At 38.6% G+C, this 125038-nt stretch overlaps 11 protein-coding genes across 24 annotated transcripts in view; 7 read left to right on the top strand and 4 right to left on the bottom strand.

Moving 5' to 3' along the window:
* Window positions 1–24875: 24875 nt before the first annotated feature.
* Window positions 24876–33782, bottom strand: slc16a7 (solute carrier family 16 member 7). 3 transcript variants are annotated; one of them, XM_079676927.1, is made up of 5 exons: window positions 32946–33782; window positions 29365–29595; window positions 29078–29221; window positions 27097–27960; window positions 24876–26988 (listed from the first exon to the last, which is right to left on the bottom strand). In XM_079676927.1, exons 2-5 carry the CDS (start codon window positions 29579–29581, stop codon window positions 26765–26767), a joined length of 1449 nt encoding a protein of 482 aa, XP_079533053.1. In that variant the 5' UTR covers window positions 29582–29595; window positions 32946–33782; the 3' UTR covers window positions 24876–26764. The 3 variants fall into 3 exon arrangements, with proteins under 3 accessions (XP_079533053.1, XP_079533054.1, XP_079533052.1); XM_079676928.1 differs by having other exon boundaries at window positions 29365–29592; XM_079676926.1 differs by lacking the exon at window positions 32946–33782 and adding an exon at window positions 29718–29855.
* On the top strand, window positions 30258–45824 carry LOC307036529 (calcium-independent phospholipase A2-gamma-like). Of its 2 annotated transcripts, none has more exons than XM_079676925.1 (9): window positions 30258–30455; window positions 36983–38494; window positions 38714–38866; window positions 38958–39115; window positions 39512–39606; window positions 39705–39876; window positions 39991–40048; window positions 40459–40653; window positions 40982–45824. In XM_079676925.1, the coding sequence occupies exons 2-9, from the start codon at window positions 37067–37069 to the stop codon at window positions 41438–41440; spliced, it is 2718 nt and encodes a 905-aa protein (XP_079533051.1). In that variant the 5' UTR covers window positions 30258–30455; window positions 36983–37066; the 3' UTR covers window positions 41441–45824. The 2 variants fall into 2 exon arrangements, with proteins under 2 accessions (XP_079533051.1, XP_079533050.1); XM_079676924.1 differs by lacking the exon at window positions 30258–30455 and adding an exon at window positions 34624–36040.
* Window positions 30379–34478, top strand: LOC307036531 (uncharacterized protein). Its single transcript, XM_079676929.1, has 3 exons — window positions 30379–30808; window positions 33789–33977; window positions 34069–34478. The coding sequence occupies exons 1-3, from the start codon at window positions 30650–30652 to the stop codon at window positions 34258–34260; spliced, it is 540 nt and encodes a 179-aa protein (XP_079533055.1). The 5' UTR covers window positions 30379–30649; the 3' UTR covers window positions 34261–34478.
* A 382-nt stretch (window positions 45825–46206) lies between the features above and the next one.
* Window positions 46207–61583, top strand: nfascb (neurofascin homolog (chicken) b). Of its 3 annotated transcripts, XM_079676923.1 has the most exons (28): window positions 46207–46433; window positions 46548–46634; window positions 50352–50427; window positions 50528–50633; window positions 50725–50915; window positions 51566–51688; window positions 52486–52704; window positions 53212–53323; window positions 53497–53684; window positions 53758–53889; window positions 53969–54112; window positions 54375–54486; window positions 54591–54754; window positions 54840–54987; window positions 55089–55213; window positions 55298–55399; window positions 55491–55688; window positions 55904–55974; window positions 56060–56282; window positions 56744–56859; window positions 58108–58318; window positions 58438–58560; window positions 58878–59051; window positions 59140–59271; window positions 59356–59425; window positions 59928–59939; window positions 60146–60181; window positions 60626–61583. In XM_079676923.1, exons 3-28 carry the CDS (start codon window positions 50352–50354, stop codon window positions 60855–60857), a joined length of 3540 nt encoding a protein of 1179 aa, XP_079533049.1. In that variant the 5' UTR covers window positions 46207–46433; window positions 46548–46634; the 3' UTR covers window positions 60858–61583. The 3 variants fall into 3 exon arrangements, with proteins under 3 accessions (XP_079533049.1, XP_079533048.1, XP_079533047.1); XM_079676922.1 differs by having other exon boundaries at window positions 46207–46634; XM_079676921.1 differs by lacking the exons at window positions 46207–46433; window positions 46548–46634 and adding an exon at window positions 48881–49407.
* Window positions 61584–64142: 2559 nt separating this feature from the next.
* On the top strand, window positions 64143–76240 carry LOC307034703 (putative chitinase 10; the record flags this gene model as incomplete). Its single annotated transcript, XM_079673574.1, has 24 exons — window positions 64143–64282; window positions 64572–64625; window positions 64720–64749; window positions 65369–65573; window positions 66663–66719; window positions 67176–67341; window positions 68008–68132; window positions 68228–68351; window positions 68456–68638; window positions 68787–68903; window positions 69687–69819; window positions 69913–70207; window positions 70320–70326; window positions 71734–71764; window positions 73553–73579; window positions 73690–73894; window positions 73972–74028; window positions 74116–74281; window positions 74366–74490; window positions 74576–74699; window positions 75255–75437; window positions 75529–75645; window positions 75758–75890; window positions 75969–76240. Exons 2-24 carry the CDS (start codon window positions 64601–64603, stop codon window positions 76238–76240), a joined length of 2907 nt encoding a protein of 968 aa, XP_079529700.1. The 5' UTR covers window positions 64143–64282; window positions 64572–64600.
* An 8030-nt stretch (window positions 76241–84270) lies between these two features.
* Window positions 84271–88809, bottom strand: pm20d1.2 (peptidase M20 domain containing 1, tandem duplicate 2). The gene is made up of 13 exons (XM_079673976.1): window positions 88514–88809; window positions 88296–88382; window positions 87243–87478; window positions 87047–87133; window positions 86818–86951; window positions 86498–86617; window positions 86260–86335; window positions 85986–86047; window positions 85822–85900; window positions 85655–85726; window positions 85401–85566; window positions 85214–85313; window positions 84271–84854 (listed from the first exon to the last, which is right to left on the bottom strand). Exons 1-13 carry the CDS (start codon window positions 88731–88733, stop codon window positions 84725–84727), a joined length of 1569 nt encoding a protein of 522 aa, XP_079530102.1. The 5' UTR covers window positions 88734–88809; the 3' UTR covers window positions 84271–84724.
* A 160-nt stretch (window positions 88810–88969) lies between these two features.
* Window positions 88970–94963, bottom strand: lemd1 (LEM domain containing 1). 3 transcript variants are annotated; one of them, XM_079673977.1, is made up of 11 exons: window positions 94493–94963; window positions 92497–92611; window positions 92250–92396; window positions 92091–92155; window positions 91845–91892; window positions 91596–91751; window positions 91314–91401; window positions 91124–91218; window positions 90903–90986; window positions 90498–90571; window positions 88970–89694 (listed from the first exon to the last, which is right to left on the bottom strand). In XM_079673977.1, exons 1-11 carry the CDS (start codon window positions 94685–94687, stop codon window positions 89382–89384), a joined length of 1380 nt encoding a protein of 459 aa, XP_079530103.1. In that variant the 5' UTR covers window positions 94688–94963; the 3' UTR covers window positions 88970–89381. The 3 variants fall into 3 exon arrangements, with proteins under 3 accessions (XP_079530103.1, XP_079530104.1, XP_079530105.1); XM_079673978.1 differs by lacking the exon at window positions 90903–90986 and having other exon boundaries at window positions 94493–94952; XM_079673979.1 differs by lacking the exons at window positions 91596–91751; window positions 91845–91892 and having other exon boundaries at window positions 94493–94925.
* A 15057-nt stretch (window positions 94964–110020) lies between these two features.
* On the top strand, window positions 110021–113458 carry mfsd4ab (major facilitator superfamily domain containing 4Ab). Its single transcript, XM_079678010.1, has 10 exons — window positions 110021–110607; window positions 110711–110909; window positions 111173–111409; window positions 111515–111677; window positions 111832–111947; window positions 112090–112263; window positions 112358–112505; window positions 112605–112675; window positions 112811–112928; window positions 113017–113458. The coding sequence occupies exons 1-10, from the start codon at window positions 110378–110380 to the stop codon at window positions 113109–113111; spliced, it is 1551 nt and encodes a 516-aa protein (XP_079534136.1). The 5' UTR covers window positions 110021–110377; the 3' UTR covers window positions 113112–113458.
* Window positions 113459–113565: 107 nt separating this feature from the next.
* Window positions 113566–117166, bottom strand: LOC307037703 (acidic mammalian chitinase-like). The gene is made up of 11 exons (XM_079678760.1): window positions 117081–117166; window positions 116922–116951; window positions 116602–116803; window positions 116432–116488; window positions 116181–116346; window positions 115771–115895; window positions 115501–115624; window positions 115150–115335; window positions 114846–114965; window positions 114153–114294; window positions 113566–114061 (listed from the first exon to the last, which is right to left on the bottom strand). The coding sequence occupies exons 1-11, from the start codon at window positions 117127–117129 to the stop codon at window positions 113763–113765; spliced, it is 1500 nt and encodes a 499-aa protein (XP_079534886.1). The 5' UTR covers window positions 117130–117166; the 3' UTR covers window positions 113566–113762.
* A 2118-nt stretch (window positions 117167–119284) lies between these two features.
* LOC307038044 (CMRF35-like molecule 1) lies at window positions 119285–120839 on the top strand. The gene is made up of 4 exons (XM_079679346.1): window positions 119285–119464; window positions 119549–119926; window positions 120371–120419; window positions 120575–120839. Exons 1-4 carry the CDS (start codon window positions 119353–119355, stop codon window positions 120729–120731), a joined length of 696 nt encoding a protein of 231 aa, XP_079535472.1. The 5' UTR covers window positions 119285–119352; the 3' UTR covers window positions 120732–120839.
* A 2592-nt stretch (window positions 120840–123431) lies between these two features.
* The window catches only part of LOC307035486 (cell division control protein 42 homolog), a 5272-nt gene continuing 3665 nt past the window's right edge, over window positions 123432–125038 (top strand). For 2 of the 7 annotated variants that reach the window (XM_079674851.1, XM_079674850.1), the window contains exons 1-4: window positions 123432–123589; window positions 124126–124260; window positions 124360–124432; window positions 124509–124618. In XM_079674851.1, the coding sequence (XP_079530977.1) occupies window positions 124156–124260; window positions 124360–124432; window positions 124509–124618 (288 nt within the window). In that variant the 5' untranslated portion in view covers window positions 123432–123589; window positions 124126–124155. Of the gene's footprint in view, window positions 123594–124125; window positions 124261–124359; window positions 124433–124508; window positions 124619–125038 lie in introns of all 7 variants that reach the window. The other 5 variants (XM_079674852.1, XM_079674853.1, XM_079674854.1 and 2 more) reach the window with 5 other exon arrangements.

The following is a 125038-nucleotide window of genomic DNA, read 5'->3' as shown; positions in this document are numbered from 1 at the left end:
TCAGAGTGAGATTTTGGCAGCGGTGTTTGGTACTCCAACTTCTGGCTCCCCTCAAAGTTCCCATGAAGCCCTCTGTACCGCGAATGTCAACGGGGGGGGGGGGGGGGGGGATGGGGGGGGGACGGGGGGGGACAAGCCTAGTTTGTTTACAAAATTGCGGCGCAACTTGGTGGGCGGTACCCTGGAAAGAAATCTCTGCGTGAGAAATACAAGGTGTGGCGTGTGAGCGTGTGAATGGAGTGAAATGCGTGTGTCTAACTTGAGAGCTCTGTATTTTGTAGTTCTTAAGCCTCTTTTGTAGTCGCTTTGTGACCCTTGTACACATCACTGTTGTGTGTGTTTCTTATCAGTCTTTTCATTTCTATTTGTTGTCATTTCGCTTCTCTTAGCAGTTGGTTTGCTCCGTTTCATAAAGGTTTTGAGCATCTTTGGGTCTCTTTGCGGCTGTTTTGCCCCTTTTCATCAAAGTTAAAGCATCGTTGGGTCTCTTTGTCTTTATTTTATGTTTCTCTATGGTCAGTTTTAGCCTCTTCCTGGTTGTTACGTGTCTCTTTGAGTGACATTTTGTAGTTGAAGGCCAGGAGGAGCCCTGGGCCTGTGTATGGTAGGCCAGTTCAGTAATCCATCCATGTTTAAATCTCTTGTTTCGTCAGTCCAAGCCCTAAAGATATTCAGTTTTATATAATGCATAACAGGGAATGCAGGAATTTAGCATTCATTATTACTTTTAATATTTTTTAAATAATGGATTATCTTAATAGTTGCAGTTTTTTTTCCGATTATGTCTGTATTTTGCAGCTCTATTTGCTTATAAACACAAACTTAATTTTGTAATGATTCCAATTCTGAAAAAAATGTAAACACAATCGGCACTGAATCTACATCTATCATTCTCGCAGTGCAACAAACCAATCAAACAGACGTTTTTTCTGACCTGCAGACCACCAGTTTCTGTCGAAAGGAGGTTCATGCACTGCTGATTCAATGGACTTCTTCCTGAGAGGTTCTGACGGCTGCTCTCTGGAAGGTAACCCTGAAAAAAGGAGGATGTTTCTTTTTTTAAAGAATGTTCACAAGAGTTGTCTCCTGAATCTAAAATGGTCAGTACAGATATGGCCAGGAAACAGACAGCCCATAAGCTCCCAAAGGCTTCTGGCCTGAATGTTACATACATACAGTGATGAGATTCTCAGGGACACGTCCAAAGCATCGTGCTTCTTTCTAACATCTGCAGGAAAACAACAGAATGTCATGTATTTTACAAATAATGGCAACAATATGGGTCTGCTCTTAACGCCTGTCTGATTCCATGTCAAATTTCCTTTCCAAATAGCATACCCGCAAGATAAGGTGTTGGTTGCTACTTTAAGCCGAGGGTGGCTAAGCAGAGTAAAAATGTCAATATATCGTTGTGTTTTGCTCAGGGTGGGAGAGCAGGAGATGTCTCAAGAAAAACTATGAGGCAGTTTTCTATTTCGCTCGCCCCTCAGCTCTGCCTTCCCTCGAAATAAGAGGAATTATAAAGGTTTAGCTGCCCCTAAAAAAACATCTGACATTTTACGATGATATTAATGTTGATTACAATAACAAGATTCCCAGGAGGCCGGTTTTTATTAGACATGGAGAATAGAGAACATGCCATACTGTGTAGATCATGTCATGCATCATCACACAATGCCTTTTGAACAAGAAAAGAGGGGGGGGGGGGGGTTCTTGTAGCTAAAAGTCATATATTTCTTCAGGCACTCTTGCTACAATTTTAGACATCCTCACATGCACCTTCCGTTAATACAGGCTGTTTGGTGGCACAGCTGTGACAAGTGGTGTGAAAACAGTTTCAAAGATTCAACAAAAGGAGAAGATAATATCTTTCTGTTGGTTTAACAACTCGAATATCACTTCTCTGAGATCAATAAATCACTGCCAGGAAATTACTAACAGTGGAACAGTGAGGGATCCCTTTCAAGTGATTCATTTGCATTTTCATTGAGTGTTTCTGTTTTTCTGAAGCATTCTCTGCTCCTTTCTGGAAAGGTCAATGGGAAATGGTTGGTGTCTACTTTATCAGCAAGAGCCAACTCTCAAGTTCAGCCAAGTAAGAAATAAGATTATCTTTATAGAAGGCGGTGTGAGAATCTGGCCTTTGAATCTAATTCAGTAGAGTATTAATGTCTTAGTGGGTAGAATCAGCCCAAACTGCTATTAAAATAGCCGAAGTCTTGAGCGGGATGATTTTCAATTCGCTGAGCCCCTCATGTTTAATGCAAATTGAGTGTCTCACCTTTTACATCAGTTGATCTTAACATTTAATAGATTCTTTAAGGATATTAATCTTTTCCATTATATCTTTGTCGTGGATAAGAGTGAGGCACATTTCTCTCAGGCCAAACAACTCATTAATTTTACAGACATAAACCTTAAGGTGTGATATGAGAAAACTCAGGTGAAGAAAGCACAATAAAACAGTTTGCCAATGTAACACTTGCCTATCTGTTTTTTTAAAGCATATAATTGAAAACTGGAAATGTATTCTCTCATACATTATTTCCTGCTTCAGATTGACATTTACTGAAAGCTACGCTATTTGATCCGTCCGTTAAGCCAAATGTCATTGCATGCGCATTATGGCGAATTTCAAATTTAACAAAAAGGAATACAGTAATGCAGTGTCAGGCAGAAAAATATGGCGTTAGCATTTCAACACAAGTAGCCATTCTTCTAGCCCAAACTGCTGATGACAGTCTCCAGAGAGAGCAGATGCTGTTGCCTTCTGGCTCTGGGCTTCACCGTTCCAGTAACTGCCTCCGTGCCCCCTGAGGTTTGTGACTGTAAAACCAGCTCTCTCACGGCATCCAGGTGATGAAAAAACACTGATACAATAGGTGGCTTTTCCCACCTTTTTGAAAATGTCATCAGCCATCAGCGGTTATCTAGGTTAAGTGCTCGGAACTATGTGAATAATCAAAAATGCATGTAAGCCAAGTGAAATGTGCATTTGTATGTCTTCAAGTCGGCTATGAGAACAATAAATGGGGGAGATTACAGCTTTTTTGAAGGATTTCGAAAAGACTGGGAAAATCTTTTTCTCCTTAAAGTCAGACAATCAATCATTTTCATTGCCTTTTAGTCTGTCCTCATCTCATACGGTTGACATGGCGCATTGAAGTCATGTCGGCTCCATCACATCACATGACAACACTGAAATTGTGGTTGTTCATGTAATTGAACTTGCCAGTCAGTCTCCCTCTGATGCCGGTATTCATCTCCTGAGATGAGAGCACAAATGCCCTCCAGATGTTTACATTAGCACCTGAATGGCATGAACATACTCATTTGGTCATGTTCCTGTAACGGCCGTATGTTATACGTCAGGGATGCACATACCAGATGACACTGGTGTAAATATACCTATATTCTGTTTTCTGATGCTGCCAAATACCAAGCTTTAGTTGAAAGACTGGACACAGAATTGCAAACCCTTATTAATACAAGGAAAGACGATTGTTGTTTTTGTAGTATCAGGTGCCTGTTACAGTTAAAGATCCAGACTTCAGGATGAAATCAGTAAGAGAAAGGCCGTACGTGTATCTCTGCAGTCTTAAAGGGATTCAGCAGAAATCTCAGTCTAACCCTCCTGACAAGGTGAGAGTGTCTCATGCAACCTTTTGTGGAAAGCACTCTGCACCACAAATGGACCCCGAATGGATTGATACCTGTGGTTTTCACTCTAAAGACGGCTCATTTGGGTTGACTATGGCCCCCCCGGCACACTCCATCCCAGTAGAGTATTTGTTCTTGGCTGAATGGGACTTGAATAGCTAGATAAACCTCACCAGCTTTACTATAAGTGAAAATGTTTCTGTTATCTGATTGATGTGTTGTCAAAAACTGATGGATGGTAATGTGAACGCTCCTACAGATGACTGTGGAGACAATATGATGATTTCTTCAAAGATAAGCATGTATTAGAGGATGACCTTATAGGTGTAGCTGTAATGTTGGCAAGCTCAAGAAAGCCTCTCCATTAATAATTGTACGCTTATTCCACACAGTGAATAGCTTTTTTAAAAGCCTGGTCATAATGTCAGGTGAAAGTAATCCTCTCTAGGCACACATTTGAGTGTATCGAAATAGTCTAAAATTAAATGTTCAAAAATCATATTCAATACATTAGTGGTGAGTTTAATAGCCTATTCAAAAAAGAAAAGATGATTAAACGCAGATGATATTTGACCGTGTCTTTTTCTTTTTTTCTGGGACATTCCAATTTCGAGGAGACGTGAACTGGCACTTATTTTTACAGCTTGGCTTTTTAAAAACGTTTCTATAAAGACTTCTTCAATGCTTTCTTGCACTGGAAGAACAAAGAAGTTATCTACTTTTGAAAAAACATTATAAAAAAACATGGGTAAATAGAAAGGTTCCCTACAAAGCCGTCTGCACAAGGGGGATTAGAAGATGGTTGAAGTAAGAGAATTACTGGAAGTCTTTTTTTATTTTTGTATATATTTTCCTCAGCTGCTCAAGTGAACTTAATTTCACCATTACTATGCTCACTGTTTAAACCCAGAAATAATGGGAAAAGAGCTAATATAAAAACTGAAATTGTATTCTTTCCTCTGTAAAGAGAGCTGATCGCATATCAAGTTGGCTGCTAGAAGTACCTCCTGTGTATGACTCCTGTGTGGTGGGAGAGGAAGCATTTTTCTTCCAACCAATGGAAGAGTGAGTCAGGTTTATGACTATGGGGAGCAGAGGGTGGCCTTTATTTCCCTGAGAAGAGTCATTATTATTGCCCTGCAAATTTATGGCTTGCTTCTGGAGAGAACCTACCAGCAGAGTGCCTGTCATTTCTCTTACTATCTTATGCATTATTGATAAGTCTACTATGGTCCTATCATCCATTGTGTGCTATTGCCATAACTCAACAGCAGAAAACAACCTATACAGTATATGTGTAGAGTGGGTCTCTGTTTTGTTCTTCCTACTGTATTTTACATCACTTTTTACGAGGCCTTTCACCTGTTGGAGGTTTTATGACGATGGCAGGCATTGTATCAACGACTTTGACCACCCTTAAAGAAAATACATCCATCATAACAGAAACATATTCTTTGCATTTGTAACGGCAAACATCAGAGGAACTATTTAACACACACAGACACACACAAAATCACCTTAAGGAATTCCCTGATGAAGCAGAATTGTCACTTCAAGAAAGATAAATAGTTGGTTAATCAAATTAACGTCAGTGTCACGAACCAGTTTACATGACCCTTGGGTTCACATGAAATTTGATGAGACACAGACGATGACTTGAAACAGACGTGGGATACAATGAGCATAATAATCCACTGCAAGCAGCTCAGGATTCAACACAAGGAACAAGAGTAGTTTCTTCTTCAATAATTCAGGTAACCCGGGCTAGGAAAACGTATTTCTTCTGTAGTCATTAAAGGTGTATTATGTAAGATATGCCCACATGCTCCAAAGAAATAGGCAGAGTCTCACCTCTACTGCTGAGTCCATGAAATCAAAATATACAGTCATCAGTTGTAAAAGAAAAACAGCAGGGCAGGTATAAAAAAATTGACGAAACTGCTGAAAATCTAAGAGGCTGTTAAAGTAACACACATAATCTTTATGTGTAATGCAAGCTTTTAGTTTATGTTGGCCATCTGTGTTAGCCATCTTAATGTGCCACTAACAGGGAGCTGAACAGATCTGTGTACGTTTTGTTTATTGGCTTGGTTCCAAGGCGCCGGAGATGAGAGAACGAGTGTTTCCATCACTATCTACTAGCTGTGAAGTGGTCGGCGTTAATGCCAGATGTTTTCTCGTTTCTGCCTCTTTGGATCTAATGCAAGAAAGCAATTATCATAATGCAACATGGAGGTATTATTTGCTGTATAGTGTCCTTACTTTAAGGTAATTATTATATGGACAGCACTTTGGCTCGACCAAAAATCGTTTTAAAAATGTGCTATATAAATAAAACTTGATTTGATTATATGGCCATCTCTTTTTCTGAGTCTTCTGGTCTCAGGGCAGACTTACGCAACACTGACTCACTACTGCTTCTTGGGAACAAAAGGTATTACAAGACAGCTAGCTAGTTGGTTCTAATATCAGATATCTTTGCAAAACCTTAGATCAGCGGTTCTCAAACTGTGGTCCACTGCAGGTGGTCCGTGGAAAAAAAGCTAAATAAAATCCACTTTTTATTATCAAGGATTTTCGGGGTCCACCTGATATGTGACTTGCTATATCGTGACGTCACGGGAATAAGAATGGGATGGGAACGGGATGGGAAGAAGCGTTGAAGCTTCAACGCTTCTTCCCATTCACTTTAAATGGGGTGACGTCACACTTTGCTGAACTGCATTGTGGTTCCGTCGCTTCGCTTTGCTCGCTTCAAAAGTTGAGAAAACCTTTGAAGCTTCGACGGAAGCGTCAGCCAATCAAATCATATGCCAGTACAAGCTCTAGCTAATCAAACCGCGTGCTTGTGTGTCCGGGGCGGGAGATTCATCTGATTGGTTGTTGTTCGAGTTTCAGACACGCCCGCCGGCAAGCTTCGCTGCGTGAGAGCATGTGAGGAGGGATAGTACTTACGTTTGAACCATGTCTCAACGACTAACAAAGTCAGGCTTTCAAAAAACAAAAGGAAGGAGAGAGGTGTCATCTTCCCTTTACATTACAAGCTTCAAAAATGTATTTATCCTGTGATTTTGGAAATAAAATAATCATATTCTGCAAGCCAAGACTTGTTTATTTAAAACTAAAGACCCGAACCCTGAAAAAATTGTTTTTTACGCAAATCCACGTTTATTTTGAAATGAGACCTTATTGTACACGTTTATATTAATTTATTTCATATTCAGTGTTCTCTGATTGTATGCTACAGGTAGGCTGTCATTTTTTTACGTTCCTTTGATATTGTAAACGTTGTGTTATGCGTCTCTTTCCTGCAATATCGGATGTTGAAAGAGCTGATGCAGCTGTTGTGTTCTATGATTGTATGCTACAGATTTGAATATATGGTCAAGGACCAAAAGAAAGACAGAAGTTGTCCGCCGCCCTCTTTGAGAAACATACACAACGCAGACAGACACCGGTCACACGTGCGACAAAAGTATCAGATAGGCTTCAATTTACTTTTGATTGTCTATAATCAACTATAAAAAAATATCTGAGTTTTAACACTACGTTTATATATGTACTTATTTTTACGGTTTGCATATGAGGTGGTCCTTGATAATAAATAGTGGTCCGCATAAACTAAACGTTTGAGAACCCCTGCCTAAGATAGACATCTTTGACACAACGTCATAACTGCTGCATCTTCAGATTCTGATGACAATATTGTTGTTGTTTGAATGTTTTAATTTAATATTCTGTTCGTATCTGTTAAAATGTGTTCTTTATTCTCGCGTCCAGGAGAGAAGCTTTAAAATGAGACTAAATGGAGTCTCTGAAAAGATTCAAATGGGATACTTTAATTAAAAAAGGCGCGGTAGTGTTACAGACAGAATATTGTTCCGTCAGACAAACAGCTGTGGTCCGGTTCTCCTGAGCAAGAAAGACAGCGGATCTCTCCCCCGGCGCTGCTATATATATCCTCTGCTGGCTCCTCCCCGCCAGCCGGCTCACCTCGTCTCCAATGTCCGTTATTGCATTTAAACAGAGGATAGGTTCTTTTCACATTCAATATATGCTTAACACGCCGTTTCTCCTCATATTCTCTTTCATCACTTTTCATTTAACACATTCTAAACGCTGTAATCAATACTCTAAACAATACTTCTCGGCTCGTTTGGTTGCCGGTCATTCCGGATGTTGTCACATGCTACTCGTCTGTAAACAATAATGTATTCAAATAAACTGTACCTTCATTTAATATTCAGCATGGTAATATCTCGACATCTATCGTTGTAGTGTTAAATCAGTAGGTTTCGGTTTTCACCACACCAAGTCATTTCGCTCCTCAATTCACCTCTTTAGGAAATCGTATATTAGCCACATGCTACATGCTAACCGTAGATGAAGGATTTTCAGAATAAAAGCTTAACTGCTTGTGCACAAGAATTTCTGGTTTTTCACTATAAAAGAGCGTTTGAACTGACGGTATGTTTAAGCTACATTATACCATCAAAACATTGATTTTAATTTCTAACAGTCCCTCCTTACACACCTAAAAGGTGTGTATAATACTGAAATCAATGAGTTCTTCATCTGAACTTTGCATATTACATATCTCATATTAACAAACATACAATCAAATGGAATGGTTTCACAGCCGGCTTTACAAAAATACAAAATAAATTCTTGTCTGTGTTCAAACATAAAAGTTGTCCCTTGTGCATAACTTCTAGTGTTTACATTCAATATCATTCTTCAAAATAGCAGCAATGGCTTGGTATCAGAACATTTCTTCCTCCCTCCTTTCACAGAAACCGTTCTCATACCACGCTCAGTGTTAAGGCACTTGTTTTTACAAAGTGAAAAGAAACAAACCATTTTAGAATAGCAATGATTTATACAACATGAAATCTACCATATTAGAATAGTATAAAGTAATAAAGTCAAATAAAATGGACTATCTTAGAATAGTGTAAAATTAATTGGAATAATAAAAATATTAAAAATATGCTATCTTGGAATAGTATGAAGTAAATTGAAATGGATTCACTCCATTTTAATTTTGCTCACTTCTTCACATGATTTCATCATTTAAAGAATCACATCGGCTGGACATTCATTGATCAATCTCATCTCCGAACATCCATATCATTTAAACTAACTCATCATTGTCATCCACATCTGTATACGGGGTGGGTCGTCTTGTTCTGCTAGCATTTGTAACCGTCTCCTCCTGAGAAATTTACCCTCCCTCCTTTCATACCATTTAAGGTATGAAAGTAATATGTTCTCTAGAGGGGGCCGTTGTGCGTTCTACTCTGGGGTACGGCATTCTAGACAGTCATTTCTGGGAGAAGATTTTGGTCAGTTACAACAGTTGTAGAGTTTCATCACTTAAAGGTTCCTACTCATTACCTTTGGGTGGTCTGTTCTAATGCAGTGATAAAGTCCCTGAAATGGTGTGAAAACCGGTGGAATATCAATAACTCATTATACTAATTTATTTTCAATTATGGTCTACTTAAATAGCTATGCTAACCCCTTTTACAGTGTGTGGAACCTTGGGTGCCCGAGCATGTGATAATTACTCCCTCCTTTAACAAGGATTTTAAAAACAGAAGTTATTTCATTAATAGTTTGTAGTTTAATTCAGGAATTTACACCTATGGCAGATATGTTTCTCCTTTAAATAACATCTCTAAATGTCAGGTCATCTGGTGAATGGATGACCTTTAGGAGCTGGTGGCGCTTGTCTTTTAAAACTCATACTCTGGTGCCGTGCGCTCCCTCTGAAGCTGCAAGTAAGATTTAAAACATCTGCAGGGTGGGTTGAGCGACCCCTTCTCCCTAAACGATGTTTGTTGTAACAAATATGTACCATCACAATGAGTGATCCAAGGCCCCGCATGTATTACTCCCAACTACATTAGTTTTTTTTTTTTTTTAAATTAAACTTTGCTTTCGCTCTTTGCCCAGTGTCATTTTAAAACTCTACATCTTGGACGAAAAACAAATGTTATTTCCACCTTAATCTTCCCTCCTGAGGTAATAACCATGCTACAATGGAGAAATCAATACTCTAGATTGGAATACTATCTTTGGCTTGGTACTAGCTCTACCTTTAACATTTTCCATACAAATAAAGATTTGTCTGCTTTTATAGAGTGGTTACTAAAACCATCCCTTTAAACTGTAGGTCTATACTGTAACAAATTAAATCTTCCCCAAATTCACACATGAATAAAAAACTCTTAAAGAATAATTTGTTGATATGATGAAAAGATTGAATAATATGTTCTACCCTCAGTGTGTTTTTAGGGTTATTTAATAGTTTCCTCTTTTTTCTTTATAAATTCACCAATTGATTAATTCATGGCTGATAAATCTTTTTCTTTCCGTATTTCTCGTTGGTGAATAAGTGTGTTTATGTGTAAACTCACTCACTCCCGTTTTCCTCCTCTCCCCCTCTGGTTGTCGCCACGACCCCCTCACATTCTGCCGGACCATGCCAACTCCTCCGTTCTTTCCTCTCCTCCGTCCACCTTCTCCTCAGTCCATCCGCTCTTGGATCCTTCCGCTGTAACTCTTCTCAGTGTCCCATCTGCTTTGCTTTTCATCTCCTCCTTTACAGTCTCTACTTTGTTGCATGGAGGGCGTATTCCGCTCTCATGTCCCACACTCTGCTCTTGTGCCCAAATCTTGTGGCTCAGCTTGGAACTTCATGTCCTGTGGGGGACCAATGAGAGTGTGCCTTTTTATGTCACCTGGTTTTGGTTCTTGGTGCCTCAGGTGGAGATGGTTCTGGATGCAGCGTTGGAGTTGTTGGTTCAGCTCTGGTTCTCTGTCTGTTCTATGGAGGAGGAGGAGTCTTCCGTGGTGAGGTCTTTTGTCTGCTTGGACGATGGGGTCGTAGCGTTCTGACAGGTGGAGAGAGAGAGATCTCGGGAGGCATTACGTATAGTTAAATTCTAACACACTGAGGTAAAATAAATCCAACCTTTTCCACTCTATTTTCCTAACCATACTATCCATCTTAGTTGTTAAATGCCATCTAAACACAATTCATGTCTACTAATAATTTTACCATATCCCTAAACATTGCCTTCACCCACTGTAACATGTTTATTCCAATTAACTCTTTCAGGAAACCATTTTCTTCTATACATTTAAATACCTAGATGTTTCAAGCACCACATATTTCACACACTATAAAAGAACGTCTCCATATTTTCTCCATCACTTTAAATCTCACTGTTATTTAGAACCGTAGTAACTTTTGTGACTGGACATATCTGCAATGTCGCCACTATCTGCTGGGGAATCTTGTTCATAGAGTTTGTACGTACAAAGCTGTACTTGTGGGTTAGTAGCCTGTGTCTAACAATCATTTTCAATAATTGTGCTCAGGTCACCGATCGGTTGTTCATAGCTTAACAGGGGGTGTTTCTGGTACAGACTAAAACATGGATCCAGTGTATTTAGAGATTCCCCTAATCTGTAAATCCCCATCACTTACATATCCCAATCACTTAAACCCATCTCATCATTTGATACAAGAACTGCATATAAGGGGGTGAATCATCTTGATTATAACCGCCTCTTGTTTGGGACCGAGTATTTCTAACTCCTCCTCTTATTGCTCAGCTGATCTTTTGGCTCTGGGGATAAGTGAAAGTCTCTGAAACCCAGCTGGAGTCTTGTTAGTGATGTGGGCATTCTATGAGTGAACTAATGGATCCATGCCTTACATAATATTGTACTCCCCTTCCAACCAGAAAGGTGCCAAGTGTAATGAGCACAATCAACAATGCTATTCTGACTCTTATCCCTAGGGGACCCCACAATTGGTTTGGCTTTGTTCTCATCATCTCTATTTTAAACCTGGTTGTGTCCGTTACAGAATTTAAATAATGAGTACAAAAACAACATAACAAATTGGACTCTTTTTACAGATGTAAAACAAAAAATAGGTATTCACATTAATGTACAATCTATAAAAATCTATAGACAATTTGTCTTTTGAGCTGTTTCTATCTTTATCTTATTTCTATTTATTGTTTTGTTCCAGCTCTGCCAAATCAGTCCTAACTCCCAATAATGTTCTGGAAGTTGCCAGTGAAGGGTGACAATGTGTGAGGTGGTGTCAATTTGCTCCTTTTTCTTTACCTTTAAACCGGAGCGCGTGTGAAGTTTGTTACAACCTTTCACGCTTCCGTCCACCGGGGATGAGCCCACTGTCTTTTGTGAACTTTCACCCTCACCCAATCACCTGGCCGAACAGGAGTCTCTTCTGGTGTCTCGTCTGGTATCTCTGTAGTTTTCCTAGCCTGTGTAGACAAAACTTGCATAATATTACTCAGAGTTCTGACATATTCATCCACTTCTATTTGTCTAATATCTAAAACTGGACCACTCCCTCCTTGGAGAAGGCCCGAGCTTCGGCATACCTCTTGTTGACTACATGTTATTATTTATTAACTACAACGTCACTGAAATCAACATCTCTGTATAATCATGACACTCCCTCCTTTGAGCATAAAATGCTCAATTAATATTGCAATGATTACCCTATTCTGTACAGGACATGTAAAACTCATAACGTTGCATTAAATAAATATAACTTCTCCGTGTACCCACAAGGGGTACAAAAATATCGTATGATTTATGGTTTTCTGATGGTATAAATGCATATTCACTATAAAAAAAAATCAGCAATTAGCACTTCTAATAGTTTACTTGTTTCAATAATGGCTTTTGTAATGGTATTATGCGTCATCGTTGCTGCGAAAAACAATACCCCTGGTGTCGCTAATGCGTCTCAATAACTCTAGGATTAGAGGATTGGTTGACACTGCTGAACTAACATATGATAAAATAATATTTCTCCAAACTGGAGGGAAAATATGAACTATTCTCTCAGAGAGTGACCTGCATGAAGGGCTGGTGCCCCTCACTCAAATGAGATATTGCCTTACGCACAACACCACAAATCAGTAAAATTACTCAAGAATAAATAAATAAAGACTGATTCTTGAAACTGTTAAAGCATCTGATCTGATTTTTACCCTTTCCTTGATATCTGCAGTTGAGCCTGGCCCTGCGTCTAGTCTGAACTTAGTTTGTTTTGGTGACATGTTCTCTAATTATTTATTAACCTATCAAAGATGAAGCACTAATCTTCTGACTAGCACCGTCGTTGCTGTTCGTCCGAACTTTAATTTTTTTTTTTTTTTTTTTTTGCTCAAAGTTTTATTATTTTTATAGATGTCTTTTTTTTTTTTTTTAAGTTTAAGGTAAAATATTAATAAAGTTAATTAATATATAAAAAATATGCAAAATTAAAATATGAAATGTTAAAATAAAGTTGTACCGTGTATGGTTTTGACTTTGAAATATGAATTTGGTTCAAAATCACAATGTTATGGTGTTTCCGCTATTTGGGTAATAATTCTGTACTACCACCAGAGTGCGCTATTTTAAATTCCAGCTTAATCCACTAGGGAATAGCTGTTTCAAAACTGACTCGTTTTTGACAAAGGAGAACGGTTGTTTCCTCAAAAATATCTTTAAAATAGGAATTTACACTATGGTTAAACAACACAACACATAACCGCCAAAACACATTTGCAAAGAAGAATATTCACAATGTTATGGTGTTTCCGCTATTTGGGTAATAATTCTGTACTACCACCAGAGTGCGCTATTTTAAATTCCAGCTTAATCCACTAGGGAATAGCTGTTTCAAAACTGACTCGTTTTTGACAAAGGAGAACGGTTGTTTCCTCAAAAATATCTTTAAAATAGGAATTTACACTATGGTTAAACAACACAACACATAACCGCCAAAACACATTTGCAAAGAAGAATATTCACAATGTTATGGTGTTTCCGCTATTTGGGTAATAATTCTGTACTACCACCAGAGTGCGCTATTTTAAATTCCAGCTTAATCCACTAGGGAATAGCTGTTTCAAAACTGACTCGTTTTTGACAAAGGAGAACGGTTGTTTCCTCAAAAATATCTTTAAAATAGGAATTTACACTATGGTTAAACAACACAACACATAACCGCCAATACACATTTGCCAGCAGAAGTACTTCCAATAGTTCTAACTCTAACAAGAAGTATGATGTTCTTTAGAAGATGGAATGCCCAGCCTCAGTGTGTTAAAGCAAACAGAGTACTTCAATTAGCATTTCATGAAATGGTGACTGCCGTGGCTCACCGTGAACATGAGGTCAAGACAAAATGGCAACTGGTTTTCCAACCTTTGACCTGAAGAACAAAGGGATTTGAGAAAACACCTGGAGTTGAAATTGGTGAGGTGATATTTTGTCTAGTAAATTCAACACACAACACTGTAGTTTAAAATAACATTTCCATTTAGTTTACAATGATAAATGGGCCTCATACCCTTACGTCATAGCCCTCTACCCATGTACGTAAATTTTTTTGACTTTAAGAGCCAGTATGGTCATTTCTTCTGTTTAAACACGCTATTTATGGGACAAATAGGACGCTAAGCAAACACAATTAGAAGAATATCGTCTATCTAACGCACGAATGTCGCACTTCCTGCCGTAATCCACAACGCAATGTCTTGAAAAACAGAATGGTGTAACCACTGAGAGCTTCAAACTGCTCAGGCCTTTTCCTTGAAATAGGACTTTTTTAAAACAGCCTCACGCTGTTGTTACACAAAACACTCACTCCAATAACCTTAGCTTCAAACTTTGGCTGTGTCTCTCCCTCAAGCAGTCCCGACTGCTTAATGGCCTAAAACCATTCACGTAAAACGTAAAACGCCAAAAAAGACACATATAGTGATTGGCCTCTAGCCGACATGTACTAACAGACAAACGAATAGCATGCAGGGTTAAATAGAAAAAAAGAAATTGAACTCACCCTGCCTGTAACAAAGCAACGCCACGTGGTAGACTACCAATATTTATCAATTTAGGCTTGTTTTAACTTAAATTGCACAGCTATTTTCAGGATCCGCTGGCCGCCGTCAAACACACAGAACTAACATTGTCCTACATTAACTATTGAAGAATTCGATATAACAGGTTTCTCCATACCTAGTTGATTTGAGCTCTCTGTGTGCTGAACGGATGCCAGCGGGTCCAGCAAGCAGCCTGCTGTAGTCTCTCCCGGTTTTGCGAGATCCTGGGCTAGCTCGCCAATTGTTAAAATGTGTTCTTTATTCTCGCGTCCAGGAGAGAAGCTTTAAAATGAGACTAAATGGAGTCTCTGAAAAGATTCAAATGGGATACTTTAATTAAAAAAGGCGCGGTAGTGTTACAGACAGAATATTGTTCCGTCAGACAAACAGCTGTGGTCCGGTTCTCCTGAGCAAGAAAGACAGCGGATCTCTCCCCCGGCGCTGCTATATATATCCTCTGCTGGCTCCTCCCCGCCAGCCGGCTCACCTCGTCTCCAATGTCCGTTATTGCATTTAAACAGAGGATAGGTTCTTTTCACATTCAATATATGCTTAACACGCCGTTTCTCCTCATATTCTCTTTCATCACTTTTCATTTAACACATTCTAAACGCTGTAATCAATACTCTAAACAATACTTCTCGGCTCGTTTGGTTGCCGGTCATTCCGGATGTTGTCACATGCTACTCGTCTGTAAACAATAATGTATTCAAATAAACTGTACCTTCATTTAATATTCAGCATGGTAATATCTCGACATCTATCGTTGTAGTGTTAAATCAGTAGGTTTCGGTTTTCACCACACCAAGTCATTTCGCTCCTCAATTCACCTCTTTAGGAAATCGTATATTAGCCACATGCTACATGCTAACCGTAGATGAAGGATTTTCAGAATAAAAGCTTAACTGCTTGTGCACAAGAATTTCTGGTTTTTCACTATAAAAGAGCGTTTGAACTGACGGTATGTTTAAGCTACATTATACCATCAAAACATTGATTTTAATTTCTAACATATCACTATTACCTCTTGAGAAAACAGCTGGTAATACAATACAAGATCAGCCAGAGCTAGTCAGTTAGCATGCTCATTTCAATAGATATTTTGGTACACCATAAAGATATCTTTGACATAACATCAACACTATAACAACTTCACATTCTGTTGATACTGTTGTTTTTTAAAAATATTTAAATGTAACATTCTGTCGATATCAATATTGCTTCTTGAGAAAAAGATGGTATTTCAACACAAGACTGTCCGGGGATAGTCATGCTAATTTCAGTATATCTCTCAAACACATTACATAAACGTCTTTGACAAAACGTCATCATTGTCACAAATGTCCATTCTGTTGATTTGTATGTTTCAAATGTATATTCTGTCTATATCACTATTGCCTGTTGAGAAACAGGTATAAGGTATAACAATGCAAGAGTCAGCTAGCATGCTAATTGCTGTAGCTATCTCTGCAACACAATATATAAATGCAGGGCCGGCCCTAGACTTTTGGGGGCCCTAAGCGAGCTTTGGCTTGGGGGCCCCCCTCACTCTAGCGTGTTCTCACTACTCACAACAGGGAACCAACTTTTGTCTTATGATGTTAGCATAAGCACACATATTGTATAAATAAAAAAATAAAAAAAATTAATTAAAACAATTTTTGCTAGGGGGCCCCTTAGTGGCTGTGGGGCCCTAAGCGGCCGCTTATGTCGCTTAATGGGTCGGGCCGGCTCTTTATAAACGTCTTCAACATGATTACATTATTGTCAAATCTTCACACTCTGTCAATGTTTGTTATTTCTTTGAATGGTTTAATTTGTAATACTATACTAATCTTACACATTGCAGATAAGCAATTAGCAAAAAGTAGCTTTTTGAATTATACAACATAACATAAATGAGATATTTGTATTTGATTACCACTGATTATCATGTGCTAATGGGCTGTGAGAATAGCCCGCTGCATGACAATAGCCAGAAGAACTGATTAATTGTGTAAGTATGCTTTCATTAATATGTCCTGAAAAATGGTTGCTATTAGCTATATACTCAGCAGGAACATGGGAAGAAAATAAGATAATCATGCTGTTAAAGTAACAGCCTCTCGCTACCAAGGATGCCTTCCTTTGACTCTGTCCTTCACCTGGCCATGAACGCTGTTCAAAGAGAAAAGCCAGAAAAAAGAACGTCCAGGCTCAGACATCTTTAATTTTCCTCCATCAAAAGTGCCAGTAAATCTGCCATCTTCGCACATGTGGAAGCGCATGAATTGTTGCTGCATGTATTGGCTGTGTGCACGCACTTATACATCATAGTCACTGCATAGTACTAGACAAGTTAATCAGCGATGCTTTATTTGGCACCTCCCACATGTGCTACCTCTTTCTCTGGGTCTCTTTCTCTAAAGCTCCCCTCAGTGAAGGACCCTTCAGACCAGCAGCAATCATCCTATTTAGACAGCTGAGAGGGCTGCTTTTTGAAACATGGTATTGTATAATGCAGCCTGCGCTTGCAATCATCATGCTCTTCACTTTTCTATGATGAGGTTAATTTCAGCCTTTTATGTATATTTTGCTTATTTCCTTGTTTTTATATAAGCAATTTATATCAACTGCATAACAGGTTAATTTGATAGTATCTGCTTCCAACATGTTTTCCCATAAGTCAAATGATGACTTAATCACATTGGCCTTGTTTTTTGTTTTACTGCCAAAGCATGCTGTAAGATTTTAAATCATTTGCACATAAACTGTACATATTGAATATTTGATTTCCCTTATTTGATAGTAAAATGTTAAGCTGTTCGGTGCATCCTGAGCAACAGTAACAGAAGACTTTACAAATGTGTTTATTAGCTTCCCACTTTCTGAAGCTTGGCCAATCCATCACCACTGAACGACCTTATGAATACATTTCAATACATTAAAGCTGATTGGCTGCACAGGAGTCAGTTTGTGAGTTATGTGGTTTGTCATTCTGTTGCATTAGCTCTTAACTCTTCTCCATTAAAAAGATAGATAATGCAACTGCTTGCTGAGGAAAATCTGTGTCGAATAATTCATTGAGGTGTAATTTTCCACTTGAGAGAAATAAAGGAAATCATTTCGGATTCTTACTTTAGGCTTCAGTAGAGCTTACAGGCTCATTGCAGAACCAACAAATTATAAGAGGTTGATCATTGAGTTGTGTTGCCTGGCAGGAACAGGAATGATGGAAACAAAACAAAGAAATCAGGAGTGTTGAAATGATGTGGAATAAATCATACACAAACACAGAGATGTCCTTAATAATTACATTACATGGACTAATCACTAATGCATCTAAAGCGGCAACCAATGCAACAATATATATATCTAATCAATACTTTAAATAACTTCTTACCCAACCTGCTGCAGTGGGGTTGCCTCTGAAAGCAGTTGTTACAGATTTCTGTATGCTTTGCTTTTAAAGTAGATCCAGTGGCAAGGAAATACTCCGTGTCATTTAACACTTTAGTGGACACCCGAACAGAATTGTGAAATTGGACATCAGTTACAGAGTCCAACAACAAATAAAACAACTGAACTCCGATGATAAACTGGATTCAAACTGATTTTAAATGGGTATTAATTTTTAAAAAATCCGTGAAAGTTTGCAAAACGTACATCAATGTATATGAGTTTGAATATTAAGGTAGCAATTTGTTACTGTTTTTTCATAACTCATCACACTGAAGGGCACGTTTTCTAACCATTTAATTGATGCATTACTGGAACTTTGGCTCTATTAAAAATGTGTTGCTTTAAAAAGATCCTGTTGCTTCTTGTGTGAAATATGAAGTCAACATTGTAATTATTTTCATGAGGCAACAAAAGGTGTAAAAACTGACTTGATGAACGCTTCCTTAATACCCAACACGCATTTGGCTGTTCATTTAAGTGATGACAGTGTTTTTTCAAAGCAGAGTTTTAAAAACAAAGTGTCTTATAATGATTATGATGTTTTATGCCATTCTGCACGTTCTGGAACTCAAGGTTTAACGCATAATGTAATTTCAACCCCTCAGGGGTTTCTCAATCAAACAAATAAAAGATGGAGTTTGGTAATTTAATTGCATTGCTTCATCGTTCAAAAAGTTTTTATTAGGAGCTGTCATCATTTCTAAAACAGAGATTGAAACAGTTTAACACTGAATACATTAGGTTCACTTTAGAAGTCAGTGTTTCTTTGAGGCTGTTTTTGCTGCTTGTTCTTCTAATAGCTTAAGATTCAGAACACCTGTTAAAATGTTTAGTTTAGTTTATCGAAAAGAATGTGGCTTGGAAACATTTGTTGAACAACTTATATAACACAGGTCTAGTTGTAGGTGCGTTGGCATGTTTTACATATAATATGTTGTAACCATATTTCTACAAAAACCTTTGTCTTAGAACAGCTTCATTGGATTTCATGATCTTGCTTTGTCAATTAGTTATTTAGAAAAATCCTCATTGCTGTGCTGCTTTGATTAAACGTATTCCTGTTGTCTCAATTAGGCTTATGTTTCGTTTTTTAAGCAGAAGTGACTGGATTAATACAGCTTAGAGGTGACACTGAAATAACTAAACAACTCACTGTCTCTGTAAATTAGTGATGTGACGTTCGTGAACGATCCGATTCTTTTGAACGGCTCTTTGGTACGAACGAAGGGAATCGAGTCCTACTTGGTGAGAGCCGTTCTTTTTATCGTTGGTTCACTGCCTGCCATAAATCCACTCGCCTTTTAAAGGAACTTGCTTTCCTGAATGCAAATTTGCATAACGCGTGCTGCTTGAGTAGTAGTTTGGCTGACTGAGAGATGCAAGTTATACATTTTTCTGTGAGTAAAAATAGATTTCTGGCAATACAGTCAATCATTATCCCTGTGATTATTTCGCAGATAAACCTATTAACCCCGCCCCTTAAATAAAAAAACGGCTCTTTTGAACGGCTCTCAGAAAGGAACGGAGCCATAAGATCAGGCTCCCTTCAAAGAGCCGTAATTCCCATCACTACTGTAAATCTGCTCTTATTAATCATTATTCATCATGCTATCATAAGGTTGGTATTGGTCTTTATTTTTCAAATATACTGTCCCCAAATCCCTGTTTTTAAAAAAAAATGGATTTTATGCGTGGACAGCGTTATGGTAAAGATCTGGTTAGGTGTAGTCAAAGACAACACTTGGTTATGGTTTCAGGAAAAGCGTGTTTGGCTCAAATAATGCTTTATTTAAAGGTTAAGTGGAGCTTTGTTGTCATGGTGGTGTAATACACTTGAATGAGTTATGGAATAATCCTGGTCATGCATTTAAAGCAATTTCAAGTTGGTATTTTGTTGAGCTCAAATTCCTCCATATGCTGACTTTGTCACGCTATAATCTCCCTATCTACCCCTACTTTAACTACAGTAGCTGCTATATGTTTCCTTTTTTTTTTTTACCAGCTCTTGTAGATTTCACAGTAAGTTTGTTAGTAGTTTATTTCTTTAATTTAGCTCTTTACTATAAATGTCTTCTTTCAGGACTGGGCAGTAGAGGTGAAATGTTGCCACACGTTTCTTTGAAGGATGTGGCCAGGCATTACGCATCGGCATTGCCCCTTTCAAACTGTTATTGATTTTGTAAGTGGACCTTGTTTTGATGTGGCTAAAGTACATTTTGCTGCTGCCCCCATCCACAGCAGTAGCGGCTCTCCTGCTGGCACTCCTGTCTGATTCTCCAGATGAAGGCTTGTCGCCTGCCATCCACTGTAATACACTGACAGAAGTACCTCATACAACCTCAATCCAATCTGAACTTTCCCTTAAGTCTGTCAATTGGGCCTGTTGACAATAACACAAATATGAAATATCAGCAAATTTATCCTGGGTTCAATATTTGTAGTTTATTTTTAGTCCTTTCTATTTTTGAAACCCACAAACAAGAACACAAGATTCTGAATGATTTTCTTTCCAGCTGCTATTGTCAGCTTCTTTTGCAACAAAACTGTTACCACACACACTACATGAAACCCGAAAATAAAACCATATCGTGTGCTGCACACAAATGTATCCCTTTTCTATTGTCATTTCCTTCTGAGAGAACCCATCGGCTCCACTTAAAGTACATTTTATTGAGTTGTCCATATGGTTTATAGGTTTCTAAATGGCTCCACTTCTCTTTCGGAAAAAGAATGGGAATTTAATCACACACCTTTGGCGGGCTTAGCGAGGCAGCTGCGACAGTCAACAACCTCGTCATGGCAGACTCAGGAGAGACTGCCCTTGAAACACAAAGAACTCCTGATGACATTGATTCCCTTCAGCTACTGTAGTGCTTGTTCTTAGTTACAAATGACACTGTGCACAAAACCTTTTTAGCTCAGACAAGCGACAACATAGTTCTCTCTGGGCATCAAAATAAGTAATTAATGCAAACCACATACCAAGAAACGGCCGTCATCACTGCTCCCTGCTCATCAGCAATTTCGGTTCAGTGTAATGATACATTTAATTATTCTGGGTCCCTGCCAGAAAATCGGCAGATGACACAATTTGGTAACAGAATCCCAGTATTACAAGGTTCCCAATGTGTAATTACACAGCTGTTATGGGTGAATCAGGTACTGTATAAAGGCTTGCAGTTGATTTGTGCCATCATGTTTCATCCTGCTTTTCATTTTGAGGCAAGGACAAGCCGATCCGCCTCAGTAGCTCTTATAATTATTTCTGCTCCTCTCCCTTTTCCATGCCCAGTCTCTCTGTCATGCTCTCAGTCTCTGCACAGGCCTGGGTGTCAATCCCCGGGGACATGACGCTGGGATGGGATCTCAGGCGTCTGCAGATGGAGATTCGAAACGATCTTACTTTCAATACTATTTTCCAAATCAAGACTGAGGAATTAAATGAAATCGTACAATGTTATCTCTCCAGTTGAATTTGGTCACTCAAGTGTGCTGCCCTGATATACTGATAACACAAGCCACTTACTTTTTATCATCCACATGCCACAGATTACATGAGAGACTGTGTGTGTGCACAATGTGTAAATGCTACAGAGCCTGCGGATAGTTTGTGTCATCGAGTCCTTTCAGCTCTTCAATCAAAGTGTTTATGTAGCAGTGTAATTCAGTGTGGTATTCAAATGATAGATTATAATCCACAGGACAATCCCTTGTATTCTTCCTGTAATATGCACACAACAGCTCCACCGTCCCCAGACATGCAAGCTTTCGTGGTTGTCTGTGTTCACCAGATAAAGAGGAACAATGGTTCTAATTGGCAGCTGAGAGTCTCCACAACCAGTGTTTCAGCGGCGCACATTTGTTCTCACAAAGGCTAAATGTATTTTGAGTGGCAGATTAAGGATATTGGTCAAGGGCTGTACATTGTCAACTCTGAAAAGTGGGGTAAATGTGTGTTTGGATGATAATTCACACATTCTTATGCTCGACGGCGGACTGAAAAGCCGTAATGTTCTCGGTTTTGGGAAATGTGTTCCACAGATTCTTAATTATAGGCAACATAATCTCATTAAGTCCCTTTTGCTTTGCGACTCAATTTCCTTTACAAGAATTAGTCATGATTGAGTACTTTAGGGTTTTAACTTCCCCTTTTGTTCTAGTTAAAAAAAAAATGACCGTCTTCATAAGAGCCTGTTATGTCAAATTTGTATTCCAAAGGGATGCTTGATGTCCAGCAGCAGCAGCAGCAGCGCTGAGCGGGGTCGAGTGTCTGTAATACCAAGCGGTCATGGCGCGGTAAAGAAATAAACATTCAGAAATGGTTTTCATTCAAAGATTGTTGAGATTCACTTTTCTAGTATGGGTTCAGCTAGAATATTTTCCCTCTAAAACATCCTATACCTTTTCAGTTCAGTACAATAGTGGTAGAAGAAGTATTCATATCCTTTACGTATAGCTATGCAATTATTAATAGAAAAGTATCAAATGAAAGGAGTCGCTCATAGAGATAAACCTAGACCTTGCAGCTGTCCCTGGCTCTTTGAAATGTAGCTCATATTTGATTAATTTTATTTTTTTTAGCTGCTTGGCTTAGAACTTTATTGTTCTGGTTCACTCCCACTGCTTTCATAGGCTTGTTTTCAGTCAAAAAAGCTCTTAAAAACCCAATGAACACTACCAGCTCATCACCAAAGAGCAAAAGTACTCCTTATGCAGATTGGCTACTTTAAGATTAGTTTGAATCATATGTGTATATTAGATTATACTTATTGTTATTATAGATACATTAACTTGTGAACAGTGGGTTCAGGCGGAACTATATAACATGTTATAATGAAATACACTGCGAGGCAGTTTGGGCATTAAACAATTAGTTGAAGAAACAATAACAAAAAGAATGACTGTTTCCAAAATATGGTTAATTATTTTACTGTATATGTTTTATCATCTTTTTAAACTATGTATATTAGGCTTTTTGGACATATTTAATTTCAATAATGGATTGTGTTCCATGAGGAAGTCATATGTTGTATACATTTTTGCAAACGTTTCTTCTCGATGAATGCACAGACACAATAAGCACATTGCCTTAGTGTTTAGTTACCTGTAGGGAAATCATGATATTTCAGCAAATTAGATTCTGAAATAACGTACGAGTACTTTTTTACAAAATTGTAATTGAGTGACTTTATATATTTAGTTTCCACCTCTAATGTTCTTACAAGACTAAACACAATGAGCACAATCATCTACAGTATCTGAGCGTACAACATGTATCCCTCTTCTGACTCAGGCTTCCCTCCAGGGATTGGAGACGCTGAAACATAATCAACATTTCCTTTGTATTTCCCTCTACACATTCAGATGTTGACTGCTTTGCGCTACAGAGAATCTATTTTTCTAAAACATCTAGAAAATACGGATTATTTTACACCACATAAATATCAAGGTGACCATGATCGATGTTATAGTTGCTGTTTGCAAAGATTATTGATTTTGAGAGTGGGGTACTCTGTGCCTTGTATTCTCCAAATGATCTCAGTAAATCTTGTGTTTCATCAGGGGCGACAGTCAGTTAAGGCACACTGCAGGACACAGTGTCTGTCTCTGGACGCTGTGATTGAGTCCTTGAGAATCTCCTCGGATAGAAGGACATGGCAATTGCTCCTTTGTCAACGTGCCCCGTGTATCCATGTTAGCCGCCCTGGCTATTGATGTTTATTTTAGACTAGCGATGTCTCATTAATAGCTCGGTCCACAGGGCCGATGAATAAACTGTTAAGTCTCTGGTATTCACATGACGTTGACTTCCCTCCGAGTGCAAACATTGTGAAGACAGATTAGTTCTGCTGCTGTGGCTAAAGAAGATTAGCAGAGATTATTAACAAACATGTGGGATTAAGTGGACGGTATCACTGTTTTATTCACACAGACTGCACCAAGCATGTGGTTAAGGAGGGGGTTAAACTTGGGGTTCAGCTGCAGCGTGGATAAAAACATCAGGTCTCTAATGTCATCGGTAGTCATCGGTAGTCATCGGTAGTCATCGGTAGTCATCAGGGGGATTGCACGCAGAGCTGCCTGGATTTAATCTTCCTGGTCCCAATTAAAGTCAGATTTACTCACATCAGTCACAGTTCATCTCAGTGATTATGCTCAAGCTGTGCAGTGAGGATGATACAGACTTTAAGGAAAGTGCGACTAATTGGAGGTCTTCACTATCTCACTTTGAGTTCACTGATTGATATTTTCTATAGGATGACAAAGATTACATTTTGTCACTTATCTGAATAATCACGTTGATGGGCATTTCCTTACACTAAATTATGGTTTAGTCGCAAAATGCATATACTCTCTTTTTAAACTTACATGTAACTACATTTGTATTTGTTGTTAATATTATATATACTTTGCAGTTTTTAGTATTGTATGCACAAAGTTACTAATTTACTGTGTACATCTTCTTAATTTCTGTTATTGAGTACACATTTGAAGTGTCTGTAAGTTTATACCTATTTTATAATTATTTATACCTTTTTAAACGACCAGATTTTATAGGGTATTATTGTACTTTTTACTGCACTTAATTTATCTGACAGCTGTACTTTCTTCATAGGACAGAAACATGTCATATCCTGAAGTTTACAAATAGTTTTTATTGTAAAAAGTTCACCCAAAACATTACTTGTCACTTTGAACTCTGGGTAATTGTGATGGCCATTTTCCACTATTGTCCCACATCTCACAAAACCACACAAGCCAGACTGATGAAAAGAAAAGAAAAACACAATATAAATCCATAACGAAAATAATCAGGATTTGCTGCCATATATAAAATAGTCAACCGTCAGTAAAATGAAACTTTAATACAGCAATATACTTAATAATGGCATATACAGTATATAGTATCTCATTAGATAAGGGCTATTTCTCAGCAATAAGTGCTTTGGATACGTTAGGTACATTTGCTGATATTAAGTATATACTTTTACACAAGTTACATTTTGAATGTGTCGTGTGTCGTGGTACTTTAATTGAAGATGTGCACACTTCCTTCATTATGGCACTTGATGTATTTACAACTAAACATAAGATGCATTTGTGGCGGTTTTAAGGTCAAACTTGGCCTTGTTGTGTCTAAAACTGAATCAAAATAACCACTTTGGGTGAATTACCCAACAGTAATATATTTTAGTTGATTGAAATGAAGCCAATATCCAAAGAACAGACCACCCAAGCATAAGCCATGTACTTGCACAGTGTATCTGATTTTCAGATAATGTTATCTAAGGTTATAAACAAACGTATTGATTACCTCACTTAAGCAATTTTCGTCCATTTGAAAAGGAAGTCAATATGCACCTTGCAGGGACATGATAAGAATGGATCATTTAAGCATACATCTCTAATAATGGCATTGTTCTTACCCTGAATAGCTCCACTTTGTATCTTTTATTGCAGGTGCTCAAGGCCTGGCTCTAAGGAGCTGAAATCATGCAGTGTGTTAGAATATAAAGTCTGACCTGTGGTGGGATGATGCGACCTGATGTAGGATCGCACATTGGATGTTTCTCAGCCGTCAGATATTTTCTCAACGGCTTCATGGATGAGGCAGAATATTTGGTTTTGTTTTAATAAGTCCTTCACAACACACATAAGCTAAATATGTATCTGCACAGAAACAACTAAAAGCATCACTTTAAAAATACTGAAATATTTGTAAACTCGGCCTTTGGCTATAGTATGATGAATGTGCCTGTGTTGCACTTGTCTTTCTCTGCTCTCCATCAGTAAGGGTAGATAATAACATTCAGTTCTTCACCGGCATGTGCAAATGTTTTGTTTTAAAAAAAAAAAAAAACGATTTCAATAAATGCGCACACTGTTCCTAAGACTTGTTGGAAAGTTAGATGCTTAAACATTTTCATAACCTCACACTGAATGTGTATGTCTGTACTAAAGTGATGCAGAAGTAAAACAACTTTCCAGATCCCCAGGGTACTGAAAACATATTTTACTGTCCATTAAAACTTGAAGAATTATCAAAAGTGGGAGTTAAACATAAGGACAGCAAAAGGGTATTATAGGGAAGGTTTTGTAAGAGAGATAGTGTGTAGACTTAACCACATAAATTGAATTTTCTTATACTTTAATTGCTCTGCCCTTGGCGACCAATTCATAACAGCAGCCAGCCCATGGGAGTGTTGCAACCCAGACTTGGAAAGCAAAGCTGTAAAGATCTAACCGCTAAATGATCATCCCTGATGTTTAATGGCAATTTAATGCAGTTTAATAGCAAAGAGGTGCTGCACCTTGAGTTCTCATATGGTAGTGTCCAGTGCCATCTAGTGGTAGTAAGATGACGATAGACAGTGCTGACTCCTTTTATTTTATCTGTCCCTTTGGAAAAGTACTTTATATTCGGCCACTAAAGAAGCAAAAAAATAAAAAACTATATTTGTTTATAGAGCCATTATTATAATTGCATTGGAAGGGACTGCAGCATTTCTGTGATTTATGAACAAAAGCCATTACATGTACATTTGGCACTTAATATAACCACTAAAATGCTATATGCTGAGCTGTGTGGAAAAGGTCCAAAGACTCCAACAACCTCGTCAAGATAGAGAAAAATAATTGTTATCAATAATACCCCATATACTGCATTTCCTGCTGTAAAGCCTGCAAAGTGTTATCTTTCTACATCCACTAAAATAAAATCATACTCAGCATTTTCATCCATCTGTTTCATGCTTTGTTTTCCCATCCCGAATCATTTTGAGTTGTACTGCCTCTTCACAAGTCCTCAGCTCCGCAGCCACATCCCTCCTGAGCTCCTCGTCCAGTTTCTTGTAGTTGTAGTAATGCATGATGAAGAAATATATGCCAGGCACCAGCATAAACACTCCACACGCGTAGTACATGTATTTGTAATCCCCATAAATATCAACCAGAGCCCCTGAAAGAGAAGATGCACACTTTGAAGAAATATTTTTTTTGTTATCCCTATTTTTTTATTGATTTATAATCTGAATTTTAAACGTATTTGTCTCCATAGTTTACAAACCTGATAATGGTGGTCCAAGAAGCACCGGTCCACACTCAATAATAGTGACAAGTCCAACTGCACTGGAGAAGCGATGAGCTCCTACCAGGTCCATCAGAACTTCAAAAAGCAGAGCAGAAAGCATCCCAAACGCCAAGCCAAAGAAGACCGCATAAACAACCTTACCTGAATATCCAGGTAACAGTGGGCAGACAACGTGGCACACACCGTTGTAAAAAACGGCAAAACTGAAAAAGTATTGAATCCGTGGCCGAACCCACTTGGTGTTGCCAAGGATGCCTGTAATCGGTCTGATGAACATGTCCGTTAGAGCAAAAATAGAGAGTAAGAAAGCTGCTGAATATTCATCGATCCCTTGATGTTTGGCATATGGAGCCAGAAAGACCACAGGCGCGAAAAACCCAAAAAACAAGACAACATTACCAACGAGATAAATGAGGAAGCCCCGGTGTTTGAAAAGCGAGAGATCTATGAACGTTTCCAGACAGCCCTGACTCTGGCTATCATCTTCGTTTTCTTTACTCAGAAGTTTGTCTGACTGTGCAGTTGCTTCTGAAGAAGCAACTTTCTCAGCGGCTTCCCCATTGCACCCCGCTGGTTCAGCCTTGGGTTTGGGTTGGGCATGTTTATTGACTGGTCTCATCAAAGCCCCAGCTATACAACAGTGCAAAACAATGCCTCCTAGGATGAGAAAGCTTCCTCTCCACCCAAAGGTATCAAACAGCCACTGATTTAGAGGCGCCAGAGTGAACAGAACAACTGGACTTCCTGTCATGGCGAGCCCGTTGGCCAGAGGTCTTTTGATCTGGAAGTATGTTCCTATGATTGTCAACGATGGCTGTAGGTTGAAGGCGAGGCCAAAACCTATTGAAATAACACAATAGGATCAAATGTAAAGACAAACATTCAACACCTACATAAATAAATTACGTTTTTTGTATCAGCAGCAACTCTATCAAAGCTATTTGTTAATGTGCCACTTCTTTTCTAGAGAGGAATTCAGATATTCAAAGTATAAACAACATCTTAAAAACTGCACCACAAAACCATCATGTCTACCTTGAGGGGTTCACATTTAGCTTATCTAAATAAATTGTAGTTATTGAATATAATTTGGAATAATGTGACGTTTAAAAACCATAAAGAATTTCCAATCAAGATAAATCATAGAGCGTTAATATAAATCAATTATATTATTAAATAGTTAAAGGCTTTTCTTAGACAGAATTACACAATTACTTTGGTAAATGCAAACAAAATTGTTTAGAGCTGACCTGATAAATTGATTAATTGAATTGTCAAATGATGTATTGGTATAGGTTTTGATAATCTATTAGAAGTTTAAGTAACTATTAAAGAAAAGTAAAATGCCAAATATTTTCTGAAACAACTATTTGAAGATTTAACGTTGGATTAAGGGACTTTTTCAATATATTTTTTACATAATTAATTATTTAATAGAAATGTATTTGCAGATTAATCAGTTATACAACAATCATTATTTGCCTGTATGTCTGTATGTATACCTTTTTATGCATGCAATCCACCCAAGATCTGCGTCACAGTTGGAGGATCATCTCAATGAGATTAGGGTTTTAAGTCTGCAAAGTTTGTTTACTTGCTAGTATTAGCAGGATCATGTGTTAAGGTGTACATGCAGGCACGTGATGATTTTCTACAGGATTTCAACTTTTTTTTTTAAAGACAAGGTCCTGCGGCACCGTTTCAACAGAACATGGATATTTCATTGTGACCTAAGTAAACATTTACGCAGTGCACAGAATAGCCCAAGTTAACCCCCAAACTGGACTGATCCTGATACTCATAAAACTCCTGCATCCTCCTGTGTCAGCCGGTGATAACAGGCCAAGACAAAGCAAACATCAGAGGAGAGCAGAAACCTCTAGTAAAATTCCTAAAAATCTAAATCAACTAAAGCTTATTTAACATCATGAATTTGTGAAACGAAAACAACACTTACCTCCAATTAATCCAACGCAAAGGTACAGATGCATGATGGTTCTGCCAAAAGACGCAAGGATCATGCCAGTGCTGACCAGGAGCCCACCGACCATAACCACAGGTCTGCTGCCATAGCGGTTCACAAGTACACTGCTCACAGGTCCTGTAGTGGGGAGACATTTGTTATTCCTTGGAAACTTATTTACTTAAGTTGTACAGCACTAACGTATTAATTTATGGTTTAATAAATTACCAGCAATGTCAATTTACATTTTTAAAGAGGTATACTGTATGATTGCAACTGACCTCCTGCATACATAGAAGCGAGCATGACTGAGGACAGCCAGGCAATCTCACTGTAGGAAACTGAGAAATATTCCTGGATCCCCTTAAAGTAGATGGTGAGGGACTTTGGAAAGGCATAGGAGAATCCAATGGAGATGAAAGCACCAAAGACAACGACCCATCCCCAGCCTCCATCTGGTGGTGTGTAGCCCAGTTTGCTTTTTGCTGCAGGAGGCATGTTCGGTCCGACTGCTGAATAGTGGAAATGGGTAAAAGAAGTGAACACAGAAAAAAGTAAAAAGAAATGCACATTTGAAAAGCTGTTGCTCACATGATGCAGTTTCTAAAATGTTCTACGTTTCACAAGAGCTCACCTCTGCTTGATCCTTAACACTGTTGGCCAGCCTATGAACCTTGTTGTTGTACAAGGCTGTGGCTGCCTCTGAAAGACCCTGCTTTAAGGCCTCTGATCTTATCACGTGCACATGCATGACAAATAAGGCTGACCATACATGGAAAAAGCAATAACCCTCCTGGAGTAAAAAAATATTTTTTTAGCATTCAAGAACAACATAACTCCCTTGAGCCTCAGCAACAGATGTGCCGTCAGAGCCTTGTGGGACTTGTGGTCGTTGAATACTTACAAAATAAGCTGTCTTGTGTCTTCATTAAAATGATAATGTGCTCATATTGAATTAGATGTTACATTAGATACCCATTTAGCCAATTATATATAAAGAAAGCCCCACTTTCCTGTGTCAGTTTATTCAGAAGAAGGATGATGAAAATAAGTGTATATTTGGCAAATAAGGACATTCTCATGCATCACAAGCTAATAAACAGATGCTCCTTTGTTATATATCTTCAATTAGACAATAAACAATATCTCCTGTGAGTAATTGTTTTTGGGTAGGAGTTCACCTTTGTTCCACTGACATGGCTTAGGAAAAAGCAGCAGAGTGGGACCTCTCGCAGCAGATTAATACCCAGAAGTGACGTAGAGCTGACCACGCCTCTTCGGACACAAGCCCCCTGGTCTGCTGCATGGTCTGTTGCTGCTCCCAACATTGATTAACATTTTGGATTACATTTAACTTTCTCTCACCAAATAGGTAAATGTGAGGAAGTGAAATATACTTATGAGCGTTTGTTCTGAACAACATCAGCGTTTGACCTCTGTTGCACAATTGCTTGTTGTGTAACACATGCATAGTTGGCTACATTAGCTATTGTTAGCTAACCTGGTGTCTGGTACAGTTAGATAAAGCAGCTTAATTTGTAGCGAGTAGTTGTCAAAGCAAGTTCGATGATGTGGTTTGGTAGGTTCCGTGTGTTTGCACATGGTTCCCCGATGAGAGCATGTTTAACCAGATTACCAAGTTATTTAAACTCAACAGTAAGAGTGGCTCCTGCACTCTGCAGAATTCAGCATCGCACCTTCAGCTCTAAGCCCGCAGGTGTCAAGGTAAGCTTCTCTCTTTGTTATTATATTACTGTACAGAAAAAACACAAGCATTAATGAATGAAGGGTCTCCTTTTATAAGAGCTTAAGCCATCAGTGCTCATAGCCGTGGCAACATGTTTCAAATGGGGGGTGCTGTGGGGATGACACCAGGGCTGGTTCTGACCAATTTGCTGCCCTAGGCAAGATTTTAGCTGGCAATGAAAAACCTCTACAAAAGACCAATACACTACAAAAAGAGAAACGTATTGACATGGTGGACAGCTTATATAAAAAGGCTTCAAATGTATTTAGTATTGCACGGACATGTTTTAATTGGTGGGTGGACTTCACCTCCTCTAGGGTGGTCCTGGGGAAGATTTATTTTAACATTTTAAAGTAAAATGCTTCAATCTGGTGCACTTTGAGCCCCCCAATTACTAGAGACAATAAGGGGTACAACTCTAAACACCCATGGGTCATTCCAGAATTGGAGGACAATTTAGACACCTTTTTTTTCAAAAAATGAACCTTTTATTTTATAATGTTTTTTTATGTATTTAGGAAAAACAGATAATAAACCATCAAAAAAAGTGATTTGCCCAGCTTGGCATCAAATGTATATTTTCCAATGAAGAATTACCCCTGTTACTCTAATTATAGTAACAGGGTTGAAAGTAACAGGGTTGAAAATCAATGCTAATTTGAGCCTTTAACCTCAGGAATTATTGCTAGATGTAGCATGTAATGCTACTTTCCAAGGCAATGACAAACTTGGATATCTAATGCAAGAAAGAGAACTTTGAAATTAATATGTTTTATTCTGGTAATATCAGTAACAGGGTTGAGTGGGTCAGAGTGCCACACTCTTTTACGACTGAAAAGATTGTAAAAATATGAAAAATAAAAGAGAGGACTTAGTTTTGGTCTACCCATGGCACTAGCACATGGCTTGCTGATGTCACTTCCACTGTCTCATCTGATTTACAGTTTTTTCACTTCCTGTGCCAATCTAAAAAGGTTTGGGTAACAGGGTTGAACGCATGTTGAGGGACACACCTTCTGTGCAAAATTACTGTTATTTAAAATATGTTTATGATTTAACAAATAGATTTTACCATTACAAGAGACATATATCAATAGAATAATACCAAAAAAAGTAAATAAAATCCCTATTTTAAATGTTATATTTGACATGCAAGTTGGTCACCAAGAAGCGGGGACAAGAGAAAAATGCCATTTTAGGGGATGTTCGAGAGCTATTTGATTATTTAAATATTTTGAAACCACTTTTTCTACAATTTTATACACATTTTGTCTCAAGACAAGTATGTTTAACACAAGTGCATGTTTTAGCATTTTGGGCATGGATTATTAGATTTTTTATATGGGGGACATGAAATATCCTCCAATTCTGGAATGACCCCCATATGAAAAAGATTGGTTTGCATTTTATTAATCAAATAAGTATGTGAACATTTCCAATAACCTACCATAGCCAATAAAAAATAAATGTAGGCTAACTTATTTTATTTTTGTGGTTAATTTATATCTTATTTTACCAGTTAACATTTATTTATTTATGCATATTTTAAAATCTCTCCAGTTTTAAACAATATGTGTGGTTTACTATCCTATAGTATACATTGGAATGATTTAAAACCTGTTTTTATTTATCCTAATAATTATAAAGGTCAGTACAGAACTCTCCCTCCACATTATTGTAGAAACAGCTTCTCTCTCTATCTCTTTCTCTCCCTTTGGCTGTGAGCTGAGGGCGGAGCAGAGATTTGAGATCTACGAGCAGAAATGTGAGCTCCACAAGCGCATTTTTGGTCGACAAATACAAAATAGATTCACAAATTCCTGATTGAAAGTTGTAAATGTTAAGGAAACATTCAAAGATCTTTTTTTTTTATTTGTAAAAATATTTGGCGTATTTGCAGATCCGTTTTACATTTGCAAATGTATTTGTGAGTTTGCAAATCTTTTAAATGCATTTATGGATGGTGTTTTACATTTACAAATCACATATTTACACACAAATTATTTTTATGTTCACACAAATAATTATGAGACATATCTAAGCCCATACATATAGCTTTAACATAAGCAGAGAAACGACATGTTCAAAATAAATTGAGCAAAAGCCAAACGTCACCTCAGTATCTGAAGCTTGTCACCTTTATAAAAGTTTTGAATCTGGGGCACCGGCGCGTGCAGAGCCCAGCAGCAGCGCGTCCTGTCCCGTGAAACCGTATTAACAGTGATATGTCATGTTCCTTAGGGGTCATCAGAAATACAAGACCCAGCTGCGCACGTCAGAAGTGACAGCCGTGACTCGTTAATACAAGTGGAAATATAAAGTTTCAGCGTTACATAATGCTAAATATAGCGCAGCTTTCTAATAACTCACTCCAACAATCACCAATCTGAATGATGACCTACTGAGTCATACTCTGCTTTCATCATTTTGGCTAGACCCCTGTTATGTCATGTGTCATAATGTGTTACTGATGGAAAGCTATCAGGGTTTAAATGTTCCTTTATTTACACATGTCCTACCTTTAGTGTTCTTGATTATGTCCTTAGTCAAAGTTATCATCTGATTTAGCGAAATATAACTATTTTATATTTGTGATATATCTATTTTCATCTCTTATTGTGTTTAAATGTTCCGTTGGGTTCAGGGAGTGTACAGTTTTCCAAGTAGGATTCATTGTTCCCCTTATAGCATTGGTTGTCAAGCAGTAATAGGATCCCTTCTAAAACAAAGATGGCTAAAATGCTTTGTAGTACATACTATGAACCTGGACTGGGTAACATAGTGATATCGTTTTTCAAAAGTATTGTTTTCCCTGAAAGCAGTAAGTTACAAAAGAGGGAATTCAACCTCTACCAGCTGGAAATCTATTTCTCCATTATTAGCCAATGTACACTTGAATGAAAGAATGAAACTAAAAACAATAAATGCTGTTGTCATATATTGCCTACTCTGTTTCAGGTGCTGTATGATGGGCAATGTCCCTTATGCGTCAAAGAGATCTGGTTCCTTAAGTTTATGCAGACAAACAGGCCTGAGAAAGTAGATTTCATCGATATCTCCCTGCCAGACTATGATGGAGGGAAATACAAAGGTGTCAGCTACGAGATGGCCATGGAGGAAATGCATGTGATTGATGAGAACGACAAGGTAAGCTTATGTTCAAATGGCTTTCTTTGTTGTTGTAGATTAGTATAAATCTAGTGTTATGCCGTCTGGCTAACCTTTTTTGTTTTGGCAGGTTCACCGTGGAGTCCCAGCGTTTTCAGTCATGTACAGTGCATCGGGCTTAGGCTGGGTGGGTCGCTTCTTGATGTGGTCACCTGTGAGGCCCTTAGCGGAAATCTGCTATGAAGCCTTTGCCAGAAATCGCTTAAAGTGGACTGGACGTGGGGAGGAGTGCCAAACAGGACGCTGTGAGAAGAAAAAGTAATGGCTCCAGAGCACAGAAAAAATAAAGTGTATTTATATATTTAATTGATCCTAAAGAAAAACTGGATAAATACATTATGGTTCGTCCTCTTCAACCATCATTGTATCACAAACCTAACTGTAAATGTTTAAGACTGTTCTTTGATGAAGGGAAATATTTGGTGCCTTTTTATTAAAAGTGTTTGTTGTGAAGCCAATACAACATCAAATGACTTGTAACACTGTTTGTTTAATTAAACATACTTTCATCCATGATGAAAACATTTACGAATTTACAACCGTAATAGATGTTTATATTTGAAAACAACAAAGAAAAACATAGTTCTAAAGGCTATTATGTTAAGCATTGCATCTTTATCCAGAGAAATATGACAATAAAGAATACAGCTAATTAAAGAAAGGTTGACACAATCTAACTATCAGTTATTCAAACTTGTGTTCTCATCCTCCAAAACTCTGCGCTTTGTAACTCAATCTTATCAAATGAACATTGGTATATTGACAGCATAGAAAACATGACGGTGGAGAGAATTGTTCTACAGAACAGAGAAAAATCGCTGAAGCAAATTGAGATACATTTTCTTTTTCACTCAGCCTCTTAGGTCAGTCGGTTTCAAGCAGATAGAGAACCGAAATGTCAGGAAGCTGCCACTAGATGTCATTGTCAGTCTGAAATAATATATACAAGCCATAAGAGTGAAATTGTTTCTCAGGAATTGTGGTGAGCAGCAGGCATGCTTATTGTCCAGATAACATTTGACCAGTTCAAAAGGTGTTCAGATCAGAAATCCTCTATTAGTCCCACAGCAGGGACTTTTACATCCTTACAGCAAGATTGGCATAGCAGGTACAAATTGTTTTTGGTTTATCACCGTGAGTTTGCAATGCATAACACCATATGCAATCAAAGGTTAAATTAGTTGTAATGTTGACGAACAATCTCTATGCTATAAGGCAGACACGTTTGATTTAAATACTTTTTCCATTGTGTTATCTTTTCCACAACAGCATTCTAAACGATTCAAATTTGTTTTGCAGGCTGCAAATCACTGGATAATTATGTGTATACTGTGCACAGGATATTGAAACATACATAATAATAAAATACATATATTAGTCCAACAATAACTGCAGGGTGCAGTTATGTTCTTATTACAGTTGGGGAAACAGAATAACAATGGGCTAACAGTGTTGTTATGGAAATTTAGTTTTGTTGTAATTCTTCATTTACAAATGAATGGCTATAACTTCTGATTTAATAATCGGCTTTGGGAAAGCACAGTAAGCTAAATGTAAGTACCCATAGTTTCAACTCTACTTTTTAGGTTGTAGGCTAATCTAAAACATTATGCATTTTATTAAAAACAACTACAGACTTGTTATTCTTTTGTATCACATGTTGTGGCCTGTACCCAGCTCTAAGGGGTGTGTGTTCTGACGTACAGTAAGACGCCAATAACATCATCAGACTGACTGAGACCCTTGAACTGTCAGCCCTCCCTAATCTTAGGCCTGTGCTTCCACGCTTGCAGTCAACAGTGACAGCACGTGACATAAAGCCTGTGCGGACTAACAGCTCATTGGTCATGCTAGTCCGCCCCCCAGCCCAGTTCAACCAATAGGATTAAAGTATTGCAAGGCAGAACGTTTCAATGAGAATCAAAACAAAGAAGACATCGTGGTTCTCACTGTTTGTCAAAAGTGGTGTGCTGGATTTAGAAAAAACATAGATTTGCTTGAAGAGGAATGTGAATACAGAAGAACTTGGTGTTGCATTTCAGGTAAATCTTCAGTGTGAGCCTTTATCTTTCATTTCTTGTCAAGGTTAGAGTCGCTAAGCTACTTTGGTTCATGACCTTAACCTACTTAAGTGGAAACACCACCAAACTTGTATTTAATGCACTTTATTTTATAGTCATGCTGTTCACTCATATACTGATCGTTTATCTGTGTTCTTACAGTACATTTCCATATCACATTGCAGACATAGTAGATAAATGGGCAGAAGGGAAAGAGTTGTTTACATGTCATGTTCACTGATTTATTTGCTCTTAGGTTTCATGTTACATTTATAATGGGACACAGTTCTAAGAAAAAGCTGCAAGTGCAAGGTTATAGTGTAACATAATGTTTGTAGACAATCAGCTCACCCTGAAAACACATGATAAAAGATATAAAACAATTACCAATGTTATTATCTGAAGTGTGTGCTTTTACAAGCTCATTCATTTGTTGAAATATCATGTTCTTTATACATTATTGGATTTAAGTTATTGTACATGTAGTTTTACATGGAGAATGCATAAAGTGATCCCCAAACTTTAATTTAGCGCCACCAGCAAGAAGAAATTTTTTGTTGTTATTGAACTGTCTCTGCAATGTTTGGATCATGACATATTCAGGAATGTATGTTCCCCTAAGCATCAATGGTATTAACTGTTATTAGATTTTTTTATTAAGGACCAACACATTCAATTTCAATTATCAGCGTCAGCAGTAATTTGTTTAATGCTAATTAGCAAATGTCAGCATGCTTACAGGCTAAACTGAGATCGTGAACATGGAAAACATTAAACCTTCTGAAAATCAACATGCTAGATTGTCGTTGTTATTGTAATGGATCTTGTTAGAATACTGACATTAGCAGATGCAATATAGTGTCATAGAGCTGCTATTATGGCTGTAGACTTTTTCTAATGCTTCTGTTATGTGTTTTTCCCTAGATTCCTGTAAAAAACAATGCTACAATATAAATCAATGCAAGCTCAAGAGTGACATTTGATTGATTGCTGGGCACCAGGTCAAACATGGGTCGCTACCTCGGCACCAACTTTTGTTCGAGTTCTGTGAACAAGACTTTGAGATCATACTGCAAAAGTAGGTACCTAATGAGCCTTCTTAGAAAGTACCATTGTCTGGCTAGAACACCGCCCGGCCTTGACCTACACAGATATTCACTGCTGACACATCTGCATCCATCAAGATTCACAAAAATAACTACTTTAAAAAATGTAATCCACAGTGATACAAGCTCTGCCTCTAACAACTTCCTCAGAGATTTTACCAAAGAACTTAATCATCTCCAGGTTGTGCGTTTTTACGCATCTTCCAATAGGAATACATTTAAACCTGAAGCTCCAATTGGGATCCTGGAAGAAACTCAGAAGAGTTTTCTTTTGAGTTCACTGGGAGGACGTTTTGGTCAATCATTTAAAAGATTGTCCAGACACATTAACATTTATTTCAAGCGAAAGGATGTTGAACCTTTGGCTGAAAATGACAGCCTTGTTGCCATTACTCCAGAACATCTTGGCGGATCACAGAGGCGTGGTATAAGTCAACGGGCGGCCAGAGAGCAAAATATATCGGATGGCAAAGACACAAAGCAGCTCATAAAAAGCACAGACACACAAGAAAGCTCAGGAACAAGTCCTTCCACACAGGACTACTCTGGACTGCAACTATTTCATATCAGTTCTTTGGCAACCACATTTGGTGAGAGCTACAGTTACGTTGCTAGTCACATTAACTCAGTATTTCCTGCAAAAGCTCAAATGCAGGACAATTTGGAAACCATGTCTTCCACTAGGGCAAACAAGAGGCTGAACAAGAGACAAATGCAAAACCCTTCCATCAAAGAGTCTAAGGAAGCTGAAATTCCTCAAGTCCAATCAGGTACTAATCAGGCAACAGTGGAACCAACCAGTGTCTCCAGCAGCTGGGAGGAGAGCTACCAACACTATGCAAGACACATCAATACTTATTTTGGTGCCAAGGTTACCAGAAAAGAAGACCATGATCTGTATAGGAGAGAACACATTTCTGTGCAGCAGAAAAGCACTTATAAAGAACCCTTTTCAACACGGTCTACCTCACAAGCTCAAAGTGCTTTGTCACAACTGGTGCCAGACGAGCCTGCCATCGATGAAACTGGAGGCCTTTTCCACAGCAGCACTAATACCACCAACTTTGGGGAGAACTACTCCCAAACAGGCGGTTATATCAATCAGTTTTTCTTTGGTCGAAGTAGAATGGGTGAGGATGAGGACATTGAAAGTAATCTCATAACGCCATTGGATCCTGGCTCTGCTACGTCTGAAAGACCAAAGACTGCTTCCTTTTTAAACTACCTTCGACATCCCACAAGTGCCATCCCTGACTTTCTGGGTTCTTTGACTCAGACTCGTAAACCCAGACCTGCTATGACTTCACCGCAGCCAATGATGAATCAAAAGGTAAGTTGAGGTGACATGTTTAGTTAGGTTTCAGTTAGAAACTGAACATATACAAAAAAGGAATTGTTATCTAAAAAGCTGCACACTGTGTTTCAAATATCATGCTCTGACATGCCCTTCTTTAAGTTATATCGCATTGCTGGTGCTGTTACAGAAGCTACAAATAAACCAAACATGTTTGCATGTACATGAGTTTAATCTCTGGTCGCGGGTTCTCAGTTTGTCCTGAGTCGGAAGCAGGCAGAGGAAATGGCACAAAGGTTTATTGGCACTCTGACCCAGACTTCATCTCCAGAAGATCTTACTTCCTGCTTGGCCGCACTCAATGAACACCTCATCTGTTACCCATCATGCAAAGCTGTAATGTGGAAGGTGTGTTGGAAGTAAAGCAATCACATTTACAAATGTTTAACAATCATAGTTTGACCTCAGTAAATTAATAAGGTTTGTGTCCGTTTTCCAGGAGAAAATTGCAGTCACATTGTTGAGGAAAAGACGGACCTTCAGAGATAATGAACAGCTTCAGAGCGCCTTGAGAGAAAGCATGGCGCTAATCGGCTACATGGATCCAGTCAAAGGTCGTGGCATCAGAGTGCTCTCAATTGATGGTGGTGGCACAAGGTAAACAAATGAAAGATTTCTAATGAATGAGGGCCCTGTCACATTACAGAGTGATCAGTACCAGAACAGCAATGTATGATTATTATAAGTATCTAGAAATCCCTTAGTGTACTTCTCAATAATAGGTTGGAGTAATTCTTTTTTTATGTCCAAAAAACACCATAAAATAATAACAACATTTCCATCAAGTCTTCAAATTGTGTGTTTCATCTAACAAACAGTGATATACAGTATGTATAAAATATGTTTTTGTCTAGTATCGATTAATCAATTAATTGTTTTATTATAACCCAGAGCACTCTTTAAGATGGTCTCGATCTTGTACTTGTATACATACTCTACCTTTTCAACTCATTAATCTTTATATAATACATGTAATATGTTGTCTTTTTCCAGAGGTGTGGTGCCTTTGCAGGTATTAAAGATACTGGAGGCTGAGACAGGCAGGAAGATCCACGAACTGTTTGACTACATCTGTGGAGTGAGCACAGGTAACAAACATCAGAAATACCAACATTATGCTGTTCTTAGAGCATCTCAGTTCTTCAGCGCGTATCTCACTGGTGTTCTCTGCATGTCTTTACCTAAGGTGCTGTTCTGGCCTTCATGCTGGGTCTGGCTCATTTCTCTCTGGAGGAGTGTTCTGAAATGTACCAACGTTTTGGCTCTGAAGTGTTTCGGCAGAACCGGCTTGTTGGCACCGTGAAGATGGGATGGAGTCACTCTTATTACAACACTGAGACCTGGGAGAAAATACTACGGTATTCAATGAATATATGTTAATAACATAAACACTGCAGTGAGTTAAGTAAATGATCAACATATTAAAAAAAGAACACAACCATGTCTGAATGCTCTGTTTTGATCCTGATTAGAGAAAAGATGGGAACTAGAATACTTATCGAAACGGCCAGAGATGAGTTGAGTCCCAAGGTAAGACAATGCAATCACCATGGTGGTGGATTTGATTCATTTGACAAATTTACCATGAAAGCACGGATGATTTAATGTTGGATTAATTTTGCCTAAAATGCTAAAGCAAAGCCCACTACTGTGAGTTAAGGAAAAAATGTAACATTACATTACATGTCACTTTTATCCAAAGAGACTTACATACATTCAGTATTGTGGACAATCCCCACAGGAGCAATTTGGGGTGAAGTGTCTTGCCCAGGGACACAACGACATGCTGACTGCAGTGGGACTCGAACTTGCTTTCCATCACACTATCCACTGAGCCACAGCCTCTGTACTTTTTTTTAACAGGATTTGTTTTCCTTAAAGTTGCAGTTCGCACAAGTTTAGATTTTATTTTTACAGATTATATTATTGACATCCTTCAGGTTTCAGCAGTCAGTGCAGTGGTAAACTGGGGTACAAGTCCGAAGGCCTTCATCTTCCGCAACTACAATCACAAACCAGGCTCTCTCAGCCGCTATGCAGGAGGCTCAGCCTGCCAGATGTGGGAGGCAGTGAGAGCTTCATCAGCTGCCCCAGGATACTTCCAGGAGTTTCCTTTACAAAGTGACATTCACCAGGTAGGAAACTGTTGTAGTTCTGCATTATTTTGTTCAGGATTTCCGTGAAAGTCTCAAAATGATACAACTAACGATAGAGAATATTTGTGGGAAATGTGTGATAAGGGAAAAAAATACTTTAGGTAGGGTGGGGGGCAGAATCTTCTTTCACTTTTAAACAACAATACTTTTCCTAGCATTATTACATTGTTCTTTGGTATCTGTTTCAATGCAAGCTTTAAGTACATGCATCATTTAAGATCCTTAACCTCATTTGATGTTAAGTGGGAGTTATGCCCATTTTAGAAAACTTGTCCTGTACACTTTTTGATTCTGTATGTATTCATAGGATGGAGGAATAATCCTGAACAACCCCTGTGCATTGGCTATTCACGAGAGCCGTCTATTGTGGCCCAACCAGCCCTTCCAGTGTGTGCTGTCCCTTGGCACCGGCCGCTTTGATAATGTCAAGAGGGGACCGGCCACCTCCACCAGCCTGAGGGCCAAAATCAGCAACCTGATCAGCAGTGCTACTGACACCGAGGGGGTCCACACCCTTTTGGACGATCTGCTAGCTCCAGACGTGTACTTCCGCTTCAACCCCATGTTGAGTGCTATGGTGTCCCTGGATGAGAGCCGGCCTCAAGCCTTGGACCAGCTGCGGAGAGACACCCACAACTACCTGGAGAGAAACCGGCCCAAACTGGCGCGGCTCTGTTTGGTGCTCGGGGCAGAGCGTTCAGCTGCTAGCAAAACTAAGGACTGGATGAATGAGAGGGCCTGGGAGATGAAGCAGAGATGGGTGTGAGTAGGTACAGTATAGGGTATGTCTACAAAGATGTGTAACCTATGCACAGATGGACATACAAACAAACAACCACCCTGATGCACTGATTCAATCTGTTCAAGACCTCAAATGTGTTGCTTCAACACAAAGGTCGTTTTAGCCACGTTAGCACCAGGGAAATGTCAGTCTGCAACTTTGTTCACCACTTTTGGCCAGACTGATATTTCAACTACTTTTAGTTAAATGGCTGCTCAATATTGTGCAAATATTCATGGTTTGTAGAAAATGGAGCCTATTGAATTTAGTTTTTTCTCCTTTTAACACAAGCATTAGGTGATTTTGAGTGAAATGCACAGAAAATGTGTGCAGACTTAGTGGCAACGTCCGGGTCCGGAAGGGGAAGATATTGCAGTGCCTTACACCTGCATTCTTTATAATGACCAGCAGGGGGCGACTAGTTAAAAAAAGTAGTCTGGTTATATAGAAGTCTATGATAAATGACTTCACACTTGATTTATTACCTCAGTAATGAGTTTCCAAATCTATACATTTCATAAGTGTACATGAAACTCTTGTCATATCTTTATGTCTCAACTCTATTTTCTATCTATCAGCAGTGCAAAAAGGGTTTTCCTACACAAACCTTTTTGTCTTAGGCATTTTTCTGTAAATCAATCAATGTCAATCAATCAATGTTTATTTATATAGCCCAATATCACAAATGTTACATTTGTCTCAGTGGACTTCACAGTTTGTACAGAATATCAGTATGACAATACGACACCCTCTGTCCTTAGACTCTCACATCGTACAAGGAAAAACTTCCGGAGAAAACCCCACAGTTTAAAGGGAACATGGGAGAAACCTCAGGGAGAGCAACAGAGGAGGGATCCCTCTCCCAGGACGGACAGACGTGCAATAGATGCCGTGTGTAAATTGAAAAGATAATACATTTGCAAAATAGGTAGTCCAAATGTTTGGAAATGCATGCGTGTATAATAGGAAGATGAATCCACGAGGATATCCATCCAGGACTTATGATCCAGGACCACAGCCACGACTCAAGATCCAGGACTCGCGATCCATGACACAGGACCGTAGGATCAACCATGACTCCGGATCCCGGCGTATATAGACACCAAAAAGAAAGAATTTTGGGGAAGCTGGGTTAATCGGAACATGAGAGTACACAGGTATCGACAGAGAGAAGGAAGAAGTAAGATGTCCCCCGACAAACTAAGCCTATATCAGCAAAACTAGGGGCTGAATCTAATCAGCCCTAACTATAAGCTTTATCAAAAAGGAAGGTCTTAAGCACACTCTTAAAAACGGATAGGGTGTCTGCCGCCCGAACACAAACTGGAAGCTGATTCCACAAAAGTGGAGCTTGATAAGAAAAGGCTCTGGCTCCCATTGTACTTTTAGAGACTCTAGGAACAACCAACAACCCTGCATTCTTGGAACGCAATGCCCTAGTAGGACAGTAGGGTATAATGAGTTCTTTAAGGTAAGATGGTGCCTGCCCATTAAGGGCTTTGTAGGCGAGAAGAAGAAATTTTAATTCTATCCTGTGTTCTATAGGGAGCCAGTGTAAGGCAGCCAGAACAGGAGTAATGTGGTCCCTTTTCCTAACTCTGGTTAGTACACGAGCTGCAGCATTTTGAATCAGCTGAAGCGACTTGACTGACTTCTTGGTACACCCTGATAATAAGGAGTTACAATAATCCAGCCTTGAAGTAACAAATGCATGGACTAGTTTCTCTGTATCGTTTTGAGGCAAGATATGCCTGATTTTTGCAATGCTACGTAGATGGAAGTAGGCGGTCCTTGAAATTGATTTTATGCGGGCGTTAAAGGATAAATCCTGATCAAATATAACACCAAGACTCCTTATAGTCTCACTGGAGGCCAAATTAATGCCATCCATAGTTAGTATATCTTTAGATAGTTTGTTTCGTAGATTCTTTGGGCCAAGTACAATAACTTCAGTTTTGGTCGTGTATAACATAAAAAAATGTAAGGTCATCCACGTTTTTAAGTCCTTGAGGCAGTCTTGAATTTTATTTAGATGATTAATTTCATCAGGCTTGATTGATAAATATAGTTGAGTATCATCCGCATAACAATGAAAGTTTACAGAATGATTCCTTATAATATTGCCTAAAGGAAGCATATATAATGTGAACAAAATAGGTCCGAGCACTGAGCCCTGTGGCATTCCATGGCTAACTTTGGTTTGCGTGGAAGATTCATCGTTGACACGTACAAACTGAGAGCGTTCAGATAGATAGGACCTAAACCAGCCTAAAGCAGTTCCCTGTATGCCAACTAAGTGCTCTAGTCTTTGCAATAGGATATCATGGTCGATAGTATCAAATGCAGCACTGAGATCGAGCAAAACAAGAATAGAGACAAGCCCCTTGTCTGAGGCTATTAGAATGTCATTTGTGACTTTAACCAGAGCTGTCTCTGTGCTATGATGTGTTCTAAAGCCAGACTGAAAATCTTCAAATAAATCATAGTTTTTTAAGTAATCACACAGCTGTTTTGCGAATGCTTTCTCAAGAATCTTTGAGAGGAACGGAAGATTAGAAATAGGTCTATAGTTGGCTAAAACCTCTGGATCGAGGTTGTGCTTTTTAAGAAGCGGTTTTATCACTGCCACTTTGAATGATTGTGGAACATAGCCGGATAATAAAGACATATTCATAATATTTAATAAAGAAGTGCTAATTAATGGAAAAACTTATTTTAACAGCTTAGTTGGAATCGGGTCTAAGATACACGTTGATGGTTTAGAAGAGAGAATCATTGAATTTAATTGTTCAAGGTTTATGGCTGAAAAGCATTCTAGTTTACTATCTAGTGTAATATTAGAACTTACGTTTCCGGGAGCTGTTGATAACACTCATTAATTTTGTTTCTAAGAGTAACAATTTTATCGTTAAAAAAGCACATCAAATCATTACTACTGAGTGCTATGGGAATAGAAGGCTCAATCGAGCTGTGGCTCTCTGTCAGCCTGGCTACAGTGCTGAAAAGAAATCTTGCATTATTCTTATTCTCATCTATTAATGAAGAGTAGTAGGCTGCTCTCGCTTTACGCAGTGTTTTCTTATATTCATTGAGAGTAATATGCCAAATTAAACAAGATTCTTCAAGTTTAGTGGAACGCCATATCCTTTCAAGTTGTCTCGACTTTTGCTTTATTTTGCGGGTTTCGGCATTATGCCATGGAGCTAATCTATGTTGTTTTATTTTCTTCTTTTTCAAAGGAGCAACAGAGTCTAATTTTATTCGCAGCGCATCTGTAGCACTATCAACAACATGATCAATTTGGGGTGGTGTACATTTTGTATAAGTTTCCTCCCTTACATGCAGACATGCTATCGAGTTAAGTATTGGTGGAATCGCTTCCTTAAATTTGGCTATGGCACTAACAGATAGGTTTCTGCTGCAGGAGCTTTTGACTAATGCTTTGTAGTCTAGTAACAGTACTTCAAAAGTTACTAAGAAATGGTCGGATAAAGCAGGATTATGCGGTTCGACTAATAGTTGCTCAATTTCAATACCATAAGTCAGAACAAGGTCGAGAGTGTGATTATAGCAGTGGGTTGGTTTATTTACACTCTGACAGAAACCAACAGAATCTAATATAGAGTTAAATGCAACAGTCAGGCTATTTTTATCATCGTCAACATGAATATTAAAGTCACCTACGATAATTACTTTATCTGTTTTAAGTACCAAAGCTGATAAAAACTCAGAGAATTCTGATAAGAATTCTGAATAAGGACCTGGTACACTGTAACAAATAAGATTCTGTAAAACGTATAACATGTGCTGAACTCACTGTTACAAAGCCAGCTATTTAGACAAATTGTATTAAGTTAATATCTACTGATCAGTAGTACAACTTAGCTTTGATGTTGACTTAACAAACATATTTTGTATAAGGAATGTTTCAAGTGTATAGGACAAGCTCCAAAGGAACAGGGAAGCCTCGTCACATTTGCCAACATTTTTGTATCACAATATGTCTTCACTGTCTTGTCTATTTCCTAATATTAATTTACTGAAGACAAATCAAAGTGAACAATTGAGAACAAATCTCACTTAAATATGTATAATGTTTTTGACGACTTGTTGAGATAGACACACAGAACAAATATGCACAATTAAAAAAAATACATATATCTGTATGCACTTTTTGACAAATGTCTGTTTAACATGCAAATGTGAAATAATTCAATATTCCATGATTAATGGTGCACTTATTAGTGTTGTGGAATGTAATATTAGCTATAAACTATAGATTTTCATGTAACATTACAGCTTATGTTTGATGTGATTGTGCGTTTGGCATATGAGTATTTATTTAAAAATAAATTGATATTTATGAAGACCCTTTTCATTGTTATTGAAAATGTTTTCCTTTACTAAATGCTTGAAACCATCACCACATTTTGAATACTCAACCCTTCGTCACCGTGGTTTTGGCTAATAATGTACGATTTTATCAATGAGGGAGAAGCCATCCAATCATTTGAATGTGACGGGTTAAATATACTCCATGTGTGTGGAAGCTGTGCCCTCCCTGTCAACAATGGACGGACTTTGTTCCAGACAGAAACGCTTTGTGTGAGAGCGTGTGCGTTCGTGCCAGCCAGAGTGGAGATACAAGGTCAGTAACCCACCCACTAACACACTCTGCAAATCAACAGCACAAATGCAAAAAAGCACAACAAAAAAAAGAGAGAAGAAATTCTCTCTTAGCAAGCTGCAGTCGATCTAAACCTGATCCACCAACTAGTGCATGACATTTCACCAGTTTCATTTTTTTCCCCCATCATTGTGGAGATGACGTTATATTTCTGTGCGGATTTCACAATGGTTTTATTATTATAGGCTCAGGCCCTGTGACCCAAGCTTGGGCCACGTGAGTCTCTGTTGTCCCGCGTGTCACCTGCTTTAAACTGATGGTGGGACACAAACAACAGAGCGGCTGGAACAGGTGATGATGATGATGATGATGATGATGATGATGATGATGATGATGATGATGATGATGATGATGATGATGATGATGATGATGATGATGATGATGATGTGAATCTACTGTGACAAGATGAGAAGAGAGTAGGACTCTGCTTTCACTGCAACAAGTGGAAAAAGGGATCAAGGAGCAGAGAAAACACTTAAACTTCACTCAAAGGTAGGACACCAAACAATTACTACATTCTGCATGTTAATTATAATTGTTTTAGGATATAAAGCAATAAGTATTGAAGTGGATCAAGGCATTTTAGAGTAGCATTGAATGTGACGCCATGCAAAGGAGTGAGTTATTTCTTGCAGCTGTTGCTCAAGACGGCTATCAGTGGAAGTCCAGGTTTTAATGATGTCATAGTCTGGGTTGAGAAGTGGGATGTGTCCACAACTCCATCAGCAGATTTGTATGAGAGTGAGCACACGATTGTTAAGCTCTAACACCTGACATTGAGACGACTGGCATACATTTGCATCACTTTAGCACTGTTTCTAGAAAAAAAAAAAATGCATTCCTCCTGTAGGCTTTTCTCAGCTGAATGGCTATGACTGTTTCCTCCTCTGAGGATATGGAAGTGAAAGTTCAAATTAAATGTCCTACTAAATTAAAAGTAGGATAGGTTGTTATTGAACATTAACAATTCAGGGGGTGTGAGTGCATTTGACTTTGTGAACTACGTATCTTGCTTAATAATGTTAAGAAACAAAATCAGTCTTATGATAATCTGGGCTGACGATTTATTTCATTGATTAGTTCACCACTTTTGTCCAGACTGAAATATCTACATGAATGTAATGGATTGTGATCAAAATTATTATATCATAATCCTCAAATGATGAATTGGACTGATTTTCCTGTCGCGTCACCACAAGTTGGATGTTTGTGGTTGTGACTGAAAAGATTAAACCTTTTTTAGACATTAATTTCCTCATGGGAATCAGAAAACCTTATTTGTCTCAAGATGAATGGGAATAGCTTTCAAAAACCCTTTACATTTCCTTATTAGTTCCACCATCATATCAACATTTGAATGTGTCCAATACTTTGATTTATTGACCAGATAGCTTCAAAACCACTAAAGTTACCCTCACTCTCAGATTATTTTAGTTTTTATTGGCAATGTGGATATGCTAACACATTCAATAAAAATGGTAAACATAATAAAAATGATACTGTACCTGCTAGACATTAGCATGTTAGCATGTTGAAATGAGCATTTAGCTTCACGCGTTGTGACTAAGCACAGTCTCCACTAGCACAACTTCTTCTATTTACAGGATGCTTTTTGAGATAAAGGTTGGGTTTACTCCTACCTAACCATAAAGTCTGAATCACAAGTTTGATAAAGAATAATGTTTTGACTGTGTCAGTGGTGATGACTCAATATAGCACAGTGTCCTGGAGTGTCTCTCCAGCCTCTTCTTGTTCTCTTCCTGATGCAGTGACGTCAAAGTGCAAATGATAGGTGCTCCGAGTCTGAACAGGCAGCTTGTGCGGACGAGTTCTCCCTCCCACATGCCATCTGCTTTTAGCCGAACCCTGGGCACACGTGCCAAAGGAGACCCGCGAGCATAGAGACCTTCTTGTCACCACTGAGCTGGCTCTGTCCGCCTCTCGGCCTCTTCACTGTGCAATCTGGTGCATGGCACTGATCACTGCTCACTGCCAGGCCAATGTATGGGGGAAAAAGCCCATTCTGAGAGCCAAGAAGCTAAACATGCCACTTCTGCTTTTGTTTTCCCTGTGAGTCAAGTCAGCTTGTGGAGGAGGGGATCAGGGCCAGAGGATGAAGAGCTATGAGAGTCTTAATGATTCACGTCTCAAGTGGTCAGACACTCTTTCCAATGAGCATCATATTTTTCCTGAGAATAAAAATCTTGTTGATAAGCTTAATTTAATCTGTAGGCAGAGCTATCTCATTTTATACCCCCTCCTTCCCCAGCACCGAGCTATTGTTTAGCACATCAGCTGGTTTGTATAAGCAGCCCCGTGTGGATGCCTGAGAGCCCACACAGGTTGGGACTCTGTCGAAAGCAGGCTTTTGTTTAACTATAAAAGCTTCTCCTGTGACTTTGGCACTGTTTCTAGAAAAGAAAACAGCTTTCCTTCTGTAGGACTTTCTCAGCCGAATAGCTATGACCTTTACCTCCTCTGAGGCATGTGTATGTGTGTGAAGATGTAACATGTCTTACAAAACATAGATTAGGTCCTAATTGGTATTGAAAATTCAAAATACAGGAGGTATGATAAGGGAGTTTAAGATGTGTAATTTCCCATCAGAGAATGTCAAACACTTGTTTAGAAAGATGTCCTTCCATTTTTCAGGGCTATTGCGCTGGAGTCATGTGACTGTCACCAGATATCTCATATGTAAGTTAATATGAGAGAAACAAACATTGCTTTCATACTCTGTTCCCCGGTTCTCTCCAGTCAACAATGAAGCCCACATTTTGATGTCATCAAAACAAACAAGAATGCTCTTGTTGCTTCGATAGATATGCATCAGGCTGAAATGAAAAGCCATGCTCTTTTCAGTACAAATCATATAAAAGTCCCTAACTGTGGAATTAATACATCCTAACTTTTACAGCTTGAGGACTTCAGTTTGTTAACTGTGTGAACAAACTTTGTGACTGTGTTTGATTGAGAGGGATTGTTCAGACATGGGAGCAGGGTCAGAACAGTGAAGGGATGTGGGTGAGGAGTAGGTGGTGTATGGCGCTCATTCATTATTCATAAGCTGGGTAGGCATGAGTGTAAGTGGCAGTGACAGAAACTCTATTACTGAAGTGTATCAACTCCTCTAGGGTTCTTGACCTGATTTTTGAGGCTTTAATTGGTATACTGCACAAACAAGAATAATTTGGATTTATCGCTGCATTGGGGAAGCCACAGAGATGGGGAGGAGAGAGCCCTGATTTGACTTTGAATGAGAGAGGTAGGTACTGACAACATTTTGTTCTAACACGACTTGTGGTTCATTGCATACTACCACCAGCATTAATATGGTGAAAGGAATGATAAGACACTTTTTACTCCTGTTGATGACAAGCTGTGTTTAGATAATATGATCCAGCAGTGTGATTTAAGTTGTTGAGATGTCAGTGGTGGAAATAATTAAGTACATTAACTTAATCATTCTACATTTTTAAGGTACTTGTACTGTGGTGTTTCAATTTGATGGGACTTTATTTTTCTTTTCCACTACATTTAAAAAATGTAGTTTGGTCAAAAACAGTGAAAATGCTTATAAAATATAATACATTATTAAATATTGAACAACTGATTTCCAACTGTTTTGTTGTATGGCCTCATACTCTGGGTCAAATGTTTCACAAAGTGTTGGAAGGTTCACCTAATAGTGATGTCCCCTCTATCTGTTTGTCTCTCAATGTTTATTCAATTATCCAATATGTAACAAAAAGAGAAAGCTTAGAAATAAATTACAAAAAGTATACATATTTATGTAGCAGAACCTTTTTACTCTTCTTTTTCTCCAATGAATCATCTCAAGACTCGTCAGATCGATCTTGGGCCTCGACTAACAAACTGCATTAATTAGTTAAAATATTCACACCACAACAAAAAACAGTAAACATCACACTTTTGTGCATGTTTTATAATAATTTAATTTGAATTCATATATAATGGAACAACCATCAGAGGATCAATTCTTCTTCAGAATGAGTGATTTTACTTTTGATAACTTTATTTACATGCTGATAGTATTAAGAGCTTATATTTGTTGTAAGAAATTGTGTATTTTCGCAGTATTGACATTCGTTTGAAAGTATTGTACAGTAGATATCTTCTTTTTTCATTCATGTGGTGAACAGCAGAGTTGGTGAAGTAAATGTTCCTGTGTTTCCATGCTCTGTAAAGATGGGGAGACTGGTCGAACCAGCGCTGCTGCTGCTTCTATGGCACAGTGTTTGGGCTTTTGACGTCCCTCTGGAAGGTGAGTGTGTAACTAAAATTGCATTTTGTGATTTGTGATTTATCTTGTATTACCATTGACATTTCTAATACCCTGAGCTGATTTATTTCTCTGTCTGCAGTGAGGCAGCCCCCAACCATCATAAGGCAGTCAGTGAAGGATCATATTGTAGACCCTAAGGACACCATGGTCATAGAATGTGAAGCCAAAGGAAACCCTCACCCTATGTAAGAGCTTATATAGCCCAGTGAACTGTGGTATTTATATCTGCAACACACCTCATTGTTTTTTCCTGTCTTTCTTTACACTTTCCTGAAGTTTCTCATGGAGGCGTAATGGGAAATACTTGAACGTGGCACGTGACTCTCAAACATCGATGCGCAGGCGCTCAGGGACGCTGGACATCTATGCCTGGAACAATCCAGAACAGTACGAGGCCGAGTATCAGTGCATCGCCTCCAATGAGTATGGATCTGCATACTCCAGCAAAATCAGACTACGACTATACAGTAAGATCAGTATTGGGGCTGTAAGGGAATATTTGTTTGTTGCTATTTCTTTATATGCTGTACTGCACAGTGACCTACTGTTATTAAATGACACTACATAGGTACAATAAGGTCTTTATTTTTCTCTTACTGCCTGTGCTGCAGCACCTCTTTGCAACCTCTGTCTAAAACACAGCTCAGTCTGCTCTGATTGGTAGCTTGCCGGCTCTGTTGTGATTGGTCAACTGCTTAGAGATGACCCGCTCCTTAGCCTATCACGCGCAATGTGGTGGAGCGCTAGCCAATAGAAGCACAAGTGTAACATAGTGATGTCACTGTGTTACGAAAAGTCAACAAAGGAGTCCAATGGAGACGTTTCAGGCAGGGGGGCAGTGTGGGGAAGGTAAAGTCCCAGTCAAGGGAACTTTGGGATTCAAGCCTTTGCAGACTATTTACATGCACTAAAAATCTTTGTAACATACTACAGGAAAGGGAAACCCCCTAAAACGCATAATAGGGCCTCTTTAATCGTCTTTGGACAACAATGGAGTCTATGGTCCATAACCCAAGTCAGGTTCCAGCTCCAGAGGCAATACATGTCAGTAGGTTCAACTCATAAACGCATTCTTATACGGTAGTTTATTAACTGCCCACACATCTACCTTTTGTAGGAGCTCCTGTGTGGCCGAGGGACATTCTGGAGCCATTGACGGTCAGCGCTGGCTTGCCTCTGGTCCTGTCCTGTGACCCGCCACCAGGCCCGCCCAAACCTGTAACCTACTGGATGTCCAGCTGTAAGTGTTCCACCATAGCAAAAAATCATTCAATGAAGCCTTATTATTCCTAAACAGGGGGACATTTTAATGAAATTAAATCTAAATCACAACTCCAGAGCTTGATAAAAAGGGCTGGAAAAATAATTGGCATGCTTCTACCATCCTCTCTTCTGGAGATATTTGAGGAGATGGTGAGAAAGCACGGCCGTAAAGTCACATGCGACCCCAAACACATCCTGTATAGAGAGTTTGAACTTTTTGAACTGTTTGAACTGTTCAATTTACAGTTTGGTAATCTATAGCTTCTGCCCTCCGAGGTAAGGTATAAGTTTTCCTTTATTCCACTGTCAATGAATCTGCTGAACAGTCAGAAACAATTGTGATTATGCTGTGTTAGGAGTTGTTGGGAGGTGAAATGTTTACAGTGTAGTGCAATCGAGAAGGTTAAATAGGGAAAGTGCAATATGTGTAAATAGGTATGGATACAATAGGGATATGTGCAATTTGACGGACACTATGCATAGGTGCAATAGGGAAGGTGCAATATTTGATTTATGTATGTGCAATAGGGAAAGTGCTATACCTGTATGTTTCTTGTTGGTTTCTTTGCCATGTGATATGTGATCTCTGTTCTGCATCTATGACTGATTGTCCTAAATGTTTTATGTTTATTATCTCGATGCCCAAGACAAATTGCTCCTAAGGGAGACAATAAAGCTCTATCTAATCTAAAAATGCTCAACACACCCAAGCTATTTAAAAGCTGTTGAAATGCTTCTCCAGTACTTGTTTTTTTACACCTTGTTTTATTTCAGGCTCGTATGCGAGACCATTCAACTGGCCCATCCAGACGGCTACCCCCACCATGCAGCCCGTGCGGCCGGACCGCAGGATATCCATGGGAGTTAACGGAGATCTGTACTTCTCTAACATCCTGTTCAACGACTCTGCTGTCGATTACTGCTGTAATGCACGCTTCCCATACAAAAATGTCATCCAGCAGAAGATGCCCGTTGTTGTTAAAGTTATTACCAGTGAGTATGACTGTCTGTCCACTAGGACTTGGCATTAATTCAATATGAGAAGTCTTTAAATGGATTGTGATGAAAAACACATGACAATATATTGTGATAAATGATTTTGTTGTCTAAATTGGTAATCAAACGCTATTAAATCCATATAGAAACACACCAGGTCCAGGCTTGAGTTGAGTTGTAACGGTTTACACTCACATCTGCTCTGTTCATCTACTGTATACTACCTTGACTACTAAACAAACCAACACTAATAACATTCATTTTTAATGCCTTTTTACTATTCAATCCCTGTGGAGTTGTGGTTAGTTTACCTATAAACGGGACCTTTTGTTTTATTCCAGACTATATCCTATAAAAGACTACTCGTTGGCTCCAACTAAACATACTAACTGTGGTGAGTGTGGGCTCTGCTTTAGCTGTCATCTCTTTTTTTCTGAGTTAACTTGGTTCACAGTCACACAGGGTCGCTTGTGTTACTAGTAGTTCTGGTTTGTTCCTCTGCAGTTCGTACAGTGGCCGAGGCTGCCCCCACCTGGCTGTCTCCCACCGGCTCTTCCAGCTCCATACTGGTCCTACAAGGGGAAGAACTGCTCTTGGAGTGTATCGCTGCAGGAGTGTAAGTGTCAAGCAAAGATCACAGGACATACTGTCGCTGCAGGCCCTTTATTAAAATATAATATTCAATGCAGCTGTTTAAAGAGCCTGAGTGTTTGTTCAGTTTCTCTTTCGTATGTCTTGACTTTGATTTCTGAAGTCCTCCTGTGTAAAGCCTTGTTTATCTTCATCAAGGCCAACTCCTCATATTACGTGGACCAAGAATGGTGACGACCTGGCAGTGACACCACGAACGAGAGTAAAAAACTTCAACAAGATGATTCAAATCCCAAAGGCCTCTTTTGATGATGTGGGTGAATATGGCTGCACTGCCACCAATAAGCTTGGATACATAGAGCACACAATAACCGTCAGGGTCAAAGGTAAGAGATACTTTCAGATATGTTACTGACTGCACAATAATGTGGAGAAAACTAAAATGATTGCGTCTGACAGCCGCTCCTTTCTGGCTGGAAAAGCCCACTGATTTGGTCTTGGCTCCGGAGGAAAATGGACGCCTGGTATGTCGTACTGATGGCGCTCCTCGTCCCACTGTTAGCTGGTTCATCAACGGGGAACCCATTGAAAGTATGTGTTTGGAGATCGTCTATCACTATCTTTTTTTATGTATACATGATTAACCGTTAGTGTTTTTTTTCTTCTTTAGCTGCTACACCGCTGGCTAACAGACAGGTCTCAGGAGACACACTGAATTTACGCAGTGTGACCGCTGAAAACACTGCGGTCTACCAGTGCAACGCTTCCAATCAGTTTGGCTACTTAATGGCCAACGCTTTTGTTAACGTGTTACGTAAGTGACCACTCTTTGAATAACATTTATAGTGTCAAACATTGTTTTCAGTCAGCCATGAGTTGTGGAAGATGTTGAAATGTATACCAGGAGTTCATCATTTTCAGTGTCATGTCACCTTGAAAATGTGCTCATAAATTAGGACACTAAGAATTTATTTTTATTTTAGCCGTGCAATGTTTATACATTTGATGACAAAACGTTTATGTTAATAAAAAAAACATACAGGTTTGAATTTTGTTGAACTATTGTTGAATTTTAGATGCAACGCCACGTATTCTCGGGGCCAAGAGTGACCTCATCAAGGTGATAGAGGGAAGACGTACCCTCTTAGACTGCCGCTACTTTGGCTCTCCAGTGCCTGAATTGCGATGGTGAGAACACACACTATAGGACATTTAAATGCAAATAGTGGGTTTACACAACTGCTCACAGCTCGTGTGTTTGTATGGGTGTGTTTATGGGTCTGCTCACACAGGTCCAAATATGGACAGGGGACTATTGAAGGAAATCGTTTTAGGACGCTTGGTAACGGGACTCTGGAGATCAAAAGCACACAGGTAGAGGATCAGGGAACCTACGTGTGTATAGCCAGCAACGTGGCAGGAAGAGATGAGAGCCAAGTCCGAATAGAGGTCAAAGGTGAGTGTCACACTGTTTCATATGAATAAATCCTTTACATTTTTTTTATTATGTGATCTATATTGTTTGAAACCCCTCTTCTCAGAGCCCACTCTAATTGTTAAAAGACCACAAAATATGAAAGTCATGCGAGGAACAGATGTGCGCTTTGAGTGTGAGGTAAAATCAGATCTCACTACTCCTGTCACAACCACCTGGATGAAAGACAAAAGACAGGTCACTCTTGGCTGGAGGTACGTCTTTTAATTTATCAATTATATTAAAGTACACACCAAAAAGACCATTTTTGTTTTTGTGTAAACCCTTGACAATTATTAGTCTCTTGTTACCTCAGACTCTCTCTGGATGAATCGAATCTGATCGTTACTAATGTGATCAGAGGCGACGAGGGCAATTACACTTGTGTCATCAAGAGTGAACTGGAACAGAAGTCTGCCTCAGCACGCCTAATGGTGATGGGTATGCCATGCTTATATTAAAAGACATTTCAGCAACCATGAGACATGTTTGGCTCTTTGTTTGTTCACATATTTTTCTTTGTAGACCGTCCAGATCCTCCCACTAATTTGGAGCTGTCAGATCCATACGAGCGTACTGTAAGACTCAGTTGGACCCCTGGAGACAGCAACCACAACCCTATAACAGGTAAGAGCTGAAAAACCCTTTAAGCATTATTGTTTTGATGGAATTCTCGTTTTATTTACCAGACATTTTCCCCATTTATTGTTTGCTACAGAGTACTTAGTGCAGTTTGATGATGATGACTGGTTGCCAGGCAAGTGGAGAAACCTCTCGACGTACCCAGGGAACCTCAACTCCGTCATTCTCCACCTCACCCCGTTCACCTACTACGAGTTTCGGCTTGCCGCTATCAATGAAGTCGGAATGAGTCGCCCTAGTCGTCCATCTACGCGCTTCCAGAGCAGCGGTGCACGTGGGTTTCATTTTCCTGAAATACATCATTCTTATCAGACACATTTAAGGCTAGCAACATATGATGTCCAACATATTGCACATTTATTTTATTAAGTATTGTACTGTATGTTGCACTATTGCAGGCCTGGTTCTTTTCCAACAACTAGACTGTAGCTTGTAATGGTTTACCTTCAAAGCTACTGATCTCAACTTTGCATTTGTTTCCCTGTACAGCTCCAGATATAGTCCCAAAGAACTTGAAGGGTGTGGGTACATGGAGGAATAACATGGAGATCAGCTGGGAGGTAATTAACCCATACGTTTTTTAAAGTTACAGTCTCCCCTTCATGACTGTTGAATATTTCCCTTTACAACGAACTATGCTTTCAGTCTCTGAGCTACAGAGATTGGAACGGGCCCCACCTGAAGTATCTCGTGTGGTGGAGAAGGAGAGATTCCCGAGAGGAGTGGAAGAATGCCACCACTAAATGGGTGAGGTACTACATCTACGATGCAGATACCTTCACTCCTTACGAGATCAAAGTGCAGGCTGTCAACGACTTCGGCCTGGGTCCAGAGTCTCCTGTTGTCACTGGTTACTCTGGGGAAGACCGTAAGTACTCAAATCCTGCACTTTGCAATATATAGATGCAAAGAAAGGACGTTTCACTTGCCCTTCTTTAATTACATTGTCTCATTGCGCTCTCTTCTTCTGCAATACTTTTTTAATATTTGCAACTGTTTACCTTAAAAAATACATCTTACATTTGCCTCAAAGTAGTGCCTATTTATTTTTGTTGTTTATGTTGTGCTTAATTTTGATGGACACCTGACATTTATTTTGCCTTGAATAAGAATAAGAAGCTGTTCAATAACCTTTCTTCCAATAGGTTATTTGTTAAAGTATACACTTCTATGTTTACAGTTACTACAACTGTAATCTGAATCTTAATCGACAACATGGTTTGAGATATCTACACAACTCAGTGTGATTTTAAATCTCATCTTTTTGTGTATTTCCTTCCCATCACCTCTTTGTGTTCACTGATAAGCAATTATCTCTGTCCTCCTCAGGTCCCTTAACGGCACCCCTGAACCTGAGAGTGTCTGACATCGAGAGCACTCAGGTGACTTTGCACTGGGACTCTGTGACACGCGGCGATATGCAGGGAGAACTGAAAGAATACAAGGTGCGTCTATTGGGAATTTAATATTTTACTTATATCATATTATTAGATTGATAGACGACAATATACCCTTAGGTTTTACGGTAAATGTACGTCATCGGTGGATTCCACTGTTTATGATGGCAAATCAAATGATTTCAATGAGCTAGATAACAGAGCTTGTTTATTTTAAGGTGTGGAAAGTAGTAATAGCCGTTTATTTATTGCCTTGATGAGGCTGTAAAATAAGGGCTAGAGTAAGGTCGGGGTCATGATTAGAGTTTAGTTGAAACTGAAAGAGATGAAGAGACCCAGACAATGTATCACTGTAAGCACTGGGTTTAATAATGCTTATATAATATAATATATAAATTCACAAAGCACTTGAATTTGATATGCTTAAGACACAAAACCATATCCAAATAGCAAACTCAGGATCAAACTGTTATAAACACTATAACACTTAATGAATAATTGATTATGTAAAAAGACATTCCCTAAATGAGACAAAATGACAAAATTCAATACAAACAGGTATTTAATATTCACTCCATGCAAAGTCATTGTATTGTTTGTTATCTCATATAACACTTCTAAAAAAATAATTGTTTCATTTTAATGAGGCCCTATTTTGCTTTTGGGTGATTTTGCCAGTCCTGCTGTGTGTTATTTAGGTTTATGTGCATGTAAATGGTCCGCAAAGGCTAAAATCCAAAGTTCCCTCCAGAGGGAGTTTCTCCCCCAAACGCCTCCATTGGAATCCTTTATTAACTTCAGTAACATGGTGACTTCACTATGTAATACTTAAACTTCTATTGGCTAGTTCTCCAACACATTGTACGTGATGGGCTAAGGGGCGGGACGTCTCTAAGCGGTTGACCAATCACAACAGAGCCGGCCTGCTAACCAATCAGGGTAGACTTGGCTCTGGTTTCAGACTCGCAGTATGAGAAAAAATAAAGACCTTTTTGAACATTAAAGCATGTAAAGTGTCACAGTAGAGGCACAGAATATTAATATGAATCTGAATATAAGCGTTATAGGGACTCTTTAAATGTTAAAAGCGGAGCCGATAGTGTTACTTGACAAAGAGAAAACCTTTTGAAGATAAAGTGTAGTTTATTAGAATGCAGAAGTTATTCGACCAACTAAATAATATGCAATGTTATAAAACAAATCATGAGCATACATATGTATACAAATACCTTTTTAAAAGACAGTGTGCAGGAGTTCATTATGAAAATGCTCAGTGTGTTGCTTCTCATCTATCAGGCTTACTTCTGGAGGGACAGCAGCCAGCTGAGGTGGCAGAGAGTCAACAGAGGGATGAAGTCTAGATCTTTTTTAGTGAATGATCCGGAGCCGTCGGGGGTCCTAACTGAACTCATCCCCTATAGCAACTACAAGCTGTATATAGTGGTGGCCAACAATCGATATGAAGGGCCGCCCAGTAATAACATACACTTCTCAACGCCGGAAGGAGGTAAGAAAAGTCACTCATTAACCATCCAAAAAAACAAATCAAAAGCACATTGAAATCATGAATGAATGTTTACTTCCAATGTTTATGTGTGTTGTCTCCTGCTGTGTTCTTGTCTGTAGTACCATCCACTCCCACATCCTTTAGGATCCAACAGCGACATCTTGACAGTATTTATGTCGACTGGGACCTGCCAGCCGAACCCAACGGTATCATAACTGGATATTTACTCAAGTATCAGACAGGTACGTCATCCAAGCCTCAGGAACATTCAAAAACATTTAGCATATTGCCTAGAAGAAACAGCAACCTTTAATAACATAAAACAAAGCTGTTCATTTCACTGAATCTGAGAAATAACACTTCGGTCCCGGTAGCACATAATAATAGCACAATTGAATATGCACTCAAAGACCAAAATACCACTGAAGTATGTTATAGAAAGGTTAATGAACACTTGTGTGGGCCTTTTCCGAGCCGATAAGCTACATAATGGTGTTGTGTGCACTCTACCTGCATCAAGAGACTTCTAAGCACACTTGAATTCCCACTCTCTCCACAGTGAATGCCTCCAGGGGAGAGGAGGAGCGGGTTGAAGAGTTCACTCCAAATATAACAAGTTTCTCACTCAGGCGATACGACCGCTACACCCGATACAGATTCTCCGTGGCCGCACAAACTCGGCTCGGGGTAGGGGACTGGCATACGGAGGAGTCACTGCATTACACCACAGAAAGTAAGATCAACACATTTGACGGCCTGCCACATAAACACATTTAACGATGGCCTACACTTACATGTGTTTGCTCATGTGTGTGTCTCAGTATATGCACAGGATCAGGTGGACATCACCACTCAGGGCTGGTTCATCGGGATAATGTGTGCTGTGGCTCTCATCGTGCTCATCCTACTCATCGTCTGCTTCATCAAAAGGAGCCGAGGGGGGAAATACCCAGGTACAGCGGTGATTCTTCACATTACTTTATAATGTCCATGAGCAACACACTGTTTCTGGTTTTACATTATTGCTTTCATTTCAGTACGGGAAAAGAAAGACATTTCATTAGAACCAGTGGATGACAAAGATCAGGAGGGATCGTTTGACTACAGGTAAGCATTACAGCAGACAGTTGCTGGAATAAACACAAATAAAAACACAATGCAATCTTTACTGATGGAACAAGAGAACTAATATTTTAGCACATTGTATCGTCTTATTTACCAGACTTTTATTTTCCAAATTGTGTTACATCTTGTACTATTTATAAATATAATAGTATGCTAATACTCAACACTGAATATATAATGTATCATTATGTTTCCTATAACAATGTACAGAATAATTATAAAAAAATGACTTATATTTGTGCATGTATCCATTTGCTCTGTAGCTGTGCATGAGCTGTGTGTTTGGGGATTTCAATCTTGCAACCCTTATGTCTGGTGCACAGGTACAAATCAAATCTGATGACAGTATTTATGGCCTTATTTGTGATAACTCATAATCATATTATTTTCTGTTTTTTTACCTTTCTATTTACTCTCCCTTTTCTATCTAAACCTTTATTCCCCCCAAACCTCAACCCTGCTCTTTTCCCATGAACCAATCAAGGTCTCTTGAAAGGTAGGAAATACTAAATATTGACACGTTGACTGCGTGGGTTGTTATTTATTCATTTGTAAATGCAGTGTGTACTCTACAGCCTTACAAGCAGTTTATTTATAACAGAATATTTGAACTGTTTCAATCATGTTATGAGTGGATGATCAATGATATGTAAGTCATTATTAACAAATAATGATCTAATACAATCTCTCTTCATATTTTAGGATAGCACGTATCTCCACTCTTCCTTACCCCCGACGGTACGTACCTTACATTAGAATGTTTAATGTTTTTATATGTTAGGGTTTATCCTTTAACCTTTCTGTCATCCTTTGCTGACATAATGCACTAAGATTAGGGTCGGTGCGATATGGAATAATGATATTGTTGACCTAACACCTCAATATTGGTATTGTGAGAATTGTATATGGGTTGACTTTTGTTGCTTTTTCAAAATGTTTCCAAAATGAGATTTTCTAAATAATAGTCGTTATAAATTTAGATAATATTAATTACAAAATTCAAATGAAAGAGCAGCTGGACAGTCTGATAGGTTCAAAATGTAACATATATGCAATTTAAAACCAGGGGGAAACACTTATGCCATATTAAGATATCAACATTTTTAAAATATATGCAACTCCGCTTGTTTGGCGGAAGTGTACAAATGCGAGGAGGTAATTCTAGTTTGCATTGTTTTGTAGAGAGGAGGAAAGAGGGCTTCAAAGAGGCCAGCCGTCTATAGAAGCGATAATGAAGCGATCAGACAGTGATGACAGTCTGGTGGAGTACGGCGACGGAGGCGAGATACAGTTCGACGAGGACGGCTCTTTCATCGGCCAGTACACAGGAACCAGGAGGGATGTCAGGGAGTTGGACTTTGGAGCAAGTCTGGAGCTCCACTCTCCGATGAATACCATCTACTCCCTGGCGTAAAACTCAAAGTCAAACTACCTTTCTCTTTTTCAGAAGACTTTGCCGTGTTTGTACCAGCCACCTTTAATTTAAACTTTGGGGTGCTTGTTGTTTGCCTGCAGGAGGGAACAGCTGGAGCCTGAGGTGCTGTAACCCTCAGACAGAGCAACTTTCATGCATTTAAAAAACGAAAATGGTGGAATATTTGGGACAAAACTAGAGATGAGATCCTTATTCATCTGATGAAACGCAAGCTATATGTTTTGTGATTCATTTCTTGTAAATACAACAGCTGTGTGTTGTGTGCGTACGCATGAGTTCATGTTCAGTTATCCTCACAATGGAGAAACACTGGCTGCATATCAGACGAGACAGAAGTGGATCAATTTATCATGTTGATAAAAGACGTTGCAGAGACCAACTTAACTATCTGTATTGCATATTTTTTCTTTGAGCTAATTTCAATAATGACATTTGTGTGTTTGAAATAGGGGCAGCAAACCATATTTTAACAATCACAGGAGCCGCAATATACTCTGGATTTGGATTGCATACTTATCAGGAATCAGCAAGCAGCCATAAACCAGCGCTAAAATCAGCAGTTGCTCTTGTTTCTCTTTGAACCTGCTTTGAACTCTAAATCATAATTTTTGATGTCACGATTTAGTTTATTTGACCCCTAACATCATCTATGTATTACTACAGTTATGTCCTATATGTAAATAAAGTGGAACATATTTATTTCTACCATGTTTGATATGACTCCTGATGCTAAATCCAGCTACTCTATAATAAACCTGATAATTGAATAGAATTGGGAGGGATGAAACCCCTCTTTAATGGTCTCACATGCAGAGCACACAGCACACACAGTGAAATGTGGCCTCTGCTTTTAACCCATCCTAGTACCAGGAGTCTAGTACTAGGAGCAGTGGGCCGCTATTGTACAGCGCCCGGGGAGCAATGGGAGCAATGGGGGAATGGGGGTGTCCGGTGCCTTGCTCAAGGGCACCACGGCAGGGCAGGAGGTGAACTGGGACCTCTCCAAGTCGAAGTCCACACTCCACATTTAGGTTTGGTCGGGGGTTTGAACCGGCAACCCTACAGCTCCCACTCCAAGCCCCTACTGACTGAGCCACTGCCGTACAATAGTAAGGAGGTTATTCAATCTTCTTTAAATATAATAACTGGTTTTGAACTGTTTGCAGGTGTCTATGTCATTTGGTGAAATATCAGAATCCCTAATGTGATTAAAAGGTCCCCTATTATACTGTTTTTGATCAATATATAGGTCTCAGATATATACAAAACATGTCTCTGAACTGTTTGGCTCCAAACACCAAACAGATCATTGCAGCATCCCATAATCCCCTCTGTTTCAGCCCTGTTTCAAAAGTGCTGATTCACTGTCTGTTACTTTAGATGAAAATAAGGAGCCCCTCCCCACGCCCCTCTGAGAGAGATTTGGTTAAAAATAACATAATGATGCTCTAGGAGGAGATTCAGGAGATAAAGTGGGGGGTTTACCTTGGTTGGTGATTGGCTAATGGTTACACAAGCCAAAACATCGTTATGACATCATAAAGTGGCCAAAATCTGATCAGCTCATTTTCAGACAGGTTTTTATAGAAATGGATCAGGACAAAAAGAGAGAGGGTCTTTGTTCATGAAACTTCAGAATCTCTTTACACAGAGGGGACACATGTTTATCTATACAATTCATGAAAAAGTGGATTTTGCATAATAGGGGACCTTTAAAAGTTAAAATGAATAGTTACAGGAAATAAACCAGACATATGTCACTGCCATCTTATCTTAGCATCAAGACTATAGACAGAGAGTCTGATAGCCTGGCTTGTCCAAAGGTAACACTTCCCAGCATGTATTTTATGACAATTATTACTGTTTTACAAGGGGATACAGGGTCAGGACTATTTATTGGCCAATTGTTTTTGCTTCACTCTGTTTGCAGTGCTTGGGCTAAGCTAAGCTCAGTAGCTGCGGCTGTAGTTGCATACTTAACATACAGATGTGAGTTGATGTTTCTCATCTATATCTCGTTCTTAGAGGGAAATAAGCTTATTATTCCAAATGTCTCTCAGACTGTTGCTGCATGAATTTTTCTTACATACAATACACTGTAAAGCCAAACCTAGAAAAAAATCAATCTTTCAATCTTTTTGAACTCCGGTCATTTTGCTGCCAAAGGAGATAACCTGCAGTTACGTCATCAGAGTTCATATAGTTTCATTGTAAAGGACATCTTATCAAACAACCATTGAGGTTGATTGGGCCTCTGATATGATACTGTAGCCCATGATATTGAGTTTTTATTATGGAAAACTCTCTGATTAGAGGAGGGAACGACCGAATCGTAAAGTACAGATTAACATGCAAGGCTTTTCCTTTGCGTTTATAGTTAATGCAAAGTAAAGGAGGTTTAGACAGCAAATGGTTCTATTCTGAGAGACTGCACCAACCTCACCACCTTCAAAAAACTTACAAAAACTCACCTCTTCAATCTGGCTTTTAATGTGTGATTGTTTTTGTATTATTTGACTTTAACTTTAACTATGTATTTCTTTGTTGTTCCTTTCTTTTCTTTTCACTATATCTGTAAAGCGTCTTTGAGCACCTGTAAAAAAGCTAACAAAAATAAATCTATTATTATTATTATTCATGACTACGAATACCAATATGCACGGAAACAGTGTCTAACATGCTCATTGTGCAATGATCAGCCTAGGTATATATCAAATTGTCCTGTAACTGATACTGAAAGGTCTTGTAATGCTCTTACTCCCACTGTTACCAAAAAGTGCTATGTATTTTTTCAATCTTCTAATTGAAATGTAAAACTATTGCTGGTAACCACTTCTAAAATGTGAGCATGTGCTGCTTTCCTCACTGTGGATTTGACAAAACAAATATTTAAAGACATAACTTAGAGCTATGGAAGAAAAAAAAGATTGGCCATGTTAAAAAGAAGTTGGACATTTCAGGGATGAACTGATTGATTAATTCAGAAAATCCTCAGGTCAACAGTCTAAGACAAGAAAGAGCAATTTACATCCATAATTACCCTTTGAAACCATTGTAATCCTGAAGTCATATAAAATACAGCACATCAGTTTATACTTTTATCAAGTTCATCTTATCTGCATGATCAGATGTCCTGATCTGAGACACTTTACTGAGGCAAGTTTAACTTTAATGGTCTTATCTCGAGTTATCAGACCATAAAAATGGATATGACATTCAAGTCAAATCACGCACAGCGGCTCTTTGCAGTCTAATTTAAATTTTAGAGTGACAATCATTGTCTCTCAGGAGTATTCATATCACCTCATTGTCAGGACACGTAGCCTTTGTCCCTTTCTTATCACGTCTATAAAAAGGACTTCCAGGAGGATCCGAGGAACATCCAGCCAATCGACTGTGAACCGGTAAGTCAGGAGCACAAAGAGAATTTAATAAATTACATTTTAAAGTTTAACGTGTTCAATTGTCAATGTTTACATTTGATTTAACTAGTGCTTGTTTAAATGTTTTGTGTATTGAACTCCACCTGGGGAATGATTGCAAAATGTCTTTTTACCCGAGTTTTACAATAAAGATAATTCTTCTGAATACATGTTTTGTTATGTGCGGAATATACAGACTTTATATGGTTAACTATAGTTGGCAACTATAATGCAAAATTCATAAAACACAATTATTTTTTAATTGTTTCAGCTCTGTGGAATAGGCTCAGCGGACACAACATGGCTCGTCTAACAATCTTAGCTGGTAAGTTTTATTATTTCAATTTTGTGTTCATTTAAAGACCGTGATTGTGTACAGAAAATGTTTGAAAAATAAAACCTTTATTTTCTCCTTTTAGGGCTGTCCCTTTTGATGTGTCTCCAGTTGGGTATGTATTTATTATTAAACTCATATAACTTTATAATACATGTACATTCAGAGGTGGGAGAAGTACTTATCTTATACTTGAGTTAAAGAAGTACCAGACTGTAGGAATACTCTGTTACAAGTAAAAGTCCTGCATTCAAAATGTTACTCAAGTAAAAGTACAGAAATATTAGCATCAAAATATACTTAAAGTACCAAAAGTAAAAGTACTCATTATGCAGATTGTCCTGTTTCAGATTCATATATATTAAATGTTTTGATTATTTGATTTGATTATTGAATTATTCATGCATTAAAGTGTTATCAAAACTGGTGAAGGTGCAGCTGGATTTAATTCTTTGTATGCTGCAGGGTAGCTTGTGAATGTCCTTTCAGGTTTAAATAAAGTTAATTTAAGGGTTGATTATATTTCACACTATTAACCCAAATCTGTAACTAAAGGCACAAAGTACATGTAGTGGAGTAAAAGTTACATAAAATGGAAATACTCAAGTAAAGTACAAGTATTTCCAAAATGCATTTAAGTTCAATACTTGAGCGAATGTACTCAGTTACTTCCCACCTCTGTGTACATTGCTTCTAAATAACTTGTTCTAAATATAATCTCCTCTCTTTAATAGTGTCTTCAACCAAACTGGTGTGCTACTTCACCAACTGGTCCCAGTATAGACCAGGTGTCGGCAAATATTTGCCCGCCAATGTGGACCCCAACCTCTGCACACACTTGATCTACGCATTTTCAATCATCAACCCTTCCAACGAGCTGGCCCCCTATGAGTGGAATGATGATGTTCTCTACAAATCCTTCAATGAGCTGAAGAACACGTGAGTTATTACTGCAGGACCAGTAATACCTGCAGTCTTATCAGCTGTTATTTAACAACAGCTGATCACATCGGCAGGGGGGTGGAAGTTACATGGTTTAGTGTGACTGGTTAAGTCAGGGGGGTCAAACTCAATTTCATCACGGGCCACATTCGTATTTTGGTTGCACTCAAAGGGCCGGTTGTAACTTTAAGACTATATACAAATACATATAAACATATTTAATATATATAAAACAATGTATTATATTACATTATTGCCTCTACATTGAATTATTATCAGATAGGGTAATAACTTAATAATTAACTACGTCTGAAAGCAGAGGTCTGGGGCAAATAATTGCAAGTCTCTTCAGTGAGAATGTCACAAAATGATTTAAAAAGAAAAGCCAATTTCTGAAGAAAAAAAAAAGTAACATTTTGAGGGAAAAAAATCTAAATCTGAGAAAAAGTGAAATTCTAAGAAAAAAGACATATTTAAAAAAAAAAAAAAAAAAAGACAAATTCTGAGAAAAAAGTCAAATGTGAGATGCATTGTGGGACATGTAGTTTATGGGCAACATTTTTCTGAAGTAGAATGTAACCGATAATAAACATATTATATTCTTTGCAAGCTCTTATGGGGCCACAGAAAATGAAGTCGCGGGCCGGATTTGGCCCCCGGGCCTTGAGTTTGACACCCCTGGGTTAAGTGGTCTCCATATGAGGAAATTGTCAAAGACTAATAAACGGTTAGATGTATTGCAGTAGTGAAACTTTAACTGAATGGACAGAAAGTAACAAGAAACACCTACAAACAAAAGAAGATAACAAAATAAAAATTGGCAATAATAAATATAAATACTAAAAGCAAAGAAAGGGTTTTAAGGAGAAACTTGTAGCAAGTGAAGTATGAGATCATGAGTAAAAGGCATATTCCTGTACATGCACTTTTACATGTAATGCACATTGGGTTGTGTGAAATTATCATGGGCATTGTTTCATGTAATGAAGTATTTGTACATATAAAGAGTGCTTCTTTGAACTTATCAGCAAACGGAACGATCTTACTTCCTCTTTCACTCATACATTTTATCTTCATCTCTCACAGAAACCCTCGTCTGAAGACTCTGCTGGCTGTCGGCGGGTGGAACTTCGGATCAACACAGTGAGTTGTCGTAGCAACTTAAAATCAGCTGCTGTCTAGAGAAAATGATGAGTTAGGCAATTATGCAAAGAAACAAAATATCGATATGAAGTATTTTAAGATCTTCGTTTAAAGCTTGCAAGCATGACGACTCGTTCAGAGTGCGTCCTGTTCTGTGTGTGACAGCCACTCTTATAGGGACACATCAAAGATCCTTTACATGACAACACAATAACATGAGATCCAGGATGGTCGCCCTGTGGCAGTAGACAAAACTCACACCCTACAAAGAACAGTTGGGTGTCGCAGCTACTCCCCTCGAGCAAATGTCTTCCTTTGTCTTTCTGTATTAAGCTTTAATACCACAACTGCCATAACAGAGTCCACGAGGAATCACAAAGCTGTGAAACTGCTTTATCTCATATAATAAGAAGAACATCATGAACAGTGTTGCTATAAATTCTTTTACATTTACAGATTTACCATCATGGTTTCATCCAAGCCCAACCGCGAGAAATTCATCCAGTCTTCTATCAGATTTTTGAGACTGCATGGCTTCGATGGGCTGGATCTGGACTGGGAGTATCCCGGAGCACGAGGCAGCCCTCCAGAGGACAAGAAGAGGTTCACAGTCCTCTGCCAGGTCAGTATGGAAGACCTCCCATAGCAGCATTACTGAAATAATCCCACACAGAGGTGGAAGAACTACTCAGATCCTTGAGAATTTGTACTTGAGTTGAAGTACAAATTATATGGTCTGAAAATATCCATTACAAGTAAAAGTCCTGAATGCAACATGTTACTTAAAGTAGGACTACAGAATTGTTTTCAGCTCGATCAGCTTTCACAGTATTTTATTTGTATACAATATTAAATTATTCTGTTTTTATCACTAACAAATGCATTTTGGGAGATTTGAAGGTTGTAGTTTGGCAATATGGTGCCAATTTTAGATTTAGATTTTTTAAAACACTGCACATTAGTAGTACAGCTGTATTATATCACATTGTGCATATCAGGTACATGTCAAAAGTAACTAGTAACTATGAGTGTTTAAGTGGAGTTAACGTACAATATTTGCCTATTAAATGTAATGGGATAGAAGTATAAAGTAGCAGAAAATGGAAATACTCAAAGTAGAATTATGTCAAAAATAGTAATTAAGTATGGTATTTGAGTAAATGTACTTAGTTGCGTCCTGCGCTGATCCCGTAGAATGAAACATCAAAATAGCACCCTGATTCAAGATACTACAGCAATGTAATATTATATTGTACATTATCCTCAACTATTTAAATCTTGCTTTTAGGAATTACTCGCCGCCTATGAAAAGGAATCCACTGAAACCAGAAAGCCACGGTTGCTGCTCACAGCTGCAGTGGCTGCTGGGAAGGCAAACATCGACAATGGATATCAGATTGCTAAAGTTTCAAAGTGAGTTCCAGTGATGGCGAGTCATTTAGCTTCAAAGTTGAAACCAAATAAATGGTTTATTTGTTGTACTATGTGACATCATGCTTGTGTTACAGGTTTTTGGACTTTATAAATGTCATGGCTTATGACTTCCACGGAGCATGGGACCCGTTCACTGGTCACAACAGCCCTCTGTACCGTGGCTCTGCCGATCAGGGCGAAAACATCTACTACAATGTGGTGAGTAAACTCTTTGACAACATGGATGTGTCATCCTCACTAATCAGAAGCTGAATACTTATATGTCCTTGTCTTTTTACGATTAAAATGTTTTTGTCTCACAGGACTTTTCCATGAAATACTGGAGGGACCAAGGAGCACCTCTTGAAAAGCTCTTAATCGGTTTTACTACATATGGACGCACATTTCGCACAACACCAGCAGGTAACGGTGTTGGAGCGCCAGCCAGCGGAGCAGCCGCTGCCGGGCCCTACACCCGGGAAGCTGGGTTTTGGTCCAACTATGAGGTCAGTCAAAGTTCAATGAAGAACAACACTGAAACACAATTTCATGATTAAATGAACTCAGTGCAGATTTAATTAGTACAAGCCCTCGTGAATATATGTCTAAAAGCATGTGGAGGATGATTATTATCACTTCCTTCCTTTTCTACAGATCTGCACTTTCCTCAATGGAGCCACTGTCAAGTGGATTGATGATCAAATGGTGCCCTATGCCATCAAAGGAAATGAGTGGGTTGGGTACGAAAACAGAAGGAGCTATGAACTCAAGGTAATAAAAACATATCTTCCTCCACGTCTCGTTGAGATAATGAACAAGATAAAAGTAGCATACCACTCTACCACTACTCTCCAGCTATGCACAGCTGATGACAATGAGCACAGCACAGACAGATGTTAATGCCTTATATTGAGCTGGAGGTGGCACTGTAACTGGAAACTGTTTCTTTTGGCAAACATCCCCTCAAGACTGGAAACTTTTTGTTGGATTATTACAGGTTTCTTGCATTTTTGCTTTAGAGAAAAACACGACAAAGCAGATCAAGCTATAATTAACAGTAATCACAATTATCTCACCTCTGCAAGTCAATCTCTGCTCAGATACTAATATACAAGCAGGGTTACATTAAACAAGCTTTAATGGGGAAACAAGACAAAATTCAGTTAATCATCAAAATATCTCAGATACATTTTTTTTTCATTTTTCTTGCTAGACAATGCTAGACACATATATTGTAGTTCAAACATGTGGCTTCATCAATTAAACCCTATTCTGGCATAAGGTCTTGATAAACCTTTCAGGGCATACAATTGTGCAGGCAAATAATGATTGCTCACGTATCATTTTACCTTTTAACTGCTTTATTACAAAAATATTCTTCTCTTTGGAGGCAAGGTTATCTCAAATAATAGCCTCTGTGTTTTCTATTTATGTTTGAGGCTTCATGTGATCAGACACGTATTCACTCTATGAATAGAAATACAAATCATATAGTTTAAAATAACAACATTTGCATTTTAGACTGAAGAACTCTCTATAATTCATATTCCATAGGCAAAGTATGTAAAAGATAACAAGTTTGGAGGTGCCTTCATCTGGTCTCTGGACCTGGATGATTTTGCTGGACAGTTCTGTGGCGAGGGAAACTATCCTCTCATCAGCTATCTGCGCTCTCTTATGGATTCAGGTAAACAAATATCTCAACATTTTACCATCTCCTTAGGAAGTACAACCTTCCATAATGTCTTGAATTTAAATGTATTGTTTTTCTTCTTACTAGATTTCCCACCTCCAGTTCCTCAAACCACAATTGCACCAGAGATCGTTACAACCTATCCCGTCGTAGGAAACCAAACCATTTCTGCCACTGCTCCTACAACTCACACTTCCAAACCCACCACCACTCCCACCACCACAACTGCCACTTCTGGAAGTTTTTGTGCCGGGAAGCCCGACGGCCTCTACAGAAATGACAAGAAGCCCGGCACCTTCTATCAGTGCTTCCAGGGAAGAACATTCCTTCAGCAATGCCCAGCTAATCTCATTTTCAGTGAAAAATGTAACTGCTGCGACTGGCCTTAAATAAATATATGATGAATTAAACAGAAAGGCTTCATTTATTTGGTTAAATTTGTGTATACAAACCACAGACTGCACAACACTTTACTTGTTATGCTCACTGTGAAGGAGCAGGGTAAGCCCCATGGGAAAAAGGTTATACATCAAATGGGGGGTTTACCCTTTCATGTAGTGTTATAGGCTGAAATACCAAAGTTCATGCCAGAGCGAGTTCCTCTGAACACACTCCCCCCCCCCTTGCCTGAATCACTGAGTGAACTCCTTTGTTTTTCTTCCGTCACATTATTAAGTAACACTCGTGCTTCTATTGGCAAGTGCTCCAACACATTGAATGTGATGGGCTGAGGGCCGGATATCTCTAAGCGGTTACAAAGCTAACCAATCAGAGCAAAAGAGGAGCTGCAGCACAGGAAAGTATGAGAAAAATAAAGCACTTTTACACATTAAAGCATGTAAATATGTCACAGTAATAGCACACAATACAAATATGAACCTGACAATAAGCATAATGTGTCTTCTTTAAAGTATTTAAAGAGATAAAGATGGGTGAAAAATCAACAATTGACAAAAAGTTAACTAGTTAAATGAACTTTAAAACATTTTTAGTTTTCTTCTCATCAAAAGAAATTGCCTTACTCTCCAATTCCAATACGATGCTGCCCTAAGTTAATGGCAGGGGAAAGAAGACATGCCTCTTCTTTAGGTGTGGCTTTCCATTTATCCATGTGTATGTACCATAGACTGTATATATAAAGGTATGTACTTAGGCTGGTAGGATTCAGAATCATGGACTGTATTTACTATATATCGCTTTATTCAGTCTTTACGGCTCTTCAAAGCCCTTCAAAGTCAGCATTCACCCATTCACACACATTCTTAAAGAGGGTGCTGGGGCTTGTAGTGTCTGAGTGTCTTATTTTGTGATATCAAATTAAATATCATAACGTTTAATATGCCTGGTGAAAGCTTTGGCTGGTAGTAACAGCTGCGACAAATAGCATATTAGGTATTTATTTGAAGTAAATGCTCTCCAAATAATATGGAAACCAATTTGTTGACATGATTATCTTACCATTTCAGTCTTTCTACTGTATTGAGCATTGAGACACAGAATTGGCTTTTAAACGCCTCTCTGTTTGTACAAAGGAAGATTATTTTTCCAACAGGAAACTGAATGTTAAGCCCCATTCCTCCACGGGCAGGGGAAAAATCACAACATCTGCAAGAAACAGCGTCTGAGCCTCTGAGGGCTTCTTAACATTTAAAAACCTATTAATGTGTCATACCCACTTAACGGGAAGAAACTCAACTATCAGACAATATTAACCATTTTTAGCAAAACGAAACATAAGGGTAATAACAAAGGCTCTGAATTAGCCCTGAGCGAAAAAATGCTAACACACTTAGCACAGAACTCACGTTGCCTTACCCAGAGCTCTCAAGTCTCATGCAATTGGCGTGAGACACACGCATTTCACTCCATTCACACGCTCACACGCCACACCTTGTATTTCTCACGCAGAGATTTTCTCACCCAGAGATTTATTTCCAGGGTACCGCCCAACAAGTTGCGCCGCAATTTGTAAACAAACTAGGCTTGTTGTTTTCTGATCAAAAGTTGTCTTCAATGGCATTAAAACGATAAAAACGCTGCTGAAGGTTAATCCATAGGTTAATCCAATGTGTCTGTGTCACTTTGAAATGATTACTGATAATCCATCAGCAATAAATCTAGTTTTCAGTTTTTAGATTTCAGAGCGTAAAATAGGTTTCGCTTTGGGCAAACTGCGTGCGCATAGCTCTCATTTCGCAATGGTAACTTGTATGTGTACACAGTATGTGGAAATTCCCCTTCGATTCTCTAACGGTTCAAAAGAGATGTCAATCATCAAAGTCGACCAATGGGTTCCAGAGACACGGCAAATACACCCATTTCTACCCAAATGACCCCAGAGGTGTAAACCTCTCTAAAAAGATAAAATGTGACTTGTTTGCATCAATCTTGATACAGGGTACTTATATGTTATAGTTTGGATTCCTAAAGCTTTTAGTCTACTATCCCATCATTCAAGGGTGGTTTTCACTATAAGTAATGGTTTATTTTTGGACGGACACTATAATTTACATTTTTTTACTATGTTCAATCTGAATTTACTTTAAAACAAAAAAAATATGATTAATTTACCCGTTTTAGAAGTGAAGTTATTGTAATTTGTTCTGGGAATGTCATTTTCGAGCCTAAGGCCTGAAAAACAGGCTTGGGGCTTGTGAAGGACCAGGGTACGCAAAAATCAGGAATGCAGGTTGAGGTGCAAAAATAAGGATTTTATTTACCCAATATATGTAAAGTTTTAAGATTGGTAATAAAATAAATTATAAACAAAAAGGTGTAGATATAAACAGAGACAATCGAGCATTTAACACATAAACAAAACCTCACAAAAATAGGTGACATCCTGTGTGCTCTTCTGCCCAAGAGCAACTCACATACCCCCCCTCATCTCCACACTGCGGGAATGTATAGCACTACTGGCCAGTCCATTGTTGTGTGCAGGGGGAAGAGGCTCTAAAAACGCTTAAATGGAGTGGCCTCTTTAAACACCCCTCAGGGTTTGAGAGGAACGGCGTAGTCCAATTAGCTGACACATCTATAAAGGCAGGTGTTTTCCAGGTGAGCTGTAAAACACTGACAATAGGATTACACACAACACAATTAACAATAGATATTTTAAACGAGATTGCGTGCACTCAATCTAGCAAAATAAAGCTGTTTCAAATCAATGTGTCTGTGTATGTCTGATGTAAACAAAAGCATAACCTTTAAGATGTGTGTTCGTTTGTGAGGCTTGTAGCCCTCACAGGTTAAGAAGTTGTGTCACTATTGACTAACATCTCTGTTCTGCGTTCCACAATGGTTAAGACAAAGCAAAGACAAAGCGTGGGATGCTTTGAACAATGAGAGAAATTGTTTCCATTGTAAGTGAGATGCTTATCTGCAGCTGAAGGATATTGATAGACCACAAAAGATCACCCACAGGTTCCTGGTTTGGCATGGGACAAATGACCTTAAACAGCTTCTCTTATTTGACATGTATGACGCAACAGCGTAGAGTCTAAAGTTGGGACATACTCTTAGTAAATTCCTTCCTGGTTGATGATTATCACTGTTTGTGTAGTTTTTCAGGAGGAAATAAAAGCTGCTCAGTGCTCAGTATTCTGAAAGAGCTCATCCAAGCACAACCATGAATCGGCTGATTCTGATTGCAGGTAAGGCCCTACGAAAAGCATGATATATTTTTTACTCTTTTACCTAATATTCACTGACTATTTTTGCTTTGAAGGTCTGTGTCTTTCTCTGGGCAGTTTGGGTGAGTTCACATTTGATATTAATACTGAACATATTTGGTAGCAACTTAACAAAGTGTACTTGTTGAATGTGAAGTATTAATGAATCTCCAATATTAACGAAACAATATAGTCTCCTCTTCCAGACTGGTGTGTTATTTCACCAACTGGTCCCAATATCGTCCCGGCCAAGGGAAGTTTATGCCTCAAAATGTTGATCCGAACCTGTGCACCCACCTGATTTACGCCTTTTCTGGTATAAACAATGCGAATGAGTTGGTCACCATCGAATGGAATGATGATCAACTCTATAAATCCTTTAATGGACACAAACAGAGGTCAGTTAAACAATGTATCATTTCCTTTTTTATCTCAGTGAAATGTTGCAGGCAACTAAATGTATATATTCTCACAGTAATCCAGACCTGAAGACACTCTTGGCACTCGGAGGCTGGAACTTTGGAACACAAAAGTGAGATATTTAGCAAAATACAATAGCTAAAGATCACTGTATTGCACTTCCTCAAAATTGTTTTATTTCCCTGAAACTTATACCCAGATTCACAACAATGGTGTCAACACAAGCTAACAGAAATGCATTCATCCAGTCTTCTATCAAACTACTGAGAACATATAGTTTTGATGGACTTGATTTGGACTGGGAATACCCCGGTGCAAGAGGAAGTCCCCCGGAGGACAAGCAGAGATTCACGCTTTTATGCAAGGTCAGATCAAAAATCACTGCTTTGGTGCACAAGTTGTGTTTATTATGAACCAAAATGGACTTTTCCATGATTTATGGTGTACAGGAACTTTTCGAGGCGTATCAGGCTGAGGGAACATCAACTGGCCGGAGGAGTTTAATGATCTCTGCTGCTGTGTCTGCTGGGAAAGGAACCACTGATGCTGGTTATGAAATCGCGGAGATTGCAAAGTACACCAACATGTGACTCAACACATTTTCCCCATCAAGCTTTCATCATGTTTTGGTTGACTTAATCTCACATGATTTTCACCAGGTACCTGGATTTTATTAATGTGATGACGTATGACTTCCACGGCACCTGGGAGAGTGTGACTGGACACAACAGCCCCTTGTACAAGGGATCCCATGAGACCGGGGACAACGTCTACTTAAATACTGTGAGTACAGAGAATCATATTTTATCTGCATCGCAAATGTAAAGACGTTATTCAATGTTAATGCATAATGTCTCTTAAAGTTTATTTATTCAATGCACATTTTCAATTTGCATTCAATTTAAAGCCACGCCCATGCCAGTGTACAATAAATGAAATACATAAGTATTGTAAAACAGATTTTAAACTTGGCTGAGGTGGACATGATGGCATTCATAAATCCAACAAAGCACAAAAGAAGAAAACATTGAAAAATAATAATTTACTCGTAGCATGTTTAGATAAACATCAGATCTGTGTTGAGTGATGAGGAGACTAATGTTCCTCATATCATTACAAGATATTTCCATTTCATTTAGCTTTGTTTAAGGTTTAACAATAGTCAAGTCATTGTCTTCTTCTACAATGGTTCATCTCAATGGGCCCAGCTTCTTCTAGTAAAAGTAGAAGATGGAAACGCCATTCATTTGCATTATCTGGCAGATTTCTGAACATTTCTGTTAAAACATTTGGTTGGAAACTTAGACTTCTGTCCATTTGTTTTTATACACATTTTAGGACTTTGCCATGAAATATTGGCGGGACAACGGCACACCTGTCGAAAAGCTAAATATGGGCTTTGCAACATATGGCAGGACATTTCATCTGTCTACTCAATCCAGTCAGGTTGGAGCGGCAGCGAGCGGTCCCGCTTCTGCTGGGGCTTTTACAAGAGAGGCCGGCATGTGGTCCTATTATGAGGTGAAACTGGAAACAATTACATAAATGTAACCCTCAGTCTTTGTTGTATTAGTAAGTCTATGTTAGTGATTACATTTAACCCTCTTTTCAGATTTGCACTTTTCTTAAAGGGGCCAGTGTTCAGATGATTGAGGACCAGAAAGTTCCATATGCCGTCAAACAGAGTGAGTGGGTTGGATATGACAACAAAGAAAGTTTTGCGACTAAGGTATTCTTTCTTTTCTACAAAAATATTTATACCAAATTTGTCTTTCCAGTAAACAAAAGTTCAATGTCTAGGTCTATACATTATTAAAGTGTTTCTGTGGCTATTTATTCAGGTCAGTTACTTAAAGGAAAACGGATTCGGAGGAGCTTTTGTCTGGGCTCTGGACTTAGATGACTTTAACGGGCAGTTCTGTGGACAGGGAAACTATCCCCTCATCAGCTCCCTCCGCTCTCTTATGGCCACAGGTAAGTAGAAACGATATATTGCAAGTGAAAATATGTTGACAGTTTATAACTTCTTATATTGTACTATTGTTTCTACAGATCCTTCTCCCGCTCCTACTGGAGAAACCACTCCAAATCCAGTGACTCCGTCTACAAACCCAAATAAGCCTCAGCCCACCACTCGTCCCACCCTCCGCCCCAGCCCTCATCCCAAACCAGATAATTTCTGTGCTACAAAGCCTGGGGGGGTTTATGCCAAACCTGATGCCCCAGGATCCTTCTACAACTGTGGCCACGGCGTCACCTGGATCATGGACTGCCCGGCTACTCTGGTCTTTAGGGACAGCTGCAAATGCTGTGGCTGGCCCTAACAGCTGGCACATTCATTTATTTTACAGAAGGTGAGATAGCTTTAGTGAAAATGAAAGTTCATTTTAAAATAGATTTCAGGTTCTTGTGAGACTATTCACTTTTTATTAAATTGAAGATCTACCGTAATTAATTCCCATTAATTACTTTTTTCTGTCTTAAAACAGCTGATTCAACCTTTTTCTAATAGATTAAACACACAATTGTTATCCTCAAAAATGACTTCTGGGTTTCTTTTCATTATACTGCAACATAAAATATAAATGTCTATAATAAATATGCGATTTCTTGGTACAGAGTGGGTTCCAGGTAGAGACGGTATGCAGGGCAGCCGAATTTACGATCTGATAGCTTTTTGGAGAGTCGGAGCTACAGCCCAGCTGATTGGGATGACAGCGGCTTTGTTCCTGACACCTGCACACCAGATCTCCCCCATGTATTCAAGCAGAGACACACAAACAGATACAGAGGGGGGGGGAGGGAGGAGGCTAGGCAGAGGGCCTGACAGGGCATCTGAAATGAATTTAAAGAAGATTTCTCCTTGCTTTTCCACCAGCTGGTGGCTCCCTAGGTCACCGCCCAGCTCAGTTTTGCATACATACTGACGTGGAACTAGTGGCCCTGTTTAAAATACCAAAGATTTTTTCCAACTTACACAGCAAACTGCTGCATAATTATGTAGATGTCACAGTAGCAATCAGTGACTAGGCTGTTGTTGTGGGAAGTTAACCTTTATAGTTGCACCCTCATTAAATGATGCCTGACATTAAAATCTGTCTTCACATACTTTTGTTCACAAGACAGGTTCAACAGAGTGTGTTTGTCATTTGTCTTGTCGCTTGCTTAGATGTCTTTGGTGCCCATAAGCTGTAATAAAGTAATGATTTAATTACATTGCAGGGGTGTGGCAACATACACTGGTGGCATTTTAGTTAAAAAACAATATGCCATACATTACATTACTTGGTTTGTCCTTAATCACACCCAGTGAGCAGAATGTCTTTACACGCATGTTTGTCCTCGTATCTTCCCAGCTGCACTTTAGGTCAGTTTTTCCTGTAATCCACACACACGCACAATGTAAACACTTGTTTAAGTGAAGGGAAAAAACAAAAAATACAATAGTCATTACACACCTAATGTGGAAACATGTGTTTTCTCTTAGTGTTCAAATCCACATTGTTTTATTATTCCGGGAGTACCAATTGATTGCTCTGATACTAATATTTTTTCTCATATTTGCTGGTAAGAGAAAGTTTAACAAGCACTCTTAGTATGAATACACATTTTCCTTTTATAGTTCACAAGTTGTATTTAGGGAAACAAAACTTTTCAATCTCATTATGGATTATAAACAACATTGGAAGATATTGCTTGTTTTAGATTTTGAATGGCTTTAAATACTTTGTTTTAGCCGTTCAAGTCTTTGATAACACCACCACTGATAGGTAAACCACACTATTCAACAGCACCTCAATTTCACCACTTCTGACGTAATTCTTCTTATAGTCTTTTTTGGTGGCGTCTTTTTAAAATTCTTGGGCATGTGCAAGAGTATTTCGACACGGCATAACACCTGCGCTTCTGTTTGAGGCGTAACCTAACGTCTGCAATTTAGTATCAAATTGAATTCATTATTCAGCCCATTTGGGTAAACAGCAGATTTGGATGTTCTTCTCAAATGTTTCTCTTGACAGAAAATCAAGAGTTAATAAAAGACACATTTAACAAAATCTTGCATGAGGCCAAGTATTGATCACACCTCGCCTTTCCCTTGACTGCAGTCCAGATTTGTCGTGCTCTAGCGCCAGGTATTATGTTGCAACACTCAGTGCAGCAGGTGCAGTGTTTAGAAAGTTAAATCCAACTCTAACTTTTGAATGCTTTCACACATGTTGATTTTGAAGCAACATTTACTTAATGTTTTCACTTCTTGTAAACTTTTCTCTAAATGCAATTTCTTGTATTCCTGGTGGTGGCACAATCTGCCACTTTAAACTAAATGAAATGTGAATTGTTGAAACTATAGTTGGCATGTCACTATATTTAATCTAATCTAGTCAAAGTGTCTTAAGCATGAATTCTTTTGAATAGCCGGAGCATCAATTGTTTGCATATAATATTCTTATTGTACACGTGTATGAGAAAAATATCCTATTTCCATTTGATTTACCTCGTCAGTGAACATTTTCCTGATGAGTTTATGGTCTCAATTGCTTTTTTGCAGTTTTTCTCAAAACAGTATAATGTTTATATTGTAATTTTGTTTTTGTAACCTATGTGCTTTAGAGCATGGCTACCTTGTCAATAACAGGCAGCTTCCACTTGGTGTTATCTAAACTATGCCGCAGAGCCAAAACTGTAATTAGTCCTGCTCCAACGCCTGTGGCTATTGCCAATTTGAATAATTACACCTTACTACTTAAAAAATACCTGCCACAAAAAAGCTTTGTTTCCTAGCGAAGCAGATGTTATCATAATCATTTGGGTAACTGCTGTTATTTGGCTTTTTGGAATTGTATTTGCTATTGTTGGTGAGCTCTTTATTTAAATGATTGGATTAAACAATTTGATCCCCCACAACCAGATAGAGTAACAGATATAGTAAAACATCACTACAAAAGGGCGCAAAGTAAGATAACAGCAGATCAATAGGAACTTTTCTTTTTTATCCTCAATATATTCAACATGCTAAAATGAACCTTTATGATAATCTGGTGATCCTAGTAACTTTACTAACTATAGTTTTATATCCCCATTCTTCTGAATTATCTTTGCAATACATTCAGTGTATCAGAGTAGAGAGAGAAATATCTCATTACCCTTGACAATTATAATCTATTCTCAAATTGTTGATATGTTATTGTAAAAACAATAATGGTTTTCTTCCATCTATCAACCTCTTCCTCCAGGCTTGTATGTTGCTGTCAAGGCCCAGATACACCGGCCAGTCACCTGAGAAGTCGCCGACGCCGACACCGACTGTTGCGTCGCCGGACTCTCCTGCGTATTTGCCGACTTCGCGCACTGGAACACACCGCAAATCCGAGCCGAGCACGTATGAGCTGTGTATGCGTGAGTGGCAATAACTCTCCTTACCAGCAGGCGGCGGTAGTGTGTATTCATCATTCAAAAGAGGCAACAACCGGAACAACCGGGAGACAGAGAAGAAGAACAGACTGTGATATAAACAAACAACAAATAGCGTTTTTCTTTCCATTTTCACTCTCGTCCATTGAAAACCTGAAAGAACAGGAGCTCTATAAACCGATGAGGTGAAATAGCCGTCCGTGTGTGTTCCATCTTCCATTTTAAATCATTTGTTTACCTCCCTCACTTCCGTTAACGCTTCTCATGCACTGATTCGCTAGCTGAACAGCCAATCAGTGTTATCCTTTTGTCCGACTTCTGGTGGTGTTCCCGACGCCGATTCAACATGTTGAATCGACAAGAAAAGGCGTCAGATCGGCAGAAAAGACCCGACGGTGCGGACACCACTCCGAATAGGGCGTGCCCACGCTCATGTTCGGCCCGACTCCCATTTACTGCCGATTTCGGGCCGGTGTATCTGGGCCTTAAGAGGGAGGCTGAAATTAGAGAGGAAAGAAAATTACGTTTTCAGATATCAATCTGAACAAGTGTACCCATCTGATCTTTGCCTTTTTTTACATTACATAACAACCCTGAGTTAGTCCTCCCCAGCAGTGTGAGTGACATACAGCATTGACAGTCCTTTATTTAATCAAAACCAAGTCATACAGTGCTTGCAATGTAAATAAACCCCTTCACCTTTTCCCAATGTTATTATGTTGTCCTCCAACTGTTCAGATCCTCCTCGATAATCTATACTCAATTACTCAATATCCCATAATGAAAAAGCGAGAAGAAGATTTTACGAAATCTTTGCAAGTTTACAAAAAAATAAGGAACTTAAATCACAATAGTATTAAACCCCTTTACTCAGTACCTACTTGAAGCACTTTTGGCAGTCTTGACCTTATAAGCTTTGCACACCTGGCATTTCAATCAGGAGAGACTTCATTTTGTACAAGAACATTTATTGACACATGTCACATGATAAATGTTAAGTCTTTGGCGATTAGACCCCGATCCTGAAATCGTATATCTAAAGGGGGAAATGCAGCTGTGAGCATATAGGGAAACCCCCGGGGTCTAGGCACTGTTGATGATGCTGAAGATCTGGATTTGAAGAGGACTAATTGTGCCGTATAAGCGCATAGGTGCACCACATTTGCGGCTCAGTTGAGGCTCCCTCTGCAAGATGAGGCCCCCTCCGCAAGGTCAGCTCCACGCAGTCTGCGTGATCGGACTGTAGGGAGGGACGGCCCTGATTATATGACTTGCATAACATAATTGATCAGTGTCAAAACCCTGACCCTGATGGAACGCTGTTAACCACTTGTCCTTGCTATCATTTTCAAATTGATTGACAGGTATTTAAATGCAATTACTTACATAAATGATTTGACTGGGGGCAGGGGCGGACTGGCCATCGCGACGTTCGGGACAAATCCCGATGGGCCGGTACGAATCCCGACGGGCCGGTACTGAAGTGTGCCGGACGTCGGAAAAGTCACTAGCACCCCCCCCGTCGACAATTTACTAGTGGTATTTACTTGCGGTACCGAGGTGGGCCGGCGGTACCGAATTTGTGGTCCCAGTCCGCCCCTGACGTGGGGTTAACCAGGGTTTAAGTGGGTGGGTTAGTTATGGCGCTTTTCCACTGCAGGGCCTCGCTCGGCTTAGTACGGTATGGCTATAGGCCTCGTTAGGCCAGGCTCACTTTATGCTGCGTTCCCAAAAGTTTAGGAACTGGGGTAGTAACTATAGTAACGCAGTGTAGGCGGAGCCGTGACGTCATCTTCAATACAGAACACAAAACCAACATCAACAGTTAGCTGTTAGCACTCAGAGCTCACAGCTCCTCATATCTGTTCAGACAAAAGTTAAACAAGTACAAACCACAGACTGTCTGTGTCATGGCGAATACAGTCGTTGGTTTATTTATATAGGCCGTTGTTGTGAGTGTGGACGGTCGGAGCATATTGCGTTAGCTTAGACAATCTCCATTCAGAAAACACGCGTTTTAAAAGGTTTTTCGCCTGCCGTCTTATCTGCAGACTTGTCAAAGCATTAACTCATGGTTTTTACTGACCGGTATCAGTATGTTGTTCCTTCGGCATCATTTTGAAATGTGCATTACAATGAAATCACGGTAAAATATGTTTATTTTGTAGTTGCCAGCGATTCTCTCACTAGTTTAGCATACTCAGCCCGATTGTTGGCCCAGAAAGAACCTCGATTTTGGAGAGCCAGAAAAATGTGAAAAAGTGCTTTTATCCTATTTAACTACTTTTCATAATTTTGTTAATGTTTTAATTCAAAATGAGAATGTCCTTAACAACTGTTACCATGTTTGACTAGTAGTTGATCAAATTATCTTCTTTTATAATGTTTTCGTTTGGACGAGATGTGGTTATAAAACACATTTCATGATTTGCTATTTATTGCAAGGGGGTGTTTCAACATTTAATGAAACTTAATCCACATAAAGAGTGAGAACCAAAGTTAGAATACAATACATCTACAAACAAATGAATGATACAAACATATTTCTGAAAGAAGGTGTCTGGTTTTGTCTGCGTGATTGAACTATGTGTTTGTATCTCTTTTATATATTTGTGGGTGTTTTTTGTTACACAATAGTAGTCATACACACAAAAACAAAAGATAGTTGCAGGACAATACGATTCAGTCCATTGTGTTGGACTGAATAGCATTCATAGCAAACTGAGGTTTATGCATCGTCAGGCTCCAGTGATCTGAATCAACATGTGTATAAGCTTCTTCTTGCCCCTTTTGAACATGATGGAAACTATTCTATGAGAATTAATTTTTTTATACCTTGAACTTTTATTTATTTTATTTTATTTTGATTCTCTTTGTTATAATTATTATAATTATTTGTTTTGTTTCTAACATGTTCAATATATTTACTAACAATAATAAAAATAAAAAACATGTTATTTCATTCATGAAATGTGGGAGTCTTTTTTATTTTTAATGAGCACCGACATGAAACATATTTAATATTTGTTTAGGTTGTACGTAAATGAAACTACAGTTATGTCAAGTTGTGTTGTTTGTTTGCTTTTAAATGAATTGATTATTCAGACATAGCAACGGGTAAATACTACTGAAATGATTCATGCCAGAAAAATATAATGGTTTACATATTTCTTATTGGATTTAAACTCATGATTTTCTTTCTATTGTTGCCTAACCCCACAGCACACACATGAGCAAGCAATTATAACTGCATGTAAGGCATTTTTAAACTGATTAACTTGATGTTTGAATAAGGGCTCCATTTTAAACTAATGTTGACTGATTCACTATAACCCTAAGGTCTCTGTTTGATCATCACCAGCTTGGGTGAGTTTATGTACAATAAAAAGCCTGACTTGCACCTTAATTAATTCCCCTAATTATTAACGATGTTTATCAAGAACGTTCACTGATGTCTTACATGTTTCAGTCTCTTCCAACCTGGTGTGTTACTAGACCAGCTGGTCCAAACACAGAGCCAAGGAGGGGAAGCTCAGCCTTTCAGATGTGTACCCATCTGACCTACGCCTTTTCCGGCATTAATGATGCCAATGAGCTGGCTTCCGTGTGAACGGGATTACACACAAAGTTACGCACAAAGTTACAGTAATACAAAGAAGATGAACAGTACATTACAATGCAAAACACAAAAATGTCTATATTAAGGAGTTGCATCTACTTCAAATCCAGAGACTCCAGCTGTACAATAGACCAGCCTGGCTCTGCAACTGCAGACATTATAACTAAAGCTGCCTCAACCACTCCTACCACTACAGCCTCCACCACGACAACCACAACCACCACCCCAGCCATGACAACCACAGCCTCCACCACGAAAACCACCACACCATCCCCTGCTCGGAAACCTGATTCTAATTTCTGTAAAGGAAAGGCAGATGGGCTTCACCCTAACCTTAATTACCCAACCTCTTTTTACATTTGTGCCAATAACATTACCCCATTGACTGCCCAAAGGGTTTGGTCGACCAAGATAACTGCAAGTGCTGTAACTGGCCCTAAATGAGCGTGTATTATTGGTACTATACATGACTGGTAATTAAAACACCCCCACATACATTTTTGGTTGGGTTTTTATTATCATTATTGGTGTTCTTGTGACGATCTGCAGTACTTCCTCCTTCTTTTTCCCCTGTCTGTGTTTGTTTTGTCTGTGTGTCTGTCTTCCTGGCTGGGCGTGGACATTCCTACATTCCGATTCCCGCCAACTCACCTCCTCAGCTGCTGCTCATCTCACTGATTGCCACTACTCACTGCACCTGCTAAAACCCTGGTTCCCATCCTCAGACTTCGCCAGTTCTTCGTTTATTCTTCAGTGGTAAACTATCGTCCAGGCCTACTAGTGGTTTTTCCTAGTGACTTTTTGATGCTGCTTGTGAAAGGATATTATTTCCTAATCCTGCTTGTTTCTCCTGTTCTAGATCCACATACTCCAGCCTCTCTGTCTGCCACGTCCAGCCTCCCCTCCTGATCAGCCCAGCTCCACGTCTTCCCTCTACGTGTGCTTTGTCAACTCCTTGTCAGTGTCGTGGACAAAATAAAGCCTTTTTTTACACTTCACCACTGTCTCTGTTTTAGTGCTTGCATAGCGGGTTCTCTTCTCCAGTCACTTCTCGGGAAACCTAACAGTTCTTGGATGTGCTTTATCCAAAGGTACAGTATTATACAGTCTTTAGATGTGACACACAAAGACGGTACTTGGCTTGACTTCCAACATTTATTTGTTGAATTTGCAAATTCAGATCACATTAACAGATCAGGATTTATTTTTAAATAGCCAGTCAGTGATAGTATAGAGTTATTGAAAAACGCTGTATTTGATTAAACAAAAACTAAAGTTTGAAATATATCCATTCAGCATTTCCAAAAAGTATGTATGCAGTCATTGTATTACAAGTTATCATTTATTACAGGTACTACGGTATTATAAGCAGCAGTGAAACCGAAAATGTTATCACTCATTTAATGAAATAATACCATCATCATTATACATTCAAACATCATTACAGCAGTGTTTTACAAAATCCTAATTACAAATGCTAAAGAAATCCTCATGGTTACCCCGTTATAATTTCATCACAACAAGGTCAACACTGTAGGTCATCAAACAAGACTAAAAGACTATGGTTAAGGTTTGTTTATTTATGTGGCGGTTTGTTGTTAACTGTTAATCTGATTACAGGATAATGGAAAATTCTTATGGTCTAAAATGCAGATTCAAATTATATTTAGAAAATTAATTGACTATATTGGGTGCTATTGAAATTATAAATAAAAATATCACAGACTTTTAAATTGCATTTGTTTGATTGTTAGCCATAGTCTTTTGAGTATATTGCTTAGAGCTCATGGACAGAGCTGTGAGGTTCGGGGAGCTTCTGAATATCACAGTTTTGAATCAGACTAAAGTAAAATACTACAAGCTCCTCGTAGTTCTTTTTGGAAATCCGTTCGTTGATCCCATGGAATCTAAAGGAAAATAACAAAATGTATGGTAACTAAAAAGAAGCAAATATGTTTTCTTTGTTGGATTTCCTCGTGCTTTTTTTTACCACAGCTGATGTGTAAACTAGGCTAAAGGTTGGTTCTGTGCATACAATTCTTATATATTTGTTCAACAGGGAGTTTAAGTCTGAACTGTAAAAGGAGGTCACAACATTACATCATAAGGTTGCAACATAAACATGTGACCAACAGCAGAAAGCTCTTTTGTTCAAGTTGTCTTATAGTTTGCCAAGTACAACTCTGTTCAAGCAACTTATAGTGATTACTGCAGCAGGCTTTTTCAAGACTATTTCAATTCAGTGTTGGATAAACTAGATCCTTACCTCTGAGCGTCACCTGGTTTAAACCAGATGGGGGCGAAGCGATAAATGTCATTCGTCAGGTCTTTGAAGTGTCGACTGTCTGTGTTCCCAATACAGATACCTGCACATAAAATATTATATCCAAACATTTATGGAATATTTTAGCAAAAACTTTGATATACAATTCAATTTTGCTGGATGATTTTACCTGGAGCAACTGTAACTGTTGGAAACATGTCCAGCACTGTCTTCTTAATGATCTGGAAGCCAAAGGACTTTTCATCTGCAGAGCTCACAGGCAGAGGGTCAAACCCATCAACAAGCTCTATCTTCACTCGTTGGTCCCCCACTGTAGACTGGATAAGGTCCAGGACCTAGACAGCAAACATCTCATTTAGCTCAACGTATTTATGAAGAGACATCAGGAATTCTTAAAGAGGAAAATCAAATGTCTGGCTCTACCTCTTTTAATGATTGTGCTGAGTGGATTCGTAGATTTACATACGCTTCAGCGAGGGAAGGGATGATATTCACCTACATAGTGGAAGAGAATTCAGGGTTTGGACAAATGCAAATGTACGATTGAATATCCAGTAAATGACCCTCCATTTGATCATTAAAAACTCTACCTTAACTCCAGCATTAAACATGGTGACTGCTGTAGTTGTCCTTACAAAAGCATTAGTGTCTGGTTTTCTTTCAAGTATCCTGTAACATCAAACATACTAAATGATTCATCTCAATGATCAAAATTATAAGGAGACATGCTGAGTACATTTAATGATGCGATTACCTGCCAAGAAGTGGGGCGAACAGCCACAAATTTGACATTATGAACTTCATTGGGAGCCCGAACTAAAGACAAGATTGAGAAACGGATTAACAACATAAGGAGAGCTAATGTACTATATGTAATGATAAGTAGTGGACCAAGTTGGTTTGATTGATTGATACATTTATTTCGAAGAAGTAAAATAATAATTACAAAAAAAAACAAATGTTGCAGTGCATAGTCATGTAAGAGAAATCAAAACAAAAAAAATGAAATTTACAACAACAACATTTACCTTTTGCGCCAGGTGCTCAAATGTTTCGCGTTCAGGCCCATAACCAAATAATCTCGGCATAGGGTTGTCCTCTAGTCTGAGAAAAGAGCATTAGAGTTTAAGATTGTGTTTATTTATTCAAGGACTGATAATAGTGGGATGTAGTATGGTCCTACATGAACACAACGACTAATTTGAATTCATTTTAAGGAAATAAAATGAGCTAAAAATGTACATTTTAAGGAAACATTCTCTTCACCTTTTGACTGCTGCAGCCAAGATCCCAATAGTGGACTCACGAGGAGGCATCGAGGAGTGACCAGGGACCATAGACACACTAAGCTTTACAGTCGCTGAACCTTTTTCACTGATTCCAATTCTACAAAACAAATACACACACATCAAACACAGAATGTAGAAATGTCAATCAAACGACCTATCCAACAATTTACTAGAGTCATGCAATTTTATGCTATAAGCTTTTGAGTTTGTTGTGATGTCTGCCAAATAGTTTCCTTTTAACATTGAAACGCTGCTCATTAAATATCATGTTTACACTAGAGCATGACAGGTTCTCACAGCGCAGCAGGTCCTTGAAGACCACTGATGACTCCGTCAAGTACAGCCAGGCCCTCGTCCAGGACAAACGAAAGCTGCACACCACGCTGCTTCATTATACGCACTATGTTCAACGCCCCCTTGAAACCACTGACCTGTTAAAATAAATATTAAAAGGATACAAACATTTAGATGTAATAAAGGGGGTTATTAAGGATCACAAGTAGTGTTTCATGAATATTTAAAGTACTTCTTCATCATGACCAAGACCAATGTAAAATCCTCTGCGTGGAGCATAGCCTTTTTTCAGCAAGTACTCTAGTGCCTGCAGTATACCCTGGAATAAATAAAGCATATTGGTTTAGTCTCCCTGGCACATGAGAAGTACATCAGTATATAATTCAACTATGTTTAATAACAGCACAAAATAACCTTTGTTGTCTCACCATTACAGGGCTCTTGTCATCTATGGTCCCTCTTCCATAGATGAAGCCATCTATTTCCTGGGCAGAAAATGGTGGCGCCTCCCAGCCATCTGCTTCTGAGGCAGGTACTACATCGATGTGAGCGAGCAGCAGGTATGGCACCAGGTCATGCTGTGATCCTTGCACCCAAAACAGGTGGCTGTAGTTGGCCACCAATTCATGGTGAACCAAGCTTGAAGAGAAAACTGTTGGAAAAACTGACACAGAATAGTCCAAGCTTAAAGAGGAAACTCCATCTGGTTTCAAATGTAAGGTTGGATTAATATTCAGTTTATTAAAAAAGTTGTATAATGTATTCTGTTAATCTAGTTGAGCTCTAGAGTCTGCTAAAAACGCTAAGGATTATATAAAGTCTGTTTAGAATGAAGGTTATAAAATGGATCTTCAAACAAAAAATGGATCCAGCATCTTAAGCGCTTTTCCTATATTATGGAATAATAGTTGTGATATCTTGAAATTAAAAAAGGAAAGAAAACTAAATGTCCTCTTTAAATATTCACAAAAAATTTCTTGATTTTCATGCACAATATAACATTTGGATAATTTGTTGATTTGTCAATTATTCACTCACCAAAAATAGTAATGTGAAGGCTTTTTATAATCAATACTTTTTTATTATATTATTATGAATACATTAGGGGGACTGTAGGTAGGATAGGATAAGTTAGTAGGGATATTTACTTTTTAATAAGAACCCCGTATTAAAATGAAAGGCTGTTCTTGTTTAAGTTGAGCTATAAATGTATCTCAGTAGTCTGCTAGCACCTGTAGAGTGATGCACTTTGTAAACCTCGGCCTGAATTGGATTCTACTGTGTGCTGTAAACAATCATCAGTCATGAGGTTTAGTTAACGTTTTGCTAACGTTAGCTCAAGTTGTTAGCTAGTAATCAGCTCTACATGGTTTGCAGTCTTAGCATCAGCAATAAAAAAAAACACTGGAGCATTTACAAATTACACGGTGAAGAGCTTTAACGTTGATGACGTCACGTTCACACATCAGCCTTTTGTTTACCTTTTCGGAGGAGCCTGTCAAACTGAAGCAGCGCCGTGGTGTTGCTCTCCTTCTCTGAGAAAGACACCGTGGGGATCCGGATAGCCTCTGGATAAATTAACATTGATAAAAACGCTAGTTAACGTCCGTCCCAGGTGTCTGCTCCACATTTCCTCCAGCGCTGTCCACACAGGGCAAAGATAATACATAATTCACCGACTTTAGCAAGGGGATATTACCTTTAAAATTAGCAAGAAGCTCCTCTCTCTGGTGGTGGTCTATGACAAGCGAGAGGTTATTCGTCTTTTCCCATCGTGCGAGTTGAAGTCCGACATTAACGTCCAGTGAAAGAGTCCTGATAGATGCTATAGTAAATAACAGCAGTGCAGCTATGAGGAAACTACTAATAACGATCTTTAAAAACTTGAATATGTTTAACTTTTGCCCCGATTCTGTCATGTTGTCTGTTATGACGGCGGAAATCGTTCACTGCGACTCTTTGCAGAGTGACTGAAACTGAATTAGGTAGTTCAGGTTTATTGAATGAGAGCCACCTGCTGGCGACAATATGACTTACACTTATAATAGTCTTCATTAGAAGTGGATTTTAATATGAAGCCTAAAGATCCCTGCTGATTTTATATCTGAACACGTCATCTTTTTTGACTTTGCTAGGAATCATTTACACCAAAAAGTATGAAACAAAACATCCTTTATTGAAACATGGTTGAAATGTTTAAAAAAATACATACAAGTACAGTGACACTAACCGATTGAAAACTACACAATTTGGGTTAGGAAATAGAAAAGAATAATAGCATTATACTTTATTATTTATAACTTAAAGAACATATTTTAAAGTCTCTGCTGAACATAGTGTTTATTTTTCCAACTACACTGACAGAGAGCGCTTTGGTATCATCTATGAGCAAAAATTTATAAAACTCTGAAGCTGGACTTTGAGGTTTGCTCCCATACAGACACACAGTCAATAGTAAAGCAATATGTGCTCCCTGAAGAGATCATAGAACCTGATCAACCTGGTTTGCATACCCCCCACAGCCTCACATCTGTATGTCGATGTACAGGATTAAGGAAAGCTTTAAGTTACTCCTGTCCAGAGATAACTGGTGTGTCCTGTGTCTCAGCCTGAAGCATAAGCCCTTCCTCACTTTCTGAACCCTGGTCTGGACTGTCCAGTAAGGCAACAAATGGATTAAATGAGTTTTCCTCAACACAAACATAAATTATATAAAGTAGGCAAGCCACAATGAAGAAAACCAAAATCTGTATATGGATGGGCACAAGGCGGCGCTCCACCTCTCGTCTCTCGAGGGTGGTGGGACTGGTGGGAGTGTCCGGGTAAATGTACTGGACGGGTCTCCCTGCTGCACCTTTAATAGGCCTCCGGCGAGTGGCACTGTAATACAACAGAGAGTTATGTGCTATTTAAGAGTGTAAGGGAATATCTATACACTTGAGTATTGCAATATTATTAGATGCATTTTTTTTTTTTATTGTCCATACGTTGCAAGACTGTGGACTGAGATTCAAAATTGGCTTCAGACACGTTATATTGATTTTGCATTTACTCTCTTTGGTCTTTTGTTTGGGCTTTTGGATGAGGACAATACACAGTTGATGAATACAATTATTCTTCTGGCAAAAATACTTATTTTTAAAGCGCAATCAAAGGGAAATCTGAATTTAAGGTGTGTGAAAAGTAGTTTAAAAACACAATATATTTTGAAAAGGATGATTGCCACAAAGAATCAAAGGATGGCTCAACACACCATGAAATGGGAAACAATCAGCTCTAGCGAAGAGTGGGGTAAAAAGGAATAATAAATGCTTTTGATGATATTGGACTGTCAACCTATTTTTATTTTTTTTGTTTATGAAATGTTTAAGTGACCAACTGACTGTATTTTATTATTTATTTATTTTTTCTTCTGTTTTTTTTCTTTTTGTTGTCGTCTGTGATAAGAATCTCTCTTTTTGTTATTGTAATGCCCATGTTAAAAAAATATATATATATATTATTATTTTGTGATCCTATATAGATACTAAAAAATACAGTGTGTTTTTTTATTTAATAGTTTACATGCAAAATTGTGCAAGACAGTGGTTAAGATTGCAAAACAAGTGGTTCTATATCATGTTACATTTGATAGGGACTGTGATAAATGCAAATCCAACCGTTTCTGTTGATTTGGTGCTTACCAGATCCCTGTGGGTGAGGCTTCCATGTTTAAAAACATCTCCTTTATTGTATCTTTCACAGGCTCTTGAGACGGCTGGAAAAAAGAGAGCAGGATTCAGTGTGAAAGTGGAGCAGAGAAAAAGCTAAATGTGTCCCAGACAGCAGAGTCCCACAGAGACAGAGGCCCAGCAAGCCAGTTGGAAGTAAAGGAAAAAGGTGATTGTTAATGTAATCAGAAGAGATCCGACATCTGATGGAAAAACGCTAGAATAATGGAAGTATTACATTTAGTGTGTGTCATTTTCTAGTTGAAGTAACACTGACGTATAAAAGGAGTTACAACAAGCAAAGTGTGTTCTTGTAGACAACACATACACCACAATCAAGTGAAATAGAATAACAACAGTAAAATATATCATATGTGCCTTAATTTTCAGTTTATAAGGGGATTCCTTTGGAGTGTAGTACGGAGACTGGTTCTTCATGGTGTCCACAATGGGAGTGTCCGGCTAAAGGAATGAGGCGCAACAGGTTATGATTTAATCGTCTGAAATTCCTAGAACCTCCAGTGAACCTCTCCTGACAACCTTAACCTCCACTAGCAGTTGAGCTTAAAGTGTGACTGAACAATGTGAACACTACTGACCCTGTTGGAGCGCGACCAATGTTCCTGCACATTGCTCCCATTCAACTCTCTCTCAGTGTTCGGTCTAGAAGAGAGTGACTTCCGCCTCTCCACCTGTTTTTTTTAGAGTAAGAGTACATGACTCAATGAGCTCTCTGGCAGTGATTACTCACAACGAAAAAATGATGTGTTTAAAAACATTAACTTTCCTCTTGAACCATTTCAGTGATGCTGAAGGGCTGCTGAGAGGAGATTGATGAGCCACCATTGGACACGGCTGAATGTGTTCCAGATGGAAACTGCAAGGATATTACAATAATGTAAAAAAAGAAGTATCTTTCATAACACAATCTATACACCGGTGAGATGCCCTTCATTGTAAACCAAAAACATATCCCACTGTTGGCTTGAGGACACACAATAAAGTTACAGTCTCAGCAAGGAATGCAGAGAATTTTAAATCCACAAAAGAGGTGAAACAAGACCAGCCTACCCCTGATTCTAATCCAGAGCGTTGATCTACAGAGGATGCTTTAGTAATTCCTACGGGAATCTGTGAGCAGTGATGCCGACTCTGCTGGGATGATTTTATCACATTCCGCGAATTCCTCTTGGGAATAGGTTCCCTTTTTCTAGTAGCATGAGCCCGCTACAAAAGGTCAACCCGACACACAAAAAACATCAGTGTATCTGGAGAATTCAGTTTCACAGAAGCAACAGTGTGAACATCTGTAGTATTTACCATCCTTGATGAGAGTAAAAAACACTGCGGGTAAACAAAATCACCATTCTGAAAGCACAACACCGACACTCAAAATGTAAATGCTCATTCCAAATAAACAAACAAGTTTACAGTTACAATCCATAACCACTAAGGGGCACTGTAGGGAAAGTATTAAGGTAGTTTCAGAAAATAAAAATAAATAACTAACAGAGGAACTCTAAATCATTAAGCCTATATAAGTAACCTTCCTACAAGTGTTCTCACCTGGCTACTCCCTTGTTGTGCTTGGTTTGACTGTTCAGCAGTTTCTTCGTTTGCTCCTTCTGAACCTGTGTAAGTCACAGAAAAAGAATAGAAAGCATATGATTAAATGATACCAAACATACAAATCCAGTGAAAAATGTACAACATGTATAATCATACCTGACTCTCCATCCTCTTGTTCTCCTTGTTCCTCCTCCTCTTCACTGTCAGAGTACAATACACCTTTCTCTACTCCGTTTACATGGCCTTGTCCTTCAGACTGTTGCAGTCTCCTGAGCTTATTCTCATACAAGGCTCTAGTGGAGGCTAGTATAGACAAACAATATTATAACAGTTTTTTTTAAAAGTCGGGGACAGACAGACCGAGTGAATAATAAATAACATTTTCACAACAGTGCAAACTCACCGACTATGGGCCCAGCTTTAACCCCATGTTTAAGCAGTGCAGCCTTGAGGTCATCATCAGTTAAGCAACTCTGGACCAGAATCTGTGCATCCTCCTCCTCCTCCTCCTCTTTGTCCTAACAAAACACATTTTACCAAATTACCTGAATGCTGTTTGAGACAGGACAAAGGCTGCAGCTTAAATCCCAGCAGTTTCCAGGTGTCGGATGTAGAGCATGAAAAACAGCCAAGGCTCCAGTTCACAAAACTGTTCAAGATTCATCGAATATAGGTCCTGTACGACCTGTAGCTTCAAGAATGTACCTATTTAAAACAGAACATGTTTAAATGGTGAACAATATTGTAAAAGCGCTAGAGGCCACGGTATCTGAGGGGGCCTGTATTATTATTATTGGATAGTGGCTTATCACATAACTATGATAGCTGCATTGATCGGCTGTAAAGCACTCTCTTTGTCACAGTTCCCCATGACAAGGTTTGAATCAGCAGTGCTTCAAGTTATCATTATTGTTATTATCGATTCATCTGCCAATATCTTTAATTGAATATAGTTTGGTCTCTGTAATGTCACTATAAATGATTGAAGAATGTCCATCCAAGTTTCACAGCGCACATGGTGACATCATCAAAATGCTTTTTTTGCCTGTTCAACATAGGCAGCAAAAAACCCAAAGATATTCATATTTACTTTCAACAATGAGAATAATAAACTACTTAAGATATGAATGTAGTTGCCAATTTACTTTATTGGCTAATCGATTAACTGACTCAGTTCAGGTGGAAATATCAGCATCGGTTTACGGGGGGGGTTTGAATGTGGAACTCTACTATGACTTTACAATATCTTATAAAAGGGGATATTGTTAAATAAACTTAACTTAGTATGCCCAAACAGAAAGTTCCTCTGCCCCACAACACAGAGCAGAAACAACTTCCAGGCTTCAATAGCATGTGCTCTCCTTGGAACACATAATTGAGTGTGACAGGTGTAGTGAGCACATGCACACGACTCTGTTGAAAGAAGCCAACGTCTCAAACGTCTCGTGTGGGCTCAGTGGTCAACGGCCTAAAATGCTACAGCAAGCTGAGAGGAGTGTTTGGTAGCAGTGACCCAGATCTTCCCCTCCCCCCCTTACACCTGCTGACCATTGGTTTACTTCAGTTCACACAAATTATTGCTATGAACGTGAGAATCTCCTCATAGTCAAGTAAAGTTGATGGTGTCACTGAATGCAGCATTGTTGACAAATATTGTGCAACATTGGCTATTTATTATGATGCGCCAAAGCACTTTTCTGGGGAAAGCTTCTCAGACTTAGGAAAACGATATTCTGTTACTACAATGGACTCCAGTTGTGTAATGTAACTAAGTACATTTACTCAAGTACTGTAATTAACTATAAAATGTAGGTACTTAAACCTTACTTGAGTATTTTCACATGACTACTTTATACTTTTACTCCACAACAATTTAGTAATTTTTACTCAACTATTAATTTCACATATTACTAGTAACTTGCAGATTTAGGTTATTAATAGAACAATTAAATCAACACATACATTATCATACATTATAATAGGCTAAGCTAACCAGTAGTGTACAAAGTAATTCAAATAAACCCCACCTGTTCAAGAATTGATGAACACGTTCAATCAATTTAATACATTTTTGTTTATAATATCTTTTTATTTTTATTTGCCTTTCTACTTTTACTTGTGGTGATCAAAGTATATTTTGATGCCAATACGTTTACTTAATTGCAGGACTTTTACTTGTAACTGAATATTTTTACACAGTTTGATCGCTACTTTTACTTAGGTAAATAATCTGAGTACTTCTTCCACCTCTGCTGGTCCCACAAATTGACAAATGAAATGTAGTACTTTCATTATGTTAAATCCAAAATGCAGGTTGTAATTTGCAAACAAATTTGGCGATTTTCTTTTTTTTTTACTAATATGCTGACGCAAAACATGAAAGGTTTGAATAAACTCACTGCCAAATCTTGTTCTTGATCCTCATCGTCGCTAGAAAAATCCCCTGCATTTTTCAGAGCGATGTGTTTTAAGTGCAAGTCCACATAAATCTCCTTTCTGCTCTTGGTGGGTGGCAACACGACATTGTGGGCAACGAGATCTGACTTCAGTCTGGATTTAGAGAAGTGAGCTGGGTCCTCCATAAACAGAGACATGTCACAACGACTAGTCGAAGCGAAAAATGTAAAACTGTGGTACTTAGCTGTTCTTTATACTTGTATAAAAACCTCAGATGAACTAGCTGCTCGGGGAAAGCCTCTGCTGTAGTCTAGGAATCACACTGACTGATCTGAGAACAGCTGCAAGGGACTATTTGATTGACAGCTAGTAGCTAACGTTAGCTCTACATTCCCTTACTGATGGAGTATCAAGCATGGCAAGCTAACATGTTTCATGCTACATGCTAATGTTTTAAGCCAACTAGCTTTGAATTATTTTACATTTGAATTCAAAGTAGGACCTTCTTATTGCATGAAGATAAACTTTAAAATATACTATAAAACTGATAAGGCATGTCGGCTTTGGTGAGTTTTGTTTCATTCTTTTTTGAGTTGTTACTTAAGCTGGTAGTATTAGTGACATTAGCTAGCTTGCAAACTGCATCCAGTTTGGAAGTTTGGGGCTGTCAATTAAAAAATGTACTCTTGTTTCTATTTTTAAATTATGCTATCAGACTTTAAAGTAGGAACATCAAATAACATGTGTACATGGACGAGAGTTTCATACTTTTAATAAGTTGCTTACATTCTCAAACATAAAATACTCTAAAAAAAACCTGATCCTTACAGTTTACCATTCAATCCAAACACTAAATGTCCCAATTGTATTACCTAGTATATTCAAGTGTCTAATTCATTAACAAATATTTGTATTATTTACAAATGGATCTATTCAATGTTTGCCTTTTCTATTCAATGAATCCTATGACAAGTTGACAACATGTATTTAGGGAAAGAAAACACCTTTTTGAAACCACACACTTTCAAAGTAGTTAAAGAATGACTTTACAGTGGAAGTAACTCCAGCCACACCAATGCCATTTGATTAATTATGTACCTTTAATCTCTAGATTTGATCTGGGCTTTCGTCACTTTCGGTGTCTCTCTGGTGCATGCTGCTTCTGCTGCATATTTACTGAAGGGATGCATCCACGTAGAACATGTAGAAGTGATGAGTACTTCCTTTCCTAACATCTGTTAACAGATACAAAAAAAAAGACACTTGTTCAGGTTATTGTCTGTAAAGGAGGGCGTGCCAAAATGCTTTCCCCCCACAACCAAACAACTACAGCAGGCATCTGTTCCCACTAATGCAGGATTATCTGAAAAACTTGCTGTAGAAATCAGAATATCAATGGTCAAAATACAACCACGTGAACTTGAGTCCTGGAACAGGCTTCTGGTGCTTTGAGAGATCTTATCATTATGAAATAAGTGAAATCACCTGGTATTTTGGAATGAAAACCTGAGTCATGGTAAGCAACGCCAGATGTCTATATAAAAAAAAAAAGATTATAGAACCTGTTTGAACAACCGTGCAGAGTAGAACCTAACAACCGATACCCCCCTAACATCTGGTACTGAAGTAGAGCTGATTCACTGGCAGTTATCCTGCTTCATTAAACAGGTTCTTGATTTTTGGGAAAACAGTTGATGCTACAATGGGGAGGGTTTTAAAGCAAATTGTCCCTTCTTGTTTTGCTTCAGGTGATGCAAAAAAACACAAAACAAATAGAAATAATAATAATAAAAGAAACAACATAAGATGTTCCCCTCTTGAAAACCACTTTATGCAAGTCAAAACATAACCAGATGAAGCTAAATGTATCCCCTGAGAAATAGATAGATTGTTTTGTTTGTCTCTTGCTAATACTACAAAATGACTAAACTATATTTAATTAGATGCCTCTTCCATCTCGCTCATTTCTGCCTTGAAATATGAAATGACAAGTCAGCAGGTGTCTACATCGCATTGCAGTGATATTTGTGTTTGTGTTGAGCAGACTTGATCTCCTGCTGAGCTGTTTACTGTTGACAACATGATCCGTACCATTTTAGATAGAATCAACACATTGTGATAGGAGAAAAACAACATTGGTTCTCAGTAGTTGCCTCCAGAGACAGGAGGGGATTGAAATTTTGCTTTTATTGATGTATAAGAAAAATAATAATTGTATTTGATACTTTTTCGAGCTATTTTGCAGGGCCACATATTTCATAATGATTCACAGTGTTATAGCTTCTGCTAATGATTTAATTTAGAGCAGGTATGTTAAAGGTTCCCTGTGAAGTTGTTGACCTCTAGTAGCGATATAGAGTTGTTTTTATATAAGTGGGTTCCCTTTTACTTGTGCTTGTGCAAACAGATGCACATGTACAACAAGTCTTGTCTGAGATTTCACACTATAGCAGTCATCAACAGGTGGTGGTAACATGCCAAGATATCCTGCTGTGTTTTATGTATTTTGTCATGCTTCTTCGTTGGTCTGTAAACATGTTTTACTGTTACTTATTTGAACATATCAAAGCCGGAAAAAACATATACAGTAGATTTAAGTTCGAATTTAAGCATTTCACATTAAGACACTTCCATTGATTGTGTTAAAAGGCATACAAAAGGTTTACGATTATACTAGAAGTCTAATTTAAATACCTCCTAGTTTAAAGTCAAGAGACATTTGACAGTTATTGAGGTCAGAAGCCTGAATGCTCTTGGAATCCTTTTGTAAAATCCACTTGCCAGGGAGGGGGTAGGAGCCATTAGAGGCCACATTTGAAGGTCTTTATACAAGAGCTGTGATGGCTCAGCTGGCTAAAGTGCACACCATGGACCAATGATGATACAGTTTAAAAGTATAGTCTTGTTTCCTCCACTTCTGGCTTCCATCAAAGAAGAGAAATACACATATTTTAATCATAATAATTATTGAATAGTAAGCTCTAGCACTAAGTCAACCCAATAGTACTAGAGTTGTACAGATTTTAAATTCGTAAATGTTATTTTATTTGAATAAAATGTAAGTGATATTGCTACAGCTCGACACTTTATTTTAGTACGTTCAGGTTTGTAAAGCTCTATTAGACACACAGTATATATTTTTTTAACTCAAAGTAACTATGTTGAATGAACCAGAGAGGGTATCATTTCTTTATTCTTGATACATCCTGCAATTCCACTTAAATACTTAAATAACAAGTGTTTTTTGAACTTCCAAGGGTCATTAAACCACAGAAGCCAAACATATCTGTATTTGTCCCACAAAAGTGAGATGCAAAGAAAGATTAATTATTTAGAGGCTGTTGGCTACACTTTTATTTTACTATTTTAGATGCTACAAAAAGCTGGCCTGTCTAGATGACACAGAAGCTCACTTTGATAAATATTGATGATAATTAGTTTTCTTATGTTTGGATTCAGTTTTTCATTGACTATTTTGAACAGTGATAAATAACATTTGCAAATAGTGGAGAATTATATTCAAATATTGTCAAAAAGATCTTCAAAGCAGTTCTTTGGGTGACTATCCAGTGTGTATCCAATGGCTTTGAACCCTACATGAAATGTTAGAACAAACTCACATAGGAATAGAAAGCCATAAGACACAGTTGTGGTTCAATTTGAAGACAAAAATACAAAATCAGTGCCTGATGCAGTTGGAAAAAGGCTGAAAACTTGATAACAGAAAGAGGGGGAAAAAAGGGCAGAGCTGCAGAAAACATTCACAATTTAAAACTCACATAGGCATGAATAATTAACCAAAGGAACTGTAAGTATTCATCTGAGGCCTGGGGGAATATAATGAAACTGTCTTGTTAGTCTTCAGACGGAAGAAATTGTATTTTTTATAGCACAAACTCAAATAAATGGACCCCTACTCAATCCTTGAATCTTACAGAAATACCCTGCCAGCTATTTAATTCCGCTGGGGGATTTACAGAATAATCTTTGATTAAAAAAGCCGTTTTAGATCAATGTCCACAGGGAAAAGGTGCAATGTTAATCAAAAGGATTCTGTTTCTGAATTCCGAGCAGATTACATAAAGTATTTCTATATTCTGCAGCAACCCTCTGCCCATGTCTACAAGCACAAAGAAGATCATTACATCAGCATTTTGATTCAACCGCCGGGCAAAGATAGCAGTTTTTATTAATGAACAACATATTTTGTGCATATAAAGTTAATGTTCTCTATGCATTGGCTCTTTCGCCTATTTTAATCAAAGCCATCATACTGATTAGGCACGCATAATTTATGCATAGAAACCCTAATAATATGCTTGATTGATTTCATTATAAGTTCAATTATACTCCTCTGACTCTTTAACCTTTTAAGAAGGCAATACAATGTTCTAATATTGGACTCAAACACCAGACTGTTTACCACTTTTTCGAGCCCTAAACAGTAGAAATTGCTTTGGACCATTTCCAACCCCTCAGTGAGCAGAGACTCAGCGCTGGAGCTATGCAGGCCAAATCGGCTCACCCAGATGTCTGCTCAGAAAACAGTAGCCTTTATAAAAACATGAGAAACCTTGTGGAGAGAGGAAACACGCTACTATAGAGGACAGAGGAGGCATTTGTTGACATTGTATCAAGTGCAACGCTGAGATATTTGAGGCACAGAGGGGCCAGGTATTTGTCCGTCAGAGTTTCTTTTGCTTTTGCTGTCTCCAAGTCAAACAACAAAAGCCCCATTGAGACAGCCTCCCTTTTTTTTTCTTTCTCTGAACTAGCACACAAAGCTTCCTGTACTAGACTGCAACTGTCCAGTACTGAGAACCACTTCTAGTCTTACTTGTATGCACCTGTTCAAGAGCAAAGGAGTATATAAACACTTTGTGGGATAGTTTCACATATTTCAGCTTTCCCTTACATTTGTCTCTTACCATTTGAATGCCAGATGTCCTAACTTTATCAATAAACGTCTTACTTTGTTCTTAAGAGAAGCAAATCAAGCCAATGGTGGTTTATACACTTTAGTCAGCCTGAAAAAACATTGAGCTGTTAACACACGATTAAGATTCATGATTAATGGTCTCACATTTGCTAGGTATCCACATGACCTCTGACGGAGAACATTAACTTCAGATAAAGGGAAAGTGTATACTTGATTAGCCTTTTTCCAGGTTCGAAGAAAAAAACCGTTGCCACTGAGCTCCAGGGAGCCTGTTCTCATGCATGTCCCAGCATAAATGAGTAAAGCCACTGTGTCAGACTCAGTCCAGACAAGAAGGTGAATCTCAGCCACAGGGAGGATTATCTCTAATCCCTAGACATCGTACATGGTCCCTCTCTGCTGGGAGGCAGTTTGGGGAATCGTCTGTGTCCAGATGTTTTTCATTGGATTTAGATATTTGTTATATTCTAAAACATTCCTCTGTTCTTTTGAGCAATGTAGACATTTTTAATAAGATTTAAATGCAAAGCTATAACAACACAGCAAATGACTAATTGACATTTAGAACTAGTCTTGAATATAAAGATAAAAGGGTAGCACCTGATTTCTTATCCTTGCCGTACTCGTTTTCCTATATTAGAAACACAACTTACCTCCTTCCACAAGATGAACCAAACACATTGAAACACTGCATACAACACATGAAAGCCCCAGAGTATCAGTAAATCAGTGCCTCACTGTCATTCTTTACAAGAAAACTGCTATTTTGCCCGGCACACTTTACACTTCAGAGAGTAACGGTGACGTGCATTTAGTGCCGGATACATTCTTATGCTATAATTCTGACTCTTACCTCGTTTTCCCTCTGCTGCGTCCCTCGCTGGAACGAGTATATGGCATCCCCTCAGCCTAATACTGTATGGAGAGACAATGGGTAGAGGGGGGGGGAGGAGTTACTATGTGAGCAGGAGCGAGAGTGTGGAGACAGGGGGAGTAAAAGCAGAATGAAAACTGTGAGAGGATAGAGAGGAGAGAAAGAGAGAGGCGAAAGGGGGCTCCGAAGGGAGATCACTCGCTCACAATACTCTCAATCCACAAATCTGACGAAACGTTGCATGAATGGCAATTCTTGAACCCCCCCCCCCCGCTCCTCAGATGCGATGTCAGAGAAAACAGCAACTAGAAATCCCTCTTCACATGATGGGAAATGTAAGGAAAAACCAGAGACTGTGAGAGAATGGGTCCTGATTTTAAACAAGTCTCCCTTCTTTGGCTTTCTCTGAATGAGTTCTTAAGATTTCATGTTGGCAGAGTGCCCATGAGTCCTGGATGGAAAAGGATAAAAGAAGGGCTGAGGTAGGGGGGCTGTCTATTGTGTTTGTTCCCTTCCTTTCAGTCCTGGCACTCTAGTTGATCTTTGCAGCCAGTTGCTGAATATTCCAGTCACTTATCCCTCAGTTGTGTACAGAAGCTCTAAATACATTTCATCTGTATTGATTATGCTTTCTCACACTAAAAACGTTGGAGTTGAGAGCCTGCACACACTGACAGTACTGACATTTTGGGTCTAACTAAAAGACCCAGGACCCTGAAAAACCAACCAAATGGGGGTGACTTCAAGTCCGCACTGATCTGAAGATCCTGGTGTTTTCACAGTCATTGTGGTTTGGGCCTCTTTTCTTTGTCTCCCTAACAGTCCATCACTCGTGGAGGGAGAACCCTGCTCTGCCTGGTGAATCTGGGATGAAGACAGCAGGTGCTGTTGCCCCTCTCTGAGCCACATTCACTCCCAGCTTTCTCCCCCTCCATCCGTTTCCTCTGCTTATCCCCCCTCCTCCCCCTGTCAATGTGAGGAGGGGGGATAGATAGGGAGAATGAGCTACTGTATAATGAAGCACACCCGGGGAAAGATACCGTTTGTTGAAGGTTTTAACCAGTGATGTGTTAATAACGTCCTCCTGATTAGAATGGCTGATGAGCTGTGTGACACAGAGCAAAGGAGAACATGAGGGTGTAAAGGATTAATGCAACTGCATCCCTTGTCAGTCACCGCTGTGCTTCTCACCGCTGCTTGTGCTGCATCAGTGCCGCAAGAGAAGCCTTGTTTTCACTCACAGTCCACCCTCCTCCTCCTCCTCCTCCTCCTCCTCCTCCTTTCCCCACAAACCCCTTCCTACCCTCTCTCTGTCTTCCTCTTGCTTTCCCTCAAATAGACACACAGGCTCAGTTCATTACTATTCACCAGGTTTCACTAAGACACGCATCGTTGCTCTGCTCTCTTCAACTGTGTTGAGAGAGGCGGAGGGAGAGAGAGTACAGGGGAGAGGTAGAAGAAGGTTAAAGCAAGAGACATCTTATGATCGAAAAGAATAATTCACCATTGTGTATCCTGTGTGCGGAAATGTGTACTAACATTTGACCAGACAGCTGCATGCATGGAGAACAAGGCTAGTGCAGTCCTCAAAGCAGAAATCTGTTTTCCTCTGAGGGCTTTTGAATTCATCACTTGCCATCAGCCGTCAACTCTATCACAACATTCAAGTTATTATCTGTGCTGATACTGACAAGCATTTCATCCATGAACATAGGCACTATGGTGCATTTCTATTCCTGTGTTGGCTGAGCTTTCTATACTCATCCATTTCAGAAAAAAAACGACTTCAATATGAAACTAATCCTTTGTTATGCTATGTTTTACTTTACCCGAGTCAGAAGATTACAATGAATCCTTGAATTATAGCAACAGCATACAGGTGGAGGAACTGCTGCAAGGGTAACCTCCACATAAAACCCCACTGCAGTCAGCATGTCGTTGTGTCCCCCGGCAAGACACTTCACCCCAAAGTGCTCCTGTGGGGATTGTCCACAGTATTGAGTATGTAAGTCACTTTGGATAAAAGCGTCTAACATGTAATGTAATAAAATCATAAGAATGTGATTGCTTGGATTAGAGAGCCTCTGCCAGAGGATATCCGTTGCAAAAGCTATTTGTTCGTATTTTTCGCCTTAAGCTGATGTTCAGCCTTGTGAATGAGAATGCACAGATACACACACTCATAACGAGTATTTGAATAGTTGTCTTCCTCTTCAATGAAATTAGACTAAATATCTTTAGGCCTTTGGAGATTGTGATGGACTGTGAGTGAAAACCTTGTGAGCTCCACTTGAGTGGCACCTGATGAGTAATATATTCCAGGATTTGTTGTAACATTTCAAAGAAGAGCCAACCCTTCGCTTGTAAATCCCACTGAGAGGATTTAATGTCAGCTTTACGGCATCAAAATAAAAAATTGGAACAGGTTTTAAACACAAATCTGAAGATTAGTACAATTTGGTTTGAGAAGCCTTTCATAGCTATGTGCTATAGTTTAAACTAGTGATACACTTTTGTTCAGGTTTGACATGATGTGAGGCGGTCAGAAAAACACTTACTGCAGGTCAGGGTGCCAAATGAAGTAGTGACTGCTAAAAAAAAAGTGACCAGTAATATATTCATGAGGACATATATTGTAACCATCATTAAAAGCATTGAAGTTGAATATAAAATACGGTCCAACAGATAAAACATCACTCATTCATACGGAGTGCAGAGTGGGGATTGGCTGACAGAGGCCATTATCTTCGGAGAGCTCCAGATGTGATCGGCTGCTGCACTTTTAGGAGTCCTGGGTTGGAATTCCTTATTGAAGTCTTTGGATAAGCATTACGCTCCACTGAACTTACATTTCCATTCACATAATATTAAAGCCTTTACTGCTTGAGAATAAGGATTTGCACTAGGTCCAATATATTACAACTAAGGACATTCTGAAAGACCTCATGTGCACACACCAGAATACAAGCGCAGCCGTCTTTTAGGATTCATGATGACTCTGGAGTTTTATGAAACAGTTGCCCCTGCCCCTTTTTCTCCTGATGTCCAACCACCCTGACTTATAAATATGTCTACTACTAAGATGCAATCTAATGCTTTTTGTGAAAACATAATCCCTTTTTTTTCTTTTTTAATAAGAAAGGGGGAAAAAGGAAACAGTCACTCGTAACTTTTTTTATAAACATAATTGAGTAAATTCTTTCAAAACTCTTCTTTCTCAATGTATTTCATTACTTTCCCAACAATATTTGCTTTGTTTGAAATCAGCTTGAGGCAACGTGATTTTTTGTTATTATTGAATGTGTAGGCACACAGCACTAATCCGAAGATCCTCTTGTCTTTACAGTCTTTGTTTGGGCCTCTCTTCTATGGTCTTTGTCTCCCTAAAAGCCCATCACCACGAGAGTAAAAGTGTTCCGTCTAAAGACAATATTAAGTGTTGCATGCTGTTATCATTCCTCCAGTACAAAATGTATTTCTTATGCGGTTTAAGTGTACATGAGGAGACAGACATCAACAGTCCTGGTGCTGTGCAGAAATACATTTCAAACAGCAGTTGGTGAGTAAAGTTGGTTTCAAAGTTGCAATTGTTAAGTACAAAATTGCTAGATAGATAAATATTATTAATTTGATCATACAATTTACAGTTTACCTTTATTTAGAATGCAAACAAAACCAACAAATATAACACAACAAGCAATTAAAGTTGTCAGCACTTGCAAATAAGTATGTAATACTTTTAATAAAGCACAGCAGAAGGATATGGAAGCATTTCAGCCCAAGACTTTTCCCAACGGTTTAGACATTTGTGGGGGTGACGCCTCTTAAACAGCAGCCAGGTACCGGCCAGTTACAAGCCTGCTAATACAGATCATCACCATGCTCTCATGTTTTCCATCAAAATATAGTTGTGAATTGTTAATAGCGAATATAAATATAACTTTTTGGAGACAGATGGATGCTGATGTCCTATACAACAATTCAGTTTTAAGTAAACAGTGGTTAAGATATTATTCGTTACTTATTACTTTTAAAATGCTAATAATTAGCCTGGAGAATGCCACCTAAAAAGTTTTAAAGAAAGGATTTCACATAAAAGTTTCTTTTTTTCTCTCTGTCTCTCCCTATCTCTCTTTCTATCCCTGTCTCTATCCTCTCTCAATGATTATTCTTAGATTACTTTTTAATAGCCCAATGTACACACTTCTTCTTTGCTTTGTTTTTTATCTGCTCCACCATTAGCTAGTTTGCAGGCACACAGCCTCGTAGAGTAGCACTGTTTTGCCCGGCAGACATGTCTGTTTGCATAGCTCATATCCTTGGCTCTATTTTGGGCCTGAGGAGATGCATTGGGGGTACACTGCAGGCTAAGGCTAAGGCCAGCGCCATATAGACTGAGGGTTACGTCATCTCCGTTCACTCCAATGGACCACTTTTTTACAGCAATGGCGGATCGTGGAGCCTCTCAATCGTTCCCCGGAAGTTAGCGCCAAGGCTAACAGAGCTGTAGAGTTGCAGCATAATAGCCCGTTCGTGACGGACTTTTAAAGGTAAGAAGAAGTTTAAAGATTTATATTGCGGATATTATCAGTACATCTGATTCAAATTAATATGTGTATTAAAGGATGTCAGTGGATTATCCCTAAATTAGTAGATTTAGGGAACGTTTACAGATAACAGATTAAGCTAGGATACCATACCATAGTACCATACACTATACCATAGTGGTTGAATACACAGTATTAGGAAACACTTTATACTTACTGGACATGTTATACTCATTACATACTGTATATAAAATATGACCAAGAATGTGAAACAACTTTATAGAAATTCATATCACATCTGTTACTGATGCCATTTGTCATACTTTGTTAAACTCACAAATAATAAAGTTCCATAACTTCAGTTGGGAACAAAGACCACACCTTATCTCCCCAAGGCAATTTCCCATCCAATAGGTGTGCTATATAGGTGTGTATAACCCTTTCTCCTGTCTGTTACTCCCTCTTTCAGCACAAGAACCAGAGGGGGATTCAATGGAGCCTGAATACCTGTATTGAGACCCTCACCCTGCACCCTGAGTCTCAACTCTCAGTGTTTTTCAAGCCTTTCCCTGTTGTTTTATATTAAACAAAACATTAAGCTTTCCCAATGGTGTAGTTTTCGTTTTGTGAAAAAGTGCAAATGCAGTGTTTGTATATAATAACCTCACATATTTTTTGCTGTTGGTCGTGAAATTGCTACTGCTGACTTGAGCCAGCCATTTTTTCCTCCGCTCTGTGTCAGTGGGGAAGCCGTACATTCGTACTCCTTTCTCGGAGCGATTTGAGCATCCCCAGGCAGCACAGCAAACCATGGTGGCGACTAGGAGGCAGCACAGCAAACCAGGACAACACGGAGGAAAAGGCACAGACAAACTGCATGATCTGCTATTCAATGTTTATTGAATTCCATGTATTTGCAATGGATATTCCTAAAACAACACATTTAACATCATCATCATCATGCTTCTGCTGCTGCTGATAGTCCTTTGATAGTCACCTGTCGGTCTCCTGTCCTTTCTGAAAGCCATAAAGATGACATTAGTCATTTAGATAACTTGTGTCCTCAATTACCATGGGATTACTGAAACTACCATGAATTTAAGAAAATGGTAGAAATGAATCTAATCTGAATTTTGAAGCATTCCTTTAGATCCCCTCCCTCTAAATATATCAATAAACATTAGAAAGTGATGCTCCTGACTACCATACAAGTTTAAGAAGATAATATTGGTTTTAAAGAATTCAAAGCTATAAATAAACCGCAACAGGCTCTTTAACCAAGGCACTGTTAGCCTAACATGTAAACTAGTTGTTCACACTAATCCTAATATTATCAATTAATATTAACAAATTCTATTCTTAAAACATATTGATGTAAATACATACACATATCGATTTGTTGTATAAATATTGTAAATCAAAAACCTTTATTCACTAATAATTACCAAAAATCGTAGTTCTATCTCCTGTTATCAATGCATTCACATTGCCCGCCATGAACTTCCGGGGAACGATCCTCGTCTGCATGAATCACGTGACGATAACCGTTTTTGGACTTCCGCTGCCGTAACTCTTCTATCTATACTGGCTAAGGCGACTGACGGGAGCAATATGGATATGTGGCGGAAAAATATGTTATTGCTCCAAGAGAAGCTTTTATAATGTCAATTTAAGCCAACCCTCTCACTTAATGCATTATGATTCACAGTGGCGAACCGTCAGGGCCTTCAAGGTATTCAGAGAATACCCTGGAACACTCAGATAAAACAAACAAAAAATCGATTTAATTATATAAATAAAATGTATATAAATGAGAATGGTACCTGTGTTGTTGATCTGTAATATCACAATGTTACGTTGATTTGTTTGTCCTTCTCGGACCATGCACTACGCATTTCAGTGGTTTTGTGTTAGAAAAGAAAGCAACCAATCAGATCTTGTTCTGGGTCTCTGGGTAGAATATCCTTCAGCCAAGGTATTCTACATCCTTGATAGAATGCCCTGGCCGTTGCAATGAATGAGAGCGTACGTTTGGACTGACAGTTTGATCAACCAATCATATATTGATTTGCAGCTAATGGGCGTGTTCTTTCAGAGTTCCCCTCGGTTCCAGGGTATTCTAGAAGGCCCGCTAGTTAACTGGCTCGAGACAGAGGATCTAGAACGAATGCGACAAAGCATTTCATGCCGTTTTATTGTTTTTAACGCTGAAATGACAAGTGCAACAGGTGAAGATGAAGTTGTTGCGGAATTGTTGTGAGTACCCTTTTCAAGACAACAATTCAGTGAAAAGACGGACATTATAATGCCGCGGAGGGGGGCGGCGGCGGCGGCGGCTGGGTGTGTCTACAGAAGGTCCAGTTGTGATAGCCACGGTTCGCCACTGCTGATTCATGTATGCCTGTCTAACTTGCCAAGCATTAAACCAGAAATATATATTGTGACTTCCACCTTCTCGTAGGTAGGTGGATGGATGGATGAATGGATGGATTTAAATCATTAAATAAAACACATCCACAGGCTTATTATTACTTGTATTGGGCCTTGGAAGTATTGGCATGTAATCGATTGAATTTAGACTTTTTTTGTAACATATGGCAGCATATGCTTTTCTCTGCAGGCCACACAAAGAAACACAGTGTATGGATAAAGTAGTGCTGCTGCTCGATTAGGGCAAAAATCATAATCTCGATTATTTGGGTCAATAATTGATATCACGATTATTAAAAAACGATTATCCATTTATTAAATTAAATTTATTGAAAAGAAAATGTGAACAGTATGTTTTTAGCAGTTGATTACCCTGAACTGTACGTATAATTCAACTGAAAAACCAATAAAAAAAAATAAAAAAAACGTTTTAATTTTTTTTTAATTAAAATAAATAAATAATCGTTTTATTTCGATTATGTTGTTTTCATAATCGTTGCAAGCCAAAATCGTAATTGCGATTCAAAAAGGATTAATTGAGCAGCCCTAAAATGAAGTACAACTGGGGGGAAAGAGGAGAGAGATTCAGATTAGGATTCCTGTCACATTGTCATGGCAAGTCTAAGGCCTCTGGTTGAGAGTTGGCTAAATGTCAGCCTAGAGATGAGACAGAGAGGAGCAAGGCAGTGCTGTTTTTGTCCAATTTAAACCCTGTTTCTGATGTCTTGTCTCTTTAAGTGGCTGTCATCAACAAACTGTGCGTCAGACTTCAAAAGAGAGGCTGTGTTCTGTGTCTTTGAGAGATAGTCAGAAAGCTACATTCTCTTTCCAGGCATCCCTGATTGATTTTGGCTTGAACTACGGACGAATGTGCTGCTTTGACACCATCTAGTGTTAAAACTTTGTGTAGGAAAACAAATAAAATGTTTTTTTGCTTTGGTTTTTCATTTGGCTTTGACTGTGCAGTGTTGCATGTGTAGTTTGACACTAAAAGGCCGTTTTGTTTGCTGAAGGGGAAACGTTTATTTGTGCTCACTTGAAATCTGAGTAGTAATGTACACAAAATCTTTTTGGGTAAAATTGGAGACTTCTTGTGGCTTGCAGTTTAACTTTGAAGTGGACATCATTTTGAGACATTTAAACAATGTTAATGAACTTTTTCTGGAACAACACCAAATATAATTTCAATCATATTATTTCTCAATTGTGCTTACCATGTCTGGAAGAATAAGTAAAACTGCAATACATACATTAAAAAAAGAAATGTATTTACTTCTACTAAAAGATGTTGAGCAACTACTACTCTTATACTCTTCCTTATCAAACCTGTGTGAATAATAGATGCATAAAAAAACAATGTCTTACTTCAGTAACTAGAAGTTGCTGTTGATTTTTAACACCCCCTTGTACATCTTTAAGATCGTGTTGGTTGACAATTACCTGGAGAAGTCATCTTGTGTTGCTTTATCTCAAGAAGAGGAAGCAGATGTTAATGAATGCCTTTTGTATAAACACACATATTTCTCAGGGTTTAGTACCTTTCCAGCATCTTCACCTTGCAGCGCACATCGGCAAATCAGTTACACAGCTAAGCTCAGTGTCAGTGTATAGGCATATGATTCACAGTGTGAAGGAATACAGTCAAAGAAAATGTCATATTGAGTGGCTTAATTCGGACAGCTAACATATGTAGTTACCTTTATGTATTTGAAGACACATTTATTTTCAATGTAGTTAATCAGGTACCAAGAAAGAAGCATGTATTAAATAATGATTTGACATTTAAGGGAATACAATTATACTTCTAAAATACAGTAAATCAAATACATAACTTGTGTTATCATCATGCAAAAATATAATACAACAAGTTTCTTTAACAGTGCCAGGGTCTTTCTTCAAAAGTTTAAAGATAACTAAATCCACACTATCAGTAATAAGCCTCTTGCGATGTCTTTAGATTCCTGTTTCACTTTGCAGGAAGCCCATATTTGGCTACAACCACCGGAGCTTTGCTTATCCCATGCAATCATTATAGAGATTAGGTATTTAGTTCTTTCTTTTATTCATACCTCGGAGGGCCAGTTAGTACAGCATATATATATACATTTAAAAAATATGTATAATCCATAAAACAGATTTCTTGTCATAAGGGAATCATGTACTTAAGATGCCTCCTCTGTGTAAGTGAATATGAGTACCACCTTTACAGAGTACCATATTTCGCTATAAATCAAACATTTTCAAACTCATAGAGGCAGTAGACGATAAGCCAGGGATCATGGAAGTCGGATGTCTGTGGACAACTGATTGAAAAATCCATGGCAAAGCATCTAATAGCTGTTGAGACTGACTATAGCCATCCCCAGAGCCACATTGCTATGGTGGCTTTAAAGGACAATTAAAGAGTTTAAGCCATTATTGGCACACTTAATATCTTGGACATGAATGTATTTAGTATAACACCATATAGTCAACAAAGATCCACAAAGCTGGAATAAGGCTACATGAGAAGTAGGGCTGAAGTCTTGAATAGATTTCATAACGATAGATTATGATAGGATATTGCAGTCACGGATGAAGACCTTCGCATTTGATAAAACCCTAAATCAAATAAAATGTATGTATCAATTATTATTTGAACATAATTTTATTGTACATAAAAAAATATACATGTTGCATCCGAGCTCCTTTTGTAATATGGTTGTCCAGGTTTGAAAGAAAAGATGACCTGTCCATTTGTGTCATTTGTTCCTGAATGACACATGTTCCATTTGATATGGTTGGAAGCGCCATGACACATACATGCACACTTTCGAGTAGCGTTTCAACACAGACTCTTTTTCATTGCTAATCATTGACACATTTGAAATCATATTATTGTTGGAAGCATCTCCACTTCACCCATTAACTCAAGAGGACATCCTTTCCAGTTAGGCAATCCAAAGAGGAGGGCACTTAACGCTTTAAAAAGATCGAGAAACTCATACCGCTCCAAAAAGCATCTTCCAAACTTCACAGAGCTGCTTTCAAATATTGAAATCGTAATACCAAGAAAGATCCTTGGCTGTGGGTTTCGTAGGTCTTCACTGTGGTCAAGATGTTTTTGGATGAGCGGATCGTGACTCTGTTCAAAAGGAATGCCCATCACACACTGACCTACTGGAGTGTTTTCTTCAGCTTTGGACTATGCATTGCGTTCCTTGGACCTACAATTTTGGACTTGCAATGTCAAACTAACTCAACACTCAGTCAGATTACCTGGGTCTTCTTCGCCCAGCAGTTCTGCTTGTTGATTGGCAGCTCTATCGCTGGTGTTTTCAAGAAGACGTAAGTATAATTCCCCCTACCGTCCGGGTGTGCATGAATATTCTGTAAACAATGGACCATCATTAAAAGAGTATTTGTCTCTCTTTTCTTTTTTTTTTTAAAGGTTGTTCAGGGCTCTAAGTGCCTTATTTGTCTCAGCTCTCACCATCTCTATAATATTTGCCATAATCCCGGTGTGCAATAATGTTCTCATGCTCGCCATCGCAATGGCTGTGTCTGGGTTTGCGATGGGCATTATTGACACCATTGCTAACATCCAACTGGTGACTATCTATCAGAGGGACTCGGCTGTTTTCTTACAGGTAAAAAAACCTGGAGTGCCTTTCTCTTAATCTGTAGAAATACTGACATGATAGCGTGTGCATTCATTGAATAACTATCAGCAGATAAATATAGTATTATATAGAATTTAGTATGTGTTATTTCTATATAAATATAGGAAGCTAGCACGAATGTTCTACGCAGAATGTTCAGCAATCTATTTTTTCTAAAGTTATGAGGCAATTATATTATGACAAACACACTAAGTTATGTCTTTGACCTTTTGTATTCTACATTTTTGCAGGCTCTTCATTTCTTCATTGGGTTCGGGGCCCTAGTGAGCCCACTGATTGCAGACCCCTTCCTCTCAGAGACGGGCTGTGGGAATCACACGGGGAATGCGACAGAGACCACAGATCATCTCAGGAACATGCTGAAAAACAGTCCGATTGCAGGGCACGATATAACTCAACTGTCCCACCCAGAGGGAGGGGAAGAGTCCAATGTGCACTATGCCTTCTGGATCATGGCGCTTATCAATGTAAGAAACTAACCAAATTGTAGATGTGCAGGAGAAGAGTTAGGATTTTTCTTAATTTCTTAAACCAATTTTATTTGTGTAAAAATAAAATGTGTGCCCCCTCAGCTGCCCGTGCCCCTTGCAGTCCTGTTCCTGATGTATCGGGAGCAGCTGATCCCATTCTGCACCAGTGGAACTCCTCGTCTTCTGGACAAAGATGAATTAGCAATGGAGAACCAGCAGGGGGCCGAGGGCACGGATGTGGAGCAGAAGGAACATGAAGCTGGAGGTAAAGATGTGGGAGAATAGATTTTTATGCAGAACTCATATGAATAATGCATACATCTTAAGTGGATTTTAAGTCAGTTCAGATGAAAGAAAATCAGAATAAATGCATTTTGTTCGCTCCAATCTGTCATTGTTGACCTTACACTCTGTTGCAGGTCATGGGGATATCTTCAGCTGCTGTAGGAATGGTAACCTGAGCGGGATGCCTGTATCCTTCTTTATGATTCATATCCTTGGTGGGGGTGTGCTCTTCATGACCGATGGCATTGTGGTGAGTGACGGGTGTGGATAAAAGATATGAAGTGCATTTCAGTTACTGTTCAACATACTTTAAAAAAAATCCAAATAGAATATCTGCTTCACATAAAAATCTCATAATGGATCACATGAAAGAACCTGCCTTTTTCTTTCAGGGTGCATACGCCGGCTTCGTGTACACCTACGGTGTGTCACCACCTTTGTCATTGCCTAATAAGACAGCGGGTTACCTGGCCAGTATATTTTGGGCAGCCATCACTGTTGGACGTCTTTTGTCCATTCCTCTAGCCTACCGTTTCCAGCCTGTGAGACTACTCATGTTCAGCCTGGTAATGCCAATTAAACATTTAGAGCGCTGTAACATTACAGATCACAAGAAGTCAAACACATAATTGATAACACTCTCTCTTTTTGTTTTTACAGGCAGGTGCTATTGTTACTTGCTTGATGCTGCTTATTTTCTACGACAACCGGCCCTTTCTTTTTGCCGGGACCGGTTTATGTGGGCTTTTCCTCAGCTGCATATTCCCCTGTATGCTCGCCTATACTGAAGACATCCTTGATTATCAGGGTATAATGATGTTTTCACAGCAGATTCAATTAATTAAAAAAACACAGTAATGTAATAAAAGCAAGGAGAGGATATAAACCATACAATACTTGTTTGCAGGATGCGCAACGTCAGTCCTGGTGACATCTGCAGGAATGGGAGAGATGGTAATGCAGGTTGTGGTTGGCTCAGTAAGTCTAATTAATATCTTCATTATTTAAAAACAATTATGTGCAGAAGTCGAGAAATACGATTGTAATTGCAAAAATCCCTAGTGGAGATTTAGATTAGTGTTCAGTAGTTCATTGTTGGTTTATTGTCCCCAGATTATCCAGAAAGGCAGCTACAGCTTCCCGCTATGTGGAGTGGTAATCGCCTGCATTGGTTTTATTCTCTTCATTGCTCTCCTCTTCTTCAGTCGAATGCACCGAAATTACCTCACAGGTACGGTATCAACTAGCAACCTCAAACTGTGCTGCATATGGTTTGTCTTTATTATTTTCACACTCATACTACTTCTGCATCCCAACAGGAACCTCGAAAAAGTCCACCATGGTGGAGGAACCAGCAACAGAGCAGAATGGATCTGCAAAAACAGAACAGAAAGAGGAGCCAGAGAGCAGCTGAGAGGAGCAGCAGCTGTGTTTTGTCCTCTACTGGTTACTGTAGAGAATAAAGTATTACAACAATCCATCTTCAAATATGTTTTACCCAAAGACTACTAAATGAACATTGGGTTGATGAACTTTTATTGTCCTGGAAATTAGATATGTGCGACATAGATAATGTGCTGCTTCTTGTTACAATTTACAATACAAGGATTATGATGATTTGGAATACTTTTAAATATCTAAATTGTTTCGTTTTAATTGTAATCTCTTTTTTCATATTGTTCAATGTGTTTTGGCGTATCTTTTGGCATATGTACTTGAATATATAAATAATGAATTTGTGTATTAAAACAATTCTACTGAATGGTGAACATACTGTAGTTTTGATTGATTCATTCAAAGACAGTTCTGAGAGTATAATTTATATTCGACTACAAGGATAATAATGTAGATGCATACAACGCACATGCAACAATTCAAATGTTTATTTTCTTTGCTTTCAAAATGGACTTGTCAAGGTTACAGCCTCTGGTTTTACATTGTCAAACATCCAATGTGCAATGTGCACCTTGCACTCAGAGAAGTTGCCCCGTGAATACTAAGAACAAATGTAAAACAGAATCCTCCAGCCTTTGAACAGTTAACCAGTCAATCTATAACTTCAGATTTAGGACCAGTTGCAACAAGAACAGGAGGTGTCGAAGACCAGACCGGCAGCGCATTTCTGAAAGTAGGTCTTGCCCATACTGCAGTTGTAGAATTGGTTCTTGTTTGTTGGGTCTGGGTACATGCCACTGGCTTTTGTAGCGCAGAACTGGCTGTCCATGCCCTTGGTGCCCGAGGCCCCACCAGAGGAGCTGCCTCCACTGGAGCTGCCTCCACTGGAGCTGCCTCCACTGGAGCTGCCTCCGCTAGTTGTGCTCACTCCTGCGATAGGAGGAAGGGGTGTGGCAGGATGGGCGCAGGCTGGAAAACACCACAAATTGATGATTTAATAACATTTAATTTCCCTGAAAACACTATGGTTCACGCTGATCACAGATATTACAATTCTTACAAGCTTGTTCCAGATTAAGGCTCTGTTTGAGAACATTAATCAGTGGATATTTTCCCTGGTTACAGAAAGTGCCCATGTAGTCATCCATGTCAAGAGTCCACACCATGGCGCCTCCAAAGTTGTTCTTCTTCACCCAGTCAGCCTACCAACGGACAGAAGGGGGCATTTTGGTAAGCATTTTGAAATAAAAAACAAAGCAAATTCATCTGACCGTGACATTGAAATAGCATTACCACCATACTTTTTAGTTCCACATTCGGGGGAATTTGCAGTATGCAAGCCAGCATACCTTTCTGGCTATACTGATCTGTTACACAGTGGATACATAAGAAAGAGGGGAAGAGCTCGTGTCGCAATGTCAAATGACAAAATAGTATGCCCCAAGTGTAGGTCAGCTGGAGTAGCTACATTATAAAAGTAAAAGGAAAAAGATGTGATTTTAAAATGGACTCACACAGTAGCTACAAACTGCAACATCGCCAAACATACAAAAACTGGGGATCGAATAAAAATATCTAATAAGTTTGTTCCTGTCACTTTCTGCTGCAGAACTGAGGAGAAACTTTCCAATTTTATAATAATAATAATTCTTGACAGATGGAAAGCTTTTTTAGCTCGGAGCTTATTCATAACAGCCAACAGATTGGCCTGTCAAACGGTAAAACAAGTATTCTGTGCAGTTCTGTTCTGTACCTTGATCTCGAAGCTCTTCATGTTGTCATAGCCCACCCACTGGTTTCCCTTGTAGGCATATGGCACATCCTGGGCCTTGTTCCAAACCTCAGTTGCTCCGCCTTTCAAAAAGTCACAGATCTGTAATTTTACAAAGGAGTGCGTTAAGGACTGAGAGCTAAATTAACTTTTTAATATTGAGTCTGTTATACTGTGTGGACCAACCTGCTCTGCTATAAAGCATACAAACGAATATAAACACTGAACCACCATCATCATTCAAGATTAATTTCTTGTACTTTAAAAAAATATGCAGGAACCGTACCTCAAAGTAAGCGAGCTCTCCAGCCTCCTGTGTGTACTTTCCTGCAGTTCCAGGACCAGCAATAGCTGCTCCAACACCATGGTTAGATGGGCTCTTAAGAGTGAATGTGTTGCCATATGTGGGGAAACCAACGATGAGCTTCTCAGCTGGGGCTCCTTGGCTCTTCCAGTAGTTCATGGCATAATCCTGGAACAAAGGAGAAGATATGCCTTCCTCTGGAACTACAAAGCTTTTGTGTATGCTTTAAATGTAGTTGCATTTAAAGCTTGCAGACTGCAAGTGGATTCTTTATGCAAGCCCAGGATGGATCATAGATTCAAACATTATTTTTGAAGATGTTCACGCACTCACCACGTTGAAATAGATGAAGCCACCGTGATCCTCTGGGCTTTTGAAGAGAGGACTGCACTCACCAGTCATGGGGTCCCAAGAGCCATGGAAGTCATATGTCATGACGTTGATCATATCCAGGGACCTGGGTGTGCAGAGGTTACATTAACAAGCCTATATTTATAGTTTAGCCTAAAAGGAATACATTCTGAGTTGTTCCCTTTAACTATGATTTGTTATGTTGCAGTGGATAAGATTTGACACTCCACAAATATAGCTTCAAATGTTTACTGGCCAAGCTGGGGAATCTGATAGGCAGAATCAATGTTGGACTTTCCAGCCGCCACAGCAGCAGACATCAGAAGACGAGCCCTGTTGCTCTGCTTGGCCTCGGTCTCAAAGGCAGCTCTCAGCTCCTGTCGATTTTCAACAAATGTAGAATATCTATCATTTAGTCAAGTCTTTGTAATCCATGACTTGTAACATGGGACTGTGACTTTATCATGGGCTTTTATGTTCTTAAATGATTGCTTTCCTGTATATTTATACAACACAGTAGTACAATTAAGCCAAGCTTGAGCAGATGCACATGCTGTCAGGTATGACCTTATTTATAAGCTATTACATTTACTTATAATAATGTAATTTTGGAAAAAAAATTCACTAACAAGAAACTGAGCATTAAAGCAGATGTAACAAACCTGCAGGAAAACGGAGTAGTACTGCTTGTCTGAAGGAGGCCCTCCTCTGTTGGCTGGATACTCCCAGTCAATGTCAAGCCCATCAAACTCATACTTTCTCAGGAATGAAATGACTGAGTTGATGAAGGTCTTGCGGTTTGTAGGGCTCAACACCATTTGGGAAAACCTTGTGTGGAAAAATAAAATAAATGTAACAAAAGATCCCCACTATATAGAGTGTGAAATCTGCTAATATCTGTATATGATCTCACCCTGTAGAGCCGAAGTTCCATCCTCCAACAGACAGGAGAGTCTTCAAGTTGCCGTTCCTGACAAGAAATCAGACATTTTACGATGCAGTGATACTAAAAGCCTTTTCTATCTGTGATCCATCTTTTTCTTTCCATTTGTTTAATGAAACTAAAGGTTTTAAGTGACTCACTGGTTCTTCAGGGCGTTAAACTGGCCATAAAGCTCCACATCGTTCCACTCATAGGTGGCCAGTTGGTTGTTCTTGATGGTGGCGAAGGCATACAGGAGATGGGTACACAGACATGGGTCGATGTCATTGGGCATAAATATGGTCGGAGGTGGTCTGTACTGTGCCCAGTTTGTGAAGTAGCATGACAGTATGAAGGATGAACCTTTGAATCAAAACAAATGTATTATTTATGGACCAAACACGTATTGTGATGCCATTTCTGACCATAAAAAGGCAATTGAACATGCACACACTATCCCATGTTCATACAGTATGCTTACCGAGCTGGGCTTGCAGCAGCAAGGCCAGAGCTGTGAAGACAAAAACAAAGTCAAGTTACCTTTTAGTTAATCGATGAAAATACTATGTTCAAATCCTGAAAGAAAGCACATTCAAGGAGACCCTTTGATGCACATATGAGAGAAAGTGTTAAATCTTACCCGTCACAAAAAGTACTTTACCCATGACTACCGTGTACATGGAGGTCATCCAACAGGTGCACTCACTTTTATACCCTCACATTCTGCTCAAAGTGAACAGCCTTTCCACATCTGCCAAAACTGTGTTTATTTGCAAAAGATTGTTTCAGAGAAGATTATAAAATGTGTTCACTAAAGGAGTAAATTCTGATTACTTATCAGTCTCAGGCATGCTCTCCACATTTCTCCTTGTGTGAAGGACTCATTCAGCAAAGCAAACATAGTCTAAGGCCAATAAAATGCAGAAAATATGCTGAAGGCTTGTTTTCAAATGTACACAGACACGAAAAGAACAATAAGAAATGTGTCACAAATGTTTGTTTTTGGATAAAGATACATTATTTTTCATCAGTACTTCCAGACCTGCCAAATGTGTAAAAAATAATCTTAGCTCATGTTATCAGAAAGAAGAACATTTCAATGTTTAAAGAGGATTATTTATAGGCAAAACAAAAGAAGGAAAGACAGATCTTTCTTAATTTGTCTAAAATTATATATTATCAAATATGACTTTAGTGCTGTGCAGGAAATTGTCTCAGTTTAGCTGTGACATAAAGCATTAGAAGTCAACTCACATAAACAACAGGCAAATTGCCTTTGAAAAACTACTTAGACTGTGATACGTGATGATAAATATGTTTGACAACTCTAATCATGCTGAAAAGAGGATTGTGATATGTCATGAGGAGGGATTGCATACAAAAATCAAAAGCCATTACATAGTAAATGGATAACTTATCTAATCATTTCACTTATATTATAATGCAGCCTTCTTTATCTTTAACAGTTTATTTAATATTTAAAGAAAGATATGCTGGTGCCAGCGGAAAACACCTTGGCTGAACCGAGCCAAGCTGAGCTAGAATGAAAAATATGTTCTCTTCCAAAACAAACCTACTTTTCATTTCTGTCTCAGACAATTAAAAAGCCGTCAAACTATTCTGAAGGTAAACTGAAAGTGGGATTAATTACTTAATAGCGAAAAGACTCAAATGTTAGTTCTTAACAAGGTAATTTCACCATCCCAGTACTTTTTTTTCTCAAGGTGCAAATCAAATAGAAATCTATCACATCAAAATTAATTTAGATTATCCATCTGCTCAGTTAAAAAGAAACTAAAGCCAACACTGTCACTTATAAACAGCTTACATTTGAACACAACTTGTTCAGTTATCCTATGAGACTATTCTATGCATAGGTTTAAGAAGTCAAAATGAAACCCAGTTGTGTTTTTCTCATCAGATTTGTCCCTGTGGGTGTTTTGTAACCTTCATGCTGCTTGTGTCAGCAGCATAGTTCTGCTTTTTCCATTGTGGGTTGACCTTGAAGGTCAAATTATTAATACTCCAGCTTTTTCTTAAACTCTGAGAATGTATTAATCTATGTACTTTCTTAAAAATGTAAATTTATACAAATATTGTGAGGTTTATAGATGGTAAAAAGTAATGTTTTGGTGCATAAAGTTCTGTGATTTAAAAGACGTGTCAGTCTAACTAAATAGGAACTCTTTTGTAATCTCAAACCTCTCTGACACAATCAGCTCATATTTCACAACGACCTCACGCCTCGTCTTGTGGTATTTGTTGTATAAATATTTTCCCTTGACACATTGCCACAGTTACATAAATATGACAATTTCTTTGGAGAGGCCAATTCAATCTGGACTGCAACTATTGTAACATCGTTGTTGGTTATTCTTATAAATACTATAACAGAGCAATGTGTTAGCTGGGACTGAAATGAAAAAAACACAATAAACTGGAACAATTTGAACATAAATAAAACTCGTGTCTCCAGGACTGAGGTGCCTCACAGAAAAAACCTACAGCCAAATCAGTCAAATGATTTTACTGTTAAATGCACATAAAATATCAAAGCCCATGAAAAAAACATTAAAACGTACAGTGGCACAAAATGGCAAATAAACCAATTAAAATAATGAAAGCCTTAAGAGATACTCAGACAAATGCCAAAGATGTAAAGTAATGGGGCAAAGAATAATTATATATTTTTTGCAAATTATAATAATAGATGGACAGATGAATGATTATAAAACGACAGTCTTGTCTTTAGTGCCACCTGCTGTTTAATTAAATAAACTGGCCGTACAACCCACCCTGCTGTTTCCCACGCAGATGGGTTAAAAACTAAAGGAAATACGCAATAATAACCAAACACTGGCCATTGCTGACATTGCCTAAACCCCACGAACATCCTTATTGCACAACCTTACATGAGAGTAATAAGAGGAAGCCTCCACATGTTGCACACTTTGCTTCTGCTTCACATTATGATTTTCATCCGCACCATGAAGACCTCTGGGATATCTCTTGGCTTCTTTAATGGTAAGTAACATCCATTTTTCCAAAATACATCTAATAGCATAGACACTTGATAAAAACAATTAACTTGTTTGTTTTATGTTTTAGTTTTTTCAGCTCCATTTCTCTGTCTCTTCTGGCTGAGAGCCACGCATTCAGTGGACTCATTCCACTTGTCGGCTCCAGAGGTGGTAACAGGAGCATACGGAGGGTCACTGACAGTCCCTTGTCAGTACGGCCATAAGTACAGAGAATATACAAAGTACTGGTGCAGAGGACCAATATATGAGCTGTGTGACATAGTGGCGAAAACACCCAGGGGGCGAAGCAGTGACAGAATCTCTATTGCTGATGGTAAGATAGCAGGAGTCTTCACTGTGAATATGTCTTCTCTCAGAGAAAGTGATGAAGATACGTACTGGTGTGTGCTCGCCAGACCTGGAAGAAACTTCTACACTGGTGTCCGGATCCAAGTCTCCCAACCAGGTAACCTTTACTACAACTGGGTTTGCTCAGGTACTTCATTATCATCAAATCATTTTATGTACCTACCTTGAAAGACAAAAGCTTATAAAACTGACTCTAACTTGTAGACAAACCTCCTAAATGTTTCTGAGAAAATTATTGTATTTGCCTTGAAATAAAAAAATGATTGTCTTGTATTTTTTTAATGTGTGGTGAAGTCAAAGACAATTTTCCACTTTTTGTTACGGTTTGCTTTCCCGTCAATAAACGTCATTAAAATGTTCAAACATTTACATTTCATGTTCTTGTGTAAAGTGAAATTACAGGCCAGTGTATGATATTTGGTCAGGGAATATTGAGCCCATATAATGGTTAATAGTATATAAACATAGTTTAATGAGACAGGGGGGTTCAGTCAGTAAATCTAATGTATTGTCTTTAAATGCAAAGTGTTCTTTTCCACAGCAATAACAACCACCACTCCCACCACCATACTGGAACGATATGAAATGAGGTGAGCAGAGTCTACAATATACTCTCATTTCCATATTGTCCTTCAGTGAAATATCGCAAAAAAGTTATCGCCCAGTTACCAATAATAAACATGTGAAAGTATATGCTATATAAGTAAATTGTTCTAATCCCAAATGTTTTGTTCTTTTTATATAGTTGGTGGGCAACTCTACGTTGGATAGTCTTTATTGTAATGCTGTGTTGTTTGGTATCAACACACATCACTGTTTGGAGGATAAAGATTGCGAGAAAGAAACGGCAACAACCACAAGTTCGATATGAAAACTCAAACATCTACTGTATAAGTGAATGACGGGTGTATGAATCAAAAGTCAATTATACTGAAGCTATTTCAACTGTCCTCCGAGTGAACATTATATCAGTGTGTGAATTAAACTATGAAATAAACCCTTTGAAAATGTGGCTTTTTTTTTCTTAGTATCTAAATGATTCAAACCTAATTAATTTCGGTGCCAGGGCCTAAGATAACTTTGGACCCAACTTTTGAATATCCAATTATGTTAAAATGAGCACTTCTGGAGGAGTAAGGCTCTTAGCTTTAATCAAATGATTTTGCTGCCAGTTTAGAGGGTGTTAGAAAAAAAAAGGTGTACTCCAAAGATCTGAAAGCCATGAAGAATACAAATTCCTCCATGCATAAATGAAGGCCCTATCTTGGCAAGTCCTGCTTTTAAAAGGCAAAACAGTGACACACAATAAAGTTCAAGGGTGTTTATGTCCTACTCTATTTGTTGTTAACCTAAAGTCTTATGGAATACCAAAGCTAAGATGTTCTCTCTCTTTGCAAACTGTGACTTCCGGTTACACTCTGTCCTAGCCCAAGACAAACCCAAGAAAGGAAAGGTATAATATAGTCATTTATAAAGTATTAAAAACTGCGTAGGGAGTGGATGAGTGAAAATGTGCAAAAAAAAGGAACCAATCGCTGTGAGACGGAAGTGAAGAGATCTGCCATAAAGACTGCCTTCTGCTCTGGGTCATATCCGGGCCGGAGTGTGTCCCATATCGCTGATTACCATCCAACAGCTTCCACTACCAAGCAGAGGAGTCACAAATCAAAGCTGAATTATATTTCAAATCCCCCAGAAACAGTGACATATCATATTCTATAAAAGAGGCAGTGGTGATTTGTGGTCCTTGTCAAGCAGATTTCATTACCCTGCCGGTTGTAGCTGCAAGAATGTGGGTATGCTGGTCTTTACTTTCAGAGAAAACCAGATATTAACTTTTTTTTTAAGCCACCCCTGTAGGCTACAATCTAATGCAATAAGTCGTCATTAAAACCTATTTTTAGGGAATAATATAATGTTCAGTTTATGGGTCACCGGGGCCCGAAGTACTTGGCTCTATTGGATTGTAGATTGATTGAGTTGTTTGTAATATTTTGTCTCCATTGTGTATGATAATGAGAGAACACTAACAATATAATCACCATTTAGGTCTTTTTCACAGCAGATATTTTGACTTGTCATGTTGGAAAAAACAAGAATGTTACTCATAAAGGTAGCAATAGCTTATTTCTATTCTAAAGACCAGAAAAGCTGTGACAGTGGGCCAGTATTCACAAGACGAACCCCAAAAAATGAAGTAGCTTGATGGAATTCCTTAGCCATTATTCATTGTATTAGTTTTCTCTGTTACATTCTACATGACATGTAAAAATGTCTTCCGTGATAAGTAGATTTTCCCTCAAAACACATCACAGGACTAAGTAAACATACAAGAAAAGAGCATCTAGTCTTGTATTATTTGCTTCTGTTTGTATTAACTAGCTCAGCTGAACACATAAATAAAAAGGCATACATACAAAAAACAAAGGTTGTTACTCATATCACTTAATTTCTCTAATTCATTCTGCATATGTAGTGGGGAAGAGGTAGAGCTCAGATTCAGGGGAGAATGCAAGGTGTAAGGAATTTAGGAGGTGATGTCACCATTTCTGCTGCAGGAACCTCTCTGCATGAACTGGTGTCAAGGCAGCCACCATAACCGGAGACGGTAGGCTTTCAAAATAAAAGCACACATGGAAGACGAGTGAAGTATGGATGAAGGCGTTGGAATAAGCACGCGGATATTTCATCATGTAAAAGTAGCAAAACCACTATGTAAAAACACTCATTCACAAGTAAAAATCCTGCATTCAAAATCCTACTTAAAAGGCCTAGGGTCAGCATCAACATATGGTTAAGATCAAATGAGATTTACTTTATTGATCATATTTCGGGAAAGTGTTTCTTCACAGCAGCATGGAAACAAGGCATTACACATGATGTGAAAAGGAAAAAGTACAAAAAAAAATAAGTACAAAATAAAACGGAACTATAAAGTAAAAATATATGAATATTGACAGTGAAAGATATGCAACTACTGTAGACTACGAGGTGCCGATTACAGCTTTCAACATTTTAAGGTAGGATATTATTTAAATTAAGTGTGCTAGGCATAGCATATTCAATTAAATGTAAATGTAAAAGGTATAGCGTGAAGATGCTATTATTGTAATTTTACTGGATTGCAATTAAAAAAACACATTGAATTAGATTCAATATTTCCAGTGGTGTAAAGTAACAACTAATTGCATGTATTCAAGTAGCCTACTGTCGATGTACAATTTTGAGTATACTGTACCATTTTGAGCTACTTTACTTGAGTAAGTATTACTACTCCACTGCAATTCAGAGATAAATCATGTTCTTTTACTCCAATATATGTATTTAATACTTTTAGTTGCTTTTCAGATTTGGATTAATGATGTGAATTATAATCAACTCATAAATTAATCTACATATTGAGTACTTTTACTTTTGTTAAAGGGTGTATATTTCGTTGCTAATACTATTTTACTTTTACTTCAGTAACATTTTGATTGCAGGACTTTTACTTAAATTCAAGATCCGAGTACTTCTTCCAACTCTGAATATTACTATGTTTTGTTTTATTAACCTTGGTAACTTTCTTGTATAAAATGTGGCGTTAGATTTCGCAACGCATGCTTAATGTTTTACTTTGAAAGAAACTTCCGGTGTTCTTTTCTGTAGCTTCACAGTGGCAGTCTGGGGCTCAGCGGCTCACAGTTCCTGATCGCTGGTGCCAACGCCCGGCGAAACAGAAAGCTAACGTAAGCTAGCACATATACGGAGAGAGACATCGGTAGGTAAAGCAAACATTTTATAACATCCCCGCCTGGGTTTATTTTACAAATACAAGTTGGGATATTGTTTCCATGCTTCATCTTGTAAGATGGGACTCCGATAATGCAAATAAACCAGCGTTAGTTTACACGCTAGCATTAGCTAAGGAGTTAGCCTTGTCTAGTGATTGCTAGCACTGTGTTAGCTTAGCTTGCTCACCGATACTCAAACACATTTTCATTATAGTTACGCGTTTATGCAAGTACATAATGTGATATTGTGGAATTGAACCATAACACACATTGCCGTATTTACAAATACTAAAGTTAGAAATGTTATAAAGAGATTAAGCAAGTCAATAACATTGTCAATAGCTAGCGTTAGCCTCCAGACAGTTTTGGTGATGGGGTGTGACACCGAACCAGCTAATGGTAGGACCCAGCCTTTCCTCTAAGACCCCCTTGCTTAATCAAAGCAGTTACAAAACGTTAGACACTTGACTACAATGTTAACACAGGCCTGTTCAATGCCCTAACGAGTTATCGCCTCTTCCAGCAGCTAAAAGCAGAATCAGAAAGCACAGAGATGCAGACCATCAAATGTGTGGTGGTGGGAGACGGAGCAGTGGGAAAAACCTGCCTACTGATTTCATACACCACAAACAAATTCCCCTCTGAATATGTACCCACAGTAAGTATGTTTGCTGTCTTCCACGACCAGATACATGCTTTCTGAATTAAACATTATTCTTAAACGGACCATGACATGCCTTTCATTCTTTTATCACAGGTGTTCGACAACTATGCAGTAACTGTAATGATTGGGGGTGAACCATACACCCTTGGCTTATTTGATACAGCAGGTGAGATTTCATTGAATTGATATCTGTTGATGGTATGTCACATAATGGGCTAATTTGCAGTTTGGTCTCTTTATAGGTCAGGAGGATTACGACCGGTTACGACCACTAAGCTACCCCCAGACAGATGTCTTCTTAGTCTGTTTCTCCAGTGTTTCCCCTTCCTCATTTGAGAATGTTAAAGAAAAAGTGAGTACCACGTGTTATCTCTTAAAGCAGTTGAGTTGATCACCTGCAAATCAACCAACATCCTACTCTTTCCAAATATTTGAAATTGAACTTCCTTTACAGTATGCTCTGTATTATAGTAATCTTCTCTTTTGTTATTGAGTGATCAGGGGATACTCTTTTGATTGACTGAAGAATAATGACTTGAGTGAAATCTCAGCGTGTGTCTGTGACACACTGACACACTTGGTTTTACGTTGACGACATGAGTACGGATGTTGACTCTAAATGCAACACATTGTGCTGTTCAGTTTGTTTTCCAACGTGCTGCCTGCATCATAAGACACTGCAAGGCATTGTTTACAAGGAATTGCACATGAGTGTAAATTAAAGGGTATTTCAAAAAGCCAGATAACTAAGTTGGTCTGATTATAATAACCA

The sequence above is a fragment of the Notothenia rossii genome, assembly GCF_949606895.1.
Source record: "Notothenia rossii genome assembly, chromosome: 4".
NCBI classification, from domain to species: domain Eukaryota; kingdom Metazoa; phylum Chordata; class Actinopteri; order Perciformes; family Nototheniidae; genus Notothenia; species Notothenia rossii.
Note: the sequence above shows the minus strand (reverse complement) of the source record. Positions and strands in the feature narration are given on the sequence as shown.

What these genes read in the sequence shown, in the direction of transcription:
- slc16a7 (XM_079676927.1), bottom strand. Translation starts at nt 29,581, where the DNA reads ATGCCTCCTGCAGCAAAAAGCAAACTGGGCTACACACCACCAGATGGA. An exon ending in CGCTTCTATGTATGCAGGAG is followed by an intron (nt 29,222 to 29,364) that starts GTCAGTTGCAAT and finishes TCCCCACTACAG; the next exon opens with GACCTGTGAGCAGTGTACTT. An exon ending in TTGCGTTGGATTAATTGGAG is followed by an intron (nt 27,961 to 29,077) that starts GTAAGTGTTGTT and finishes TTATTTCAATAG; the next exon opens with GTTTTGGCCTCGCCTTCAAC.
- LOC307036531 (XM_079676929.1), top strand. Translation starts at nt 30,650, where the DNA reads ATGATGTGGTTTGGTAGGTTCCGTGTGTTTGCACATGGTTCCCCGATG. An exon ending in CTAAGCCCGCAGGTGTCAAG is followed by an intron (nt 30,809 to 33,788) that starts GTAAGCTTCTCT and finishes ACTCTGTTTCAG; the next exon opens with GTGCTGTATGATGGGCAATG. An exon ending in TGATTGATGAGAACGACAAG is followed by an intron (nt 33,978 to 34,068) that starts GTAAGCTTATGT and finishes TTGTTTTGGCAG; the next exon opens with GTTCACCGTGGAGTCCCAGC.
- LOC307036529 (XM_079676925.1), top strand. Translation starts at nt 37,067, where the DNA reads ATGGGTCGCTACCTCGGCACCAACTTTTGTTCGAGTTCTGTGAACAAG. An exon ending in ATTGATGGTGGTGGCACAAG is followed by an intron (nt 39,116 to 39,511) that starts GTAAACAAATGA and finishes GTCTTTTTCCAG; the next exon opens with AGGTGTGGTGCCTTTGCAGG. An exon ending in GAGATGAGTTGAGTCCCAAG is followed by an intron (nt 40,049 to 40,458) that starts GTAAGACAATGC and finishes GACATCCTTCAG; the next exon opens with GTTTCAGCAGTCAGTGCAGT.
- nfascb (XM_079676921.1), top strand. An exon ending in AATCAGACTACGACTATACA is followed by an intron (nt 50,916 to 51,565) that starts GTAAGATCAGTA and finishes TACCTTTTGTAG; the next exon opens with GAGCTCCTGTGTGGCCGAGG. An exon ending in AACCTACTGGATGTCCAGCT is followed by an intron (nt 51,689 to 52,485) that starts GTAAGTGTTCCA and finishes GTTTTATTTCAG; the next exon opens with GCTCGTATGCGAGACCATTC.
- pm20d1.2 (XM_079673976.1), bottom strand. Translation starts at nt 88,733, where the DNA reads ATGACAGAATCGGGGCAAAAGTTAAACATATTCAAGTTTTTAAAGATC. An exon ending in CTTCAAGGACCTGCTGCGCT is followed by an intron (nt 86,618 to 86,817) that starts GTGAGAACCTGT and finishes TTTGTTTTGTAG; the next exon opens with AATTGGAATCAGTGAAAAAG. An exon ending in TTGGCTGCAGCAGTCAAAAG is followed by an intron (nt 86,336 to 86,497) that starts GTGAAGAGAATG and finishes CTCTTTTCTCAG; the next exon opens with ACTAGAGGACAACCCTATGC.
- lemd1 (XM_079673977.1), bottom strand. Translation starts at nt 94,687, where the DNA reads ATGTCTCTGTTTATGGAGGACCCAGCTCACTTCTCTAAATCCAGACTG. An exon ending in TAAAGCTGGGCCCATAGTCG is followed by an intron (nt 92,397 to 92,496) that starts GTGAGTTTGCAC and finishes TGTCTATACTAG; the next exon opens with CCTCCACTAGAGCCTTGTAT. An exon ending in GCTCTGGATTAGAATCAGGG is followed by an intron (nt 91,402 to 91,595) that starts GTAGGCTGGTCT and finishes ATATCCTTGCAG; the next exon opens with TTTCCATCTGGAACACATTC.
- mfsd4ab (XM_079678010.1), top strand. Translation starts at nt 110,378, where the DNA reads ATGTTTTTGGATGAGCGGATCGTGACTCTGTTCAAAAGGAATGCCCAT. An exon ending in TCATGACCGATGGCATTGTG is followed by an intron (nt 111,948 to 112,089) that starts GTGAGTGACGGG and finishes TTTTTCTTTCAG; the next exon opens with GGTGCATACGCCGGCTTCGT. An exon ending in TGCAGGTTGTGGTTGGCTCA is followed by an intron (nt 112,676 to 112,810) that starts GTAAGTCTAATT and finishes TATTGTCCCCAG; the next exon opens with ATTATCCAGAAAGGCAGCTA.
- LOC307037703 (XM_079678760.1), bottom strand. Translation starts at nt 117,129, where the DNA reads ATGACCTCCATGTACACGGTAGTCATGGGTAAAGTACTTTTTGTGACG. An exon ending in TGGAACTTCGGCTCTACAGG is followed by an intron (nt 116,347 to 116,431) that starts GTGAGATCATAT and finishes TTTCCACACAAG; the next exon opens with GTTTTCCCAAATGGTGTTGA. An exon ending in GAGAGCTCGCTTACTTTGAG is followed by an intron (nt 114,966 to 115,149) that starts GTACGGTTCCTG and finishes GTAAAATTACAG; the next exon opens with ATCTGTGACTTTTTGAAAGG.
- LOC307038044 (XM_079679346.1), top strand. Translation starts at nt 119,353, where the DNA reads ATGAGAGTAATAAGAGGAAGCCTCCACATGTTGCACACTTTGCTTCTG. An exon ending in GATCCAAGTCTCCCAACCAG is followed by an intron (nt 119,927 to 120,370) that starts GTAACCTTTACT and finishes TCTTTTCCACAG; the next exon opens with CAATAACAACCACCACTCCC. An exon ending in CTGGAACGATATGAAATGAG is followed by an intron (nt 120,420 to 120,574) that starts GTGAGCAGAGTC and finishes CTTTTTATATAG; the next exon opens with TTGGTGGGCAACTCTACGTT.